Genomic DNA, 143,532 nt, shown 5'->3' on the forward strand with positions numbered 1-143,532 from the left:
TTACACGAGGTCCCCCGCATTGCCAAGTGACAGGAGCAGGGAGCAGAAAGCTGGTGGGGTGTGGGAGGCGAGGCGCTGGACGAGGGGGCACAGTCCTGGGATGAAACACCTGAAAATGACTAAAAGACTGCATCTATGGCATTTTATGTATATTTTACCACAATAAAGAAATCTTTAAAATCCTCCCCAAAACGGCCTTTCATGTATTAGACAAGTAGTTGAAATTATAATTATTTTTCTCATGGTGATAAATACCAGGCTGATTGACTTTCCTGTTAGGAATCTCACCTACATTTTAAAAGCTGAAGACAATCTCTTTTTTTCTCTCATAAACTTTCATATCTTTATTTAAAGGTCTGTTACTAGAAATGTATCCTCTTAACAAATGAATCTTGTGTATATCCATCTTCTGATGATAATTGATGTGCCTCAAAATCACTTAATAAACCTCTTCTTACATTTTTAATATAAACAATCTAAGCACACAGTAGATAGCTTAAATCACCTTCTAAAAATCTTTACCTTCTGCCTTTTTTTCACATTGATGTCCCTATAAACACTCATTTTCTAAACGTTTATTTGTAACAAAAACTCTGAAATCAAGAAATATTTATTTTATTTTATTTTTTTATTTTTTTCAGTACCAGGGATCGAACTCTCGACCATATGCTTGCAAGGCAGGCACTTATGCCACTGAGCTAAATCCCCAGCCCCAAGAAATATTTAATATTTATTTGTAAGAAGAACTCTGAAATCAAGAGGGTTAAGTCCCTCTTATAAAGACAAGTTCCTCAGTAGTGAAAAAAAAACTTTAAAGAAACTTTCTTGTATATTTTTTATTTTATTGGTACATTTTAGATGTCCATAGTGATAACATTTATCATAGGAAATTTGTGCCTATTCCTGCCATATTTTGCTTCTTCTGAAAAAAGTCTAAAAAAAAATTTTTTTTTTTGGTATATTACTGATTTCCTCAGAGATACCTTTCTCAGGACATTAGGTGGGAATAGTGCTTTTGTTTTAAGAAGACAGTCATTTCTATCTCACAGCATGCTATTACCATGTCCTTATTTAGCAAAGCACAGAAGGCTTAGAGATCACAGATGACGTTACCCCTGTGTGCCCCGGTGGGAAAGGGCTGGAGATGCTTTGTGTGATTCTACCTGAAGCCAAACTGCCGGGCAGTCAGGGAGCTGCCAGGCAGGTTGGACGAGAAAGCCAAGGCTGATGTGTCCCTCTCCACACCCACCTTTGCAAGACAAAACTGCTTCCCGGGTTTGCTGAAACAGCCGAGGAGCTGTGCTGTGAACTTTTCCTGTGTTTGAAACATTGCTGTCCTATGGCCTCGCGGTTTAAATGGTTCAGAGTAAAATCCTGCAAAGGAGTAAACAATGCAGAGACCCACAGCAGTGCGCTCTGCCGTCGTCAGCCTTAACTTAGAGAAGCAGCTGTTCCCCAGCCCGCCTCTTCATTTGCACAACTATTTCTTAAATCCACCTCTTGCTAAAGATAAGCAGCTCGCCTTTGGGGATTTGCAACCAATTCACTTAGATTGTGAGGTGCGACGAGGAGCCCACTCCTCTTGGCGCCACCTAAGTAGAAACAGTCCTTGGGTTACTGAAGTTTTCAGGAAGGAACAGTCTCCTGACTCCCACATCTGCAGCCCTCGGCTGAAAAAAAGGCTATGGCAGGATTGCAAGGACTGCCTGCGTTCCTCACCGGGCCAGGTTGTTTTCCGAGTGCCTCTTGGGGGTAGTTTTAGCAGCTCCCCACCAAGCGACTGCCATTGCCTGGGGCGCCTCAGCCCTCCTGGTTTCCCATCCACAGAGAACACTATTGGCCATTGATGGAAAGAATTCCAGGACAAACGCGCATTTGGCTCCTTCAAAAGCTCCTCGAGGTGCCTTTGCTGCTTTCAAGGAGCCTCAGACAAAACCAAGTAAACCCACAGCTCAGATGCCACCAGAAAATCCTGTATCGCTTTTAAAGCCAGGTTAACAAGGTGTTTTAAATGAGGTTGGAAACTGCTCACTGTAGAAAGCTAAATTCAGAAGCCCAATATAAACTTGTGCAAATAATCTGACACCGGTTAGGTTTAAAAAAAAATGGAAAAATGGAAAGAAATCTATCAAAAATGTTTTGTATGATTGTTTGTCTGGTTGGTTTTATTATAGGTGAATGCTTCTTAGTGTCTTCCCATCCCTGTCTGCTTTTCTGTGTATTTTAAACCAAACACACCGACATTTAGAGTTGGGAAGAAAAGAGCCCCGTCTTTGGTCTCACCCTGGGGAAACCTCTTGGTTATCTGCTAAGTGAGCTCTTCGTAAGCCCTTTCTCCCGTAGGACGCATCGAGGGGTGGGCACAGGGCTTCTCTTTGGGGACCTAGGATCTCATCAAGTATCTGACCATAAAGCTGCTTGGGACCCGAGAAGAATCAATTGAAACTAGAGCTGTTTCTCCCCCCAGTTTCTGATCTACAGAGAAACTCACTTTTTGTGTTTTATTAATAACACAATAGTCACAGGGTGTGGTGGGCGCACACCTGTAATCCCAGCACTTGGGAGGCAGAGGCAGAGGCAGGAGGATCATGGCCTGGGATACGCAGTGAGAGCCTGTCCCAACAAGCAAACTGAGCCACAACAGTGGATTGTTCCATTCTTGTCTCCTTTAGATGTCATAATCACCGTGCTGGGGATCTATCTGGACATTTTTCTTATTCTATCTCTTTAAGCGTCCACAAGTCTTTCCACTGCAAGGGAAATGATGACTGTGTGTAAATATTGCACACTGGTTGTAGGGATTTGTTACTGCCTGTGAATGTCTAGGATTTTGAAAGAAACATCATTTAAGAAACTAGGTTTCACTTTCCTTCCATTCTGTCTGACATTAGTGTCAAGTCATTTATGGCTTAGTTTCTACTTTGATTTTAGGTTGTTTAGTGTATGCATCTCCAGTTTTACTTCTAAATGATGAAAGCTGTTTTGTTTTGTTTTTCAGACAAGGTCTTGCTCTGTATTTCAGGCTGACTTTAAATTCACTATGTAGCTCAAGCTGACCTCAAAGTAGCAGTGATCCTCCTGCCTCAGCCTCCCAAATTATACCTATGTATCACCATGCCTGGCTTATATTTCAAATTCTCTATGGACAATAAGCTTTAATTCCTTCAGTAAAGGCTGTTTCTTTATGCAGCTTAAAGTTTCTTCGTGTGGCTATTAGGACAGAACACATCTGTGAAGTGTTTGTTGATAAAAGGGATTTCCAGTAGTAACCTAGATTTTTACTGTAGAGAAGTTTAAGTTAAAAAAAAAAAAAAAGTATAGGGTTGGGGACTTAGCTCAGCGGCATAAGCGCCTGCCTTGCAAGCAGGTAGTCGTGAGTTTGATCCCTGGTACCTATAAAAAGAAAAAAGACCAAAAAAAAAAAAAAAAAAAAAAAAAAAAGTATAAGTCAATGTTTCAATTTCATTATTCAGATTGAAAGAGTTGCTTGCCCAGACCGGACACTTTAACCAGGAAAAGCCTCAGCCAAGTTAGGGGGCTCCTGCCTCCCCCACCCCTATAGATTTGCCTGTAACCCTATACCCCCATCCCTGTAACCCTGGCGCCAAACGTGTGCCAGTGAAATACCTGTGCATCCCTAATGCCCCTTGGGGTCCACCCCAGACAGAGGTTACTTATGGGCCTGACTCCACGTGTTAGAGAAGAAGAAAAGAAAAGAAGAAAAGAAGAAGGAGAAAGGGAGAGTGTGTTCCAGAGAGAGACCATGGGGGGGGGGGTGTCTCTTCCCACATTCCCAAAATAAAGGTTACTTATATTTTATATTTCTTATCTTTGCAGCCACCGCTGACCACTACTTTCACGGCCGTCCACTCCACTCCTTCCACGGACCTCTTTCCCCTCTTCCCCTCTTCTTCCCCTTCTTCTCAGACCTAACAGATTATTCAGATTGACAGTTCCTTATAATCCTGCTGAGTTTGCCAAATCACTTGAGAGTGTACTTAGAAGGTTAATGTCTTTGTCCTGTAGTAGTCTGATCGGCTTGCCCACTAAAGTAAGTGTGAATGACTTGATGGGTTAGAAGTCACTTGGTTAAGGGTGCAGGTGACCCCATGGTGTCCATACCTTTGCTCTCTCGCCATCTCTGGCAACTTGACCTTCAGCTTCTCATCTTGCAGATTTGAGCTCTTAATGAAAAAGAGACTCAGAGGTGAAGATACGGGTAAATCCTCAACAGCTGTACTATTCAACGGAAGACAGTCGGGAAATATCTACCATGTGTAAAACACAAGGGTAGCACAATCCACTACAGAGGGCTTGTGCCAAACCCAAGCAAAGGCAGAATGAGACAAATCCTACCACCGCAGGGACAGTGAACACACTTGAGATGTTCCTCTCGCTTAACTAATTTTTGCAAAGTAGATCCCCTTCCCTTGGCAAAAATAAGAAATACACCAACAGAAAAACTTTCCTGCATCTAAGGACACTTAATGGAAGGAAAAAAAAGATTCTAGGAGCTGCGAATGTAGCTCGGTGGTAGCGGGCATATCCCACTCCCAACAGTACAAAAAATAAAGACAAAAAACCCCAAACAAATAGGAAAATATTTGGGGTAGAAGCTTGCATTTTATAAACATTTTCTTATTTCTTTCTTTCTTTCTTTTTTTCTTTTTTTGTCTTTTTCGGTACCAGGGATCGAACTCACGACTGCCTGCTTGCAAGGCAGGTGCTTATGCCGCTGAGCTAAATCCCCAGCCCCCAACATTTTCTTGTTTCTGAACTGGACTTTGTGTGCTTTTATCAAAATGCTGTCTTCAGTGAAAGCTTCGAATACTTTCCACATCACTAAGAGATCGATAATATTTTTGTAATGCTGAGATCCTAGATTTCATGATTTCTAGAACATTTTAGTTTGCTTATCATATATATTTTTTATTTTTTATTTTTTTGGCTGGGTAGGGGAGATTGAAGTCAGGGCCTTGTAGCTATATCCTCAACACCTTTTTGATTTTTTATTTTGAGAAAGGGTCTCACTCACTAAATCATTAAGTTGCCCAGGCTGGCTCAAACTTGCCGTCCTCCTGTCTCAGCCTCCCAGAATGCTCCCACATTGGAAACAGTCTTATTTACCATTTATTTACTATCAACTTATTGTTGTGGTGCTGGGAATTGTGTTCGGTCAGCACTGTACTTCTGAGCTACCTCCCAGTCATCACATACTCTAGTACTAAAAATTTGCCTGCTATTTAAACAGGCGTTTTCTTTACATCACATTACTGTTATTTTCAAGCCTAGCTTCTGTGTGTAGCACTGATTTATTACAATATTACTCCTCTGGCAGTCAGACCAGTATTTTAACTCACAGGTTCTAAATCTTTCTGGAGTATCACTTAGCAACAAAGAGCTACACAGGAGTTCCTGTGGCATTTGAGCAAGGCAATACAGGATTCGCACTGCCTTCCAAGGGTTCTGTTTAGCTTTAAAAATCCACTCGGGACAGGCTGATGGCTCTTAGCTGACTGCAAGGTCATTTCCAAGGTCAGCTGGATAAAGGTCGCTTGTCACAGATGTGCTCTATCAGTAGAGGAGAGGCGTCTATCTCTAAGTGGCAGGGAAAAAATAGCTGCTTTGGTCAGGTCAGCCTGTGACGACTTGGCAGACTTTGGATTCGGAACTTTTTAAAACCCTGTGCTGAGCTGCCCAGCTTCTGTGAATACACACTCCTTATAATCCAGCTACAGTTGTATTGTGGCTGCTTTCCATACAGACCTCAGTGTCCTGCAGAGCAAGGGCTGTTCCTTCCTCAACTCGGTGTGACACAGCCTGTGCCTTTTTTTTTTTGTCTTTTTAAGATAGAGTCTCGCTATGTAGTTCAGGCTGGCCTTGAGTTCACATTGTAACATGAGCCACTACAACCGGCTAGCCTGTGCCTTCTTAAAGGAACGAATATGAGACATCTTCAGGATGATTACTGATTCACAGGGGGATAAAGATGGAAACATTAAAGTGGGCATGTGATGCATGCCTGCAATCCCAAAACTCAGGAGGCTGAGGCAGGAGGATTATTGTGAGTTTGAGAGCAGCCTGGTTTACAAAGTGAGCTCAAGGCCAGCCTGAACTGCTTAGTGAGACCTTGTCTCAAAAAGGAAAAAAAGAAGAAAGAAGAAGAAGAGAAACACTAATGGTTAAAATTTCACATCCAGCTGGGGACTTTTGGTTTGATGAGTGGTTCCACCACTAGGCGCCATGGCACACACCTGTAATCTTTAGCAACTAGTGAGGCTGAGGCAGGAGGCTCACCATGAATTTGAAGCTAGCCGGGGCTACATAGTGAGTGCAAGGCCAGCTTGAACTACAAAGACAGACCTACCCTGTGTCAAATCACAAACCAACTCCTCCCCCCATCATTTTATCTCCTCATGTACTCTCTGGTGATCTGGAGGGTTGGTAGGGTATGATTATGTCCATTTTCCACACGAAGAAGTTGAGTTCTTGCCCAAGTAAGTTGCAGCAGAAAGCTCAGGACTGTGGTTTTCCAGAGGAGTCAGCCTACAGGACATTCTGTGTGAGTGTGAGTGTGTGTGTGTGTGTGTGTGTGTCTGGCTTCCATCTCCCCAGCATGTCTGTCTAACCCACTCATTTCACCCTCTTATCTTTATGGATCACCTTTAGAGACAGATAAATGAAAACCATTCCCGGCCAGGGCCAGCCTGGTGCTTGGTTGGCAGCCACTGTGTCCCTGGCATTGGTGAAGGCGGAGGCATGCACTGAGGTGGGTCAGCGGCCGTGGGGGTTATGGGGGTATCTGGTGGGCTGTGCCACTCCCACTGGTTTGGCTTTCTTCTGAAGCGCTGGGGACTGTGCCCAGACCTTCCTGGCTGCTGGTCTTCCCTGTTCCCTAAACAGAATGAGCAACTCCATGAGTCTGGGTGGCATGTGGGTCCCTGTGGAAGCCCGGTTTCTGATGCCCCCTGCTCCAACTCTATTGGCTAAGAGGAGCTTTCTTTGTCTTGGGCCAGGGTCACACGTGTGTGTTGCTTCTGTGTGCAGGTCCATGTCGCCCCTTTTCGTTCTTTGTGGCACAGGGGGATGAACCCAGGAGCTCTTGCATCCCAGGCAAGCACTCTGTCACTAGTTACAGCCCCTGCCCTATTAATCTTTGCATTTTTGAGCGAAGGTCTCATAGAATTGCCCAAGCTGGCCTCCAACTTGTGATCCTCCTGCCTCAGCCTCAGGAGCTGCTGGGAATATGGGTGTGCACCATGGTGTCTGGCCCTCCTGGGCTTTCTATTACACATTATTGGGAAAAGGGAACGCACCCTAATTGTTTAAATCGAAGTTGTGCTGTAATATTTTTAAGGACAGTGGCTGTACCACCTTTCATTTGCTAAGTCTGGTGCTGACCCTTCTGTACCACAGGTTATAACCATTTGCTGCACAAATGAGGTGCAGAGGGAAAACAGATTTGTGCATTATTTACTAATGCCCTGAAATAGTTTTTTTTCCCCCTTGACAAGGACTGGGTATCAATAGGCTGTTTGTGCTGATGCTCACTTCTGGCCTGGCTCAGTTTCAAAAGAAACATAGTCGTGTGTTTCTTCATTAGTGTTGTATCATCATGGGAGCAATGAGTTGGTCGAATGCGCCTCTGTTAAAAATAAGAGGAAGCAGAGGCAGTGATGGAAGCCTCTGCAGAAGCGAAGGGTGACAAGCTTTTATCTCACAGTTTCCTCTGTGACTCCTTGGGTTTCAGCTGGTCAGCTCTGGTTTACCCATAGGGAAGAGGGCAAGATATTTTGTCAAAGGTTGTGTGTCAAAGACAGCAGTCATTGTGCATTCAAATACAGCAATCTAGAAAACTCTTCTGCTCCCTTTGGAACATGCAAATATAATTTGATATTTGTATTTTGTTTTTTTTTCTTTTCGGTTCATAAACATTTTAAAATACTTTGTAAAATAAGATAACTGACATAGGTTGGGAAAATGAGAAACATTTAACATACAGATCCGTAAGCAGTGTTTATTAAAGAGCAGTTTAGCAATTTTCCAAGTTATAGAGATGTTTATGGGTGGTATGACCAGGACTGTCTCGAAACCCAGTTCTTGGAGACCGTGGCACAGTGAATTCCTGCCTACTCCTGGGAGTGGCTGAGCAGTTTTACTCATTTGCACCAGACCACAAGGCATCTAACCCACAAGCTCAAGTCCCAGGCAGGCCTGGGCCACTGGTTCCAGCCAAGAATTTCATCTCCCAAAGGCACTTGGTCTGGGAGAAGGGAGTGGGGATGGTGGAGGTCACACACCAGACAAGCAAACCTGAGGGTCTTTTATAAAGTCTAGAAACAACCTTGAGGACGAAGCCTTTCCAACTTCTCGTGAAAATTATACTGGAGAAAAAAAAAATTATACTGGAGAGTAGAAATACAGGGCGGGAGGTGGCTTGGTAGTTGCACCCTTGCCCAGCTGGTGTTCTCTCCCCAGAAAGGCAACTAAATACATAAAATGTGCCATTTGTATTTTTTTGATATCCAATTAAACAAATCTCGTATTTTCCTTTTTGTCTTCATACCAAAGGAATTATTTCTGGTGAACACGTTCCCAGAGAGGATGGCCCTCTGTAAAAACAGTGTTTACGTGTCAGAAATTGGATTTCTGGAACAACTTTCTGGATTACCAGAATTAAAACAAAACAAAACAAAAAAGCCCATAAAAGTCCCCAAGCAAAACCCTATCATAATTCTAAACATTCTCTCTTCAGCTGTGTTTTTATTCAAAGCTTGGTTGGCAGCGTTTCCAGGAACGAGCAAAAGGAAATGCTTAATAAGTAATTGTCCAATCTAGTGGCGCTTGTGTTGGGTTTACTTTCGCCCTGGGGACCCAGAGAGTCCCCAGACCCGCGTCCCGCTCTCCAGGCCCCGGCGGCCCAACGCGCGTCCCCGCCCCCGTCCCGCCATCCCCGGGCCGCGCGGTGGCGCAGGGCGGAGTCGCCAGCCGGCCGGCGGGCGGGCGCAGGTGGGGAGGGGCGGCCGAGCGCGTCGGTGACACCCGCGGGGCCGCACCCTGCCCTGGGAAGAAGCCGGCCAGGTGTGGCCTCCGAGCCGGGCGCCAGCGGGGAGGAGACTCGCGCCCCCGCCGACCAACACCAACACCCAGCGGCGGCCCGGCCGCTGTGCGCGCTCGCCGCCCTCCGAGCCGCAGCTCCTCCTCGCGCTCCGGCCCCGGCCCGGCCCGTCGTCGTCCCCGTCCCGGTCCCCGTCGGCCGCCCCCTCGCTTATGCCTGGGAGCTGAACGCTCGCAGGGCCGCCGACATGAGCTGCAACGGAGGCTCCCACCCGCGCCTCAACACGCTGGGCCGCATGACACGCGCCGAGTCCGGCCCCGACCTGCGCGACCTGCGCTGCGAGGGGACCTGCGGCGGCGGCGGTGGCGGGGGCACCGGCCGGACTTACCACTCGCGGCGCTTCACGGTCACCGACCAGAACTCGGACGGCTACGGGTGGGTACCGCGGAGCGCGCCGCACACCTCTCGGGTCCCCGGGGGTGCCGACGGCGCGGGGAGCGAGCTGGACCCCGGTGTCCGGCGCCCGGCGTCCGGCGCCCGGCGTTCCTTCCACGCTGCGGGGTCGTGGGACCTTCGCTGCGCGACCCCCGCCGTGGGCTGGCCCGGCCCCGGTAGCCTTTGTCCTGGCCGTCAGGTGGGAGGCCGGCGACGCGGGCCGCCACCCCGAAACCTAGCTTTGCAACTGCGGTCAGAGTAGAACTGTGCAGGAGTTGGGGGCCGAGGTGGGCCTTGGGGCCCTACTGGCTCACCCCAAATTCTTGATCACACGAAGACCAAGACCGCGGTGGCGCCCGGGCGCCTCTGCCACCCGAGGGCGTTCGTGTTCAGGCGGCGAGGCGCGGGGTCCCGTCCGTGGAAGGCCCTGCGTGGGTGCCCCGTGGGTCCCCTCAATTCAGCTCCCCCGCAGCTACTGGAATTCAGCTGGGCGGGTTCCAGCTGAACTGGAATTCCCCTCGGGTTGGCTGCGCCACCACCTGGGCCCTCCGTGTTCCAGCTGAGCAGGGCTGGATGGGCGCACCTGGAGCCTGGCCCGGGGCTGTGAGCCGACTGCGCGGGTGGGTCGAGGGGCTAAGGACGCTGGGTTCCCTGGGGCTGGGGATGGCGCCCTGGCCGTGGCAACTAGGGGACTGCTCCTACGAGTCACCGCAGAAAAGGGCCGAGGGCTTGGGGTGGAGAGGAAAGGGAAAACATATTTTAACCGTGTGCCCGGAGCTGGACTCTGGGTGCCCACGTGCCCCGCCCCCACCATTTCCCCTGGGCTTTTGGGAAGAGGCCAGAGCTCCAGGACTATCGCGACACCGCGTTGTGGCCTTAGGCTTGGCAGGAGCCGCCTGAACTGACTCTCAGCCGGGTTTTGTTTTGCAAGCAGTTTTGAAGGCAGGCACTGCGCGAGTTGCAACCTGCTTTCTGCTTGGATTTATTTATTTCTGGAGCATCCTGATCATTTCTCTTTCTCTGTCTTTGAGTTAGCGAAGAATTATTTTAATCGTGGTGCTGTTTTGTTTTCTGAACAATGTGTCCGGGAATTTCCGTGAAAAAATCCGCCGAACAATAGGAGAAAAAAACCCACAAACAACAACAACAAACCTTGGGTTTTTAAGTTTGTTTTAAAATCTTACCAGCATTTAAATCGGAAACTTACTTTTCGGTCGTCATCTTCCAGGATTTGGAAGCAAATTCTTCGAAATTTGTAGACCACACAACTATTTAAATCCAAATTAGAATTTTTTTTTTTTATACTGGGACTCGAACTCATGGACTGATGCTTGCCAGGGAGGAACTCTGCCATTCAGCACTAGCCCCAACCTCATGTTAAAACTCTTCTTTTCGACATTTTATGGGCCAAGTATTAGCAGGAGGATTTAATGTTTGTAGTAACCTGGATTTATTGTTACTATTTTTGCGGTGGCGAGGGTCAAACCTAGGGCCTCGCGGTTGCTAGGCAAGTGCTGTGTCGCTGAGGACACCTCCAGCCAACTCCCTGCTTTAAAACTGAATCGAACTGCTACCTGGAGTATTTTACTCCTTTGGCTTCCTGTTCATTTTGCGGAGAGGCAGAATTTTAGTGAATTCATTTACGGGGTCATGAACTGCACGAAGACATATTTTATTAGGCGTCCTCACTCAAGCATTCGGTTTGGGGCGGCTCAGTGGTTTTTCACTGTGTAGTGTCTCAGGGTCTGTCTTTCCACCCGAAAGTGGGGTGATGACCATGGATCCGGGAAGGGAAAATGTGCCCCGGGCGAGGCCGCGGGAGGTTTTCCTGCTGCAGCGCCAGGTGCCGAGCCGGTCTGCGGGGCGCTCATTGATTGGGGTCCCCGCTGGGAGTTTCTCCGGAGCCGTCCCCGCCTGGAGTGAGAACGGCCCCGAAGTGCTGACGGCTGCGCTTTCCGAAACTGGGGGCGCCTGGCGGCGGAGGCTGAGCGAGCCGCCCTACCTGTTTTTCCAGTGCCCTGTGGTTTGTGCTTGGGGATCTGTTTGCCCAGGGCCAGCGCTTAGAAGTGGGAGGCCCTCTTCGCCTCTGCTTAATGAATGATGATGAAGGACTTAATAAGTACTTCTGTCACCAAAAGGTTTCTTCTATACCAATAATAATAATAATAATAATTTTGGGGGTGTGCAAGGAGAACCAAAAAACCCAGTGTAAAACACTATTGATTCAATTTAAAGATTATTTCAAACACCGGCTATTTTATGGGCAGAATGAGACTGGTTATTTTTGAAATGAAGGTTCCTGTTGTAAACGAATTTAGACAGAACCCCAATCTTTTTTTTTTTTTTTTTGGTCTTTTTTTAATCGGTACCGGGGATCGAACTCATAAACCACACACTTGTAAGGTAGGCACTTAACGCCGCTGAGCTAAATCCCCAGCCCCCAGAGACCCAATCTTATTTTTCCTTTTACAATGACTTTACATCTGTCTGTTCTCCCCCTGCTGATGTTTGTCTATTTGTAGGATGGCGTTAGAGCTGCTTTATACTGTCATCGGCCTCAGCCTTGTCTCTCTCTCTCACCCGTTGGTCCTTATTTCATTTTATTTTATTTTTTTCACTACCAGGGATTGAACTCACAACCTTGGGCTTGCCAAGCAGGCGCTTGTGCCACTGAGCTAAACCCCTGGCTATAAATCCTTATTTTAGTTTGGAAGGAATCTACAGCTACTTTATGTCACTGCTTCTCCTGCTCTGTTTAATTTTATTTTTTTCACGTTTGCTCACTGTTACACATTTGATAATACAAAAGGCATAGCTTTGAAGATGTGCATTTTTTTTAAATTTAATTTTTTTGAAGATGTGCATTTTGAGTGTTTTTTTGTATGGGATGTCATACGAATCCTAATTTTAAATTAAAGCAGAATTTCTCTAGTTTTATTCTTGCCGCTGAAACAAGTTGCTAGTCTGTCCTGAAATTTGTCACCAAAGTAACCAAGTCCCGCAGTTGGCTGTTCCACCACCCTGTGGATTTTGTGGCAGGATTAAAAGCACAACATGGTCACTAACCTTCAGAAATGTGTGGTTGTGACTTTAAAGCGTACTTTTCTCCACATCTCATGATCTCCAAACCAAAATGAGGAAAGCTCTTTCTCAGCATGCCAAGGACCCTCTGGACTCAATGCCCAGCATCAAAACAAAACAACTAAAATCAAAAGGTTATGGGACATTGGCTGTGGACTTTAGAGCAGGAAGGACACTGGGGATCCCACAGAAACCCTACTTGTCCCCAGTGGAAACAGAAGCTTCAGACCTTCCCGAGCTCCCAGGGCCCTCCCACAGCTGCTTGTCCTGAGAACCCGGGAGTCCTCATCTCATCCCCTCTGTGCCGTTACAGCTGGGCTTGCAGGCCATACATGGCAGCAGTAACCTGAACTCCATTTTCTCATTTCTTGGGTGTCTGCTGCAAGCATGTGTTAGGTGCTGAGCAAAGTCAAGATGAAAATACACAGCTTGAGGAGTGTGAGCTCCAGCTGTAATAAGGAAGGGTAGGGCTGGGGCGTGGCTGTCAATCCAGAGGCCCTGGGCTTGATTCCCAGCACCACCCAAGAGAAAAAAGGGTGCTGGGCTAGATGGGTGTAGTGAGCTTGTCGGGCCCTGGGAAGAGCACATACAGGAAGTGATGTTGGATTATACTGGAGCTCTTCCGCTGGCCAAGGTGGATGGGCGGACAAGAGGGTGAGAAGTGGGCAGTCTATGAAGTGGGCTCCTTTTTGAGCTGGAAGCAGATAGGAGAAGGGAGCAAGGATCTTGGGAAAGCCATAGAGCGGCATTTGGGTAGAAGAGAGCCACAGTTATCAAGTCTGGATAAACTGTATTTTATAAAATCTCAAAGCCAAGCAGTTCACAATGGTCACAGCCGGCTAGCAGAGCTTCTGAGGGGCCAGCTTTAGTGTGTGTATTATCTCCAGGCTCGAATCGAGCTTCCCGGGTTACAGATGGGAAAGGCTTGTGGTTGTAGCAGCTAGGAAGTGTCGGAGCTGGTATGGACCTGGGATACCCAAGAAAAAGCAAGCCAATGTTGGAATTCTTCGTTTCTACTTCTAAACTCTTTTCCAGTTAGGGCTTTTTTTTTTTTTTTTTTTAAACTTTTTTAAACCCTCATTCTGCACTCCTGTGAAACATTTCTTTTTTTTTCTTTCTGTTTTTTGGTACTGGGGATCAAACTCATGACCACGCACTTGCAAGGCAAGCACTTATAAATCCCCTGCGAGGGGCTGGAGGTTTAGCTCAGCGGCATAAGCGCCTGCCTTGCAAGCAGGCAGTTGTGAGTTCGATCCCCGGTATCGATAATTTTGTCTTTTTCCTTTTTATCAGTACTGGGGATCGAACTCATGACTGCCTGCTTGCAAGGCAGGCGCTTATGCCGCTGAGCTAAATCCCCAGCCCCGAAATATTTATTTCAAAACCATTGTTTTCTGTGACTGATCCTCTTGTAGGGCTTCTATCACTTAGGAACAAAATGACACCCATATGGTTCTGTATTAAGGAGGTGATTGTTGATATGAATTACCTTGGCTTAATTGTTATTTAATGGGGCCAAACAACTTTGAACAGTAGTTAATTTTTTTCCCCAATATAGGCATGGTATTTTGTTCTTTGGGGACTGGGGTTATTTTTTTGGGGAAAAAAAATCTGATTCCCCTGATGCTGCAATGCAGACTTTTTTCTGGTGGAGCAATGGAAGGTTTGGGTGTGACTCAGGAGTGTGCTTTGACTCAGCTAACCAGTCTTTCCAGAGGGTTCCAGAAGGTTCCAGAAGGTTCTGGCACTTTAGTTCTCAGTTCTACTTTCTGCTGACCCGATCCCAGTGGTCCTGACTCAGACAGTTGTGATGTGGAAGCCACAACCCTACGGCCCCCAAACCCAGACTATGAGCCCTTGATTTTAAATGCTATCCTGTGAAATGCTACTGCTGACCAGTAGCTCACACTGGCACGCTGGCTGGAATGGTCCACATCCTTCAAAACCTTGTGTGTTTAAAAAAAAGAGGGAGGAGGACTATTTAGTGTGAAGCCTCAGAAAACAGATCAGAGATTCTGCTGGAAAATAAAAATTCTTGTCAAACTTAAAATCTCTTGTTTTATCTGGCACCTGAGATTTAAAATAAAGAGTTAACTTTTTGTTTGCTAGTTCAAGATGTGTATAATTTCCATCTTCTGTACCACTGAAGAATAGTTTGACCTAGCCTCGTAGCCTTCTATAAACTGTGTTTTGAATTTATCCAGTAAACTAAGATGCTGTACAGTTTTTACACAATTTAAGGCAATTAAGAACAAGTATCTCGGGGGCTGGGGATTTAGCTCAGTGAGTTCAATCCCTGGTACCGATAAAAATGAAAAAGAAAAAAAAAATTATACCATAAAAACCAAGTATCTCCACAAGGTAGAGTGACAGAGCAGGCCCTGGCGTTAAAACACCTTCCCAGAACGGGAATTTTCTCAGGGTTCAGTAAAATAAGTGTAAGGTTTTGCATTTGGGATAATTTAAAATAGAAATCCTTACTTTGGTATTGCGTTTGTAAAAACCAAATATTTTTATGACAGCTTAGCTTCAGAAAAGGAAGTTATCTTATCTCGATGATGGCTCCCTGGTGTCTCAGGGGCAACCTTAACAACTGAAAATGTGTCTCAGTCCACAGTCCCTTTTTCTGTCCTCTCTTCTTCTTTTAAAATTTGAATTTATTTTAACTCCCATGTTAAAACATCAGAACGTTCGTGCTGAGGAGGTAATGCGATGTTTCCGTACTTCACGCCCAATTTCCTGCACTGTGTGTTCAAAATTACAGACTGGGGCCAAGATAAAACCGCAGAAAGGCAGTTTCAGGACCAGGCTATGACTGGGTGACCTCCGCGGCCGCCAAGCCTCCCTCTAGCCATCTTGGATGCCTTCATGTCCCTGCTCAGACCCTAGCTGTGCAGCTGGCCTGGCCTCCAAGTTTTGATGAAGTTGGCGATATTTGTGATTGTCTGCTCTGCCCCCTCAGTGCAGCCCACCAGCCACCAGTGTAAACACAGAGGGAAATACTCTTTTCTTGGTGATGACGATGGTGGTGGTATTGGAGATTGAACCCAGGGCCTTCGACCTGAGCTGCATTCCCAAGGTGTCTCATTTTTGTTTGTAATTTTTTTTTTTTTTAAGTTTGAAAACGTGGTCTCACCAAGTTGCTAAATTGCCCAGGCTGGGCTCAAACTTGAGATCCTCCGCCTCAGCTTTCCAGAGTGCTGGGATTACAGATGTGTGCCACCACACCCTCTAATTTTTCTTTTCTAGCGAAAGAAACCTTTCACTAGAGAGCTACCTGCACAGCTACTAGGTGAAGAGACTAGAAAGAATCAGAGGAGGCACTTTTACTTAAATGTTTAGATACTAAGCCTTTTTTTTTTTGCTACCTTGCAAGTGGGAATAGATCGCCTCTCTAGTTGAGCTTCTGAGATCAGGGCAGTGAGCAGGAGCGTCTTCAGATGAGTCGTGTTGGCTCTTGGTTTTCTTCTACTGTACGAGGTCAAGCCAACACACCATGTTCCCTCTGTGCAAAACCCTGTGTTGTTAGGTGCACATAGGAGTGGCAGGTGAATAAATGTGGGACTTTGCTCTCAGAGGTCCAGGGTAGCCAGGTGTGTAGATTGTGCATAAGTGGGTGGAGGTGTAAACAGACTTGCTTCACCCTGGGTCTGTAAATCCTGCAGAAGGATGCATGGCCTTTCCGCTGTTGGATAAAGGAATCTTGGAGGCAATCTTACATAAGGGTAATGGAATTTGTTTCCTTTTATTTAAGATCCTTTACAGACAAGCCAGGCATGGTGGCACAACCCTGTACTCCTAGTGTCAAGGAGGCTGAGGCAGGAGGATCACCAAAAGTTCAAGACCAGCCTGAACTACATAGCAAGACTCTTAAAAAACCCAAAAATGATAGCAACAAAAACAATAAAGGAACTCAATGAAGCATATGTGAAAAATGCTTTGATTATTTTAAAGAGTTAAGCAAATAGGCCTTAACATCAATGTTACTGCATGAAATAATTAATTTCCATTGTGTTCACTGAACTTTTCTTACCTAGGCCACTGTTCTATGACTGCCTACAAAGATAGGTAAGGCCTTGTTTCAGAAAAATATTCCAGACTCTGATTGAATAACCAAAAGAATGAGGAGAGAGGGGAGAGGGAGAAGGAGGGGAAGGAGAGGAGGTACAGATGTAGAAAGAAATAAAGTAGGCCCTGGAGATGTAGCTCAGTGGGAGTGTTTATTTAGCATATGGGAATCCATTGAACCCATATGTTGGGTTCAATGTGCAACTCTGGAAGAAAAAAAATTTTTTTTAAAAGGAAAAAAAAATAGATGGGATGGGTGTCTAGCAGTAAAATTATCATAAAATTATTATTATTATTATTATTATTATTGGTACTAGGGATCAAACTCACAACTCACACTTGCTAGGCAAGCTGCTTATGCCACTGAACTAAATGTCCAGTCCCATAAAATTATTTTTATAAGATAAAAAGTATTTTGAAACATTTTTATCTTGTCATACTTAAGACACCTTGGATTCCTTTTTTTGGTTTTGTTTTCTGGCAGTACTGAGTATTGAACCGAAGAGCTTGCTAAATTGCTACACTTCTCAGGCTAGATTTGAATTTGCGATCCTCCTGCCTCAGCCTACCATAGTACTGGGATTACAAGCATGCATCACTTTCCCTGGCTGTAGAGTCGTGTTTTTTTTTTTTCTTCTAGCAAAGAAGAATGTATCACACATTCATGTGGCTCACTTGGATTAAAATGCAGAACATGTTTTCCTGTTAGCTGATAATAAAAGAATCTTTATATAAATGTTAGCAACTGTTACTTGTTTGAACAAGTTTAGAGTGAACTTTAAAAAAAGTGTTTGTGTTGGCAGGTTCTTTGTAGTATGAATCATTTGTCTGTAAGTCCAAAGAAAAAAGCAATTTCAAAAGAGTCAAAAAGTTGGAAGAATGAATGTTGCTTTTTCAGCTTTTTTAGTTTAGAAGAAAATATCCTTTTGTTGGTTGAAGTTTTTTTTTTTGCACCGGAGATTGAACTCATGATCTTGCACTTGTCAGGCAGGCACTTATACCATTGAGCTAAATCCCCAGTCCTCAAATAAACTTTTTTATTGGCTTATTGTTTTCATAATTAGAATGATGTCTTTTATCCTCCATGCCACTAAAATGTGATTTAGAAATGGCACTATGAATCTCCTCAGTTCAATTCCCAACATGGTTTGAAATTTTCCACCTCTTACACACCTGTGCAACACTGGAGATTTCTTGGAGCTATGGACTTTTATTTTTATTTTTAAATTTTTTTTGTACCAGGGAGCTGTGGACTTTTATTTTTATTTTTTTATTTTTTTGGTATCACGGATCGAACTGACGACCTTGCCAGATAGGTGTGCTTATGCCACTGAGTTAAATCCCTGGTGGTATGAACTTTTAAAACCCATATGCTCTTATTAAATAAATGCATTTATTTAAAAATTATGTTTGCACTTGATAGAATTTTGCATTTACCCCAAGTATGCTATGTGAATTCATGAGTGACTCCAATTACTTTAATCTGAACAGACATCTACATTATTTTCAACAAGAATGAGTTTGATTGGTACTTTTTTTTTTTTTTTTTTTTTGGTACCGAGAATCAAATTGAGGACCTTGCACTTGCCAGGCAGGCGCTTGTGCTGCTAAGCTGTATCCCGAGCCTTAAAATGAGTGAATTTAGTGGTTTCCTAAAATAGAGTTACAGAAGAAGATAAAGGAATCTTGGATATTATCAAGCCAAATAAAGAATCAAACTGAAGTCTCGAAAATGTGAGATGAAAGAAATCTAAACTTACGTGTTTAATAAAAAAATATCCAACCTGCAAAGTTTTAAATCATGCACAACTTTTTAAAAATGTAAGTGTTCCCTGTCAGGTAGAAGGATCCAGTGCTGCTTTGGAGGCAGATGGGGGTCTGACCTGCTTTCTCCTTGCAGTTACTCCTTGATTCAAGCACAGCTCTGCTTGGGTCTTCACTGGGCAGAGAGGAGCCCATAGAACTGTCCGTGGGGCTTCTTTCTCCCCAGTCACGGGCGTAAGCCTCACGTGGCCCAGTGCCTTTTTGTGCTGGATGGACCCCTCATTTCCCTTTCTCCCCAGCTGTGTTTCCCAAGGCTTCTTGGCCCCATCTCAGGCTGAGGCGGGGGTCTTAGGAAAGATAGGCCAAGTAGTCCTTGCTTAGGGACCGGAAGCAGTCTTGAAAGATTGTGCACAGTAGTTAGTTCCTGGCTCTCATTCATTTCTGTGCCTTGGTCTTTCCCGTGTAGTTGTTAATCTCTTCATTAAAATGCCAAGCAAAACACGTAAGGGTTTGAGCCTTCTGCTGAGGGCGGGTTGTGGTGAACATAACACAAATCCTTCCGTCAGGCAGGGGGAATTTTTTCGGTATTGTTAACAGCATGTGAAACTACTTGCCTCACATGGGCATGGGCAAGGCCAAGACCACGAGATGTCTGTAGAGATGCCAGGGCAGAAATGGCTTTGGAAACCAAGAGGGAATTAACATAGAGAAAACCCACCGATCTCTTAATCCAGCATTTATATGTTTTTATTGGTACTGGGGATAGAACTCAAGACCTTGAGCTTGCCAGACAGGTGCTTGTGCCACTGAGCAAAACCCCTCGCCCTTAATCCAGCATTTAATCAGCTTGCCTCCTGTTTTCCTGAACACAGCTCATTGCTATGCGTCTTCTAACTACTTTAGTAGTCAGGGATTGACGCTAGTGAGTTTGTATCTTGTCAAGCAAATTTTCTCTCATAAATTCATTTAGAAATGGTGTGTGTACTTTGGATACTTTTTTTTTTGAAGGGGGAAGCGATTTTGGGGATTGAACCCTGGCCCAAGCCTGCACACTGATCAGTATACATCACCACTTCTGAAGCACCCCCACTTCTCCTTTGAAAATATTTTTATTTTAAGACAGACTCTCACTAAATTATCTAAGGTTGGCTTGAATGTGTGACCCTCCTGCCTCAGCCTCCCAGGGTGCTGAGGTTACAGGCATGCACCACCTGGCCCCGCCCACTTCTGGGTATATGTATTCCCCATTGAGTTTGACCTGGATACTTCTTTTTTTTTTTAAATTGGTACAGCTGATGGAACTCACGACTACCTGCTTGCAAGGCAGGTGCTTATGCCGCTGAGCTAAATCCCCAGCCCCCATGGATACCTCTTTTTGTTCTCATTTTTAATTCTGTCTTGTGATTGGGGCTGGGGTGGAAACCCAGGGCCTCGGACACCCAGCGCCGTCACTGTAGCAGTCACTGTAGCACGGAGCTGCATTCCCAGTCCTCCTCCCCTGCTTTAACGTGCGTCTTTGTTTTGGGGGTAGTTTTAGATCTGCAGAAAAGGTGCTCAGTGGAGCAAAGTCCCTGCGGACCTCCCACCGCTGGTTTCCTTATTTGCCTCCCCTACAGCTCAGTTGATAGGATTTTTACGGGCCGCCTCAGCTCGTTAATCAGTTAATAAACCCTGGCCTCCAGTGGGGCCAAGGGGTAATCCTTCCTTTTATATGCTTGGGGCAGGAGTTCCTGGTGGGAATCACCCTCCGAAATGAATTGCTGAACAGAATTTCCAGACGTTTCAGAAGAAAGCCATCCCATCTTCCTTCCGAAAGAGAACAATAAGGGAGGGTTCTTGGTCCTTGCCTTTTGAGGTTCTGTCAGTCCTGGGTGCACTGAAGGCAGTGTCCTCAGGTCAGGGGGCTGGAATTTCGCATGAGTTGGGACAGCAGAGCCTGCCCAGCGGGAGAGGCTCAAAGCCCTGCACCCCTGTGCTTGCAGGAAGAGGGCGGATGGGAGGCTGAGCCGGGGCCAGCAGCGAGGAGCCCGGGCCTGCCCGGAGGAGCCAGAAGCCATTCCCAGGAGCATCCGCTCCACACCCACGGGCACCAGTGCTGGCTTGTTGGGAGCCTAGCTTGCAGGGAGGGACCCCAGAGACAGCTGGGAAGGAAGGAAGGAAGAAAAGAGAGAAAGTGCTTCCCTGGAGTGCCCTGATGCCGGGGACACGCCCACATTCTTGTGCTCTTACCCTATCCGTGCCCAGTACCACTATTGTTTCCTAAACCTGTTCTTGTGTTTTTTCTTTTTGCAGCGCAGAGCCTTGCAATGCTAAGTCAGTAGTCTACCATGACGCTACACCTCCCAGCCCAAACCATTTTTAAAAAATGTTTTGACAGTGAAATTCTTTATCTAAAACATATAGGGCTGTCAGGCGTGGTGGCATGCCTGTAATTAATCCCTGCACTATGGAGGCTGCGGCAGGAGCTCTAACCTTGCTGCAAAATCCAATAGAACAAAACCACAGGAGGACACGCACACATGAATACACATCTATAACCACACACACATACTCAGAGGCAGGTGAGACAGTCAGGTTTGTGGGGAGGTATGAGACACAAGCAGGACAGGCTGCCCTTGGGGACCACGGGTGTCTGAAGCCCGAGTTGGATCTCCAGCATCTTGCAGGACTTTCATGAGGCCTTTTCACAAACGTTTAGCAATAATTCAGTATGTTTTTAAATCTCTCTTAAACTACCATGGGCAAGGCCAGGGATTTAGCTCAGCAGCATAAGCTCCTGCCTTGTAAACACAAAATCATGAGTTTGATCCCTGGTACAAAAAAAAAAAAAAAAAAAAAGAAAGAAAGAAAAACAAAAGAAACTACCGTGGGCAGTGAAATGCCTAATTTATTTTAGCAAATTAAAAAGCAGGACAGTCTTCTAATCTTTTGCTTGTTTGTGGACTAACTGTGCACGGAGCACACTAAACTCCTCTCATAGCTTTCTTTAGAATGTGAACGTCCACAATGTCCGTGCACACATCACCGTTCCAGATTCCCATGCGAGTCTCCTGGAGAGTGAGTCGTTGGGCAGTAGGAAGCCTGGCTGCCCAGCAGACCTCATCCTCGGGGCATCTGAGAGGAGATGGGCTTGTTTTTGTGTTGCTTAATGTTTTCCATGTTTCCTCACACTGTGATTTCTTCACTGTCACCTTCTTTCACTGTGATTGCAGAAAATGTTTTTGTGGAATTAGCTTTTCTCTCGTCTCCTATTTTTTTCTTTGGCCACACTTGCTGGTGAGGTCTTCTGGCTCCGTGTCTGTCCCTGGGAGGTCTCTGCACAGGGCCGTGTGGCGATGGGGCTGTAGGGCCAGATGGGAGCTCGGTAAAACCTGGAGTAGTTCTGAGCCAGCATCGGAAGTGCGATTGTACAATCAGAGAAATATTTCTGGATTGGGTCTGAACCCGAAGGGCAGTGAGTGCTGTGAAGGACATTAGTTAGGCTATGTGCTGAAATTTGGAAAGTTCTGTGGATTAGAAAATAATACATTATTTAATACTATATAATATGTAATATGCATATTATAATAGTATAATGCTTTTTTTTTTTTTTTTTGGCTTTTTGAGACAGGGTCTCATCATGCAGTTCAGCCTGGCCTTGAGCTCACTTTGTAGCCCAGGCTGGTCTCAACCTTACAACCAACCTCCTACCTCAGCCTCCCGAGTGCTGGGATTCCAGGTGTGTGCCACCATGCCTGTTTTAGTATAATACTATTTAATTACCATCTAAGTCCCCTGACTTTGAAAGTGGTACAATGGTTTCGTAAGGGAATGTTTTTGTTCGTGGGAAACATATGACGAAATCTTGAGAGCCAGGGCATGAGTATTCTCAAATGATTCAGAAAAATAATAAATACCTGGCCAGGTCTACACCTGTCTCTGGAGAGGGGCAGAAGGAACGCAGCACGGGGGGCCCTCGGGGAATCAGTGAAGGGTCTCTCGGGAGTGCTCTGTCCCGTTTATGCCACGGAAGCCGTGAGTTATTTCCCTGCTGAGCCAGTGCCGTCTGATGGACCTGGACTTCTCTGTTTGCCCCGCAGGCAGACGGGCACCATGTCCCGGCTCCAGAACCAGAACACCATCCAGGAGCTGCTGCAGAACTGCGCTGACTGCCTGATGCGGGCCGAGCTCATCGTGCAGCCCGTGAGCCTTCTCCTCCTGCGTTCTGACCCCATCCTGCGTGCACCCCTGTCCCCAGCCTCTGCTGCACGCTTAGCATCTACAGATGATCTTTTTAGGAACAGGGTGGAAGTGGGGTTATGGAGCAGTAGCACCGTGTCACAGTCGGCTAAGTTAGAAAAGCGGCGGGTAGAGACTCATAGGCCAGGGCGAAAGGCGAGGGGTCCCATTGGGTGACGGCCTTGGGGTGCAGGGTGTCACATGGTGGGAGATGGGGACCCTGTGGGCGGCCAGAACCTGCCAAACTGGCTTCTGAGCAGCCCCATCCAGAAGAGTCACATGGAGGGATTAATCACCTCTCACACGTCCTGCTTCTTTGTAGTTCATAACAGGAATTTTCTTTCCTAGTATTGGGATGGAACCCAGGACCTTTTACACTGAGCTACTATTTCAATCCTTTTAAATTTTGTTTTTTAATCGGTACCAGGGATCGAACTCACGACCACCTGCCTGCAAGGCAGGTGCTTATGCTGCTGAGCTAAATCCCCAACCCCCCCCTTTTTTTTTTGAATTGGGGTCTTGCTATGTAATTCAGGCTGGCCTCGAATTCATGCTGATCCTCCTGCCTCAGCCTCTTAAGTGCTGGGATTGTAGACTGCACTACCATGCCTGGCTAGAGCAGTGTTCTTAACAGAACGAAATCCCCATAAATGAGTGTTCTATGTAGTTATGTAAGGTGGACACATTGAACGTATTGAAGCAAGGGGGAAATGAGCATTTTGTGAATGTGCTTTTAAAATCCAGATGAACAGCCAGGCGCAGTGGTGCACACTTGTAATCCCAACACTGGGGAGGCTGAGGCAGGCAGGTTAGGGTTAGAGTTCAAGGCCAGCCTGAACTGCAGAGTGAGACCCTGTTTCAAATAGACCCCCCCCCAATCCAAATGACTATTTATAAGACCGTCTGTAAAATTTGGTTCCTGACTCTCCCTCTGTTACTCCCTTATTCTGAGATCGTATAGTTACTTTCAGTAAGAAATCCCTCAAAGAAATCCTTTGCAGTTTGAGGAGACGGGGCCCCTGATACTGTTCTGTTTACAGTACAAAGTTTTGCTTCTGTTTCTGCAGGTGAAGCTTTTCTTTCTGGGGCAGTGTGTGTCCCCTCACGCAAATTCTTCCTTTTAGGAGCTGAAATATGGAGACGGCATCCAGCTGGCTCGGAGTAGAGAGCTGGATGAGTGCTTCGCACAGGCCAACGACCAGATGGAAATCACTGACAGCTTGATCAGGGAGATGCGGCACATGGGCCAGCCCTGCGACGCTTATCAGAAAAGGTACTGGTCAGGCCCGGAGCGGCTGAGCCCACTCCTGCGCAGTCCTGCAGCCCGGCCCATCCCTGGAGGAAGCTCCAGGTTCCCCAGGGGGAATCTCCCTTACTTAGTGTTCTGCAGTTTTGTCCAATAAAAAACATCCAAACCACACCTTCATCACAAAGCTGAGGAATCAAATAGATCTGCCCAGGAAGGTTCTGCTTTTCATTTGTCTGTTTTTAAAATTTCCTTTGTGGGACTGGGGATTGAAACAGAGCCTTTGTACTGAGCTACACTCCAGCCCTTTTATTATTATTTTTATTTTGAGAAAAGGTCTTGCAGAACTGCTTGGGGTAGGCTTGGACCTGTAATCCTCCTGCCTCATCCTTCCAGAGTGGTTCTGCTTATTTGGAGAGCTGAGTTCCTTAGGGATGTTACTGTGCCTCCACTTTTTTTTTTTTTTTGTAGTGGGAATTGAACTCAGGACCTTGCGCCTGCCAGGCAGGTGCTGTGCCACTGAGCTGTGTCCCCAGCCAGCGCTCACTCTGTAAAAGCCTCTTATTGACTCCAGTTTCATGAACATGAAAGTGGGACTCTTGAGCAGGCAGCAAGGATTACAGCACAGATGCACAGTTGGTTTGCTGTGTGATGCCCAGGCCTGGAGTGCAGATCTCTAGGACCAGACCTCTGGGGAGTGATCAGCTTGGGTGGTGCAGTGACGTGCCTTGACGGTTCAGGCTCTCGGCGTCTTCCCAGGATTTCATGTTGTATTCACCCTCAAGTCTCAAGCCACACTGAAAGAAAAGCGATTCGCAGATCAAACCTCTGCCTTGACCCACAGGAGTGCCCCGAATGGCCAGCCTTTTAACGCTCCCTGAAAGTGCTGAACAGCCAGCCACCCGCCTGTGCCATGGGTGCACCAGTGCTGTCCTGGGCCTTCTGCCTGTGGTGAGTTATCGTTTGTCTTCTCTTCCAGGCTGCTGCAACTGCAGGAACAGATGCGAGCCCTGTACAAAGCCATCAGCGTCCCCCGTGTGCGGAGGGCCAGCTCCAAGGGCGGCGGAGGGTACACCTGTCAGAGCGGCTCCGGCTGGGATGAGTTCACCAAGCGCCTCACCAGCGAGTGTCTGGGGTGGATGAGACAGCATCGGGTGAGCAGCCACCCAATGGGCAAGTGGACCCTGAAACCTCCTGTATCCCAGAGACCTAGAGGGTGGTGGGGTCACAGCCTCCCTGTCCTGGTCACCTGGTGTTCATTGTTAGGTGCTGAAGGAGAACCTCATGATTCTGCTCTGGTGGTAACTGGGCTCACACATGGGAGGTACTATGGATCTGTTCCTTTCTTCCTTCTTTCCTTCCATATTTACTTATTTATTTATTTTGTCTTTTTTGAGGTAGGGTCTCTCTATGCAGTTCAGGCTGGCCTTGAGCTCACTTTGTAGCCCAGGCTGGTCTCAAACTTGCAACAATCCTCCTGCCTCAGCCTCCCAAGTGCTGGGATTACAGGCATGCATCACCACACCGGGCTTCAGTGGTTTTAAATTTCAGAAAAAGGCACCATCTTGTGCACTCAGATGTGTGTCATGTTCTAACAGAGACCCCTCTTGCTGGATGACGCTTCTGAGATCAGGCAGGCAGCCCTGGTAGCTTCCAAGCAGCCAAGTGCTGTGATTCCTCGCCCCCCACCTGTGTGGCCTGTATCCTTCCTCCTCCCAGGGGACTCCGCTGATAAGGGAGCAGCTGCCCAGCAGCAGTTGGGAGGCAGGCACACGTCTCCCCGAGCTGGGGTTTTGTTTTTGCTCCCTGATTTGTGTTGCTGCCCTTGGGCGAGTGTGATATCGATACCATACAACTGGATACCATACACCCAGCCGGCAGCCATCAGCTTGAGCCTGGCACTTTGCTAATGTCCCAGCCAGGGCACCTGCGGCTTCTGGTTTAAAGCCAGGACAGCCACAGGAGCCAAGGGGCGAAGTCCCTGGAGCCCGGTTATCTGGCTCTGAAATGGTTCTTCTTCCGGAAGCCTCGCTGGGCAGGTGGCCTGAACAATGTGTGGGCTGTTCTCACCGCCTTCCCACCAGCCTGGAATGTTTGTTGCTGGCTTGTCCGAGAGATGGTGCAGGTGACGCGGGAATTTGCTTGTGCCTCTGCTAGAAGGCTGAGCAGATGGCTCTGCCCCAGGAGAAAGCCTGTGGACCACGCGGTTGCATTTGTTTTGGTTTTGGTGGTGCTAGGGATTGGATTCTGGGCTTCACACTCAACTATGCCCCTCGCAACCACCACCGCACCCGGCTTGTCTGTCTTTCCTTCCTTTTTTCTTGTTTTTTTGTTTGTTTGTTTATTTAGTTATTTGTTGAGACAGGGTCTCCCTCTGTAGCCCAGGCTGGCCTCAAACTCATAGCAATCCTCCTGCCTCAGCCTCCCAAGTGCCAGGATCACAGGCCAGCTTGTGGCCATAGTCTTAAGTGAAATAAATGAGACACACAAGTTTAAATATTGCGTTATTTCTCTTTTGTGACAAACTCAAAGTATAAACAAGGAGCAAAATGGATTGATATTGGAAAGTAGGAAGATCTAATTCAAATGGGAAGGGGAATGAGGGGTGGGAGGAAGAGAAAAAGGATTGAAAAAGAATTGAAGGAAAAAATGGCAACAGCTGTCATGAGGGTGAGGAGAGGGGAATGGGGGAAAAGACTTAAAATATAATAGATACAGGTATAAATTCCCTATGAGTGGGATCATTATGGCAAACGTACTAAAAAATTTTTTTTCAAATAATTTGCCAACATTATTTAAAATTAAGACCTTGAGTTTAATAGTAACCCTTCTTTTTCTTATCTTATTTTTAGCTTTTCTTTGTTTTATTAGTATGTGTTTGCTTTGTGAACTGCTTTTCTCTTTTTCTGAGGTGGAGTCTCATTATGTGGCCCAGGCTGATTTTGAACTCCCAGGCTGAACTGATCCTCCTGCCTCAGCCTCCCGAGCAGCTCTACATCTTTAGTTTTAGCTGAAGCAGAGCTATTTCTGTTCCTTGGGCCCTTTGCCCCTGCTGCTGCCAAGAATGAGTCACCTGCAGATGAAGGACAGTCTCTCTTCTTCTGCAGGCGGAGATGGACATGGTGGCCTGGGGCGTGGACCTGGCCTCCGTGGAGCAGCACATCAACAGCCACCGGAGCCTGCACAATGCCATTGGGGACTACCGCTGGCAGCTGGACAAGATCAAAGCCGACCTGGTACTGTGCTGTGCTGCCGGGTAGCCTGTGCTGGGAGGGTTGGTGATGACTGTGCCAGGAAGCTTTGTCTGAAAGCATAGGCTGTTCTTCCCTGAGAGCTTGGAAATTCCTCAAAATCCCTACAGAGCAGAGTGGGGAGGAACCAGAGGTTAGGGGCCACCTGCACTGCCTGGTGTGCAGCTTGGAGACAAGCGCTTCGCAGGGCGGAGGGCAGTAAAGTGCTCTATTCCTGTAGACAGCAGAGCCTCAGGGCTTCGAGTGAGAAGCCGCCCCGCCCCATTGTGTGTGTGCTTGGTGCCTCCTTTTCTGCCCAGTCACTGAAGTGTGTAGCTCAGTGGCAGAGCGCTTGCTTGGTATGAATGACAGCATGGGTATTAGTCTGCTCTTCAGTCTACGGCTACCTCCCAGGTCCCATTTGAATCATTTTTTCAATTAGATCAAAGCTTTTCCTCCTCACTTCTTCAACATCTTTTGTCTTTCGTTTTTTTTTTTCCCCTCTCTTTTGGTACCAGGAATTGAACTCAGGACCTTGTGCTTGCCAGGCAGGCACTTGTGCCACTAAGCTATATCCCTGGTCTTTTGCCTTACTTTTGTCTACCTGAGTACACAGCCTGATGACTGTTCTCCCTTGTTTCTCTAAGATCCTGAGACTTCTTAAATCATATTTTTAAACTTCTCAAAAAAATTTGTGACCAAAGTGTAAAAGAATTTGGTGGGGGACTGGGAATATAGCTCAGTGGCATGGTGCTTGTCTGGAAAGCAAGAGGTCCTGTGTTTGATTCCCGATTACAAAAGTTTTTCATTTTCCTGCAGTACTGCAGGTTAAACCCAGGGCCTTGGGTTGGGGATATAGCTCAGCAGCACAGCACCTGCCTGGCAAGCGCAAGGTCCTGAGTTCGAGCCCTGGTATCAAAAAACAACAACAAACAAACAAAACCCAGGACCTTTCCACCGCATTACTTCCCAGCCATATTTTTTTATTTTGAGACGGGATCTTGCTGAGTTACAGTCTCGGCTTGAACCTGTGATCCTCCTGCCTTCGCTTCCCTGAGTGCTAGGATTACAGGCATGCACCAGGGAGCCTTTTAATTGACAAAGACCAGCCCGTGACCCTGTAGCAGGCAAAGGTCCCTGGGTTTAAACCACCTGGGCTGAGGTTCCTTGGGTAAGGCTCTGAGGCCAGTGTCTGATACTCGGAGGGCTGGAAGGGCTACTTTGCTAGTTTGTTTGGTTTTGCTTTTTGAGGCTGGGTCTTGTTACATAGTCTTGAACTTATTTTATAGCCCAGGCTGGCCTTGAACTCCTGGCGAGGCTCAGCAGTGCTGGGATTAAAGCCTAGCTAGGGCTGTTAGTTAAATCACTAACCTGCTGTTGTCATCTTCTAGCGTGAGAAGTCTGCCATCTACCAGTTGGAGGAGGAGTATGAAAACCTGCTGGTGAGTGGATTGTTTCTGCAGTTCTGTACTCACCAAGCCCCTGCTGGGTGGGGATAAGGCCGCTGGTCCGTTGGTATCACACCTAAGACTCTGGAGCTGAGCTTACTTGGGGGCTCGTAGAAGCTAATCTTGTTACTACTCACCAGCCTCTTTTTAAAGTGAGTTTTCAAAGTTCTTTGATTTTCTTTTTGAAAACAGTGCCTGGCACTGTTCAGCTTCTGGGTAAGTGTTACCTAATGACAGGTGCTAAATGCTTGCAGTTAGAGCTGACCCCTTTGAAGAACTACAGACATTCCATGCTGAATGTCCTGAGTTAGGTCTGTGACTCCCTCGTTAAATGACCTGGTTGCTAAATGAAGAATTGTGGACAGTATGTAGATTATAGAATGCAGAAGGAGGAAGTGGGCCAAGGAAGCACCAGCATGCTGATCTTGCTTTTATTTGCATAAATCTTGCATGCAGTACTGTAATGGGTAACAACATAAAAGTATAGTATTATACAGTGCAGCCAGCACAAACTTACTTAGTTCTACATCGACAAGGGGCACTGCACCAAAAAAAGCCAAAAAACAAGAAGACTTTGAGGCTGTATAAACAAGATGTGCAAAACTCTACCAGATAAAAAAGTGGGTCAGAACTCTGAGCCGTCATTAAATGGGTAGGTTCCTAAACAAAGAATATCCGTGTATTCTTGCCAGTAGCAAAGGTGAAATTCTGTGGCTATTGGTGACACAGTTTTCCCGTTGGGCCTGAGGGTGGCACCTTGAGGGGGGTAAGGAGAGGCTAAGAAGAGCTTGCCTTAGCTTTTGAAGAATCCCGTTAAACCCAAACATTGCAGCAAGGCCTATCAGGGGCTGGGGAGTGGTCAGTGGTAGAGAGCTTGCTTTCCATGCGAGTCCTGAGTTCTATCCCCTCACCACAGTCAGTCCATCCATCAGTCAACCCCAAAAAAGGACCCATCAGCATTAGGCTGCTTGAATCCAAAACTGCTGTCTCAGCTGGATGTGGTGGCACACACCTGTAATCCCAGCATGTGGGAGGCTGAGGCAGGAGAATCCCTGTTAGTTTGAGGCTAGCCTGAACTGTGTCAAAAAAGACCAGGCATGGTGACTTATGCCTATAATTCCAGCACATGAGAGACCAGTCCACGAGAGGATTTCCAGGTGTTCAGGGTCAGCCTGGGCTATATACTGGGTTCAAGGTCACCCTGAACTACCCTGTATTAAAAAGCCAAAAATCAAAAAACATTGCTCTCTCATGTGCCCAAGCTCCTTCCCCATGCCACATGGTTGGTGAATACACCAGGTTAATTGTTTTGGTAAAAGGAACTGTGGTGAGATTTTTACTTGAGCAGTGTCTCGCAGGGATCCCACCCAGGTCCTCCCGCACGCTAGGCAAGAGCCCATCACTGAGGTCCACTCCAGCCCTGGGAAAGGCAGACGGAGGTTGACCCATGGGTCTGCAGAGCGCTTTCCCCCTGCACCTGTTCTGCTAACCTGCCCCTGCCCTTGCCGTGCAGAAAGCATCCTTCGAGCGCATGGACCACCTGCGGCAGCTGCAGAACATCATCCAGGCCACCTCCCGAGAGATCATGTGGATCAATGACTGCGAGGAGGAGGAGCTGCTGTACGACTGGAGCGACAAGAACACCAACATCGCGCAGAAACAGGAGGCCTTCTCTGTAAGCTGCCTCCGAGGTGGGGCCGGGGGGCCTTTCTGTAGTGGCCTCAGCCCCTGGGAAGTCCTCCCACAAAGGCTCCTCCCAGCCTTAAAGAGAGAGCTGTGTTTCTTGAGGAAGTCACAAGATTCTTTGACATTTGAAAATTTCCATAGTATAGCTTTGAGCTTAGCTTTTAAGCCTGATGGCAACTTGCTCTAAAGTGGTTTTGTTTTACAGGTACGCATGAGCCAACTGGAAGTCAAGGAAAAAGAGCTTAATAAGCTTAAACAGGAGAGTGACCAGCTTGTCCTCAATCAGCATCCAGCTTCAGACAAAATCGAGGTGGGCTTCCGGACATTTCTATTCTTAGAAGGCAAGGCTAACTTTTTATAAAGGGAGACTTCTTAGGTAAATGATCCATCTTCATCACAACGCTGTGCCAATTTTATTTTCTATTTTGGGACCAATACTGTAGACTAGGGGTTGACAGACATTTTCTGGATAAACCAGGTAGTAAATAGTTTAGAATTGTGGGTCATGTAGTCTCTCCCAGGTCCTTACCTCTGCCTGTGTATCACAAAAGTAACTGTAGATGATATGTAAAATGAATGAATGTGGCTATGTTCCAATAAAACTTTATTCACAAATACAAGCTGTGGGCCGTATATGGCCCTTGGGCTGTGTCTGTAGTCTGTGCTCCAGGCTGGCATTAGCTATGAATGGTGCACCCATCTTGGTGTTAAATTGAAACTTTCATGGGAATAGGTAAGAGCTACCACCTTAAGCCCTCTACGATCTGGAACTTATCTAGGAACAGGGCTTGGCGTGGCAGAGGGACTCCCCCCACCTTGTCCCCAGTATCTGTGCTGACTGGTCAGTAGCTGCACCATTTGGATAAGTATATTTGACTAATACAGTACTACTAATGGTAGTTATTTGTGCAAAGCCATTTAAAATTCACTTTCTCTCACATCGAGACTGTTTTGATGGGAGATCCTATATTTAACTATTAGACAGGTCTGCTTGCCTGGGAATTAGATTAGAAGGTGTGTTGTAGCTTTATCAGACTGATGTGTCTATTTGGGGACACACTCCGCCAGCTTGTGGTTCGCCGAGTTGGGGTCACACGGCTGCCACTTTCTTGTTCCAGGCTTACATGGACACTCTCCAGACCCAGTGGAGCTGGATTCTGCAGATCACCAAATGTATTGACGTTCATCTCAAAGAAAATGCTGCCTACTTTCAGGTTTTTATCCTTAATAATTTTATTGTATTTAGGGCTAAACCTTATTTTTGGAGTGTGTTTTAATAGGTACTGAAATAATCTGGAAAATATTGTATAAGTCCTGGTTTTCAGTGTAGAGAAATATTTATAACCTGAACACCAGTCCCTCGGGTTTTTTTTTTCTGTCACATGCATAAATATTTTCTGCTGTAATCCTTTTTTTTGTCACTTAGCCAAGAGAGCTTAGAGACAAGAGTCCTTGAGACAAAACTACTAAATGATTGTTACCTAATTTTCCAACACTATACCAAAACACCTGAGTTCACTGACTTCTAAAGAGAAAGGTTCATTTTGGCTCACAGTTTTGGAGGGTCTAGTGCATAACGAATTGGGCCCCATTACTCTGAGCTTGTGTGGAGTCAGCACCTCATGGTAAGGAGTGCATAGCAAAGGGAAGAAGAAGGGAAGGGGTGTACTATGCCCCCCGTGACCTAAGCCCTTCCCGTGAGGCCCTCCTCCTGAAGGCTCCATCGGCTTCCATAGTGGCACCTGGGTGCCTTCCCCACAAGGTCCTATGGGGCATTCAAGACCCAAATTATAGCAATGACATTGCTCACCAAGTGACTTTCAGTGATGTGGGGTCCGTCTCATCCCTGACAGTTTTTTGAAGAGGCCCAGTTGACTGAAGCCTACCTGAAGGGCCTGCAGGACTCCATCCGGAAGAAGTACCCCTGTGACAAGAACATGCCCCTGCAGCACCTGCTGGAGCAGATCAAGGAGCTCGAGGTAGCGTCTCAGGCCCAGGCCCCCACAGCCGCGCCAGGGAGATGAGTACCCTGCTGCCCGCTGCTACGACCTGTGGTCCCCCAGAACCCCAGCCAGCGTTTGTTTTCTTCTAGTGGCTTCTCACAGTGCACTTCTTTGTGTGCTCAGCTACCATTGAGGATAACTTTTACTGCCACACTGGGTCACTTGCTGAAAACAACACTAACATGACGACCCCTTGGGAAGGCGTGCTTCGGGTTCCAGCAGCACGGCCCCCACACGAGCAGGTCCTTTCCTGCCCTCCTACTCCGTGGCTGCATAACTCCTGGAGAGCCCTATGGAGGCTTCTTGTATTCCCTGCAGACAAGTTTGAGGGCAACTGTATCCCTACGTAGCCTGTCACATAGCTGCATCACTGTCATTTGTTGGTCTCCTCTGAAATTCACAGGGATGTTAAGGAGTGATTTTGTTTGCAATTGCAGAAAGAACGAGAGAAAATCCTTGAATATAAGCGCCAGGTGCAGAACTTGGTAAACAAGTCCAAGAAGATTGTACAGTTGAAACCTCGGAACCCAGACTACCGCAGCAATAAGCCCATTATTCTCAGGGCACTCTGTGACTACAAACAAGACCAGGTGTGTGCTCACTTGCCCGACATGCACTCTATTCAGAATGATACAAAAGCTACGTTAGGTTCGTGTCCATTTGGACAGCAGACTTTTAATCTCCGTCCCTATACTCACCATAGTCGCTTCTTTTATGTAGAGAGCAGCGACCTGAGGAACAAATGCAGCCACGGTGTTCTGAGTCACCTGGCAGCTGCAGGAATTAGGACCACAGCTAATGTCTTCTTTTGTGTGTGTGCAGGTGATTGTTTAGATTTTTTTTTTTTAAACCGGTACCGGGGATTGAACTCACGACCATCACTTGCAAGGCAGGTGCTTATGCCGCTGAGCTAAATCCCCAGCCCCAATGCCCCATGTGTAGGTGATTGAATGCAGCGTCTCTGGCCATGCCATGCACAACTCTGTCCCTGAGCTCCAGGCCAGAACAATGGTTACACTGAGAACTTGAAAACATTCTTTCTAAAGCTTTTTCAGAGGACAACTTGCTTATCTGTGATCACTCTCATTTTAAATTTTTGGACAAAAGACATGAAAAGTGGTGCATCACGCTGCCTTTAAAGTGAATGTCATTGCTGGATGTGGTGGTGTACCCCTATAACCCCAGCTACTCGGGAGGCTGGGGCAGAAGGGGCAGTTTGAGGCCAGCTTGGGCAGCTTAATGGCAGCTTGTCCCAAAATAAAAACTGAAAGGGGCTGAGGGTTTAACTCGGTGCTAGGGTGCTTCTGGTCTCAATCAGCAGTACTGTGATAGCTGAATAGTTTTTTAAAAAGTGAATGTCACTGCAGATGTTATTCATTCATCAAGCACATCAATTCTGCAGGCTGAGGGGTAAGCACAATCATTTAAATAGAAATGATACGATTACTGATATGATTCCCATAGCTCTATTTTCTGAGTTTAAAATTACAGAGGAGTTAAGGGACCACAGTGTGATTTGTTGGGCAGATAAGCTAGTAAAACACTGGTGTCTAGTCTCCCTTGTAGAACGTTTGAAGAATTTTTGTTGAAGCCAGAAATAAGGGGAAATGGAGATTGAAGAATGTAGAAATCAAGCGTCTTACATTTTACTGGTTGAAATAGTCATATTTCAAGTCATGTGTTTTGTGTTTTTGTTCTGTGGTTCTGGTGATTTGGGGCTTGTGCAGCCTCTTAAGTAATCACTTAAAGATTCTAAATAATAAATGAAACTATTTAGATGCTTCAGTTAATTTAAAAAACTGTCTCTGGAGACTGATATCAGGCTCTTTTTTTTCAAGTTTTAAGAGCAACTAGGTGAGACAATTGACCCCCCTCCTATTATTAAAGTCTGATATGTAAAACAGGAACACACAGAAATAGAAACACAATGGTGTGAGGTTTTGCTGAACAAAAGGATTTCTCAGGTACAGGTTGATTCTCCAGGCTACCTTTGGAAAGTCACTTCCTCCAATGCCTTACTGTGTAGTGCTCTCCCATGTATTTAAAGCATCCGTACTGGGGCTGGGGATTTAGCTCAGCGGCATAAGTGCCTGCCTTGTAAGCAGGCAGTCGTGGGTTTGATCCCCAGTACCAATAAAAAGGAAAAAGACAAAAAAAACCCAAAAGCATCAGTATTGCTGGGGAAATACATGCAGATCGTAACTTATGCACCTTGTCATGAAATTTAACCTTACGTCAGCTTCACTGATGGGGGAAAATAAGAGTTCGAGGGTTTGCATGTTTTCATCTCCAGTTCACTGGGAAAAAGACAGACACCGGTACTTTTGAATACATAAAGCTGAAACTCAGGGCTGCTCACCTTTCAGAAAATCGTGCACAAGGGGGACGAATGCATCCTGAAAGACAACAACGAGCGCAGCAAGTGGTACGTGACCGGCCCGGGCGGCGTGGACATGCTGGTTCCTTCGGTGGGGCTGATCATTCCGCCTCCCAACCCTCTGGCCGTCGACCTCTCTTGCAAGTACGTTGTTGGCACTCCTAGTTGGCCTGGCGCGCTGTGCTCTGGGGAAAGGGAGGGTCTGTGCCCGATGGGAAGCTTAGGCGGCAGCTTCTTCCCAGAGCCCTTCGAAGAGCAGCCTCGTGAAGCTCACTTTCGCTCTGTCTAGGCAGACGCTGTGGTTACTTCGGAGGGGTAAAAAAACATATCTGTAGGAGGGTTGGCATGAATAATACCTGCTGTGTACTCGGGAGCTATTTACTGGTGCTCTGGCCGTGATGAACCCCAATCTCCCAAATGAGTGTATGGCAAAGGCTTAAATAAATGAGACAAGTGGTCTGATTTAGGACTCCAGGGGGATCAAAACCCTCTTGTAGAGTTCCTGACTCTGGGAGTTAAGACAGAGAGCTTCTCTGGTGGTTTTCTTTTTTTGGTACTGGGGATCAAACTCACAACCTCACACTTGGCAGGCAGGTGCTTACACCACTGAGCTAAATCCCCAGCCCTAGAGAGCTTCTCTGGACCGCTCATATTTATGGTTTTCAAACAGAGAGGGGATACTGAGGAAAGTGTGGTAAATGAGCAGGACCTTAGGAACCACTTCAAAGACTTCTCCAAGTAGCAAATTATGCCATTTTAGGAGAACTGTCTTATCTCCATGATGACATTCATGGCAAGACAGAGACTGCAGGAGTTAGATGCCTGCAGCTACGGTCTCTATCTGCTTAATTGGGGTCGGAGCCCAGGTGTCCTCAGCTGTGGCCTTATCTTGCCCTTTGAGGTATCTCTGGCATCAAAGGCCATCAGTAGGCAGGGCATTCACTTCACAGATTGTCCACGGCAGATTTTACTTATTTACTTAGGGTTAGGGTTAGGGTTAGGGTTTGAGACAGGCACATTATGTAGTTCAGGCTGGTCTTGAATTCACTATGTAGCCCAGGCTGCTTTTGAACTTGCAGCAGTGCTCCTGCCTCAGCCTTCTGAGTGCTGGGACTACAGGCATGCACCACTATGCCCAGCTGGCTAGGCCTGCTGCTATATTGGTATAGAAGTCTCCGAGCTCGCAGGGCATAGAGGAGTCTGTGGGACGCAGTCCTCAAGACTCTGGTGGTCATTGGCAACTCATGCATCTGCCCTCCTACGACCGACCTTTTCTATCGAAAACTTGCTGGCAAGCAACATGACAGCAAAAAAAAAATCATACTGCACGGTCCCATCAAAAAAGATTTGAATAATCTATATCTATGTCAGATTGAAAATGGATTTTTGCAGGGAGTACTTTGGTCTAAATTCATTGAGATAGTGACAGCTTTGAAAATTATACACGTCCCAGTTCCTCTGTAAGGAGTCCTTTGAGTTTTTTGTGCAGTTACGTAAATGGGTCCACATTTCCGATTTGGGCTGACATGTGAGCTTGACTCCCTCCCCTCTGCCCTCCCAGGATCGAGCAGTACTACGAAGCCATCCTAGCTCTGTGGAACCAGCTGTACATCAACATGAAGAGCCTGGTGTCCTGGCACTACTGCATGATCGACATTGAGAAGATCCGGGCCATGACCATCGCCAAGGTATGTCCTCCGGCCCACGTGGCCTGCCTTGGGAAGCACTGTGCTGCGGCTGATGTGGTGCCCGGTCCTGCCAGGCCAACCTTGAACTAGGCAGCTTCTGCCTTTCCATCTTCAAAGTAGCGACTCCCAGCTTCCCACAGAGGCCCTGATCTATGCAATGTAGGACAGTGGAGGTGGCTGGGGTGTAGCCCAGAGGTGTATAGAGTGTTTGTCCAGGTTGTGCGAGGCCTGGGTTTGAATGCTAGCACAGGGGGAGGGAAGAAACCCCAAAGAACAGGAGGAATTAGCCCACAACTGGTCATGAGACAAACAGAAACACTAATCGAAGTGCTCTGACAAGCCAGAGGCTCTTGTGACAAGCCAGCGTGGAGTAGTCTAGATCCTGTGTGCCTTAGACGTTGTGGGAGAGTAGGCCATAAGTGACTCACTGGCGAGCACAGAGAAAGCAGGATGGGGTTTGTAGAGGAGCACCAAAAGCGTTTCTTCTCTGACTCAGTGGTTGTAAGCTGTGGTCTGAAGAATCCTGGCGGGGGGAATTCATCACGGGTGGCTGAGACAGAGTGAGGAGAGGGGCCCAGAATGGGACAGTTGTGGGGTCCCTGGCCCTCTGTAGCTAAAGCAGTTACGCTTTCCATTTGTGGCTTCTGTGATCGAAGAATAAAGTACTGTAGGAAAAGGAAACGTTGGCATTCCACTGCGACGGCTCCTAGGAATGGTGACTAAATACTGACAGACTTATTTTTTGGTGGATTAAACCCATGGCCTCACTGCACTATATCCCCAACCGTTTTTTTTTTTTTTTAATTTTTATTTTGTAATTTTGAGACAGCATCTCACTGAGTTGCTCAGTTGCTTGTGCTGGACCTGAACTTTTGATCCTCCTGCCTCAGCCTCCCCAAGGAATCACAGGCATGCATTATCACGCCCGGCTCTCAAAGACCTTTTATATCTTAATAGGCCTGTGACACCTGTTGTCTCCAGCCCCATCTAGTGAGAGGCATTTTTCAACCAGCCCTTTTTGGTTGCACTGGCTGGGGGGTGGGGCATCAGATGATCGAATGCTTCTCCTGATTTGCTTTGCCTGCCTGCCTTCCAGCTGAAGACCATGCGGCAGGAAGACTACACGAAGACCATAGCCGACCTCGAGCTGCACTACCAGGAGTTCATCAGGAACAGCCAGGGCTCCGAGATGTTCGGCGACGACGACAAGCGGAAAATGCAGTCTCAGTTCACTGACGCTCAGAAGCATTACCAGACCCTGGTCATTCAGCTTCCTGGTCACCCCCAGCACCAGACAGGTCAGCCTGGGACATCTTCTCTTTGTATCTACCACCTAGTGATTTTAGAGAGGATATAAAAAGTTTATAAAAAGTAGTTTGTAGAGAAGCATTTCTTAGAAAATTATTGCCTTTGTCTCTTTCCGTTGTTATAACAAAACACTTGCAACTGGGTAACTGGTAAAGAAAAGAGGTGAATTTGGTTAATAGTTCTGGTGGCTGCAGGGTTCAAACAGCATCGCCCCTGGGGTCCTTGGCTACATCACAGCGTGTTGGAGAAGCAGGAAGAGATGGCAGTGTGCAGAAGGGGCCAAACTCACTTTAGAGCAGTCACCCTCTTGACAACCCCACCCAGTCTCTAGAGTCTTAGTCCACTCCCAAGCAAGGGGACACAATCTAATCATCTCCTACCTGGTCCCCCCCTGCACAGTGTTACATTAGGGACCAGTCTTCTAGCATGTGATTCTCTGGGGGATAAGCCATGTCCAAGCCACAGCAGGTATATATCAAAAATCAGGAAGCAGACAGACACACTTTTTTGCAGTACAGATGCTTTTTGGGAGGCTAGCACGGTACATGTAGACACCGTCTGATCTTTTGGTCTTTATTCTCACAGTCACCAAAACTGAAATCACTCATGTTGGTTCCTGCCAAGACGTCAATCATAATAAAATGATTGAAACCAACAGAGAAAATGACAAGCAAGAGACCTGGTTGCTGATGGAGCTGCAGAAGGTCCGCAGGCAGATAGAGCACTGCGAGGGCAGGATGACCCTCAAGAACCTCCTGCTGGTGGACCAGCCGTCCACTCACCACATCACAGTGAAGATCAACGAGCTCAAGGTAGGCGTCCATCCGCACTGTGCCGATTTCATGCGTATCATAGTAATCTCCTGGGTTACATGTTTCTGGGCAAGTGTATAACATAAACAACTAAATCAGTAGACTGGATAAAGGGTCCAGAAACATAGCCATAAATCCACGGTCAAGGGGTGTTTTACAAAGGCTGCCATTTGTTTGAAAGTTCTGTCTTATCCACAATCAAGAATATACATAGGAAAAATACTAATCCACTCCTTACACCTTATATTAAAGACTGCACAGGGCAAAAATGATCATAAGAGTCACACAGCTGCAAGGCACAGTACAAATAGCTGTATGAACACAGTGTTGTGTCTATAAACCAAAAATATGGTCACCTACACAGTGGAGCATCACAGAGTATCATTCAGCCTTTAAAAAAGCAAAGAAATCCTGGAAGTTGCAGCAGGATGAATGAACCTGAGAGGTATTATGCTGGGTGAAGTAAGTCAGACACAGGTTAAGCACTACATCATTGGTTGTATGTGGAATCTAGGAAAAGAGTCAAACTCACAGAAATAGAAAGCAGAACAATGGTTACCAAGAATGGGGCCAGGGACGATGTAGTTGGGGAGATGTAGGTCAGATGTGGGTAGTTTTCTTTGCTGAGTCTCAACATCTAACATTTAACAGCAGGACTGCATGTAATGATAGCGAGCATTTTGAAAATTCGCTAAGAGGATACATGTAGGTGCTCTTATACACATGCACACGCACACAATGGTAATGGGAGGTGGTGAACATATTAATTTGCTTACCTGGAATAATCATTTCACATCTGTATCTCAAAGCAGCATATTGCATACCTTAAGTATGCATGGTAAAAACTAATCGAAAGCTTCCCTCTTTTTTTTTTTAAATTTTGACAGAGTGTACAGAATGATTCACAAGCAATTGCTGAAATGCTCAACCAGCTGAAAGACTTGCTGGCTAATTTCAGAGGTTCTGAAAAATACTGCTACTTACAGAACGAGGTATTTGGACTGTTTCAGAAACTGGAAAATATTAACGGTGTTACAGATGGCTACTTGAATAGGTAAGCACAGCTATTACTAATCAGAGTTATCTTCCTTTACCTAAGCCTCATTGTTACTGGTATTGATTGCTCATGTGTGTCTGGCTTATTAGATCCTGTGCCTTGTGGGATCTTTGTGTGTTTGTTTTCCAGATTTACTTACATGCTTCTGTGGTTTGCTGAGCTTGTCCTCAAGCTTAGGGCGTTAATTCTGCTCTGAAAGCTTAAGAGCTATTCTTAGAATTACAAATAATGCATATTCTAGGGCCATGATTGAGCAAAAAAACTATTATTGTTCCCACAAGTTATAAAATAAGCAAAATACATTTTATGTGCTTTAACATTATTCTTTTTTATGAATGGTGCCACAAGCCACACGTTCACCTTGTAATTATCTCGCCCACAATTTTGTCTGCACTCCCTTTTCTTTGCAGCCTGTGCACGGTGAGAGCACTGCTCCAGGCTATCCTGCAGACCGAGGACATGCTCAAGGTTTACGAAGCCAGGCTCACCGAGGAGGAAACTGTTTGCCTGGACCTGGATAAAGTGGAAGCCTACCGCTGCGGACTGAAGGTAGCTCCGGTGGGGATGAGGGGGGTGAAACAGAACTCAGCTATCCAACCTCATCGCTTTCCATGAGTAGGCTCCCCCCCCCCCACTGGGAATTGAACTTAGGACCTCGCGCTTGCCAGGCAGGCCCTTGTGTCACTGAGCTATATCCCTAGCCCCTTCAATGCATTTTATTATTATTTTTTTTGAGTAGGCTTTTTTGTTGTTTTGATAACTTTTTGAAAAGATGGTTTGTTTTTAGGACAGATAGAGACGTACAGAGAAATTGACACAGTGGTGTAGAGCCTAATACCCTGCACCTAGCTTCTACTGTTCCTAACACCTTACATTCATGTGGTGTATTTGTTACAGTAAATGAATTCGTGTTGAAGTAGTAGTGTGAACTAAAGCCCATAGTGTAGGTTTGCTGAGGTTTTTCTGGAGGAGGAGGGCGTCCAGGAATCAAACTCAGGACCTTGTGCTTACCAGGCAGGCACTGCGCTGCTGAGCTGTATCCCCGGCTCTGGTTTGCTGAGTTTGGATGACCACTGATTTTCATGGCTGCATGCGGTTGATACTCGTCATCTCTGAAACTGCTTTCCAGTGTGTCAGGCACACTATGAAGCTCTCTGAGAGAGTAATTTTTGAGTGGAATTAATCTGGAAGATGCTTACACTGATTGCTTTACTATAGAATGTCTTAGAGCCTTTAAGATGTTTATGGGCATAGAATTAGTGGTATGTGATATTCAGCATTTATTTGTCAAACTGATGAACATATTGAATCCTCTTTTTAAGTAGGGAATTAGACCACCAGAAGAAATACTGAAAAATTGTAATTCAGTAAACATATTTTTTTGGGTTATTGCTAGCAAGATGAGTGTTCTTGAGAATTTTATAAACAGTTTTTCTTCTTCAATCTGATGATCGAACCCAGGATCATCTACATACTAAGTATGTGCTCCACTTCTGAACTACTTCCCCCGAACCTCCGATTTTTCTGTGTGTGTGTGTGTGTGTGTGTATGTTTAAATCGGCACTGGGGATCGAACTCATGACCGTGTGCTTGCAAGGCAGGCACTTACGCCGATTAGCTAAATCCCCAGCCCCCTGATTTTTAATTTAGTGACATGCAGCATAGCATGCAGCAGGAGAAGAGATGGATCTGTGCTTACTTTTTCTTGTTTTACTCTTACAGAAAATAAAAAATGACCTGAACTTGAAGAAGTCGTTGCAGGCCACCATGAAGGCAGAGCTGCAGAAAGCCCAGCAGATCCACTGTCAGACTTCGCAGCAGTATCCGCTGTATGATCTGGACCTGGGCAAGTTCAATGATAAAGTTGTCCAGCTGACAGATCGCTGGCAGAAAATAGACAAACAGATAGATTACAGGTGAGGCGGCCTCCTGCCCCATGTTTGTCCCACTTGATGGTTGGAGGTGGATGATGAAGTGGTCGCTGTAACAAAACAATGGTTTTGACCAGAAGTGGTCACTATGGAAAAATACCGTTTTATGTGAAAGTTCAGGCTTATTGGGGCTCCTTTCTTGGCCTGCCTGGAGGCCACTTTGTGATGGAATGGATTTATCTCAGCAGCCCACCCAGATCTTAGAGAAACAGCAGAAGCCATTTAATCTGCCGTTTACTTTGCTATGCCTGTTGAAAGAAGCTGCTTTGAGTGAGTGTTCTCCAAAAAACTTGGGAAATGAAACCTTAGACCAAAGAAATGGCTCACTGTAACTCAGCCATGTTCGTTTCCTCACCCCTTGGAGAGGCGACATCACTGGGGCAAGAGCAGAGATTCAGTTGTAAACAAAGACAGTGGCTGTGTCTGTGGTCCCCAAAGCTCTATCTTAAGGAACTCGGTTGAGGGGAGGAGGAGGAGCAGCAGGGGAGATGTGTGGAGGCTGAGCAGGTGCCCCATCATCTAGGCTTCTGTTCTCTCTCTTCTACCGCACTGTCCTGGAGATGGGACATCCTCGCCAATCCATCTCCTGTGCCAGTCTCTGTTCATAGACAAACACACGATTTCCCTGCAAGTTAAACATCATTCTACTTGTAATGAAAGACTAAGATTCTTAACTCCTCGGTCCACACTCTGAGGTTAGCTGAAGACCAGCAGCTTTCCTGGGCTCTATGAAGCTAAGAAAAAGTTACTTTTATGATTGGTGTCTCTAGTGCCTTTTTCCAGAAACAGCTAAGAAAATCATAGTCACTGTAGACACCAAGGCATCTTCCCCCAGAGCACTGGGGAGAAATGGTGAACAGGCAGCAGTTTTAACCTGTCAGAAGGCTGCCATCGGAGGTGTCACATGGCCTGCAGGACGGTTTTTAAGGTTAACTACAAATAGTTGTGGCTGGATAGTTTATTTAGCTTTTCTCTAGGTTATATGACCACAAATGAAATTGAAAAAGGCTCCCAAATTGCCTCACTTCTAGGCCAATTTACTAGTAGTGCTTTTTAGAAATATCTTTATGGAGATATAATGGACAAATCACACAATTCATCCATTTATGCAGCTGAGCGGCTTTTATTGTGTTCAGAGTTGTACAACCATTGCAGGCTGAGGGCTTTTATTGTTGTTGTGGTTTTGGGGTTTTTTGTGGCACTGGGGATGGAATGCAGAGCTCTGTGTGTACGCTGTGCCACTGAGCCATATCCCCAGTCCTACAGTCTGAGTTTTAAACATTTTCTTTTTCTTTTTGCGGGGTCGGGTACCAGGGATTGAACTCATAACCTTACGCTTGCTGGGCAGGTGCTTGTGCCACTGAGCTAAATCCCAAACCCAAGTTAAACATTTTCATCACCCAAATGATCTACCCAGTGGGAGCCAGCTGCCCAGTACTGTCCCCATTTACTTTCTGTGCCTTTACCTGTTCTGGATAGTCCCCATAACTGGAATTGAAACCCTGTGTGTCCTTCGGTGACTTGCTTATCACCTAGTTTGGTGCTCCCAAGGTCCTCCAGACTGTATCCTAGTGTAGTACTTTGTTTCTTTTTCTTTCTCTGTGTGGCTAGAATTCTGTTGTTTGTGCCACTTTGCTTTAAGCTTTTCATTAGTTGATGGCTATTTGGATTGTCTCTAGTTTTTAAATCTGATGAAAAATGCTGCTATGAACATACATGTATAGGTGTTTGTGTGGGCACATGATTTCAGTTCTTGGGGGCTGTCTTGGTTACTTTTCTCTCATTGCTGGGACAAAATACCTGACACCCAAAATGAAGGGAGGAAAAGTTTATGTAGCTCACAGTCTGTGGAGGTTTTAGTCCATAATCAGCTGGCTGCAAGGCAGGGTGGCAGGGCACAGGGGCAACGGTTAAAGGCACCAGAGGACAGCAAAAGCAGGAAAGAGCAAACTTCTTTTCCTGCCTTATATTGTAAGCAGGCTCCCTCCCCTGCCCAGGGCCGGAGTAGCACTCACACCATCTGCATGCCCTCCTCTTACACAGGATGAGGATATTTACAAAGTAAGGATCCTGGCTCCCTGCTGAGTCTCTTAGGTAAACTTCTAAACTTCTCAAGTTGATACAACATACCTTCCATAACACCAATTTGCTTGGGGTATACACCAAGCAAAATAGCTGGATGTGACTCAGTATATTTGAGAACCAATAATAATGCTTCAATAATTTTGTTGTATCTGTTTTCCCTAGGTTGTGGGACCTGGAGAAACAAATTAAGCAATTGAGGAATTATCGTGATAACTATCAGAATTTCTGCAAGTGGCTGTATGATGCCAAGCGCCGGCAGGATTCCTTAGAATCCATGAAGTTTGGAGATTCTAACACAGTTATGCGATTTTTGAATGAGCAGAAGGTATAAGCCAACCCGTCATTCCTTCGCTGTTTTGCGATTAACTGGTTGTAAATTCTGGTCTTCAAAGCAGCAGTGTCTTTGTTTGAAACGATGACTGTTTCATCTAATGAACCTGCTTTGTGAATGCTTAAAGAATGCCCACAGGAAAAGTAACCAAGATACTTGGGAAAAAACGCAATGTGAACATAGAAATAATGTAATGATGTTCATTTCATTATAGTAAAACATGTTTATAAATTAAGAGAGTAAGACCAGAAAACGATACTGACTGCAAAGTAACTTCTTATACATAATAGTAAGTTGGAGATTTTTTTCCTTCTCTTTCCTGCATGGAAAAAAAAAGTGCTATTCTCTTAAGCTGTAACTGGAAATATGAGGTCAGTACAGAAAGAAAAGAAAGATTACCCAAAGTAGAAGTGAAATAGCATTTATTTAGAAATATGTGTATACTTTAACATTTGTAAATATCTTATCCATTATATAGAATTTGCACAATGAAATATCAGGCAAACGAGACAAATCAGAAGAAGTGCAAAAGATTGCTGAACTCTGTGCAAATTCAATTAAGGTACGTTGGGTTCACTAAGAATGATGTGTTTCATTACAAATGTTATCTGTATTTGCTGACTTACTTTATACATCTTTGACTTCTTGAGAATGGTGATTATGGCTTTTCTATATTCTCTTCTGATCACCAGAAAAGTTTGTTATCCACTAATGAATTCAAAGAACAGTGGCAGTAACCATGGCAATGGGATAGACTAGTGTTTTATGCAGAATTGCCCAGTTGGCTTGTAAACATGTACACACTTGTTTTAATAATATATTAGTTGCTTAGACACTGTGGCACATGCCAGCTTCGGGGGATGGTGATTGAAATAATTTTATGAATTAATACTGGAATTGAGCCACTAGCGACTCATTTTAGGTCCTAAGAGTTTTTTCCTATGGGCTGAGAGTATTGCTCAGTGGCAAGGTAATTTCCTACTGTGTGCAAGGTCCTCAGTTTTATTTCCAGCACAGGAAAAAAAACGTTTATTAAACTTTACTCTTCAGGACTATGAACTCCAGCTGGCCTCATACACCTCTGGGCTGGAGACGCTACTGAACATACCTATCAAGAGAACCATGATTCAGTCCCCATCTGGGGTCATTCTGCAAGAGGTACATATGTCATTCCGTGTGTCTCACTCTCCGCCCACCCTTCTGCCGCTTTACCCACTTCCTACCTGACTGCCTACCATCCCTGGACTCATTTCTGTTTAGGGTGTCTGCTCACAAAGGGTCAATAGGAAGTTACACTCTTTCTACTGTGAGCCTCAATATGTGATATATTTTTGGAGATGATCAATAGAGTTCTTAGTGTTTCATGTATAAAATAGAATCTTTACAGAAATTAGAGTTGGCTGGGAGTGGTGGCTCACACCTGTAATCCCAGCACTCAGGAGGCTGAGGCAGGATAGTTGCAAGTTCGAGACTAGCCTGAGCTACAAAGTGAGGTGAAGGCCAACCTGAACTGCATAGTGAGACCCTATCTCAAAAAAAAAAAAAAAAAAAGAAAAGAAAAGAAAAAAGAAAAAAAGAAATTAGACTTAAATTTCTGGATTAGGTGAAGGAGACTTCTAAAAAGTGGAAGTTATATAGTAGATTTTTTTTTTATAATTTTGGTACCGGGGATCGAACTCATGACTGCGCACTTGCAAGGCAGGTGCTTATGCTGCTGAGCTAAGTCCCCAGCCCCTTATAGTAGATTTTTTAAGAGACAGCTTTTGCCAAAAGAGTTCAAAGAGTATCAACAGTCAGATGGTTTACGGAGAGAAATCTGGAATGCTAAGGACAGAATACAGATGCTTTTATCCATCTGATTTGCTATACTTTTAGATTATGGAACCAGCAAATATGAAAGAAAGGGAATTTACTCTTTAAATTATAATGTTGCTGTTACTGTTTTAGAAAACAAAATGAAACATTTTTGAAATTATTTTCAGGGGGGTAGAAGGAAGGGGGAAAAAGAATTTAATTTGTACTAATTCTCTACAGTGAATGTAATCGTTGTGTACTGTAAACATGTACTAGTAAAAGTTAAAAAATATTTTAAGGAATGAAATTATTATTTTCTTATTTTTCTCTAAGGCTGCAGACATTCACGCTCGGTATATAGAACTGCTTACACGATCTGGAGACTATTACAGATTCTTAAGTGAGATGCTGAAGAGCCTGGAGGATCTGAAGGTAATTCACTTACTTCATTTCCTTGGAATGTCAAAGAAAATAGACTAGAACCTGATTGCTACCTCATTATAATACAGATTTGAAAATTCACTGATGAAATGGCATTTCCTCTAAATATTCAATACAGTTTCGTTTGTTTGTGAGTCTGGAATTAGTCCTATGCTCCAGTACACTGCTCTAAGGGAACATAGGTAATACTTACAAAATTGCAGCCTCTTTACTTTGCCAGAAACAGTAATTTCATTTAGTGTTTGGTTAAGAAATTTCCTTTACTCCTCTATGTAAAATTTGGATAAGCACACCCTGGACTTGAATCTTTCATGTCGAGTGATTACTTACTATTCTTTTCTAATCCTAGAATTAATAGAGAAATCTTAATCTTCATTTTACAGACGAGGAGGCTGAGACTTAAAAGAATCATTCACTAAGATCATACAATCAGCTAGTAGAAGAATTATGATGAGAATCCAGATTTCTTGAATTTTTGTCCAGTAGCTTTTGCTTCATTTCACTCTGTGTGTGTGTGTGTGTGTGTGTGTAAGCGCACGCGTGCACGCGTACATGTGTGGATATATATATGTGACTGTACAAAGGAAAAAAATGAACATTATTGTGGGAGGGGAAAAGTACTGTTTCTTTCATACAGTGTGAGGTGCTTTTCTTTCAACATAATTTCTGATCTCATGTCCACAGCTAAAAAATACCAAGATTGAAGTTTTGGAAGAGGAGCTCAGACTGGCCCGAGATGCCAACTCAGAAAACTGTAACAAGAACAAATTCCTGGATCAGAACCTGCAGAAATACCAGGCCGAATGTTCCCAGTTCAAAGCGAAGCTCTCGAGCCTGGAGGAGCTGAAGAGACAAGCGGAGCTGGATGGAAAGTCTGCGAAGCAAAACCTAGACAAGTGCTATGGCCAAATAAAAGAGCTCAATGAGAAGATCACCAGGCTGACGTATGAGATCGAAGACGAAAAGAGAAGAAGAAAGTCTGTGGAAGACAGATTCGACCAGCAGAAGAACGACTACGATCAACTGCAGAAAGCCAGGCAATCTGAAAAGGAGAGCCTTGGTTGGCAGAAACTAGAATCCGAGAAGGCCATCAAGGAGAAGGAGTACGAGATAGAAAGGCTGAAGGTTCTGCTGCAGGAGGAGGGCGCCCGGAAGAGAGAATATGAAAATGAGCTGGCAAAGGTAAGAAACCACTATAATGAGGAGATGAGTAATATAAGGAACAAGTATGAAACAGAAATTAACATTTCGAAGACCACCATCAAGGAGATATCCATGCAGAAAGAGGACGATTCCAAAAATCTTAGAAACCAGCTTGACAGACTATCAAGGGAAAACCGAGATCTGAAAGATGAGATTGTCAGGCTCAATGACAGCATCCTGCAGGCCACTGAGCAGCGAAGGCGGGCTGAAGAAAATGCCCTTCAGCAGAAAGCCTCCGGCTCTGAGATCCTGCAGAAGAAGCAACACCTGGAGATCGAACTGAAGCAGGTTATCCAGCAGCGCTCGGAGGATAATGCGAGGCACAAACAGTCCCTGGAGGAGGCCGCCAAGACCATTCAGGACAAAAATAAGGAAATCGAGAGACTCAAGGCTGAGTTTCAGGAGGAGGCCAAGCGCCGCTGGGAATATGAAAATGAACTGAGTAAGGTAAGAAACAGTTACGATGAGGAGATCATTAGCTTGAGGAACCAGTTCGAGACGGAGATCAACATCACCAAGACCACCATCCACCAGCTCACGATGCAGAAGGAAGAGGACACCAGCGGCTACCGGGCTCAGATCGACAATCTCACCAGAGAAAACAGGAGCCTGTGCGAGGAGATCAAGAGGCTAAAGAACACGCTGGCCCAGACCTCCGAGAATCTCAAGAGGGTTGAAGAGAACGTCCAGCAGCAGAAGGCCACCGGCTCGGAAATGTCGCAGAGGAAACAGCAGCTGGAGATTGAGCTGAGACAGGTCACTCAGATGCGCACGGAAGAGAGCGTGCGGTACAAGCAGTCCCTCGACGATGCCGCCAAGACTATCCAGGATAAAAACAGGGAGATAGAAAGGTTAAAGCAGTTGGTAGAAAAAGAAACAAGTGACCGGAAGCGCCTGGAGGAGGAAAATGCGAGATTGGAAAGGATCCATTATGACCTGCAGAAAGCCAACAGCAGCGCCTCTGAGACCATCAGCAAACTGAAGGGTCAGGAACAAGAACTGACCCGCCTGAGGATTGATTATGAGAGGGTTTCCCAGGAGAGGACCGTGAAGGATCAGGACATCGCCCGGTTCCAGAGCTCTCTCAAGGAGCTGCAGTTGCAGAAGCAGAAAGCAGAAGAGGACCTGAGTCGGCTGAAGAGGACGGCCAGCGAAGACTCTTCCAAGAGGAAGAAGCTCGAGGAGGAGCTGGAGGGCATGCGGAGGTCTTTGAAGGAGCAGGCCATCAAAATCACCAGCCTGACCCAGCAGCTGGAGCAGGCATCCATTGTGAAGAAGAAGAGCGAGGACGACCTCCGGCAGCAGAGGGACGTGCTGGACGGGCACCTGCGGGAGAAGCAGAGGACCCAGGAGGACCTCAGGAGGCTCTCCTCGGAGGTGGAGGCCCTAAGGCGGCAGCTGCTCCAGGAGCAAGACAATGTCAAACAGGCTCACTTGAGGAATGAGCATTTCCAGAAGGCCATAGAAGACAAAAGCAGAAGCCTCAATGAGAGCAAAATAGAAATCGAGAGGCTGCAGTCTCTCACGGAGAACCTGACGAAGGAGCACCTGATGCTGGAGGAAGAGCTGCGGAACCTGAGGCTGGAGTATGACGACCTGCGGAGGGGCCGGAGTGAGGAGGATCAAGATAAGAACGCCACCATCTGCGAACTGAGGAGCCAGCTGCAGATCAGCAACAACCGGACCTTGGAACTGCAGGGCCTGATTAATGATTTACAGAGAGAGAGGGAAAATTTGAGACAGGAAATTGAGAAATTCCAAAAGCAGGCTTTAGAGGTATTCACAAATATTTGATCCCAGCTTCACTGTTTCTTAATTCACTGGATTTCTGTCTGTCCTGAACTGCTCGCTTGCTACTTACAAGACTGCTCAGCTACCTCAGTCATAATCCAGATAACTGCTTTAAAATAACTGTGGTGCTATTTGCCCTCCTGTCTTGTGACCGAATCCAGTGCCAGGCTGCGTGAAGCCTGTGTTTGGCTCCACATGTGCGTAACATGCTCCACTCTCTTTTCTAGCAGACATGTCTTGCCTGGGGGATGTGGCTCAGGGGTAGAGCACATGTTTAGCACGCACAAGGTCATGGCTAAATCCTTAGCTGAAAAAAATTTAAAATAAATTTGCAATAAAAGTCATTCTTAGCGATCTGGAATGTACATTTTTAAAAATTAGAATCGAACTCATTATTTAGTACATGTTTGTAGTGCATAAAGTTCACATTCTTTGTGATTCATGTACATATGTTGTGTACATGTACAAATGCTACATGTACATAGCAGGATGTGCATATTCTAATTTCCCTTAATGAAAGCCATGTTAAAGCATTTATCTATGCGATTTCAAGATCATCTTCTCTTTTTCTTTTTTTGCTCACTTGGGGTTTCTGCATGCATTATTCTGTCCTTTTGACCACGCTCCTAATCTTTTTCTTTGTTGCAGCTTTCCTTTAACCCCTAATTTAAGAATAACGTCTTTTAACTTCTAATACATGTAAGCTTTATAGACAATATTTGTGTGGGGCTGGGTGGGGTGCGTGCATGTATCTATATATTTGCATTGCTTAGCTGAATATTATTAGTGTAGCTGTAACAGGTGAGATGTAGAGATATTAGGGCTGACAACATCAAGCTAAATGCCCCAAATTTTTTCATAATGATTGCTAAGAGTAAGACAGGTCCACAACTCCTCCTAGTTTCTTCTATGGAAAAAGAAAGTAAGTATGAAGCCACTTACTAATGAGGCAACACACATTTATATAGAATTTTTTCTGTGAATTTGTACAATAACAGCTATCGGTACATCCAGGGAAAATACAGAAAGGAAAAACAAGTTAAAACAAAAAAAGATGTAGGAAAGGAGGTTAAATTATGATAGTCGTATGATCTGATCAAAACATTTTTTTGCCCCCCATTTCTTCCCTCTGCAATTCCAGGCATCTAACAGGATTCATGAGTCAAAGAGTCAGTGCACGCAGGCGGTACAGGAGCGAGAGAGCCTCCTGGTGAAGATCAAGGTCCTGGAGCAGGACAAGACCCGGCTGCAGAGGCTGGAGGAGGAGCTCAGTCGCCTGAAAGCCACGCTGGAGGCGGAGGGAAGGGTGAAGCAGCGGCTGGAGAGTGAGAAGCAGCAGATCCAGAACGACCTGAATCAATGGAAGACGCAGTACTCCCGCAAGGAGGAGGCAATCAGGAAGATAGAGACCGAGAGAGAAAAGAGTGAGCGAGAGAAGAACGGCCTCCGCAGTGAAATCGAAAGGCTCCAGGCCGAGATCAAGAGGATCGAAGAGCGGTACCGGCGGAAGCTGGAAGACTCCAGCAGGGAGACCCAGTCCCAGCTGGAGACGGAGCGCTGCCGGCTGCAGAGGGAGATCGACAAGCTCAAACAGCGTCCCTATGGGTCTCATCGGGAGACGCAGACCGAGTATGAGTGGACCGTGGACTCCTCTAAGCTGGTGTTCGACGGGCTGAGGAAGAAGGTGACAGCGATGCAGCTCTATGAGTGCCAGCTGATTGACAAGACGACCTTGGACAAACTGTTGAAGGGGAAGAAGTCAGTGGAAGAGGTTGCTTCTGAAATCCAGCCTTTCCTCCGGGGTGCAGGAGCAATCGCTGGAGCATCTGCATCTCCTAAGGAAAAATATTCTCTGGTAGAGGCCAAAAGAAAGAAATTCATCACTCCGGAATCCACGGTGATGCTTCTGGAGGCCCAGGCAGCTACAGGGGGGATCATTGATCCCCATCGGAATGAGAAGCTGACTGTGGACAGTGCCATAGCTCGGGACCTCATCGACTTCGATGACCGCCAGCAGATATACACGGCCGAAAAAGCCATCACTGGTTTTGATGATCCATTTTCAGGCAAGACAGTATCTGTCTCAGAAGCCATCAAGAAGAATTTGATTGACAGAGAAACCGGAATGCGCCTGCTAGAAGCCCAGCTTGCCTCAGGCGGTGTAGTAGACCCTGTGAACAGTGTCTTTTTGCCAAAGGATGTTGCCTTGGCCCGTGGCCTGATTGACAGAGATTTGTATCGATCCCTAAACGACCCCCGAGACAGTCAGAAGAACTTTGTGGATCCAGTCACCAAAAAGAAGGTCAGTTACATGCAGCTGAGGGATCGGTGCAGGATCGAGCCCCACACTGGTCTGCTCTTGCTGACCATCCAGAAGAGAAGCATGTCCTTCCAGGGAATCCGACAGCCAGTGACCGTCACGGAGCTAGTGGATTCTGGCATATTGAGACCATCCACTGTAAATGAACTGGAATCGGGTCAGATTTCTTACGATGAGGTTGGTGAGAGAATCAAGGACTTCCTCCAGGGTTCGAGCTGCATAGCAGGCATATACAACGAGACCACAAAACAGAAGCTTGGCATTTATGAAGCCATGAAAATTGGCTTAGTTCGACCTGGTACTGCCCTAGAGTTGCTGGAAGCCCAAGCAGCTACTGGCTTTATAGTGGATCCTGTGAGCAACTTAAGATTGCCCGTGGAAGAAGCCTACAAAAGAGGCCTGGTGGGCATTGAGTTCAAAGAGAAGCTCCTGTCTGCGGAACGCGCTGTCACTGGTTATAATGATCCTGAAACTGGAAACATCATCTCTTTGTTCCAAGCCATGAACAAGGAGCTCATCGAAAAGGGCCATGGCATTCGCTTATTGGAAGCGCAGATCGCAACTGGCGGAATCATCGATCCCAAGGAGAGCCATCGCTTGCCAGTTGATATGGCATATAAGAGGGGCTACTTTAACGAGGAGCTCAGTGAGATTCTCTCTGACCCAAGTGATGATACCAAAGGATTTTTCGATCCCAACACTGAAGAAAATCTCACCTATCTGCAACTGAAAGAAAGATGCATTAAAGATGAGGAAACAGGGCTCTGTCTTCTCCCCCTAAAAGAAAAGAAGAAGCAAGTACAGACGTCACAAAAGAATACCCTCCGGAAGCGGAGAGTGGTCATTGTTGACCCAGAAACCAATAAGGAGATGTCTGTCCAGGAGGCCTACAAGAAGGGCCTCATCGATTACGAAACCTTCAAAGAACTGTGTGAGCAGGAGTGTGAGTGGGAAGAAATAACTATCACGGGGTCAGATGGTTCCACCCGAGTGGTCCTGGTAGACAGGAAGACAGGCAGTCAGTACGACATCCAAGATACTATTGATAAGGGCCTCGTCGACAAGAAGTTCTTTGATCAGTACCGATCTGGCAGCCTCAGCCTCACCCAGTTTGCTGACATGATCTCCTTGAAAAACGGGGTCGGCAGTAGCATCAGCATGGGTGGTAGCATCAGTGATGATGTCTTTAGCAGTTCCCGACACGAATCAGTGAATAAGATCTCCACCATCTCCAGCATCAGGAATTTAACCATCAGGAGCAGTTCTCTGTCCGACCCCCTGGAAGAGTCGAGCCCTATTGCAGCCATCTTTGACACCGAAAACCTGGAGAAAATCTCTATCACAGAAGCTATTGATCGGGGCATTGTTGACAGCATCACCGGGCAGAGGCTGCTTGAGGCTCAGGCCTGCACGGGCGGCATCATTCACCCCACCACTGGGCAGAAGCTGTCGCTTCAGGATGCAGTGGCCCAGGGTCTCATTGACCAAGACATGTCCACCAGGCTGAAGCCTGCTCAGAAAGCCTTTATTGGCTTCGAAGGTGTGAAAGGAAAGAAGAAGATGTCAGCAGCAGAAGCGGTGAAAGAAAAGTGGCTCCCGTATGAAGCAGGCCAGCGCTTTCTGGAGTTCCAGTTCCTCACCGGGGGGCTTGTCGACCCAGAAATGCACGGGAGGATAAGCACGGAAGAAGCCATCAGAAGGGGCTTCATCGACGGCCGAGCAGCTCAGAGGCTGCAAGACACCAGCACCTATGCCAAAATCCTGACCTGCCCCAAGACCAAATTAAAGATATCCTACAAGGATGCCATGAATCGCTCCATGGTGGAGGATATCACCGGGTTACGCCTCCTGGAAGCTGCCTCAGTGTCTTCCAAGGGCTTACCCAGCCCTTACAACATGTCCTCGGCTCCAGGCTCCCGCTCCGGTTCCCGCTCCGGCTCCCGCTCCGGCTCCCGCTCCGGTTCCCGTTCTGGTTCTCGCAGAGGAAGCTTCGATGCCACAGGAAATTCTTCCTACTCGTATTCCTACTCATTTAGCAGTAGCTCTATTGGCCACTAGTCATCAGCTGGAAATGGTTGCTGGGCCTTGGATTCATTGATATGAGTTTCTAGTTTATGAAATTACAGCAAAAAAGAAAACTTGGTGCTTGTGGGATAGTGAATAGAACCTTCTACACTTAAAATATAGCCACTGTTGAAAAAGAATAGTAAAGGTTTTTTTTTTCTGCTTCCTCTCTTTTTAGCTCCTCTTCACTAATGTAGTTCTCTTTTATGTAGTTACATGAAGTTGTAATCACTTGTAAGGATAGCACAAATTGAATTTAGAATTTGTTTTTTGACTTCTTGTGTTTAGATTGATCACTTTTTGAGCTGCTTGTGGGGGGTTATAAGACAGATTTTTATTCTTGGAGATAAACATTAAGTCAATCTGATATTTCAGGCATCCTTCTGTTTTTCATCTAAATATCTCCATTTTCTGTGTTAGAAAATTATCCATACACCTGCCAAAAAAACCCTGCCCCAAAAGCCCAAGCATTTTGGAGTATATTTCCTTTAGGTTAAAAAGCATGGATTGTATAACTCATATATTCTTTAATGCATTTGTTTGGTTTGGTATTAAAAAAATTGACCATATGTGCATGATAGCAGTAACCTTTGCTTTTCTTTGGTCCAAGTTTTCTGTTTATTTTGCTTGTCATTTGCTATGTACTTTAAAAAGGTGTCTTTATGAAGTTTGCTGTTCTGGCAATAAACTTTTAGACTTCGGAAATTTTTGTGTTTTGATTTAATATGTTTGCACATACATTTAGTTGCAGCTTTTTTTTTATCATACGTCGAAAACCATTTGTTTACTAAATATCCCAATACCAAAAACAAACAAACAAACAAACAAAAGAACAAAACCGCATTAAAATACTGTTCTGGCTTGTAATTCTTGTTGGAAGGTGGTCCTTTCAATGCTCCTTCACCCGATGCACACCAGCTAGAGTCCTTTGAAAAGACATCTGTGACGATAGACGGCTATTCCAGAGGTCAGAACTCTGGTCGGGCTGATTCTGGAATGTACCAGCAGCACTGGCAATGTCTCTGTCATAACATTAAAAATCATGAGGGGGGCTGATTTTTCTTCTTTTGATATCTTCAAAACAGGTAGTATTTTGCCCCCTAAGAGGAAAGAATTGTTCTTGGATCTATGAACACGATCCCTGAAGAGTTCTTGGCTCTGGAGTAAAGGACAGTGGAGTATAAGCTTGTTCCTTTGGGTCATAGAGAAGCAACTGAAACTCAGTCATTAAATTAATATGACTTCATGGGACACCTGTTATGACAGATATTGGGTTGAGTCTTGCAGAGATTCAGTAGAATTTACCAGCTTTCTAACTGCAAGATATTTGCAGTCTAGGTGAGGAAAGGAGACAGAAAAGCAACCAGGGCGGGGGGCAACTTTCATTTAGCTGCAGTATAAATGAATAGAATTAAAGCTTACAGTACAGATAAAAATTAGAAGGCAAGTGAAATGGTAAACACACAACAAAAAATACCAAGATCAGATACCGAAGTTACTGGGGACTTGAATGGGTCATTTTTCCTCATGACACACGTCTTACTTTACCTCTCCTCCCTTTTGCTCCAAAGCCCAGTTTTTAGGACCTGAAACTAATTTCATTCACTAATTGAGTTCTGTGTGTCATGCCTTGTGTCAGAGCCTTGGATTCCTACTAAAAATACATGGTACAAAAATAGCCTGTGTATTCGAGAAGAAAGAAATAAATGCTGTTGTTGGGAAGCAGGGGTCATAATTCCGATGCTAGAGCTGGGAGGCTGTCTGAGTCACTTCAGGTGCAAGATCCTGCAAATTTTGTGGCTTAAACAAGTATTTTCTTACAGTTGTGGAAGCTGGAATTCCAAAGCTAAGGTGTTGGGGATGACTTCTGGTAAGACCTTTCTTGAGGGTCTGTAGATGACCACCTCTTTAATGTGTACTCTCATGATGTTTTCTCTGTGCCTAAGTGGGGAGGAGAGGGACAATGCTGGTCTCTGGTTAGGACACGTGTTTTATTGGCTTAGGGCCCCACCCTTAATGACCTTGTATAGCAGCACTGACCTCCTTAAAGATCCAGCTTCAAATGCATTCACATTGTGGGTTAGGGTTTCAACCCAGGAACTTTGGAGAGTTCCAAGTCAGTCTATAACAAAGGCCTGACCTAGAACAGGTGACTGGAGACCTCAGCAGAGTGATGATTAAACAGGTCAGTAGCACCAATGTATAGCAGCCCCCCAGGTTAAAGCAGGAAATAGGACTACAGATTTTTCCCACCCCCTCCAAGCTGTTAGAAGTTGTACCTAATCTCTGAGATAAGATGGGACTGTGTCCTAGAGAGAGGACATGCTTGACCTAGGCTGAGTTTTGATTTGTTTCACATACATAGTGCATGGGGGCAGGGGATGCATGTGGCTTTCAATGAGAAGCATCAGAGGAATCCAAAATTGGTTTCACATTTTCCACATGACTTGGCTATGTAGAGATATACCAATAAAAAGTAAAGACACTGTGGGCTGAGTGTAAAACAAATGACTGTGGATTTCATTCCTTGATCCACAGCTACCGACCCACTCTGGTATCATATAGTGCTGCCTATCTACAATGTTTTTTCAAAGGTCAGAGCTAGGCTGCTGGCCTTTGAAAATAATTGTTGACGATAATGTCCTCCACCCCTCGGTCATCCGGGGTAAACAAAGCGCAAAGGGAAGCACAGATTTGCTTTGAAAAAATTAAAATACAAAATGGAATACCTGAGAGTTGCATTTGGGAAAACTTTAGAGAGCTGTTCCAGGTGTTGGGGAAAATACAACAATGTAAATGAGGGCAAAGCAAATCAGTGAAAGACTAATGGAGATATGGAGATATGTCCGAGACTCCCAGGGCATGGTTTAATGTACTTCTACTGACCAAGTTGAAGACAACTCGAGTTTCAACAAGAACAATGGTGGTAACGGAGCATTTAAAAATCTCAGGTTTTTTTTTTTGGTGTGTGTGTACTGAAGATTGAACTCATGACCTTGCACTTTTGAGGCAGGCACTTGTGCTTCTGAGCTAAATCCCTGACAAAAACCTCAGTTTTTGAACCCCTTGATTCCACAGTGAAATAATAAAGTAGATGTGTGGAAAGAATGCCAGCTAATAAATGTAGAAAGCATAATACTGTAAGGGAATCACATTATAACTTGTTTCTTTTCTTTTTTTATTTAAAAGGCAAGAAAAACAAAAAAGCAAAAGAGATAACAACAAACCCAAAACAATAACAACATAAGCTTTCAAAACAAAATAGGAATTTAACAGTGGTTTGTTATATTGCATATTGTTATCTTGAAAAGGGTTGCTTAGTTTACCAGATAGAGACATGCAAAATTGACCTACTCATATGAGTATTAACTGGTCTTTTCCAATAACTAATAGAATTATAACTTGTAATTAAATGATTCTGTGAGGGATTTGTGAGCTAGTTGGGAATTGTGATATTCTCACAGTTTCAAGATACATCAAAGTAAGGCCACAGATTACCAATTATTAAAAGAAAGACATATTATTGCAACGGGGGAGATTAAGCTACCAACCTTACCAAGTGATCAAATTAGCATTACTGGAGAAGAATCCAAGATATATTCCTCTCTAGCATGTAATGAAAGGTACACAGCTCCTAAATAACGTGCTTAAAAAACAGTTTAAGCTAATCATAGTGGTGGTGGGGGATCTAGAATGAAGGATATTGTACAAGACAACTGTCCCAAGCTCATCAAAAATTCAATAACAATTTAAAATGGAGAGCAAGTGAAATTGTTTTAGATTAAAAACGTGATTATTTTATGGGCTAAAAAAATAGATGAAAGGATAGGAGCAATTGGAGGAACAGGAACCATATATTAGATTTAATGGTATTGATTTTACGTTTGACCGTGCACTACGGTTACATAGGAAAATGTTCTGAGCATATATTTTGGGACAAATAATCTGCAATTTACTTGGAAAGAATTCAGCAAAAATCAGTGCAGGGCTACGGGGAGAGACGAGATCTACCTAGAGAAATCAGATGTGGCAAAATGTTATTGAACTGGAGGACAGCAACACGAAAGCTCTTTGGACGATTTAAACTTTCTACCTAAGTAATTTTTTCTAAAAATGTCGGCAGGGGATATAGCCCAGCGGCACAGCGCCTGCTTGGCAAACGCGAGACCGTGAATTCGATTCCTGATACCACAAACAAAAAAAAAGAAAAAAAAAGAAATGTCGGCGAGGTAGGGAATCCCATTCAGGAAAGACGAGACAAACGCACCTGGAGACAGCAACAAGGAAGCGACATTTAGAAGAGAGCGGAAAAAGCCTTTGAAAATGACAGCTCCCGCCCTCCCCGAAACCCTGCCCTATTGGCTGCTCCAGTCACGTGGTGTGGGCCCCGCCCACACCTCCCAGAGACCCGCGCGCGCCGAGCATCGTTCCCGCACTTCCGGGCTGCAGGTGGCGGTCGGCTATGGAGGACGAGCCGCCTCCGGTGGAGGAGCGGCGGCGGCTGCAGGAGGAGCTGAGCGAGTTCGTGGAGAACTGCTACCGGACCCTGGGGGAGGTGACGGCGTCCTTGGGCTGGAGCCTGGATCAGCTGGACCCTGGGGAGGAGGAGGCGGCAGAGGTGAGGATTGCAGATCTTCCAGGGCTGTGATGGGACCGTGGAGATGAGGGCGCCCGGGAGCCGGGTGGCGGACTGGGGTTCACGCGGGCCGTCGGGATGCCCCACCGTGATCCCCCGTGATGCCCCGCGGCGATCCCCGTGTGGCGCTAGGAGAATAGGGCGTCAGGGAATAGGGAGAAGCGGGTGAAGAAGGCGTGGCCCGTCGGGATTTGTTTAAAGACTAAACGAATGGTAGTCAAGAGCTGCTCTCGGGGTTGGCGGTTTGCTTTGTCATCTGTCCTGAGGACTCAGGGTTGCCTCAGATTTCCTTGTCGGGGAGCTGAGAATTCACCAATGCACTTTTTTCCACCCTAAAAGTAGACACTTACGGCGGAGGCAACGTAGATTCTGGGATGATTAGGAGATGCCCGTAAGAAACGGTAACTAGCAGCTCACCTGAACGGTAGAATTACTTTTTTGGGTCTTTTTGAGGCAGTTCTGGCTGCTCTTGGGCTCATTTTGTAGCCCAGACTGCGCTTGAAATTTCAAAGGATTCAACGATTCTCCTGCCTCAGCCTCCCAAGTGCTGGGATTACAGGCGTGTGCCCACACACCCGGCTCGTAGAATTATAAACAGGTGTAGTAGAGGAAACAATCCTGATTTTTGTTTTCTTTGCTTGTTTGGTGGGGGAGGATGAAGAAGAGTGCTCTGTTGTGGGATAATTTCGTGTGTTCTTTCTAGGTGCACTACGCTGTAATCTCTCCCGTGTTTAAGTGTTATGTCTGATTTCCCCAAAGCGGTTAAAATATATTTCAATCACTATTTGTTGTTTTGAAGCTGCAGTAGAAATTAAAACAAACAAACAAAAAAGACTTCATGGTTATTGTTATTTTAGCCACTCAGTGGGGATTAATAGAGCTTTCCATAACATTGTTTATTCAGTACTGCAGTAGAATTGGATTCTATTAACACTTAAGTAGCACTTTATGCCATTTATTGTACATTACCACATTTAATACTCATAATGATCCTATGAGATAAGTACTGTTGGCAGCATTGTTTTATTTTTATTTTTTATTTTTATCTTTTTTGTTTTTATCGGTACCAGGGATCGAACTCATGACTGCACACTTGCAAGGCAGGCACTTATGCCACTGGGCCAAATCCCCAGCCCGGCAGCATTGTGTTTTGGTCTTTTTTGAGACAAGGTCTCCTGTGCAGTTCAGGCCAGCCTTGTGCTCACTTTGGAGCCCAGGCTGGTTTTGAACTTGCAGCGATCTTCCTACGTCAGACTCCCCAGTGCTGGGATTACAGGCATGTGCCATCACGCCTGGCTTAAAGTTTCTTGTAAAATTTCAAATTTTGAGAGTAAGCTGTGGGAATATATCTAACTTTTGCAAAGCTTGTGTCTGATACTCAGGAGAATGACTAGTTAGAAATCCTAATAAGAGATATAATTCCTAGAATAGATGTCCAAGGAGTTAATGAATCTCTGGTTTCTTCAGTGTTTTGATACTGAAGTATAGTGAACCACAGTCACTGTTTCTGTCCTTGGATAGTTTATTGTTTGGTGATGCTTTTGTCCCCAAATTAGCAATCAAAAAAAAAAAATACAATCAGTGAGGAGGCATAGAAATAGTTTGTCAAGGCATATCAAAAGTCATACTTGCCTTTTAATAAAAATAATACCTGCTTACATTTATGGAACACTTACTATGTTCTAGGCCTTACTCAGATTGCTTTGTGTGAATGAACTCATTATCTCTGTGATGGCTTTGTGAGCTATTTCCACTTCCAGATGAAGAAGCTGAGGCAGAGAGTGTTTTTTAAGTACCCAGCCCAGTTTCATAACCACCTGTAAGTGGCAAAGCTGGGGATTCTACCCAGCTGTGGTGTGCAGAACGGAGTGGGGGATGGCAAACCGTAAGCAGAGAGAGAGAGCACTTAGGAGGAGATGAGTGTTGGAACTCAGCGGGGGACAAGACTGTCTTGAACTGGGGAAGTAGTAATGGGGATAGACTATGTGCATGAGGAGTTCAGATCTGTTTAGGACTAAAATGGACAGGAGTGGGTGATTTATTGCATGTGGGTGATGAATGACAAGAGGCGGTTTCTTGCTTGAGAAGGGGTTGAAACCTTTCATCAAAATATGAGCACACAAGAGGGACAGGTTTGGGGGTTAGAAGACCACAAATATGGTTCAGTATTTTTGGCACTTAATCTGAGGTGGTGCAGAGAAAATGAGGAAGAAGACAAAGATTAGAGAGGCCTTTAATGCGGGCATGGGAGAGTTATAAAGAAATAGAAGTATTCTCAGTGAGAACAAAGTGAAGCTACTTTTATCAGTTTTGGCTGGGGGAGGAGTTTGGGAGGTGGGCAAAATGACATTAACAGCTGATTGGAAGGAGCATCTGGCTGTGTAAAACAGGAAACAAAGGTTTACTGGGGGTTGGGGGTGGAAGCTTGGGTAGTTGTAGAATCTTGGGATTGGAGAGAACTCAATGCAGGCGCAAAAAGGGAGCGGGAGGTTTATCTCTGGATGAGAAGGAGAATGTAGAAGTTACTCTTGGAGAGATAAGTTGCTCCTCTGGGTCTGGTACCAAATTGGGTGGATGTCATTTTAGAGATAGCTAAGCCCCAGGCTAGCAGAATCTATCAATGATGAATTTATTTTTTGTTCATGTTGTTGGTTTTCTTTTGGTGCCACAGAGAGAGAGAAAAAAAAAAAGATTTTTAAAAAACCTTTACTGCAGGGAGCTGGGGAAAGGCCTTGATGGAGTGGGGCTGGGGCTGGGGCTCTTGGGTGGTTGTGGAGTTTTGGGATTGGAGAGGACTCAGCGCTCACACATAGAGAGAGTAGGAGATTTATTTTTGGAATTAGAAGGAGAACACAGAAGTTGCTTTTAGAGACAGTTGCTTCTCTGGCCGGTGCCAAGTTGGGCAGATGTCATGTTAGAGATGGCTAAACCTCAGGCTGGCAGAATCTATCAGCTGCTAGATTCACAGGAAACACAGCATCTGAAGGAGGAAAGTAGAGAAGAGAGGCACCAAGTAGAAGAGACCTAGAGACCAAGTAGAAAGAGCCAGTGAGGTAGAAAGAACCTGAAAAGGGTATCAGGTTGGTGGAAATGGACAGGTGACTTGTGACCTTCCAGGAGTTCCAAAACTGTAAGGATTATGACATAAACTTTGGCTCAATTAGCAAGGAGATGGTGACAAACTGATGAGTCCTTGAAGGGATAGTGGCATTGAGTGAGGTCGCTGAGACACTGAGCTGTGATCATACCTTTGAAGAGGTGAAGAGAGTGCAGAGACTTGGACAGGGTGTAAAGCAGGGTTTTTTGTTTTAATGCAAACACTTTTGCTTGAGAGTTGTGAGGTCTGCAGAAGGGGAAGTAGTAGATAGTGCCATTTATTCAAATAGTAAACATTTAATGGTGTAATTATTTTTAAACTGTGTGTACCTTTTCTTTGCCTCTTTATTATGTTTTATAGGGTGAAGTTGTGATATGTCCTTATGATTCCAATCATCACATGCCTAAATCATCTCTACCTAAGCACATGGCATCCTGTAGATTGAGGAAAATGGGCTACACTAAAGAAGAAGAGGTAGCATATATTTACTGTCTTACATTTATGTCATGTAATTCATGCCTTAATAAATTCACAACATTTTGATGGTGTGTCATGAGGCTTCCCGATACAAAATAATAACCCTTATTGTAGGGTAGGGTGTTACTTGCCTAATTTCACACATTATTGTGAGAAATATTTAAAGATCCTAACTTGATAGTTTATGTCAAATATTAACATATTCAATTAAGAACAATGTTTTTTTTCATTGTTTAGGATGAATTATATAATCCTGATTTTTTCTACGAGAATGCGAAGGTACCTTCAATTACTTTGAGTAAGTATTGAATTGTTAGATTATAATTGTAAAATATTTTAATGTGGGTGTCAGTTTTTCATTTTTGACTTATCAAAAGAATGGATTTTATAAACATGCTTTTGATTAGGAAGGATATTTAATGTTAAGAGAATGTAGGATTTATTGATGTACTGTGAAACTAGTTTGTGTAATCTGATGTTCAGACACCAAGATTATATAATAGTGAAAACCCTGTAAGATGCCTTCTCCTTGGGTGTAGCAAAGTCTGAGCACACAGCATAGACTGAGAATGAGAGAGGATTGAAATGTGTTCCAGATACTCCTGGCACTTGTAGAGCTTACAGTCCAGTTCTGAAAGCAGAATGCCCTGAGTCAGTTATTGGTTTTGTCCCTAACAAATGTGTGACAAGATGGTTAATCTGTTTATTTTCTAAAAAAAATTTTTAATGAAATGGGCATAATGATAATAGCATATTGTGAGAATTAAATTATGTTTGTAATATTCATAGCATAATGCCCGACACTTAACTGGGTTTGAAGAAATGTTAGAGATTAGTGATTAAAGTTTTACTCCTGATTATTGTGTGGTACTTTTTCTTTTTGAGGGGATACTTGGGATGAAACCCAGGTTCTCCTGCATGCTAGGAAAGCACACGATCACTGAGCTAGACCCCCAGCCCTGAGTACAGTGTTTTCTTTTTTTTTTTTTTTTTTTTTTTTTTGTCTTTTTTGTTTTTATCGGTACCAGGGATCGAACTCACGACTGCCTGCTTGGAAGGCAGGCGCTTATGCCGCTGAGCTAAATCCCCAGCCCGAGTACAGTGTTTTCTGAAGTGCTTGGCATCTTGTTACTTGGGTTCTAGGTAGATGTGAAAGAATTCTGGTTCACATTATGCAGGCCTTGATGTAGATGTTTGTCTCCTAAGAGTCTGGAATGTTTAGCGATGTTTCTATAGAGCTTGGATTTGAAACTAGTGACCACTGCACTGATGATTCATAATATATTTGTTACTTTTTTGACAGATAAGGACTCACAGTTCCAGATCATTAATCAAGCTAGAACCAAAGTTGGAAAAGATGGTGATTGTTACAATCAAAGTAAGGGCCATCAGAGTTTGAGCTAATTAATGAGTCAAATTATTTTTCTCCTCTAAGACATGTTACTAAATTATTTCTTCCCCAAAAACTATGTGAAAAGAGTTACATGACAGAGGTTAAGCTTTACATTTAACACTGGGCTAATTTGCTTTTCTCACTTGTCATTTGTTATGTGTCAGTGGTCTCCCTCAGACACTGTTAAGTAGTGCTGCGTGCTTTGGAATTACCTAGTAAGTAAGACTGACGATGAGTTCTGAGGGTCGCCTCCTCAGGAAGCAAGTCCAGCATGATGTTTTGTGTCTCATCTTAGGGGATCTATGGATTCTTTGTGCCCAGTTTTAGAGCTGAATTCAGGGGTGTATGCCTGGGGCGTCATCAGGCACTAGGCTAAAAATTGAAGCATAAGCTTTTAGGAGATTGAAAGAAAAAACCTTATGTATCATGGCAGAAGTGAACAGTTAACAAACAAGTTCAGATTTCTGGCCTAGATCTGACATCCAGCCAAAGCACGACTGGTTCCTCTTGAGGATTGCAGAGTCGTCTTTGTAGGTAGCTGTGTCCGGACATGTTCCCTTTTTGTCCTGACTCACCAGGCGTAGTCGGGGTGGTTTTCTCCCTTGTGCAAGTTCAGGATCTTTCAGACATTGTTCTAAGCCAGTGTCTGGTCTGGATTTCTCTGAGCTGCTTCAGAAGGCCACGCTCTGCCCTTCGCCTGTGTCTGGTACCTTCCTTGCCACTTACCTGGAGCTCTTGTTTCGAAGCTCCCACTTTTGTGCCTGTCAGGGTAATTCCATCTCGATTCTTAGCTGGATAGTCTCGTTGATGGAGTTTATCTTAGCGTTGGAAGCGTGCTTGGAGATCATGTAACCCAGAGGCTACGTTTTACAGAGAGGAAAGAAACTGTATGATTGAAATAAGGTGAAGTTCTGGTGTGTTTGTTCTGAAAGTCTTCAGTACTTTTACATTTTACAAGATTTTTTTCACACTTCCTTTTATGAATTTCATTTCTCTTTCACAGTAAACTTGTGATAGATCAAGACAGTATTTTCTCCTTTTACTAGGTGAAGAGACAGACTCACAAAAGGGAAGTAACTCATTTCTGCTAGATAATAGCAAAGTCAGATCCTGAACCAAATTCTGAATTTTAGCATAGATTCTGGACTGAGTTCTAGATCAGGATAGAAACCCTACATTTGAATTCATTGATCGGGTTTCTGGATATCACTAGATGTATTCATTATTTTTCTATCACCATTAAACAAAAGACTGTTACATACTTTAGATCTGTGCATGCTCCTGTCAGTGCTGCTTACTGTTCATTCATTTTGAGAAGCCTGTTCTAAGAAACGAGCTAACCGCTGAGCCTTGTATAAGTGATGACAACTTTGAGTTTTTCTGTCTGTAATACAAATTTTCTTGTGGTGTTGTTTGGAGGAGCAGAGATGATAAATGCTAATCTAGTCTAGCTACAGTGATGAGCAGCTGCTGTTGTCTTAGGTGAAAATAAATGTACAGAAAGCAATATTAACACATTGGGATGTTAGAGTTTTATATGTGTGCATAATTTAGGAAATTTTCAGATTCATAAATTTATATAACTGAGTAATAAGGCAGATTTAGACATTGAATTTAGTTTGTTATAAAAGAAAAAATATTTGAGTAGTTTTTTCAGTAGATAGTGAAGAGGGACTTTGATTTTTGAACTCTTACATGCTTGTAAATTAAGATTCCATTGTTATTTTAACTGTAACCCTTTTTAAAAACTTTTATATCCTGTGTCCAGTTCTGTAATTTCCCAACAAAGATTATTTTTGTGGCCCACTTTCGTAAGGTAGGACCTTGAACATCAGGACAAGAATCTCTTCAAATATCTTTTAATAAACTTTGAGTAAAAAAATTACTACTTTAAGGGGAGAAGGACTATTGTGAAAAACTTTGCATTTCCCCATCTAATTAATGGTGTGCTGGGTACACAGGAAAATAGAAATGTTTTGATGAGGCTGTATGTGTCTTTTCAGTTAGGCCTAACCTGACGGTGTGGAATTCTCAACCCATTAACCCTTCTGCATACTTACACAGCTATTAGATCTATGGAGTTACTTTCAGATATATTTACATTAGTTAATTTTATACCACGACACCAATTTCAATGATAAATAATTATATGTTAAAAAAAACACAATTGTATGTTTACTGATTTATCATTTTGCTCCAGTGTTATTCAAATTGCTCTTCTTGAGTTTCATGAAGTGCTTTTAAAGTATGGCCTTGATTTAAAAATAAGAGAAAAGCTGGAATGGTGTGGACCAGCCCTCTTTCCACCACTTGTGAGATTAGGGAAACTCATTTTACTTCTGTAGACCTTCATCTTGTTCTCTCTCATGTTAGGAATTATTGCTGTATGAATTTGTGAAATTCTGCCGTTGTAACTTGGAGACAGTACCTTTTACCAGTATTTAATAGTGGGTCATGTTTCAGATGCCCTTTGATGGCAAAAGTGACTAAAAAGGGAGTGTAGATTTAGTTAATACAAAGCTGCTCCGGGCTTGCTGTCGGAGTGATGAAATTCTCTTCCCGTGAATGTGCATAGTGCATCTGAACTGTGCGCTTTAAAATGACTGTTGGGGGCTGGGGATTTAGCTGAGCAGCATAGGCGTCTGCTTGGTAAGCACAAGGTTATGAGTTCTATCCCCGGTACCAAAAACAAACAGTAAAATGACCGAAGGGATGATTTTATGTTATTCTGTTTTACCACAATTTTTAAAAAGCTGCGAAAGAAGAGGAACCCAGAATTGTAATAGATGGGCACATTCATCATACAGAAAGTTGCATTTTGAAAATTTACATTTTACGTAAATGTAACTTATTAAAGTGTATTTATTTTTTTCTTTTGTCAGAATTATCTATGTTCTGAAAGATTCAAATGCAGTTTTTTGCTTAACTTTTCCTGTACTTTTTCTTTTTCAGTAATTGGGGTGAGTATAAAGAGGAATTAGGAACCTGAATGTACTCCTTATTTAAAGATATGCAGTATCCTTTTTGCAAATGATATCCTTTTAAAAGTATTACTCAAACTTCTCAACTTTTATCTTACTACCTGTCACAACATTATAGTCTTGATTTGAAATTTTAGTTGAATTTCAAGAAGTTTAAACATCAATCTTTATGATAACATCAATTTAATTAAGATAAAGAGAACTCCAAAATATTTCGAGGAAATTACATTTCTTTGTTTAAAGGTTAGCAGGCAAAAGTTTATGAGGAGCTTGTTTGTAGTATAGCATTGTTTTCTAACCTTTTTGTTTTCTCCCAGGTTTTTATAGCCTGTATTCAAAGGAATTAGGCACGTGAAAACTAACTGTATATTACAAAACTAAGTGTTTTGACACCTGGTTTCGTGAAAAGACCTTTGCTAGTGCCTACGAGCATTATAATAAAATTGATTAACCTGAGAGGGAACTCTTCTTCCCAACTAATGTAAACCTTGACTGGTAAAAATGACCCTGTGTCATTATCCATAGCCATTAGACCACAGCTGTAGACTCAGTTCAGCCCTCCTCTTAGCTATGGAGAAATATAAAGAATGCTGTCTCTCTCTCTCTTTCTCTTTCTTTCTCTCTGTTTTTCTTTCTTTTGTTAAAAATGCTTAGATCACATTCTGCGATTATTTGAATTCTTTTGCCTGTTATCTAAGAAGTTAATATAGTAAGTATCTGGGAAGAGCTACTGATTTTACATTGTTGTTTGAACTGAGTTATGACTTTAGGATAACCTAGCAAACATTAGAAGGATTCCTTTAGTAGTTCATGTTCTTTATTTGCATTAGTGAATAATGAAGTTTAGAAAAATTGTTTTAAATTGCTTTATTTGCAGTCATAATCATTTTATTTCTTTGAGAACATTTGAATCTCAAAAAATTTTCTTCAGTGTTTTAATACATCATATCAAGGTATTGTATTTACTTTTTTTCATTAATAAGCAGACTTTAGAAAGTTCTGTAATTTTAAGTTGGTTAAGCCTTCTCCTTAGGAAATTAAAATGAATTCAGTTTAATCTTTCTTTCTCTGGACTGAGGAAGTTTGTGATTTCTACTTAATTGGGTTTTTTTGACCCCTAACTGTAAATCACTGCACCAGTAGACATTGTTTGAGGTATTGAACATCTAGCTTGAGAGCTGAACAGGATGCTTTTTTTTTTAAACATATTTTTCATATTCTCATAATTTATTTTTGAAGGGACTACATTGTATACTACCTAGCAAAAACTTTTTTTCCAGTTTTTATGGCAAAAGCATATATACTGAAGGTAGTATCTACAAAGTAATATCTGTATTTGTAATATGGGTAGCCTTGGAAAAATTGCTACCCGATGTTTTTCTTAGCAGGGTGTGATAGTATACACTTGTAGTCCCAGCTACTTGGGAGGCTGAAGCAAGAGGATCTCTTAAGCTCTGGAATCTGCCCTGATAGTATAGCAAGACCTCAACACACGCACACATGCACACAAAGAAAAGAAAGAAAGAGAAAAGCTTCTCTTATCAGGTGTGGTAGTGTATGTCTGCAATTCCATCACTCAGGAGGCTGAAGCAGGAGGTGTACAAGTTCAGAGCCAATCTGGACTATATTATCAAGATCCTGCCTCGACCCTCTTTCACCAAGAAGAAGATTTTCTTATGCGCAAGTTGCTTTTTGTGATTATTTTTGCCTCCCTTCCTGGAATTTGTCTTACTATTGTTGAAAAGAATAATATAGACCCAAGATACATCCTTTCTGTGAGTAGCAGTGTTTAGGATGGTCATTGTTTACTGTTTATCATGTTACATATATTGATACCTTATGTGTTTCAGGGTTACTGTGTATGTAAAACATAGCGTGTGTTAATATTGGTTAGCGCAGCACATGTTTAAAGTTAAGTCATAGATTCTAAGTTCACGGTGCTTCATGTATCGTTTACTCTTGCGATCTTTTTCTTTTCTTTTACTTTAGGAGTGTATTCTTCACTGCCTGTTGAAGTTCCTCTCAATCACAAACGGTTTGTTTGTGATCTGACCCAAGCAGATCGTCTTGCCCTTTATGATTTTGTTGTTGAGGAGACAAAGAAAAAGCGCTCTGATTCCCAAATCATTGAAAACGACAGTGATCTCTTTGTAGACCTGGCTGCCAAAGTCAATCAAGGTTTGAGAGAAATGATGTGCTTTGCATTTCTTACTGTCATTCCATTCTGTGAGTGTTCAGGTGATTTTATTATCATACCATTTTGAATTGGGGTGAGGTGGTTTTATACCATATAATATTGAGAGGTATATTATTAAGATATTCAGTGCATGAAGTTTTACTGTCACTCTTACATTATGCATCTTTTGTACAACTGCTACACTTTTATCTTTGGACTTTAATGTTCTTACATTCAACTAATGCTAGAGCAAAAGACAACAACAAAAAGATAAAATAACCCAGATAGATGGAAGGAAGGGTTTCTAGGGTATCCTTGTATATTACCTTGAAACATGTTGCAGTATAGGACTCCTGTGGAGTTTTTACCTGCTAATTCTTTTTCTTTCCTTCTGTTTTGGCTTTTTATGTCACTGTATAGTTCAGGCTGGCCTCGAACTCACGGTGATCCTTCTACATCTGCCTCCCAAGATCTAGGATTGCAGGCATGCACCACCATGCGGGACTGCCTGTTAATTCTAAAGAAATTAAAAACCCTTGAAGATACAATAATTTTATTTTACTCTTTCATTAGATAATAGTCGGAAAAGTCCAAAGTCATACCTTGAAATCCTGGCAGAAGTTAGAGATTATAAAAGAAGACGTCAGTCCTATAGAGCTAAGAATGTTCATATAACCAAGAAATCTTACACCGAGGTAGGTTTTACATAATTCTGTAAAACTTTGTTAAGAACAAAAATTTCCCATTGATGGCTTTCTACATGTGTTCTATGGGTTTCCTCAGTGCCTTCGAAGGTCCTCTGATGTGTCCTCCAGAGGGTTATTCCTGGCTGGGCTTTGGCCCATCTGTTTCAGACCCACTTTCTACCAGACAAAGGCTCCTCACTATACATACAAAAGCCTTACATAATGAAGTTGTACACTTCTTAAAAATGCCTGCTTTCAAGAAAGTCGCACTGTATCATGATAAGACCATGCATTTTGGTTTCCATCATGTCTTAGCTTGACTTTTCACTGCTGTTTATTGGTGGTTGTGTAATGTGCTCAGGTTGAGCTTCTTCGATTTTTTTTCATTTTATAATCATATAGACTTTGCAGGGGTATTGTAAGAACTTACATAATGTATGAGAGCAGAGTCGTTTCTCAATAAATATTAGGTGTAACCATCTTTGGGTAGAAATCATAATGTGCTTTTGTGTACTTTATTGAATATTTTCACATAAGAAGTGTTTTGGTGTAAATTATGCATCAATCTCTGGGTGGTGTTTTCAGATTTCATTTGATAGGTAGAGTTGATGAGGGTTTTTTAGAATGTGAACTACTTTTTCCTGACTGCAGTAATTTCTTCTGTTGAATCCCTAGTTGTGCTACATGATTTCTCTGATTCAGATACCTTTTCTATCTGGCCTCATTTTGCCAAGCATTTTCTGTTGTAGTCAAGCATATGTGTTAAGCCGTGTTTGATTATACATGTTATTCCTACTGTCATGCCGTAACATGTGTTGTTTTCTTGCTTGAAAAGCTTATTTTTGCCCCTTTTATCCAGTTTTTCTTATTTTATTTCCTTTTTCTCCCCACTCTTTTTTATTGGTTACACAGATTAGTGGGTTTCATTCTGACAGATTTGTAGCATGTTGACCCTTTTTACCCCACCTTTGACATTTGGTGGGGCTTCGATGTGAGTGTTTGCTCCTGTCCATTTTCCCTCTTACCTGCATTTATACCTGTCCTCTGTCTCCTCTTCATTCTTTTCCTCTTGGCAAATAGTCTCCCCTCTACTTCCATGTCATGTTTTTAGATTTCACTTAGGGCATGTGTTGTCCTTCTGAGTGTGGCTTACTTTCTTCAAGTGATGGGCTCTGGAATCATCCATTTTCTTGCAGATGATACAATTTCATTCTTCCTTGTGGCTTAGTGATACTCCATTGTATCTTACCCCCTCATCTGTTCATGGGCATCTAGGCTGGTCCCATGCCTTAGCCGTTGTGAATTGTGTTTCCTGCCTTAAGTTGTGCAGCTATCCCTATAGGATGCCTCAGTGTAGTTCTGTTGCTTCAGGCCTATACCAGGGAGTGGTACAGATAGATAGGTGGCTCACAGGTCAGGTGTGGGGGTTTCAGTGCATAATCAGCCGGCTCCAAGGCAGGGTAGCGTGGTGGACTGGAGAGGAGGCTGGCAGATAGATCTTTGAGGCCACACCGCACTGAGCCATCTCCTCCAGCCAGGCTTCACCTCACAGCCATTCTTTACTGTAAACTCATCAGCGCCCTCATCCACTGATGAGTATCATGTGCCTGTGACCCAGTCACCTCCCGAAAGCCCTGCCTGTGAGCGCCTGGGGCTTGGGGGCCATCCAGATCCAAACCATAATGGTAGCCCTATTTTTAATTCTTTGAGGACCTCTGTGGTGATGCCTATGTTGGCTGTACTGGTACTTCCTGGTGTAGAAGGGCTCCTTTTCCCCTCATCCTCACCAACACTTACGGTCTCTTGTGTTGTTATGCTGTAGCCATTGTGACTGATTTGAGATGAGATCTCATTGCAGTTTTGGTTTTTATGTCTTTAATGGCTAAAGGTGGTGAGCTTTTTTCTTACACTTACTGTGCTCTGACATAGTGAGCTTGTAGAGGCTCTCAGGGTTTTACTGAGGAGTTTAAGACATTTTCCCGTTTCACTTTGAGAGCTACTCTTAAGTTTCTCTGAGGAGGGGAAAATACAGCAGACAAAAGTCTCTGAGACTGCACCTGTCCCAGTGCCTTTCACTTAGTCTGTCACCAGGACTTGCAGGCTCAGTGAATTCCTCATTGATTGTTACCAGTGGTTTATCTTAATTGTTCGGTCAACTCTCTTACCTGAAGTTTGGTGCTTATTTCTCCCAAGGTGATTCGGGATGTGATAAATGTCCACATGGAGGAACTCAGTAACCACTGGCAAGAAGAGCAGGAAAAGGCAGAAGGTGACGCTGAAAAGTATGTCGTTGCTTTCTTGGTGAAATTGTTGCCTTCTTTTTTGTTTAATCTTTTGTAGTGCCGAGTGTCAAACCCAGGGTCCCGTGCGTGATGAGCACATGCTGTGCCATCGAACTGTGTCCCTTCCCTGTCACCTTTCTACTCTGTTGCAGGTGTACATTTCAGTGATTTTGGATTTTTTTGAGACAGGGTCCCCCTATGTAATTTGGACTGGCCTCGAACTTTCTGTGTAGCCCAGGCTGGCCTTGTACTCACGGCGCTCCTCCCGCCTTGGCCTCCCAAATGCTGGGACTACAGCCGTGCACCACCACACCTGGCTCCATTTTAGCAACATTCTATAATGCATCAAAATTATTGTTTATTGTCATCAGTGCTTAGAATTTTACTAGAGTTATTCTGCGATGTCATCAGTCTTAGGGGCAAAGAGTTGGGGAAAGCAACCATATTACTGAGACTTTAAAACTCAAATATTATAGGAGCCGTTGCTTAACTGCCTTCTCGTGGGGAGTATAAGGTTATTCGTGTCAGGTGGCCCCGTCCCGTCACCGGCCAGTGTGGCTGTGACTTGGAGACCGCAGAGGTGGGACTGGCTCACGTCCTTTCTGCGTCTCAGGAGTGAAGACAGGCGCTCGGCCTCAGTGGACTCGCGGCAGTCCGGTGGGAGCTATCTGGACGCTGAGAGTTCACGCCATCGGAGGGACCGCAGTCGGAGCCCGCATAAACGGAAGAGGAACAGAGAGAGGGAGAAGAGCTCGGAGCCTGGGAGGAGGAAGGAGCGGTGAGTTCACTGCTGGGCTCCGACCTGCCCACGATTTAAAACGAATTCCCTGGTTGTCATTTTGTGTGTATTCAAAGTTAATTTAAAGCTGAACTCCAAAGTATAACTTAGCTTTGCTCCCATTTGTTTCTTAATTCTCATAATTGATTTTCTAGTTACTCTTCCAAAATTACTGTTCAGTTTAATTATGTTTTAACTTGTCATGATTTATGTCTGATGAAAGTGCATTACTATTAAATGATTTTAAAATGTTCATATTTAAATTACATAATTTTAAATCCTTTCTTATACCTCTTTCATTGCAGGGATGGGGAAAGACATCATAGTCATAAAAGAAGAAAGCAAAAAATATAAAGGAATGTTCATATGTATAATTAATTATGCTTGTGTCATTATAAACACTGGTCTGATATTTTAATTGTAATTGCTTTGCACAGAGAGTGTCGATGTGGTGTATTTAGTGCTCATTGTTTTTCAATAAATATGCTTCAAATCATGAGTTTACTTTATGTTGTGCAACCTGTTTTTCTTATGTTTTTCTAAATACTCTGTTTATTACTGGTTTTTGCCTCACCATGGTAATTCATCATAATATTCCTACTTGAAGGTTAATACTTAAAATATATACATTACACATGGATATATTCTAGTCGTAAAAACTAAACCCGACAGATAAGGCTGACGTCTGCCTGGACCACCCCTGCAGTCCTGTACCCACCCCAAGGTAGTGGCTGGTCACTGCTGCACTGCAGTAGGGCGAGAGGCTACGAAGCTGATGGGGGTGGCCTGGCTGACTGCACTGTGGTGTGATCAGAGCGTGGGTTACTGTGGAGTTACGGGTAATAGCCTCAGTCTGTGATAGATCTCAGTAGCATACTAATTAATGATAATAGTTATATAAGGATGTTAGATCTGTGTATAAAATAATACTGTATATTTTCTATGGCTATATATGTATAAATTTATTTTTAAAAGTTCAAGATGAATCCATACCAAACTCCTAACAATGTTCATTTGTGGAGGAGGGGTATATATGAGAGATTGGGGTGGAAACCAGATTTGGAAAGTAATCAGAGTGAACTTTAGTTTTATTCATAATATAATTGTTTTAAAAGAAGAATATTCATGTTTCACTTGTTTATTAGAAGTATACTGTCATTTTGTATCTTGTAATCAGCTTTTATTGTTGTATGTACATACGTTAACATCCATTTCGCATGTATATTTTCTTGGGTTTTGACATTTATATCCTTGTGTAACCACTATGATCTCGATGTAGACTATTCCATTGCCCCCTAAAGTTCCTTGTATCCCTTTTTGTTAGGTTTTTCCTTGGCACGGTAGAGAAACAGGAGCAGAAAGAGGAAAAATGGTTTAAAAAAAAAGGCCTTTATTGCAGGCATGGGAGGGGTGTAGAAGAGTGCAAAATCCCTCTAAGCAAAGAAGCAGCTTTACTCGGTTTGACGGGGTGGGGTTTGAAGGGGCTGGCGGAATGACGTTTTGACAGCTGATTAGGGGAATGTTGGTGCACTTGGAAGCAGGAAGTTCAAATCGGACTTGGAAGAAGAACACAGAACTCAGTATGGGAGGACACACTGTCGCCTTTAGGGTCCAGCGCCATGTTGGGCAGGTGCGGCGCTGTGGGCGGAACCCATCACCTTTCCCAGGCAGTTCCTTTACCTGAACCCTAGGTGGCCAAAAGATCCTGCTGTTTTTAAACCACTGATTGATGTATCTTCCAGCGTTCATGTCCATGGGATCCTCCAGTGTGCTCTGCCTTTCTCTGCTCTAGGTTTTAGACGCTGATCCGGTGGGCAGCAGCAGTTTGTTCCTCCCTGTTCTCGGCAGTCAGTTTTGCTGCATATTGGAGCCTTGAGGTGAGACTTGGAACTAAGTGCTCAGTGAGTCACAGTAAGCAACCACAGTTTGGCCACTTTAAAACTGGCTTCAGAGTTTCACTTCCAAATAAAACGAAACCTTACTATCTGAATAAATAAGACAGATTTGATTTGGATCATACTGGCTGTTAGGTTTTGCGTGTGGAAGACAGCGCTCAGATTTATGCTTACAGCTCTATAAAACAAGGGCTTAAGAATTGTGATATTGGGTCATAAAATTGCTACTTTTGTAGGTCAGAACTTCCATTATTAGCAGTCTCATACTGTGTGACTCAGTTTTTAATTGTGATTTCCACCAATTGGAAGAACTGCAGAGTGACGTTGAATGGCTGTTTTTTATAGAAGAGAAGTGGGCAGGATGAATGGGGTGGAGGAATCAGGGGACAGTAAAATAGGACAGAGAAGCATAGTTAGAGTTCTTTAAAGTCCAAATTGTTAAAAGCAGTGTCAGCTGCTAACATCTATCAGTGAAATGTAAAGTTAGATGAAAAGAAGCATTTTTGTTGTTGCTTGAACCAATTAATTTTCCATAATTGTCTGTGTTTTGACTCCTGTGCATTCTAAGCTCCTGGAGAGTAGGGTGTTTATCTTGATTGCTATAACCCCCAGTCCTGGCATGTAACATTTGGTAATTTGTTAGTGTAAATTTTGACAGAAGCATCTTCAGAACTCTGTCACTTAGCTTCTAGTTTTGGTTTATAAAATGCATTTAATCATTGCTAAAGCCGGTTGTCTGTTTTATCTGTCTGTTTAGATCTAGCTGAGATACCTGTTCACCAGCATTTCTAGTCTATTAATAAATTAATCTGGGGGCTGGGGATTTAGCTCAGCGGCATAAGCACCTGCACCTGCCTTGCAAGCAGGCGGTTGTGAGTTCGATCCCGGTACCGATAAAAAAAAAAATTAATCTGTAGATAATTTCATCTGCTGAGCTCTCTTAAAAGCAGCGATAATGTTAGTTATTTACTGTGTGGCTAGCTGTATTTAAAAAGTGCTGGCTGTGTGGTACGGTGGCCCATGTCTGTAATCCCAGCACTCTGGGAGGCTGAGACAGAAGGATTGTGATTTGGAGCCTAGCTTGAGCCCCTTGGGAGACGCTGTCTCAACATAAAAAGAAAGGCTGGCAGTGTCACTCAGTGTAAAGGCCCTGGGTTCAACTCCCAGTATTACAAACTTTGTGACACACCGAGTGGTTGTGGCACCTGGGCTGAGATGGGAAGGATCACTTGAACTTGGGAATTTGAAATCAGTCAAATGAGACGCTGTCTCAAAGAATGAAATGAAACAATTTGTAAAATACACATATAGCATTAACCATTTTACCAGTTTGCACCCATGGTTTGACAATGTTGGGGTCTCCCAGGGCCCTGCATGTGCAAGGCAAGTGCTAACCGCTGAGCCACCCCACCCCGCGCCCCACTGTGACCATTTCTGAGGTGCATTTATGTGGTTGTGCATTGTCACTGTCGTCCTTTTCCAGTCACTTTATGGTTCCAAATTGAAGATCCGCAGTGCAAACGGTAACTGCCTGCCTGTCCTCCTTGCCCTCGGCCCCTGGTGACCACTTGTTTCCGTCTCTGAGCTTGATTCTGTAGCTGTATCGTTTGGCCTGTGATGCTGTTTGCTTCTCCCATCCCAGAGTTCGCAGTCCGCCTCTGTGGCTGTGTGTGTTAGAACCTTGTTCCTTCCTAGCTCAGCCTTGACCATCACCTGCTTATACCACGCTCCCCGGTTTGGCTAAAAGCTGTGACTCTGGACTTGGTCCTGTGGGTGTCCAGTAGGTAATTTACAGTACAGCCAGCATTGACCTTCACTTTGCGTCCTTTATTACCTTTACACTTTGGAGAAGGGTTTGTTAATCATTTAGGAAAAGTAGGCAAAACCAGCTTTATTAGCCCTAAATTTAATTACGACTCAAGACTGAGGACACCAAGAGATTTGCAGGGACATTTAGCCACACCAGAAATCTTGCCACCCCGAATTGAGGGTCACCTTCACCGATCCTTTTCCCGTCCTCTCCAGCTGGGAAGTTTGTATTTGTAGTCCCATGGAAAAGGTGTTGGAATTCTACCACGTTGATTCTGTCTACCACTTCCAGTGAAACCCGTGAGGAACATAGAGACGCTGAGACATATTTATAATCATGGGAGACCAAGGGGGGCCTAAGTCTGGCCAGGAGGAAGGTTTATCGGTACAAGTGCCTCAACCCAAGACCTAACCTGGATGTTATTCGTGAAGAAGGGATGGCCTGAGGATGAGCGACTGAGAATGGCCGGAACACGTGAGTACTGTGAGCTGTGCAGGGTAGGTGGCCAGACAGCACCTATGTGACATGCAGAGAGGAGGCCACACAGAGCCCGATCTGCACAGCACAATGGAGGTAGCGTTTAATGCTTAGGGGGTGGTGCTTCAGCTCTGATGTGCAGACTTTTCTGCTCTAGGAAGCTGTAGCCTCTTATCCTGAGCTATGGCTGTTTCTTCTGGCCACACCCAGCTTAGCATGTTTTGAGAGTCTTCAGGGATTACCATTAGCAAGGGGAGAGGAAATGGCCTGGCCAGCTCTGTAAGTATCAGTGGGTGGAGATAGGGCCAGGTTCAGCCAAAATGGAGATAATTGCTCTGCATTCTAGGAGAGCCCTCCAGGTGGTTCCCCACACATCCCAGCAGTGCCTCACAAGCCAAGACTGTCCCAGGCAAACTCATGAAGATTCCTCCAGCGCTAGAAAAGCAGCATCATAACGGTCAGCCAGCCCTAGCCGACCACGGCACCCCATAAAACTGGTCTCTGTTAGTTTGTCAATGGATCAATCCGATCCATTTCTTCTTTCTTTCTTTTGATAGTGGGACTCAAACCTTGTGCTTGACAGGTGCTTGCCAGGCAGGTGCTATGCCCTAAGCTGTATCCCCACCCTGATCCACTTCTTCAGACCTGTTTCTCCGTCATTCTCTGAAGCTGAAGCCCTTTCCCTGTCTCCCCTTTTGTCAAGAGGACTAGCTTCATCTTTGTGAGAGCTGTGCTCTTCTTTCTGTCTCTTTAATCGAAGGTCTCTTCTGTCAACTTGCGCTGAACCTGTTCTAATGTCCATTATCACTGGGGCAAGGTCTACCCTAGCTGATGGCATGTTCAGCTTGAAATAAAGTACCAGGCTGGGTCATTTTGGGTGTCATATCCTTACTGCCCTCACAAGTCATTTTGGGTGGTTTTTTGTTTGTTTGTTTGTTTTTGAGACAGGGTCTCACTGCAAAGTCCAGGCTGTCCTTGAACTTTCTATGTAAGCTCAGGCTGGCCTCGAACTCACATTGATCCTCTTGCCTCCGTTGTGCAGATGCTGGGATTACAGGCATGCACCACCACACCCAGCTCGTTTGGATCTTTCCTATGTTCCAATCATGAAGGGCTCTGGATTCTTCTCTGGACTGTGTCAAGAAGTTGAAAGCAGTGGGGTTGGAACTGGACTACATACCTTGCACCCAGGTAGGTGCTAGAGGATTGAAAGAAACATGCTTTGGTCAACTACTGGGAAAATAAAAACCTACCCTTGAGAAGTGCTGGGAAGCTGGTAGTGTGGGTGACCACATACGAAACCCACCACAGGAAGAGCTTTTGTGGCCGTGGCCCTGGGAGTCGTGGGTGTTGAACAGCTAGTCTTTTGGAGATAAAGTGCCAAACTTAGTAGGTCTGATAATAATCCTAAAAAGCAGAAGGAGAAGAACTCGTGGAGCCTGACAAAAGGGCCGGAATGTGAGACAGAGGTGTGTCCTGGATAGGCAGGAGAAAAAGGTAGGTCTTGAAAGCAAACAAACAATGTAACCTTGGTACATCCCACCTCCCTCAAAACCTATGATTGTAAAAAGTTTATTTCTTTGGAGAAAAAGGAGAATTTGGAGGCAAAAGCATAGCTTTGTTGAATTACTATTATTACTTCTTTTTTGGAAAGTTTTTTAAGACTGTGTAGCCCAGGCTGACCTCAAACTCATGTCAGTCCTCCTGCCTCAGCCTTCTGAGCGCTGGGATTACAGGCATGTGCCACTATGCCTAGCTTGTTGAATTATATCAAGAATAGAGTTCACATAATTTTATATTTTCTTCAGGTGATTATACACACAAAACAAGTCATTCTATGCCTTTATGGGAAGAAAGATTCTGCCCCTTTAGAGAGTTGATTTTATTAGAAAAGAGCTTTAAAAAATCACAAGGTAGAATATTTTTTAAAATTTTATTTTAAAGATAGTAAAACCCAATGAAACAATATAAAGTCAATCAAAACAAAACAGTGAAAGTGGTACAGAACTTCAAAGAAGGATAATAGGAAATTAACAATGACTACCATAATATATGTTGTTATCGTCACAATAGTTGTTTGTTCCATCAGACCGTAGTAAAATCAAAAGAGTAAAACCAATCAGAAGAACATTAAGTAAAGCAAGACAATAAACTGGAATGAAACAAAACAGAACAATCTTGGATTTCAAAAACAAGACAGAAGGAAATCCCCCGCATTTGCTACACTGCATAGCAATATGCTATGCTATGTCGCCCTCCTGATGGTGCTCAGACTGCCGGCCCCAGGTCTGCAAGTTCAGCCAGACAATGCAAGCGTCAGTTGTTTTTGTACCTCAGTTGCTGTCCACTCAGTCTGTCCTCTGAAGAACCAGTTGGTTACTAGGTAGAATATTGATAGCATGACTACTGAGGGGGGGGGCCCATGGGAACTCTGCATTTTGCTTGCTTTTGCTGAGAACCTAAAACTGCTCTAGAAATGCAAAGTCTATTTTTTTTTTTTTTTAAAAACACTTCAGAAGTCTTTGTTTGTTAAAGAAGAGTCAAGGTTTTGGAATGTGCAAAAATTTCCACGAGGTCAGAGCTTCTGGTCAATATGTAAACAGGAATGAAACAACATGCTGTGTTTTTCTTGATCAAAACCATCTTGTGTTGGTGAAATAGCATTAAAAAATCAGGAAGGAGAAACATCTAGATTTCAGGATCCAGAGTCAGGAAACACTGGTGAATCACTTCCTGCAGTGAATCACATCTTTATGCTGATCGAGGTGAAGAAAGGGTGAGCTCAGCAGAATTGGGTACCGTGTGGGTTCTCGGGGGAGCTGATGGGAGCCAGGGATGGGATATGGGAAGTGGGGAAGAGCAGATGAGTGACTGCCATCCTCTCAGAGAGTAGGCAGAACAAGGAACCTCCAAACTGGGCATCTCTCCAAGGGCCATGGAGGTGTCACTCTACCAGGAAGTGGCTTCTTCAGTTCTATGAAAATTCTCCTGCTATGGGGACATTCTAGAGACCATGTTAGGAGCATCCCTGAGAAACGCATCCACCTCAGAGGAGGGGTGGTAATGGTGATAACAGTAGCAGTGATGACGATGACCACAGCTTTTGCTTAAGGAGCGCTTGAGATGTCTGGCACAGTCCACCCCATGTGCATTATGTCCTGTAATCTCTGTAACCTAACATCATGAGGGCTGTTGCTGCTGCTGCTTGCAGATGGAGAGTCTCAGGAAGGTTTGGGAACTTGCTTGCAACCACATGGCTGCTCAGACTCAGGGAAAAGATTCCATTCCAGAGATGTCTGCCTTTGAAACCACTGCTGTTAGCTGCTGTAGGCTGCTTTCTTGTCAGAGTCCTCTGTAAGGAACACTTGCTGTGATTCAGAGTCAAAGGCAGTCGTAACCTCAAGAGCCTGGGCTTGGAAATGGGCTCGGGAGTAGAGAAGGGTGCCAGGGCCCTTCTAGTGGAGATGGGTCCCGCAGTTGTAGAAGTTCCCCCCAGAGCCACTGAGTCACACATTCCCGCCTTCCCTGCTTGACCTGCCAGCTGATGAATGATTCATCCTTGGAGCTGCATGCATGCAGTCGGTGGGAAACAGGCACCCATACCTTGCACCTCTTTGTACTTCTGTTCAGCCCTTTGGGGCAGGACTTGCTTTGTGTACTGTTCCTGTACCTTAAGGAAAAACCAATTTAGAACTGCACTATAATCCATTAGGGCAGAGATTTTGCCCTGTTTATTATGCATATCTCTAGGATTGAAAGCACATAGAAAGTCTTTGATAATTATTTAAGTAACAGTGTGTATGTAAGCCTTCAAAGGATTTGTTCATCTAATCTTTGAACAATAAATTGTTAAAATTTATTTTCTCATTGATGGTAAGGCGTTAAAGAAAGGAACCTCGGAAAAGGTAAGTAGGTTACCTTAGTTCAGAGGGCTGATCAGGAGCAGCAATGGACCGCTGAGCCCAGCTCCGCTCATTTCTACTCTGAGATCTTCCCTGCCTTTTCTGTCTGGTGGAGTATGTGTATTTTGTGATACATACTTTTGTGATCTATAGTTTTGTCATAGTGATTTCTATTTGGATCAGTGAGCTTCAAGATTCCTAGAAAGGAGTTCATTTCCCGCAGGCCAGTTTTGATTACAGCAAATTCTGAGGGAACTGTGATGGAGGTTACCACTCCTGCAGTGGAGACTGGACACGCTCATGTCGCTGCTGAGTGGAAAGCACTCTAGTCACTGATTCAAATGCAATCAGCATTTCTCATGGAGCATCTCAAGTGTGGGTGGGCTTGACCAACCCCACTGCCAAGAAGCAAATCTGTGTTCTTACACACAGCCAGTGTCAGAGAGGATATGAATACACCGTTCAGTTTCAGCATTGCCTGAAGAAGGCTCAGTTCAGGTGATCAGGGCCATTTTTCAGCTTTCTTTCATCCTGTGTTAATTCTCTCCAAGAGGAGGAGGCCATGGCAGCTCGAGGGACTGAGCAGCCAGTGGAAGATGTTGACACCAGTTGCAAAAATCCCAGTCTGATTCTGGCAGCAACACTTGGCTCTGTCCTCTGAGCTTCATGGCCACTGTGTGGTCCCCTGGGACATGGGGACTCTGGGACATGGACACTGCACTCTTACCGTCTGGTGTTATGCTGTCTCTCTTAGGTAAGAAAGGAAGAGGCGGCATGCGGCATTTTTCAGTTATAGTTTTTTTTTTTTTTTAATTGGTACCAGGGATTGAACTCACGACTGTGCGCTTGCAAGGCAGGCGCTTATGCCGCTGAGCTAAATCCCCAGCTCCTGTAGTTATAGTTTTATAAAGTAGGTTTTATAAAATATATGGAGAGAATAACGAGGATTTAAATTACTGTGTGGTGAGGGCTGGAGGAGAGTAAATTAGTTTACTTCTTTACAATTTTTAGAGATTTGTATGTAATCTGCATTTTTGTTTCATGATTTGCCTAAATGTTCAGGGAGTAGAGAACACAGACTTAGCTCCCTTTGTAGAGCTGAGGGCACGGAGATCCTGAAAGTCTGGTTTTCTCAGGATCATGTAAGGAAGGAAACTTGGGGTCTGGGGCATGTCCCAGAGGAGGCTGTGTAAGAGAAATTCCTCTGCCACTGTCCCCTTAACTTGGGGGAGGCGGGGTGGTGGGATGGGGTAGATGTTGGTTAGATGGATCGCATGGGTCTCTTTGCTCTTTTGAAAAAACAGACATTATAAGCCTTAAAATTGGGGCTTGGGATTTAGCTCAGCAGCATAAGCACCTGCCTTGCAAGTACACAGTTGTGAGTTCAATCCCTGGTACTGATAAAATAATAATAATAATAATAATAATGATAAGCCTTAAAATTACTGAATTTTCAGAAAGCTTCTGAAATCTGCAGGTCTTAATTAATCATTGAAAAAAAAAAAGTAATGTATTTGTGGGAAAATTTTTTTCCTGCAGTGAATCTGCTGTGAGGGTTGTAAAAGGCAGCTGTCTTAGTTGAACACAGCATTCTTTTATTTGCTTTATCTGGGAATTTCACTTTTTTGGCTCCTTTGCAAGCCAACAACTTCAAAAAACCATCTGTGTTATTGCTGGGTTGATAGCAATGGGACGCATTCCTGTTGGAGACAAGGCCCACCCAGGAGAAAAGGAACAGGTTAGCCTTCCCCTTTTATTTGCTTCTTTCCTAAGCTAACAAGGAAAGCCTGTTGTTTTTCCTGATGGTGATTTTCCGAAGCTCGTGACCTGCACTGCCTGGCGTCCTTTAGGGAAGCTCTGTGGGGTGTGCGTGGTGGGCGGGTTCTCATTCACCCTCCTGCAAGCTTTCTTATATGGTAACAGTTACTGGCTGAGATTCACCTTCCCGGGTTCTGTTTTGGCAGGGGTTTCTGAGGGAAGCTGGGTCTGCTGCTTCTTTGGACTCATGGGTGACTTCCCAGGGCCAGGAGGGGGCCTTGTTTCTGCTGCCTCTGCCTGGGAAGGCACCCGGAGTTGTTCTTCAGGAGCTCACTTCCCCACAGGATTCCTGCTGCTCTGGCTCTGGAGCCACCAGTTCTCAGGGAGATGTCTGGACATTAGTCCCTGAGCCACAGGGACACTGGCTTATCATGTGGCTCATTGCTAAGTTGTGTGATCCTAGATCTCTGGTGGCCTCTTGTGTCCCAGGCAGCCTCTGTCCCCGCAGGCCAGGTCTTGTTCTGGTAGTTATTTCTGAAAACCAGGCCAGAGCTCATTCTCTGGCACTTTCAGTGATTGCCTCCACGAATGACACACATTTTATGGGTTTGAAATGTGATAGCTTCCTTTTATTGTGTGCTGCTGATTAATTTAGCCTTTCGCACAGAGGTCTCAGGACAGGCTGCCTGTAAGTCTGTTTACAAGAGCAGGGTGGTTTCTTCTGTCTTCCGCTTGTGAACAGCCGATGCATGGATGTGTTTGACCACGACAGACACTTCAACAGGCAGACCTCTGTGGTCCTACTTTCGTAACTCAAGAAACAGCTCAGAGGATGAAAAGCCACTGGCCCAAAGTCACCAGCTTATCAGTGGTAATGCAGGTAGGTTGCACACCCAGGTGTTTCTCCCTCTCTTCTGAAATCCTCTGTGTCATTACATGACCCTGGATATTTGCACATTCTGTGTGTTCCTTGGTGTGATGTGTTTGTTGGGAAAAAATAAGATGGTAAATCCATTTTCCAAATGGCTTCATTTATGCTTTCATTTGAGAAACCTCTTGTAAATGCATGTTATGGTGCATGGTTTGTCCCTGAAAGGTTCATGTGCTGGAAACTTGGGTCCCACCATGACCTTATTGACATGGACTCATTAAGAGTTGGGGTCTGGTAGAAAAACTTAAGTCCTGTGGGCTGCCCATTCATGAGTATTAACTAGTAGAGAGTGCCAGCAAGAATGGGTGTTGTTGCATGCAAACCTCTCCTTCCTGCAGCCCAGCCCCTCTCTGCTTCTCTGCCACGTTGCAATGCAGCTGACGCTCATCAGGACAGCAGCCCTGGGTTGTCTGCATGTCCCAGTCACCTGAACTGTGAGCCAGATCAATCTCTTTTCTTGATCATGGTGCTATCGAGTGGTAGTAGGACCCTTAAGAGGTAAATCACTGGGTTTGTGCCCTGGAAGGGATGTTTGGACTCAGCCCCTTCCTCTCTCTCTCTCTCTCTCTCTCTCTATCTCTCTCTCTCTCTTTTTCTCTCATTTTGTTTTCCTGGCCATGGTGGTATGAATAGATTTCCTCCACGATGCACACCCACCATGAGGCACTGTGCTGCCACAGGTCCAAAGCAACAGGGTGAACACCATGGATGAAACCTTGGGAACTGTGAGCCAACTCCTTTTTTTAAAAACTTTTTTTTTTTTTTTTTGGTACCAGGGATCAAACTCACAACCGTGCGCTTGTCAGGCAGGCGCTTAAAGCCAACTCCTTCTAAACTGACCATTTTAGGTGTTTTGCCACAATGATGGAAAGGTGACTAACACACAAGCCCTTGGAGGAAAGAAACCATATTAATAATGATAATGTTAGCGTCACTGTAGGGCACTTATTGTATACCAAGTCCTTTCGGTGCATTCTTTTTTCCTCCCCTCCCCTTTCCTCCCTTCCCCTCTCTTCTTCTCCTTTCCCTTTCCTTTTTAGCTTCTTTTCTTTTTGTGTGTACTGGTGATTGATCCTAGGGAGCGCTGAGTTGTATCCCCAGCCCTGTTTATTTTGAGCCAGGTTCTCACTAATTTGCTAAGGTTGGCCTTGAACTTGTACTCTTCCTGCCTTGGCTGAATAGCTAGAATCACAGGTATTCACTAGTGTCCCTGGCTGTCTACATTGATTCTGTCCCTCATAGCATCATTGTATGGTACAGTCTTAGTTTTCTTATCTTTTGGGATTTTTTACATTTTTATTTTTTTGTACTGAGGATCGAGCTCACAGCCTCGTGCTTGCCAGGCGGGTGCTTATGCCACTGAGCTAAATCCCCAGCCTCTTTCCCTTGGGATTTTTGAGAGCTTGTTGAGAGGTTCTAGCAGGGTGCACAGCTACTAGTGTATCCTTGACACGGGAGATGGTCCCCTTCGATTGGGGGTCGACCTCTTCAACTGAGGGGGTGGCTTGGGGAGGGACGCACATGCGTGGTGAGGGAAGAAGAGGACACCCACCTAGCCAGCCAGATCAGCCAAGTCAACCCTGGTGATCAGGTGTTGCAGTCAGACCACTCTCATATCCATATCTTCCCCTGGGAACCTTACCAAAAGCTTCTGTTTGGGAATTTTTTTTTTCTTTTTTGGTGGTACTGCAGATTGAACCAAGGGCCTTTGCACTGAGTGTTTAAAATTTTTTATTTTGAGACAAGGTGTCTCTTGGTGGCTAAGTTGCCCAGGCTGGGCTTGAACATGTGATCCTTCTGCCTCAGTTTCCCTGTCCAGCTTAGTCTGTATCCCAGGCTGAATATCTGTGCTCAGGTCCCTGTTGAGTAAAGGAGCAGGGATGGAAGGATAGAAGAGGGGGTTTCCAACCTGCATTCCTGGGGTGCCCAAACTCGGACATGGTGCTCTGCAGAACTGAGTGGAAGGGGCTGCAGAACTGGAGATACAGGATGCAGGGTGAGCATGGGGAACACATGGAACACCACGTGGCCTCTGCTAGCTGTAGTATGGGCTTCCTGGACTCCAGCCAGGAAACTGAGCTTGGTGGCACACCGGGTCTGTCTAGAAAGCTGGCACGTGTCCGCAGGAGACTGCCCCCAGCCTGAACCCAGCAGCACTCTCTGCTTTGGCCTCCTGGGATTCCAGGGTTACATCCTCTCCAATGTCATGGTTTCAGGTACCTGGGCCCCTGCTGGGTTCTGCGGCCTCCCCTTCACCACGCCCCACTTCCCCAGCCACTGTCTTAGTGGGTGTTAAGGACCCTAAGGAATACTTGGCTGTAGGGCTGTGTCAGGGCCTGGGCTGGTTGAGTGGGTCCCTCCTCCCACTCGGAGACACCCCAGATTCTGGCTCAGATAGATGCTGTGCCCTAGGCTGTGGCTGATCCTCTCTGGAGACATGGAGAGGAGGGACACAGCTGGCTGAGCTAGGTAGAAGGGTGGCTTGGGGTGATAGCTGTCACCTCCTGGGAGCCCCCACATTGTGGGCGTTAGCTCTGGCTGGGCCTCTGTGGCTCCTATCTCCCTGCCTCCTATCTCCTGCCCTTGGCTGGGATGGGTGTTATCCACCATTAGTGGTTCCAACTACATCCATGGTGCCCTATTACCTACTCCAGGGCCTGGTGGCTGTCCCCATGTCTTATGGTTTATGTCTGGATGTTGCTCGTCATGTGATCATGGGGAAGGGGCTTTTCAGAGGTGGGTGAATCTAGAGTGTGTGATTGATTCATAGTCCAATGCTGGGATTAATGGTGTGAGTGATACCCCCGCCCTAGGGCGGGTAGCCTGCATACAATAAATATAAAGGATCAAAAGAAGCTTGTCCCTTCATTCTCTCTTGATACTTTTGCTGTTTTCTGCTACTATGAACTGTTGCCCCTCTTCCACACCTTGGAGCCAGCCAACTACGGATTTAAACCTCCCCAAACTTTCCCCCTTTAGATTTGGGTGTCAGGTATTTGGTCTCAGCAATGAGGAAAGTAACTAAGACACCATGAACACCTCAGGGACCTGGTGGTTGTCCCTCCCCCTGCTGCTGGTGCCTGGGTGGCCATTCCCTCTCTGCTGCCTCTGTACTCTGCACCTCCTGCACCCGGGACACTTACTGCAGACCCCGTCACAGCCCGGTCATCCCCTGCCATCAGCGCCCCTTTCGTGTTTCCCTCTGCAAACTTGGTGACCGAAGCAGTTGTGTGCCTGGGTGGATACGCAGCGAAGCCTGTGAGCCCCATGTGTCTGGGGGGGGGGTGGCACAGGGGCTCCCCTCCTGGTGTCTCACCCTGCTTCCTGGCACAACTGAAGAGGTGACCTCCCAATGCCCCAAAGGGCATGAGAAACTTGACCTCATTCCTTCTCCATTGGAGAGGTAGTCCTGCCCTAAAAAGAGAAAAAAGACAGAAGAGGTAAAGAGGCAGGCAGCAAAGGCGGAAGCATCGAGTCCCATGTCCTGTGGAACAGGGACATTCTGTGGTAGCACCTGTTGTTGGCTGCTTGAACAGCAGGGGGCGGGATTATAGTTCTGAAGGTCCTTGGGCACCTGGGTTTTGCAGGCTGTGCTTTCATTGCAGAGGAGTGTTGGGAGTAGGACCACTGAGCAGGGGCTGCACACCTGTCACATTTTGATAATGCAGGTGCACACGCAGATTGGGACTCAAACAGAGATAGGAATTTCTCATGTTAAAGTCCCACAGCAACCCAGACTGCCTAAGCCGTGGCTGTGTATGTGTGTTCAGGAGGTACGTGGGTCACAGGGGAGCTGCAGAGGAGGTTCCAAGATTAGGAATGAGACTCCGGCTGGGAAACAGCTTTGTGCACCCCAGAGAAGCAATAGCACCCTCGTCATCCGCTGAGCGCTTTCGAATGAGACACGATTGCATGTACTGTCTGGTGGTGTCCATCTTTTCTGCTCTAATTCACTTCCTGTGGTGTCCTCCACATGCCCTTTGTACTCAGCGCCCAGCTGCTGCCTCTGCAGGGCAGGTACCTCATGTCATGTGCATCACCTGTCACTGGCACAGAGCCCCAGACCAGCACATGGGATGTGTGTGGGAGTGGGTGCCCGGCGGCAGCACTGATCTCTCTCTCATTGAGGAGAACACTGAGGAGCCGTTGTTCACAGATGGCCCATTCTGTGCTAGATCTCCAAGCAGAACCAATGCACCTCCAACTCTACAGTCATGATCTGAACCATCTTTGGCTGACAAGTTTTTCTAATGCATCGTGTCCACATTCAGGGGCTCCAGTTCAGCCATATGGTCACTTCTGTAGTCTGGACATTGACTACGTTCCAGCTTCAAGCTTTCGTGTCAAGGGCTTGATTGCCATGGTAGCACCAATGGGGTGTAGAATCTTTGAAAGGGAGGACCTTGTGGGAGGCCTTTAGGTCATGGAGGGTGTGCCCTTAATGAAGATCGTGGGACCTGGTCTCTACTTTCTCCTTGGCTTCCTGGATGTACTTGGGTGGTCTTGTTCCATCCTGCACTTCTGCCATGATGTGCTGTCTCACACAGGCCATGGGCAGTGGGACCATTGATCATGGACTGGAATCTCTAAAACTGTGACCCAAAATAAACCTTTGCTCTGTGAGTCAGTCATCTCAAGTACTTTGTTATAGTGATGGAAAACTGACCACCACATTCCCCAAAGACTGCGCCCGTGTGCTTCAGTACTGCGTCCAGATGTTGGTCGGGGAAGTGTACTAGACTCACTATCAAAATAACAAGGGGAACTTATTAAAGATCGAGGGATTAAAATGCACAAATCTAACAAATTTCCTACATGTGTTGGGTGCTCAGTTGAAGCAAAAATGAACTGGATTTAGAAATCAGAGTACAGAAATGGTTGTTAAAGGGAACAGCAGGCTGTTGGGAGATCACAACTCTGTTAGTGAACTCTGTATTGAAGATTTCCTGAACATAAAAGAAAAAGAAATTCACATATAATTATCAGCAACACTGCTTGTGTGGTTTGTTTGTATTGTTAAAATTACAGTTCATTGGATCTGAAGGAGCCAAATGGAAACTTTCAGATAGATCCATAGTTCCAAAAAACTATCCGTCCAATCTGGGTTCTCTATAAGCCCCCTTCCACACGGCACGCTGTAGACTGACTATAACAATGAATGAAATTTAAGGAAAAACACTTTGTGACATCTAAGAAGAGCACTCTCATTTATCTCTCACAGGTTGGAATTTAGGATCTTGTACTGGGGCTTACCCCTAGGGAATTCACTTGGAAAGTATGAACAAAAGGAAAGCTCTTAAAAAGTTAAGACTACACTAAATATTTTCTCACATGCTTCAGTGTCTGCGGCCAGAAGAAGCCTATGGGGTTGATCTGCTCATTTCCTGTCTTGGGTTCACAGTTGTCTCTTGGGTGTGTAATATAAGCAGTCTAGACCAGCCTTCCTAATCCTTGCTCCCTTTTCCTACTGTTAGAACACTCACAAACGCTGCTTCTCCTGACAGTGCCATGAACTGACCCACGTAGCTTTGGGGAATGATTATAGATTTTCTTCTAATATGCACACAGAATTTATTATACCCTAGAGCAAGCTACTGACCACAGTCCAAGTCTGGCCACCACCTGTTTTTCTTCAGTCTGTGAGCTAAGGATGATTTTTATAGTTTTAAATAGAGAAAAAGTCAAAAGACAAAAAATGCTTAGTGAGATAGGAAAATCATATGAAATTAAAATTACAGGGTTTGAAAACTTCTCTAGCACCATCATGCCCATTATTTGCATATTCTCTGAGGCTGTGATTGTGCTGTAGGGAACATCATCAGCCCGGGACATCTGTATGTTCCACATCTGTAGATTCAGCCAGCTGCAAGTCAGAAGTACTTGAACAAAGCTTATACCAGCTCAAAATAATACAGTTAAAGACACAGTGCAACAGCTATTTACATAGCATTGACATTATTAAATTACAAGTCATGTAGAGATTATTTAATGTGTATGGGAGGTTGTGTGTAGATTCTATGTGAATTCTATGCCACTTTATATACAGGACTTGAGCATCCAGGGGTTTTAGAAGTGGGGTGAGGGGTCCTGGAATCAAGCACTCGAGACACTGAGGGGTGATCCAAGTGGCAGTTGAGACCTCATCACCTACATAGGTAAAATTATAATCTTCCCCTTTCCAGAAAAAAGGTTTGCCCGTGTAGCAGAAGATGCCCCCCACCCAGCCAGTGTGCTTCAGTTTCTGTTGGTCTCCCAGGAAACCTCCAGGTTACTTCAGTTCCTGTTACAGTTCCTGTTACTTCTGTTTCCCAGAAATGGCTAGTTGTCATGATGCTCACTATGATGCACATTGTAGGAACCAAGCAACAACTGCCTCTGCTCCTTGCTTGTTTAAGCCTTAGAGTACCAGAGATCACGGTCTGACATTTTTAGAGGCCAGGTCTATTAATATAAAATAAATCTGTCCCCAAATTCTGGGTAGCATTTTGGTGTTTCTGTTTGCTGCTGCAGTCACCCTTGATCAAAAACAAAAACACAGGTTTGTTTTCTTTAATAAATAAACTAGTGATTAATTTTGTACACATGTGTGTTTAAAATAAGTAATGAATCTCCTGGCTTTTTTCTCTCTTCCAGACTCTCTTGATGTCTGGATATAGCCTGTCCCTGTCACCCAAGTGCTCCAAAGGCTCAGAAGTGGCCGTGTGCCTGAGGTTCAGTGCTTTGTGGTTGCTGTCTCGAATGAGCCTTTTATATCTGCATTGTGTCTGGTAGTTGGGCCCCCTGAGACCCTGGAGCCCCAGGCCACCTGTGTTCCTGCTTCCCTTCCCCTCTTAGATCCCTAGGGTCCTTCTCAGCCCCTCATTCTCATCCCTGACCAATGAGAGCTTGAATGGTAGGGAACTCACAGGTTGGGGTCCCGATGAAGGTCGACATTCACTCTGCACTCTTCATGCCCAAGGGATGTAATTTTAGATGCTAATGAAACTACCACTACAGACCAAGAGACAGCACAGGAGAGATGAGAACTCTCTCCCTCTTGTATTTTGAACCTGTACCAATATTTTCATTTTGCTCAGGGCCCTGACTCAGGCCTAATGGTTTTATTGATTAATTCCACAAGGCTATTTATCCTCATTAGGAAATGTGAGTACATAAAAAGGGAGACAATCATATTGTCGTTCTTCATTTGTGTGCACCTCTAGTATTAGCATTTTGAAATGACTCTTTTGACGTACTGACCTTATTTAATATTTATTTGGCAAGAAAGAAGCTATGAGATTGGGAATCAAACACTACCATCATCAAAAATTATGTATTTTCCTTATGCTGTAGTTTGGAAATAATTGAAATACTTGCCAATTGCTCTTCTTTATTACCTTTCCATTTAAGGATGGCCAAGTGTTATATGAGTTTATATTTTTGGCCATTCACAGATGGGGGCAGAGAGAAAAAAAGGACACATCAGCAAGCTAACACAGTCTGGGAACCAGTACCATGTGTGGACCGCTGCTGGACTGAGACAGCCAGACCCCAGCCCCTTCTGGTGCGTGGGCTGGCAAACAAGAAGTACCACAGGCTCCCCACCCCCAAGCGACCAGCTTATCCTGAGAAGCACAGGCTGTGATGATAGCTATGGAGGTGGAGTGCGATTGGATGCTGTGGTCCTTTGGTGTTCCACTAACCCTGCAGGGCTAGGACCAGTGGTCTGATCATAGGTTCGAGGATAGTGATACTCAGCGTGGCATATGGAGGAGAATCTCCTAATGAAGATAGTAGCCATTGTTGAGTCCCTGTAGTCTTGTTTTGAGGTCCTATATTGTTTCCATTGTTCTGTTGGGTTGGGTTTCATTCTCTTTTGTTTTGTGTGATAATGTCAAATCTGATGACAGGAGCAGCTGTTTCAAAACTAGCAAGATCTACTATGGTAGCAATTTTGGATTTACTGTTGGCTTGTTTTGAAGTCCTTTATTGAATTCATTGTCCTGTTTTTATTGTTTCTATTCTGTTTAATTTTTACTATGTCTGAAGTTATCCACAGTTATTTGAAGACATTAAATGCATTATGGTAATTAGTGTTGATTTTGTTATGTTTTTAGGCCTGTACTTTTTTTTTTTTTTTATACCAGTACCAGGGATCGAACTCACAACCACGTGCTTGCAAGGCAGGTGCTTATGCCACTGAGCTAAATCCCCAGCCCCTAGGCCTGTACTTTTATACTAGTTTGGTTTTATTCTATTTTAGCTTCTTTTAAATAAAAAAGTTTATATTTTTAGAAAAACTGCCGAAAAGTAAAGAAAAAGTCAGTTTTGATTAAAGAAACTATATATACTTTGAAGGGTAATTTTTTTATAACAATAATTTTGGTATGGTTCCTACCGACTCTCCTCTAACAAAAGACATACCAACAAGAGGAAAGAGTTGCATGTGTTTACGCGACACAGGCACCTTCAGAGTTGAGGATTCAAAGACCTGAGGAGAGCTCTTTTTGTGCAAGTCTGATGGAAGAAGTGGATCTTTGTAGAGCACTGTGATTGCGTAGGTCCTTGCTTCAGTGATGATGGAAATAAAAACTGAAGCATTCAGCACATGTGCACAGGAAAGAGACAATGACACAGGGTTCAGCTCAGATAAAGATCAAGCCAGCCCCCTACCAGGACTGTAAGAGGGTACAGGAAGGGGTTCTCTCTGAGGAACTAAAGGGGTACAGCTCCGAAGAGGGGCCACTTTGCAAAGGAACAGAAACCAGTTTTATGGGGTACTGTGGTGAGCGGGGGTGTGCCGGTCATCCCCTCTGTGCTGGTTTCCTGGCTCTGGAGGAAGCTGATAGCCTGGGGGTGCTCAGTTCCGGAGATGACTCCTGGTGGTCTGGGTGACCCTAGATCTGGGGAAATGATTGTAGCTGGATGTCCCTGACAGTCTCTTATGTTGGTGACCTCTGTCCTAAAGAGGGATGAGATAGATTAGTCAGAGCTGGCGAACCTATAGCATGCATGTTATTTAAGACAAGAGGTGGTAATGCATGAGTTGTTTTTTCTAAACTGAAACTTCAATATTCAGATTTAATTGCAGTGTTAGCACTGTGATAAATATGTGAGTTTTGGGTTATAGTTTGCACTCATCTCTGAAAGCTCTGCCATCACTGAATTAGGTCAATTTAGGATAATAAAACTTGTTTTGTCAACTTTCAGATAGACACTTCCTAAGTGACTAACATATCTATATGCAGACCTGAGAAGAGATTTCACCCAGACCTTTGCACAATGAAGATCGAGCTTTGTTCTGCTTTTGTAGGCTTGGGGGGGGGGTCATAGTTTTGTTCTACTTTTTAGCAAAAACTACTTTTAAGTCCCTGGTTGTATCAAAGGAAAGCACAAACCATGCTTTAGTGAGTAACAGGTTAAGGGCCCAAGAGTTCGCTTGTTCTCTGTTCCTGTGGTGATCTCTGCCTGTGACTTGCGTAAATAGGCTCTGATATGGTGGCCATGAACAGGGGTGGGGTTGGGGCTTAGCATGGGTTCTTCTTGGCCCCGCTGTGGCCTTTCCTCCTTCCAGGTTAGTGTGAGGGTCTTCAAGGGGACAGAGGTCAGAGTGGCCTTTCTTGGTTTCATGGCTTGCCTTCAGGAGGAAGAGTTCTAGTTTCTAGGACCCACCTTAGGGAAGGAGAAGTGGGGTACATAAGGAGCTCAGGGGGTGGTTCTTGCTTCTGCAACCCTTCCAGGCTCCTGCATTCAGAGCATCCAGCTTACCAAGGTATCCTACTGTGAAGTATCATATTTTGAACCCCAACGTGACAGATCAAAATCAATGTCCCATACAAAAGCAGCTCACATTTAAATGGTGCTGTTATGTAACTACAGTCTTCCAGGTAACTGGGCTAGCTGGGCCGGTCCTAGTCTATAGGGCAGCACTGAAGGAGCCTTGGGTGATTCTGGCCCACTCATTGGTCTTCAAAATATGTGTTCTGTTTTGCAAAGTGAGGTGCAATATTGCTTGATTCTAGAACTGCAAATAAAAGCCAGTTAAGATCTTCAAGTTAGATCTGTTGTCTGCCTTTTGGCAAGGTTACAGAGGTACTAAGTCCTGTTTGCTTTTTCTGTACTGGAAATTGTACCTAGGGCCTTCATACTGAGCTGCAAACCCAACCCTCTTTTTCTTTTTCATTTGAGACAGGTCTCAGTGAGTTGCTGACTGGTGCAGGTTGGGCTTGATCTTGCAGTCTTCTGGCTTCAGCCTCCCGGAGTGAAGGGTCATAAATGTGCACCGCATGTCTGGGGGTGGAGGATCAGATCGGGGACTGCTGCTGGGGTCTGCACTGCGCCCGCTCGGAGGCAGCTTCCGCACAACTGAACATGGGAAAAACACCTTAAGAAATGCATTTTCCTCCTCGCCTTAGTTTCATTTGATCTTTTATTAAATTCCTAAACAGCACCCCATCCCCTGACATGATCTTCGTGAGTACTCCATTCCAGGGATAAATAACACATTCTCTTCCGAGCTGGTCAGAGGTATTTCCTCCAACTCCAACAGCAGTGGGCCTACGTTTAAAAAGAACTTTAAAAAAAAGTCATAGTGAAATATATGTTGTATGAGTTTTACCATCGTCACCACGTTTAAGTGAAATTCAGTGGCATTTAGCACAGTCACGGGTTACACAGCTGTCACTGCCAGCCGTCTCCCACACACTCTTTCTTCTTGCACGACTGGAACTCTGGACCTGTTAACTTCTCACTCACCTGCCTCTTGTTCCTGGAAACCCCCACTGAATACCCTGGGTGCCATGCAGTAAAATCCTCAAGATTGGCGCCTGTGTCCCAATTTATTTTTATTTAAGACTGAATAATTCCAGTGACTGAATTCCAGTGGCTATTCAGACCACATTTAGAGTGATACCTCTTGTGGGTTTTTTTTTTGTTCCAGGAATTGTACTCAGTACCTTGTGCTTGCCAGGAAGGCATGTGCCGCCGAGTTACATCCCCGACCCTATACTTCTTGTTTTGTTCTTAATTTCAAATATTTTTAATTGACATATAATGTTACATTTTTAAGGGCCACAGGTGTGCATCATGTAGTAATCAAATCAAGATATGTAGCATGTCACCTCCACGTACTACTTCTCGAGAACACTCAGAATCCTCTCATCTGATTGGACTCTTGAGAGGGCACCATCAGCTACCATCTCTTCTGTAAGATGTGTGGGACAAAGGACAGGATGCATTCATGCTTTGAATCCATTTCCTCAGTATGGAGAACAGCATTGGAGTATCACAAGAGCATACTGCTTTTAGGAGGTGTGCCAACCTCACACACACACACACACACACACACACACACACACACACACCAGTGTGGCGAGCAACTATTACTATGAATAAGACTGGATGACTTATGCCTAGAAATAGGTTGATCAGTTGATTGACTGCCTGCCTCCCTGCTGGATTAATTAATTCACATATTATCCAATGAGTACTTTTCCACACCGGTCATGAATGTGTTAGGCATCTTACTAATGCCTGAGACCACCACTTAGATATTGTCTTTGCCTTAATTAGTTTATTTCCAACTAATGAAAATTTAAAAACTAATTACCCAGGTAAATATCTCATCACAAAGTGTGATAAGATCTGGAAAAGGAAATGATAGAAAAGTTATTTGATGACACACAACAGAAAGACATACTTCGTTCAATGAGATTTCTTTTTTGTACACTCAGAAAATACATTCACGTGGTTTCTGACTGCTGATTAAAATGGGCAGAAGGAGGCCTGATCTCAGAACCTCTCTTCCTCCAGAACCTACCAGGGGACACCACTGAGGGTGACAGTCAGCAGGGTCCCACCAGCAGCGATGTGGGAGAGAGAGGACAGACTGTCGCTGACAGGGAAGGCGGACCAGGAGAGAGAGAGAGAGAGAGAGAGAGAGAGAGAGAGAGAGAGAGAGAGAGAGAGAGAGAGAGAGAGGCCACAGTTGTGGTTTTCCTGTTTTTAAAAATTTATTCATGAAGTTTACTGGTACATTTTAAATACACATACTGACTGCATTCATCATAGGGATTTCAGATCCCTATGTGACCTGTTTGTGACATATGTTAATTCCTCTATTTCCTGCAATCTCCTACCTTCCCTTCAACCTCTCTTCCCCTCCTTATGTACAAAAACTTTGTTTCCACTTTTTCATTTTCTGTTTTTCTTTTCCCTTCCTTTCTTCTCCCCTTCCTCCTCCCTGGTTCCCTTTATCAACTGAGCATCTTTTTCCTATTTCTCAGCATCTAGTATACATTTTGGTCCTTATTTACACTTTCAGTTGCTCACATTAGAGAGACAATGTGATATTTACAATGTGATTTATTTCACATAAGAGCATGGTCTCAGGGTACATCCATATAGATATAAATGTCTCAAGTTTATTCTTCTTTATGGCAGAGTAGTACTCCAGTGTATAAAACAACACATCTTTTTAATCCATTCACCCATTGATGGGCATTTGGGTGGTTTCCAAGATTTAGCTTTTACAAACTATGCTGCTATAAACATGTGTATGCATATATTGAAGTGGTATGATGTTTTTAATTCTTTTGGGATGCCAAGAAGGGGACTAGCTGGGTCAAATGGAGCTTCTAGTCTTAGTTTTCCTGAGGTGTTTCCACACTGATGTCCACTCCACACTCCCACCAACAGTGGAGAAAAGTTCCTTTTCCCCACAACCCCTCCAGCATTTGTTATTGGTTGATTTATTGATAATAGCCATTCTTTCTGGAGTGGGACGGAATCTTAGCTTTAATTTATATCCCTCAAATGACCAATGATGTTGAACATTTTTTCATATATTTAAGTTCATATATTTATTTGCTACTTCTTCTTCATCTGAGAAGTGTCTATGCATTTCAGATGCCTATTTTTGGATTGGCATCCCAAAATTTAACATTTGGGGGCCTGATTTTTTTTAGTTCTTCCTTCTAGATATTAATCCTTAGAGGAACAGCCAGAAAAAAATTTTCCCTACTCTGTGGGTTGCCTCTTCACTCTGTTGATGATTTCTTTTGCTGTAAAAAGTCTTTTAATAAGAGGAGCGCTCCGTGGTTGATTCTTTGTAATATTGTGATCAGGGTTTTGTTCATAGAGTCTTTGCTTATACTTGTCTGTATCTTCTGGAGTTCTACCCAGAAGTCTCTCTTCCAGCAGGCTTAGTGTTTCTGCTTTAATGTTTAGATCTTTGATCCATTTTGATTTTAGTTTAGTGCATGGTGAGAGACGTGAGTCTGATTTTAATAAATGGTGCTGGAAAAACTGGCAGGAAATGTTGAAGACTAAAATGAGACCCACAGTGCCACCGCCCGGAGGTTAATGAGGAATTAGGGTAGCAAAGCATGAGTGGTTGGAAACAAGCCTGGCGCTGTCGCCAAGCGAAGAGGGCGTGGCACAGGAAGGAGCCTCTGCTGCAGTGCGGTGCTGAGTGACTGCACAGAATGGGGTCAGATGGTGTCATTGCACCTGAAGAAACGGAGCTGATAGGTCCGAGCTGTGACTCTAAGTGGCTCAGATGCTCCTGCTAATGCGCCCAGGCCCCTTGAAAGTCTTTTGATCCATGGGTTCCCCTGCCATCAATCCACGGTGCTTAGCAGAGATATCTCATGATACCCTCTGAGATAGCATTGCAAGCACAGTTTGTGATCGTCACATCAGAAATGGAACTGGGAGGTGCGCCACTAGCAGTGGGTTATCAGTTGGCGCCTACCGTTTCCTCTCCCCAAGTTTCTCAGTGTCTCTGAAGTCTTTGCATGAAAGAGGTGAAAACCTGGTTAAAAGAACATGTTTGTGGTGCAGAAGAGCCCCTCAGCCCCCTTGGTTTGCAGTGTTTCAGGGTGGGACCTTTCCCTTGCAGGAGGTCACATCCTTCCTTGGTCTTCCCTTTCTCCTCCTGACTTCAGCTGGCCCAACCTGCAAACCTTTTGTCTTCGAGTCATGGATGCTTACTGACACCAGGTGAGTGAGTTGGGGCTCATGTAGCTAAAGGGTCCAGTGGCCAGAAAGAAAGGGTTCTCACACAGGATGAGCAGCCCTTCTACAAGGACATCTGCTGGCAAGTGGTTCAATGGCCAGCTGATAACACTTTTGTAATAATGTAAGACCTGTGGCCCAGGGTTATTATTTGAAAATATACGATGTGGTCTTTCTCATTTTTCTTTCACATTTCCCCTTGGGTATCATGCCAGTTGTTTCTGCTGTGATCGCACTGCAGTGCTCTGTGATTTCCAAATAAATGCCAGCCGGCCGATGCTGCTGGCTGGACCCGCGCTTAGCTTCGCTATGTTGGGCCCGCAGGTCAGCGCGGGACACAGGCGCCGTTCCTCGGTAAGCGTTAGCTGTGTGCTCTGCTAGTTTTGCTCATAATCGTTCCCACTACTGTGCAAACCACACCTGAGAGCTCCCTCCCTTGCCTGTGCTGTGCCTCTGATCAGGGTTTGACACAGGTGGCCCCGCTTTCCACCGGACAGCCTTGATGTGAGCATGTTGTGGGAGCTCACCTGCCTTGGCGGGACCTTGTTATATTTGTGTTTTCTTCCCATCTTCCTCTTTTCCAATGCAAGCAAGTAGTTCTCTCTCAGACCCCTTTGCCCCCTAGTTTTACTTACTAACTCTTCTTGGAAATGCATCGTGTTTTCAGGGGTGCAAAGGCTTTGAGAGGACCAGGACAGGGGATCCCCAGTCTTATCTAACATTCCAGTGTCTCCCAAATCTCGGCGGAGTCTCAGAGAGCCTTGACATGGAGGACTGTACGGACAGGCAAGCTTGGCAGAACATCTCAGCGAATGTCCAGCCCTGCTGTGTGACCTGAGGATTGGACGTCTGGAATCCCACAGGTGCCAGGACTGACATCTCCTGAGCTCCCTTCTCTGTCATGGCCCCGGGAAAGACCCTGGCATCATTTCACTTTGATGAAGGTAGGAAATCCCTAAGAATGACTGACAGTTTTTCTGCAATGTGTGCACTGAGTCAAAATTAATTTGATCTAAAAGATTTTTCAAAAATGCATTTTTGGGGCGATGCACTTGAATTCATTATGTTAACTTGAAATTAAGGTGCAGTTATTCTTGGGTTTGTGGAAAAGAATAGCATGCAGACATGAAACCCACTTCTAATCAAAAACTGATTTTTCTCCTTTAAGCCTTTTTTTCTCGTTGATTTTAAGGAAATAAGAGCAAGAATTTGTTTTTTGCCCCCTTTTTCCTCTTTTTCCTGTTGTAAGTTTAAAATCACAGCTAGCCACTTTGGAAAGCAATGCGGCTGTTTCTTATTAAGTTAAATGCACTCTCACTGCGTGATCCAGCAATCTCATTCGTAAGTGTTTACTCGATAGAAACAAAAACACATGTCCACGTGAAGGCAGGTGCTTGAATGTTTATACAAAGTTTGCTGGTGATAAATAAAACTGGAAACAACCTCAATGTTCTGTGGGGAAATGGAAACAAATTTGGTACATGCAAAGGAGAGAACACTGCAGAAAACAGACTGTATTATCAATATACATAATCACATGGACAGATCTCATAATACAATGCTAAGTGCACAAAAGTGCATGTTCTGTGATTCTACTTATATAAAACTCTTTTAAGCAGGAAAGATACAGTGACAGGAAGTAGAGAGGTTGCCAGGGGCTAGACAGAGAGAAGGAAAGGAACTCATTCCAAAAGGTCATGGGGAAACTTTTGGGGTGCTGGAATGTTCTATAGGATGATGACAGTGGTGATGGGGTGGCTGGGTACATGTGTTGGAATTCATCAAATGGTATACCGAATTTAAAGTAGGTGAATATCCCTGTAGATAGATTATACCTCAAAAGAGCTGACAAAAATTACAAGGAGTAAAGGGGGAAGTCACTGGGGGTACAGCTCAGTGACAGAGCATTTGCTTAGCATGAATGAGGCCCTGGGTTCAGTCCCCAGCACCATCAAAAAATAAAAAAGAAGAAGAAGAAAAAGTCATGAAGAAGGTATTGAATAAGTAGGATTCCTAACCTTGCAACTCGGTATGACAGAAATGATTTGGGGTCAGGGATTTAGTTCAGTGGCATAAGCGCCTGCCTGGTAAGCTCAATGTTGTGAGTTTGATGGGGGTGTGTGGAGGTTGTTGGGAGGTGGGGTCTGGTCAGAAGAGGTGCTTCGCTCTTTCCAGCCCGTCCCTTGGCTCGCTCTGCTTCCCTCTGCTTCCCCTCTGCCAGGCTATTTCTTCTTTGGTGCTAGCCAATGATGGACCGAAACTTCTGCAAACCGTGAGTCAAAATAAACTTCCTTCAAGTTGTAGATGTCACGTACATGACACAGGCATGAAAAAGTGACTCAGACATGAAAGTTCATTTTTCTGACTTTTGAATTGCATGTTGCATGCTCTCTCTGCACCCCCTGCACCCAGGGATCTGCTGGGAAGAGACCATCCCTCCTCCCTCCCTTCCCCTTTCCTTTACAGCAATCAAGTTGTCCTGATCCAGCTGGTGCTGAGCTCCAGTATGAGCTGATCTGAACCCTTCCCTACCCAGTCCTCCTCTCAGATAAGTAGTGGGAGGCTTTCTCTCTGCCTAGCTGTTGTCTGTCTGTCTGAGTTAAAGGAGTTGGCCCTCATAGTTTCTGGGTTGGCAAGTTTGAATAGGTGGGGCAGACTGGCTGGTGGAAAATTCAGGTCTGAGCTACATGGTGGTCCTGAGGGAAAAGGCTAGGAACTCAGGCTGGACTTTCACGGTACAGTCTTGAGACTCAGCTCCTTCTTTCTGGGGTGGGTGAGGGCCCTCAGTGCCGGCTGCTGAGGCCTCCCCCAGCACCATGGCGGTGCACCAGCTCTGCTCAGGTCTGCTGATTTAAATGCTGATCACATGTCAAAGGGACTTACACAGCAACACCTGAACTAGCCTTTGACCAAAGTGCTGCACGCTGTAGCCCAGGTGACAATTCCACCATGCATACAAGGATCTTTCTTACCCTCTGCCTCATGGGTAAAGAGATTAAAAGACCAGGTTTGGATCCTGGCTCTGCCTTGGCCAGCCGTGTTAACCTGAGAGTGTTACAGTACTTGTCCCTCTGGGCCAACCCGTCCCCTGTATAAACCAAGACTCTTGCTCTGAATATGAAATGAGCTGATACAGTCAAACGGCTCAGAACAGTACCCAGCACACACAAGCTAACCACTCTATGCCACAGTAAAATATGCCAGTGTGTAAAGTACTAGTCTAAGTATTTTACCTGTGTTAATTGTTTGCCTGATCATTGAGATTTCCATGTTTTTGTCTTTCACACATCAGTTATTTCATACTGTGTTTTTGATTTATGATTTTTACACTCATATCATAAAAACGTGGTGTTGGAGGCGCTGGCGGTGTGTTTTATTCCTATAAATGAAGGTGGGAAGACAGGACCACACATCCGTATGGACATGTGGAGAGAGAAAAGCAGGTCTCAGAGCCAGGGAAGGCGCGAAGGCTTCGTGCTCCGGAGAGACAAGTGCTGAGTGGTCAGGTCGGTGATGCAGGCTGTTAGGTGTCCTGTTGAGGAAGGAAGGGGAAAAGGAGCAGAAATCAGTTTGCTAAGGAAGGAACCTGGTGTGTTCATGGCATGGCTGGTTAGTGAAAGCCCAGGCTTGACACTTCTGCTTTCTCCTGAGAGCGTCCACCGTGTTGGTTCCAGAGATCAAATTCAAGACCTTGTGCTTGCCAAGCAGGCGTTGTGCTGTGAGCTACACCCCAGCCCCCGCACTGTTCTTTTTTTTTTTTTTTTTTTTTTAATTTTATTTAAGGAGAAAAGAAAAAAAAGCAGGGAAAGGGTACAAGTTATACAGATTTACAGAAAAAAAATGAACAGTAGGAAATCACTAGTTAATGGATTACATATTGTCATCTTAGAAATAATTGTTCAAGTCACAAAATTAAAGCTTGTAAAGTGGACATTCCATCAATGATACTGCAAACAGTTCTGTTCATTGATCCAATAAAACTCTGTGACATTATTTTCTATCTTATACACTTAAATATACATGCAGTTATATAGTTTGGAGCACTTCCTTTTCCTCTCTTTTGTACCATGACTATTACACATTTTGGGTTTCATTGCTCCCACAGTTCTTATTACTTTTTTGGAAGAGAGTAAAACCAAATGTGACATAACAGAACAGAATCGGTCAAGTCAAAAGGGTGGACATAATAGATAATGTAAAAACATAATACAAGGTGATCAACAATGGTTATCATAATGCCTCCCGCTATCTCTAATAGAATTGCCTATATCATTAGTTATAATACAATTGAACAAAACAGTAAAGAATAAAACCGACAAAGCCAAAACATTGGAGACATTGTAGGTCTTCAAAAGTAGATAAAAGTCAATGAGAATGGGTGTCATAATGAATCTCATTATCTTCACAGCTGATGCCTAAACTTTCGAACCTGATACTATCCAGCAAAACAGAATAGGGGAACATCAGTTAAAAACCAGATGGTGAGAGTAATACAGGGCTTTAAATCAAGGTAATGAAAAGTCAAAGTGGGGTACTATAATATATCCTGCTATTTTTTTTCCTTTAATTAAAAGGATAAAGATAAAAAAGTAAATAATGGAGTGGAGATTGAGATAAAAGAGGGCATAACAACGAAACCCCGCACTGTTCTTAAGAACAGCTAACTCCTTTTATCTGTCTGCACTGACCTCAGCCCACTGACCAGGACCTTTGTTTTTCCAAGGTGGATGTTATTCAGTGTACCTCTGAGGTAGACGATTAGGGCTGGGGCAAATGGGACAAAACTGTCTGGGTGGAATGTATCAAAGGTCATAAAAACTCAGAGGACCTGCATGTTCCCAGGACCCCAGATGGCTCCCGGCTCCAATGCACTACCTGGAACCAGTCTGAAAACAATATTCTGATTCCTCATTTGAATCTGGTGCTGTTGGAAGTGCCAATCAGAAGATACTGTTTTCAATGCTTCATTTACATGTGGATGCAACCAATCAGAAGATGCTATTTCTTCTCCGTCACTTACCTCTGGCAAGAAGCCAAGCAAGTTTTTCCATAGGACAGTTTCAGTCTGGCATAACACACTAAGTTTTTGTAGGCCAATATCTCTTTTTTTAAAATAATTTTTTTCTATTGTTATTTTAAAGGGGGTAAAATTAAACACAACAAAACAGAACAAAATAAGACATAAGAAAGCAATGTTAAGAGATATAAATTTCAAAGGTATATAACCTGAGATCTTCACTGTCTATCATATTGTCTCTTGTTTTCTTCCAAATAGTTGTCCATGTGTTCATACAAAACAACACAGTATAAAACTGATCCAAACAGAATGAGGAAGGTGATTTAGGTCTTCAAAACCAGGCAATAGGGAAGTCACTAATGGCTGTTGTAGAGTCTCTGGTTTCTCTTCAAATAGCTGTCCATACTTTCATGTATATTGAAGTCCAACAAGACAAAACAGGCAGCGGGGAGGGGTTGCTTGGTTTCTAGATGCTCCAGGTCCCAGCATGGCACGGGTCCCAGTAAGCGCCAGTGCCCCCTCACCCCCCAATCCTGGGCCGCCGGAGCCTGCCACGCTCACAAGATAGGCCAATATCTCAATGCCTTATTTGCATGAGTAAGAAGCCAACCGGGAAATGTTGGATACAAAAGACCCCTTTCCCTTACCCTTGGGGCTGCTTTCACCTTGAGGAGTGTACTTCTTTTCCACCTTCAATAAATTATATCTTTGCTGTCTTTTTTGTGTGTTTTATACAATTCTTGGAGACAGCAAAGGCCTGGGAAGTCCCATGGGGACCCCACCGCAACCCGGTGAGACTTCTGATTTTATTTTCCATGTCCTCCATAAGGCACCCCATGTTGGCTCTGTTTGGGGGAGAAGTCACTCACACTTTCAGCCTTCTCCAGATTTTTTGGTGGGGCTTTCATTGGGCCCAAGCTGGCCTTGTTGGTTTGTAGCCAGATCATCACTGGGGAGGTCAACTTGTAAGGGGCAGTATGGCCGCTGGGCTTTGGTACTCTGATGTGTAGATGGGATTCCAGTTGCTTTTCATCTTTGCTCCTCCTGTCTTCTTTATGATGCTCACTCCAGCAAAGCTATGATCTACATCCCAGAGGTAAGACAGATGAGACAGTGCCTTCCAAATGCAGGTCTCAGACCTAGTTGAAGGCATTGTTGGCTTCCGTCTCCATCTTTCTCAGCCCATCTGCCAAAGGAAGACCACACTTGTTACTCCGTGGCGACCTACAGGAGACCCCATCTCCGTGGTCACAATCCCTTTCCTGCCATCTTGTCTCTGGCTTTTCCAGTGGCTGGTTCACAGAAGGTGGAGACCCTCATGCTGGCTGGGGATATCAGGTCACTGCCACCCTTCTCAGTGTGCTCAGCTGCTGATCACTTGTGGTGGCCCAGTGGTCCAGTCCTGGTCCTGGTGTCTGTGGCTCTTCTCCTGGTGACAGCGCCTGGCACTTCCACTTCCCCAGGTATCCAGAGGTGAACTTCCGGCTCAGTACCCACCACTACCACCTTTTCCATTTTTCAAGGCTGTTTTCCATTCATCTAAAGGATTACATTTGTAAGTGAAGCAAATCCCCCATAATGGCCAATAAATGACTTGGGAAGGGAGCAGGAGGAAGGGAGCCCTAAGATTTGAAGTAAATCAGACAGGATAAGGAACCCAGGGCTTCAAACTCCAGTGTTCACAAAATGCCTGGAGCCTTCCTCTACTTACTTCCTTATCAGCAGTTAATCAGGCCCTAGCATTTAAGATAATTTTTAAAAGCATCTTGCTCAAAGATACTCTTGTTGTTTTATATAATCGCTAGTTTGGCAGAAATCTTATATTTTTCTTTTTTGAGGTAGAGCATAAACAGCATGCATTATGTTTAAACGTGTAGTATCTGTGGGCCGGTGGACTATTTCTATGGGAAAAAATATTCCAGGACCCAAACCAATGAGTTACAAACAAAATGTGGGTAAGTGCTGCTCCTCCTCTAATTTGGGGGCTGTCTTACTTTAATGCAGATGAAGGATGAAGTGGTGTAGGGTAAAGACTTTGGAGCTTGCCAACAGCTGGGAGTGTGAGTCCCCACCTGTACATCTCCATTAACGCCACTGCCCCCAAATTGCTCACACCCCAAAACCTGTTTTCCTCAGCCCATAATGAAGAGGATAAATGTACCTTGCAGATTGGTTACAAGAACTGAGCGAATTTTTCTGGCACATATAAAGTGCTCATTGAATGAAATTATTCCATTCTAGAGATCATCCCATAGTACTGGTAACATCTCAATTATTTTGTACCAAGTACACCGTGCTTTCCAAAGGAGAAAAGTCATCCAAGGCATTAGTAATTACTCATCTTCCCCGTCTAAGCAAACTATGCAACTCTGGTCATTTGCATTTCTCCAAAGAGCGTTTGCTTGCCTTGAAGGACTTCCCGTAAACCTTTGCTATCTGGCTTCAGCAGGCGTCACAGAGGTCACCACTGATTTCTGCATCAGGTATCCATCGACATAGTCTCACAGAGCACAGTTTCGCTGCACTAAAAATCACCCTGCTCAGCCTGTTCAACCCTCTCTTTCCCCAGGCCTCTGGAAACCACTGATGCCTTTACTGTCGCCATGATTTTATTGTCTCCAGAAAGTCAGCGTCATATGGTGGGAACCATAGTTTGCAGCCATTCTAGTCGGGCTACTTGGAAATACACATTTAAGGTTTCTCCAAATCTGGTCAGGTTTGACAGCTCATTTCCTCTTAGCACTGAGTAATGGTCCATGCTTTGGATGTACTACAGCACCATTCACCTCCCGAGGGGTGTATTTGTGGCTTCTAAGTTGTGACAGTAATGAATAAAGCTGCTGTCAACGCTTTTGTGCAGGTGTAAGTTTTCACTGTTTCTGGGAATGACTGGAGTGCAATGGCTCGGTCACGTTATTATCACAGGGACGGACAAGCTGAGCCTGCCGCTGCCCCGTGGGTCACTGCCGTGGGTTTATATCTGTCTTCATTACCTTAAAACTTTGGGCTGAATCTCCGCTCGGCCCTGCATGTAGGCAGGTTAGGTTGATCAGCCCTAAATTTATCTAGTGTTTCTCTTTCCCCTTTGAGCCTGAGGACATCAAGATAAGAGTGACTAAGGCATTTTCCAGATTCCCAGGGACATTCAATTGCCTGTTTTCTTTTCTTTTCTTTTTTTACAATATCCTGTTTCAGGACCCTGGAGTGACGCCTCCAAGTCTCTGTCCTAAACCTCCATCACTCAGAGTCCTTTTCTGCAAAACCTCAAAATTTCTATCAGTTCCACCAAGACAGATCTTGAACCCTTCATTGGTCTTTCCTAGTGTGGCCATGTTGGGTAAGACTCCTTTCCTGTCCTCTATAATGGCTCATTTAACTGGTGACTTGGAAAGGGTCCTCAGAGCTAGGCTCAGCCTAAAACTATGAAAACACTATGAAAATGTGTTTAGATTGGTAAGAAACTTCCCAGCTGCCCTCCAAAGTGACCATTCCATTTTGGGGTCCCACCAGCAGTGAATGAGGGCCCCTCCCCTGCCTTTGGGCTGAGGTTAGTGTCCCACGTTTGGCTGCTCTAACAGGTGTGCAGTGGTGACTCTTCATTTTCACTTCTGCCTTTCCTGGGGGACAGATAACGGAGAACATCTCTGTCCTGTGCTTTTCTGCCCTCCCTGCCTTATCTTTGGAGAGGTGACTGCTAATGTCTTTTACCTGTTCAACCAGGCTCCTGGTCTTCTTATTGTTGAGTTTTTTATTTTCATAATTTAGATGAGGGCTGTTTTTTAAAACTATTCTCACTAGCTCTTTTATTATTTTTATTTTTAATTGACAAGTCATAATTATATATGTTTATGGGGCACAATGGAATGCTGGGGTCAAATTCATTAACATGCTCATCGCCTCAATTATTTTACTGTGTGAGGCTTATTTTTGCAGTGTCGGGGAAGCAAACCCAGCACCTTGCACGTGATGGTCTAGGCAAGCAGTCTGCCGCTGAGCTGCGCCATCTGGCCAGACGTTTGAGATTCACTCTTAGCAATAGTATCAGTTGGTGTTTACTAGAGAAATAGACATGACACAAGACACACAAATGTGTAAGAATTTACAGATTGGCTCATGATGGTGAGCCAGAGTCGGGTGAGGAAGCGTGCAGTGGGTGCTGCAAGCCGGAGGCCGAAGGATTCGGTTGAGGGTCTGGCACTTACCACAGTGCCCCATGCGAATCCGTATCAGGAGGCCAATGGGTCTTCAGTGGAAGACGAGTCTACGCTGGAAGCCAGGAAGCGGAGACTGGAGCTCCTCTGAAGAAGCAGAAGCAGATCACTTCCTCATTTTCCCCTTTGTACCATCCAGGTGACAAGCAGCCCTCTTCCCCACCCTGGGCTGTGCAGTTCTGAGTTGGTTCAGTGAGGCTTCTCTTAACTAAACTTCTCAGGTTGACACAATCAACCATCACAGCAGTGTTGAAACATGCAGCATACTATTATCAGCTGTAGTTACCACGCTGTGCAGTAGGTCATAAAAGTCATTCCTTCTGTCCAAATGAGATTTGTACCCTTGCACACCACCCCATCTTGGCCCCCACCCACCTCCCCAGCTGCTGGGAGCAGCCTTTCCACTCCCCGTCATCTTTTTCCATTCCCCTTGTGAGCATCCGCACCCCCGCGTCCTTTTCAGGTCCCTGAAAGCCTTCGTGGTCCTGCCTGGCAAGGGGGACTCGGAGGACAGGACAGAGGGGCAGTGTCTTCCAAACACACCTGTCGTGTCCATAAAAAACCTTTTCCAAGTCCCTTTGGCTGTTGCTGGTTTCCCAAAGGTGCTCCGTGAGGGATGTGTGGTGTTAGAGGAAGCCGTCTACCGCCACCTTATGGCAAAACATTGGAAAGAAGCAGCCCAGGACCCGGCAGAAGATTCTGTGAACTTCTACAGCCGGATCATTTTTTAGTTCCTCATTTCCTGAAAGCCTGGTGAATTACTGTGCGCGTGGTCTGAGAACATCACCTCTCCTGGCTCATCACATGTTCCTCGGTCTCCCGGCGTCTGTTGTCCGATCGATTGACTCATTCTCCTTGGCACTGAAGCCCGCGGGTGGGTCGCCCACCTTAGAACCAGGCAAGGCAGCAGAGGTTTTGCCTTCAGCCCGCGACCCTTTCCTGTCACCTTTGTGTCTCTCCTCTTTATAGTCAGCCTTCCTAGAGCTTTCCGTATTCATTTTTATGTCTCCTTTCTTCAAATTCTCCCTTTCTCCTGCTTCGTCTCCGCCCTCGCCCCTGAAATTACACCCAGGTCCCTGTACCTGCTGGACAAGTGCTGCACCCCTCAGCCACGTCTCCAGCCCTTTTTAGTTTACTCCGACACCAGGTCTCATTCAGGGGCCCACGCTGACTTTGAATTTGGGATCTTCCTGCCTCAGCCTCCGGACTTGCTGAGGTTACAGCTTTGTGAACTGCTCCTGGCTTTCTATTTTAAAATCTACACTGTACTGAGTTTATTCCCAGTGAGATTTGTACCCCTAAATTGCTTGGTCAAGGCTAAAAAAAAGGCATTCCCATTACCAAATCGGACCATCAAGTCTCAGGCTGTAGACCTGATGACTGTCTGTCATTATGACTTCCACGCCTCCTCGGGCTCCTAGACTCGGGACCTGTTGCTGCTGCGGCCTCTTAACTCTGAGCTTTGGACACTGGAGCACCAAGGCCCGCTCTTCCTGCCTCTTTCCTTGCTCAGTCTCTCTGCTTTGCCTCCCCTCTGTGTTCCGACTGCTGCAGCCTCCTCTAGCCCTTCCTCCTCGCTTCCACACTGGGCATCACCACTTTGTAGCTGGGAGAAGTATCATCTTCATCTCACCCAGAGCCAGGCTCGCACTGACACCCCTGTAACAAGAGAGAGGCTACCAAGAACAAACCCATGGATGGAACCAAAGTTCTACCTGCCAGTGGAGCCGAAGACCCGAAGGAAGTGGTGCGTGTTTATGCTTCGGTTTGACAAAGAAGGGACCAGTCTATGGCAGGACTTCTGAGCTACTGGTAACAGACAGGGAAACATTGAGTAACACGCATTGGCCCCGTGTGACATTCCTTCCCTCGGGGCGCAGGGCAGGACCTCGTCATCTAAGGGTCTTCAGGGGAGAAGGGAGAGGCGTTTCATCTCCTTCCCTTCAGCCACCCTGTGTGCCCGGCGCCCTGTTCGGGGGCCGTGTTCCCTGCATCCCCTTTGGATATCCGTGAGGCGTTTTGAGGCAAACAGGCCAAAAATCAAACTTTTGATTTCTTTCCAACTTCCCATCCCAACCAGCCCTTCTCCAGTTTTCCTCCTCTCAGTAAATTGAAATCTCATTTTTCCAAAAGCTCATCCTTCGCTCTTTTTTCTCATATCCACACCTAATCCATTGGCAAATCCCGTCGACTTTGGTGTGTTGCTATTTCTTTCCACCCCGTTATGGTCAGCACCGTCCAAGAGAACCATTGGAAAAACTATTAGAAAAGCTCCCCGCTGGGTCTCCTTTCTCCACGGTGTCTCCCTCATTGTCTGTCCTGTGTCTTAGGTCTCTGCTCAGAGCATCTCAGCGGAGTGGCCTTTCTGGAGCCCACCGCCTAGCACCCACCTCTTCCTTCCCCTTCCCCGTCCTCTGGTGGCTTCCACGGTGGCACACCGTGAGCTATGAGGTCAGTGTAATGAGAGCAAGGGGTTGGCTTTTTTGCTCACCCCTGCATTCCTCAGCACCCGGCACAGAGTAGGTGCTGCAGCTTGGATCCTGAATATCCCCCAAAGCCTCTGTGTGGCCGCTTGGTGCCTAGTCTGTGGTGCAACAGGAACATAGCAGAACCTCGATGGTGGGGTCCACTGTGAAGAAGTTAGAGCACTAGGATGACCTTGATGGGGTCACTGGGACCTGGCATCCACCCAACTTCTTAGCTGGAGTGAACAGGCTTCTCCTACTATGTGATTCCACCACAGTATGCAGGTGTGATAAAAAAAAATGCTGATTTTTTTTTTTTTTTTGTCTTTTTGAGGCAGGGTCTCCCTCTGCAGTTTTGGCTGGCTTTGAACTTACTTTTAGCCTAGGCTGGCCTCAAACTCACACTGATCCTCCTGCCTCAGCCTCCTGAGTGCTGGGATTACAAGCCTGTGCCACCATGCCCGTTTGAATGTTTACATTTTACAAAATTAAAAAAGTAAAAGACACATTGTCATTAATCTTTAGAGTATCTCTCTTCACTCTGGACACACTTGGGTCACTGTCACCGGCACCTTCTGAAGGGAGGCTGCAAGTTCTCTTTTGTGAGTGTCTTCAGTGGCTGCCTCGATGGCCTGAACCGATTTACTGTTCACGGTCACTCTCTCTGGGGGCAGGGCCAGAAGTTGCACAGCGGCAGATCTGGTGAATCAGGTGGATGAGGGTGCTGTTTGTTTGCTTTCTTTTAATTTTTAATTTTTTACTTGAGACCCAACAAAATAGAGTCAACTAAAACAAAAGGATGAACATGGCACATGACTTAAAAACAAAATACAAGGTCAACAATGGCTCCCATAACGCCTCTTGTTAGCTTCAAAAGAATTGCCCATATCATCAGGCATAATAAAACTGAACAAAACAATACAGAACAAAACCAATAAAAACAAAACATTGGGGACATTATAGGACTTCAAAAGAAGATAATAGTCCAACCAGAATGGATATCATAGTGAATCTTCTTGTCTTCAAAGTAGTTGCCTATACCATCAGACTTGATGCTATCAAACAAAACAGAATACAATAAAATCAGTCAGAACAAAACAGTGAAAGCAATACAGGACTTCAAATCAAGCTAATAGGAAATAAAAAAATGGTTACCATAATATATCCTGCTATCTTTGGAATAGCTATTCCATGCCATCAAATCTAGTACAAGTAGACAAACTGACAGAATAAAACCAAACTAAACAGAATAATGAAAACAATATGGGTTTAAAATCATAATAGATTAACAGTGGCCACTGCCTTCCCTTTTTAGACAGTTCCTCCCCTTTCACTTTCACAGGGTGCACTGTACATTTTGTATCCCACTAACTCCTTTAGTTTTTATATTAGGGGAGCAGCCTGCTATTCACCTAAGTGACTCTGAACCTTTTTACCCCTGAGCATGATCTCAAGTTGTATCCCTTTGCCTACAATAGCCTCAAGGTTTTCTTTCTTTATAGCTGAGTAGTTTTCCATTGTATAAAAGTGTCATGGCTTTCTAGCCTATCTGCAGCTGATGGGCAAGCTACCCTCCTCACTTTCTGTTGATTCCCTGTCACATAAAGCATTGTTTTCTCATCTTTGACTTTCAGTCTATAAACCTCCTTTTGGGTTAAATGTATTTCTTATACAAAGCATACTGATGTACACTATCTCCTGGATCTACTCTGCCTGTGTCTCTTTTTATTGGTGAATTGAGGCCATCTGTATTAGTGATTATGGCCAACCGTCTCTGCCTCATCTCTGCCATGCTGTTCTGCTGCTGGTTGTCTGCTTTTCTCCTCCATTCCAGTCTGCCGGCTTAGTGAGCTCCCTTTGCCGCTGTTCCAGGGACCATGGCCTTTTTTTTCTCTCTCTCTAGAATGTCCTTCAATATTTTCTGTAGGGTTGGTTTGGTGGTCATGAATTCCATCCGTTGTTCTGTGTCATGGTAGTATCTTGTTTCTCCATTAATTTTGAAAGACAGTTTTGCAGGGTACATCAATCTGGGTTGACGCTGTCTGTTTTTCAAGGCTGCTTTTCCACTGGATGACACTGGGAAGCAGCACTTGCTGTATTTTTTGATTGTACCTTGTAAAGACCCTCCTGAAAGGAGATTTCCAGAACTGCTTCAGAAATTGGCAAGAACAGTGGGAGAAGTGTGTTCACATGAGAGGGAGTCTTCTGAAGGAGATTAATGGTTTAAATATTCACCGTATAGTTTGATCGTACTTTGTACTAAGCCACCATGGACCCAAAGCAACAGGGCCAAGGAATCAGGGCTGGAGCCTCTGAAACCCTGTGCTAAAGTTGACCTTTCTTCCTTGTAAGTTGATTATCCAGGTATGTTGTCACTGAGATAGGAACCTAACGCAGTGGGCATGTACTAAATACTTGCTGGATGAGTGAATGAGTACCAGTACCCCAGGAAATCCAGTTTTGAAGAGGGACATATCCTTTCTCACCCATCTACTGCTGCTCCACTGTGGTAACACCAAGGGCATCTTTAACCAATTTCAAATTAATTACGTATTTATTGTTCATGGAGGGGAAGCTGCCATTGCTGGTACTTTCCCTGCCTAGCTGGAGACAGCGAGTTGGATTTCCTGTCTTAGGAAGAATCTGCAAAGCCCTTTATTTCCAGAATCCTGCAGTGAGTTTTACTTTGGGGACAGGCAGGGCCTTCTTGGTGATTCATGGAGGCTGCCTTAGCTCTGGCCATCAGGGTACAGGAAGATAAGGGACCTCCTCTGAAGAAAGGGGAGGGGACCCCCAGTGTTTCTGGAAGCTGAGGGTGAGGGGGACCTGGGGTGGCTCCTGCTGAGGGTGCTCTGCAGGCAGAAGACCCCTCCAAGGGAGGAGAGGAGAGGAAGTGTTACCTGGTGACCCGAATGCCAGGTTGTCACAGGGACAAAAGTGGTTCTGACATAGTGTTGGGTGTGGGTGCCAGGCTGTCTGCAGGGGTGCATGCTTCTGAGTAGGGCCTTGGGGGTTTGACTGGTGTTGGGGATGAGTGCCTTGGGTAGAAATATCCTTGGAAAACTGCTTTTTACCCTCTGCCTTGAAGAAGCACTATGATCTGAGACCCACAGTGGCAGCGTGACTTCTTTGGATCCTACACGATGAATACAGAAGAAGTTGTTGCTCTTCTGAGCATCACTGGCAGCAGGGCAAATATCAGAGCAGCTGCCTTTCAGGGGAAGCTGGGGGAGCGATTTTCCTCAGCCCTCCAGAGCGGTCTGAGCATGACTTCCGGTGATTGCATGGGACTGGCCTAGGGGACATGGACAAACATGTGGCATGTCTTGGACAGCAAAAGCTTGGTAGGAGGCCACAAGCAGGCGACCTTGGACTTCTGGCCATGCTGGAACCTGAGCAGGCTTCAATTTGAAATAGAAAAGCAATTCGACCTTCTTTAAGGAGTACCCTGGCCTGATGGCATGGCTCATTCTGGCCACAGAGCAGCCTGGAGGCCTCTCACAATTCTTACCATCTTCTTGGGCGTCACATCACCTGCAGCTCTGTCCGTGTTCCCTGCTCCAGCCCCCCCCCCCCCGCACCTCCCAGCTCAAACACAGCTGGGCTCCTGCATGGCTTTCTGCTGTGCCACGGTGAATATCCCATGACCCCAGCACGGTGCCACCAGCTTCCCTCTTTCTTTACGTCTTTGCTGTCCTCATATTGACAGCTTGGCTGCTTCCTGCTCCCCACCCAAGTCCACATCAGCACCCTGAAACTCTTTCTCCCCTCCAGCAAGGGAGCAGCTCCTCAGCTGCTGTGGCCCCCAGAGCTGATCAGTGCCCAGGGTACTGGGAGCCAGGGTCGCCCTCCGCCTCACCTGGACCTCGGATCGGCTGCTGTTTGTCCCATTGTGGTGGATGAAATAGTGGGGAACGTGTCACACCCTGCTAAGCTGAGTCAGTCGGTGCTGGGCCAGGAAGATGCGCCTGACAGCATAAAAAGGAGAACTGGAGGGGAAACTGGGGTGCTGTGGATTCTCCTGGACAGCCCTGTCATACGGCTTCCTGATAGGAACTCAGCTGTTCTCACTGTCAGAGGAGCTCAGGTCCTCGCTGTCACTGAGGATGACTATGAGTCTTTTTGGGGGAGCCCTAGTCCTTACATTAAGTGTCACTTCCTGGCATAGTACAGGTCCCTCAGCCTGCTGGCACAGATCCTTCATCCTGCTGGTGTAGACTTTCCAGCTTCCACCACTGACCCTTGGACCTTCCCAGGGCAGATCCTTGATGCAGACCTGCATGAGTCAGTGTCGTGGGCTCTAGGACTCCAGTGGGACTCGTGGAGGGCACTGCTGTGAGGTCTATATCTTCAGCTGGCTTCATACAGGACATTGCCATGCGATCCAGGCCCTTAGCTGGATTCTTTGGGTCTCTAGTACATGGACAGGTCTCTTGTATTCCTCTGCATTTGACTTTTTGGGTAAATATTATAAAATAATCCTATAAATTACGGGTCCTGCATTAAATCTATCCCCTTGTAAACCCTGACTACAACTCGCATTTATTAAAAAAACAAAAACGCCAACCAAAGCAACCAAGGAAACAAAGCGATGAGATAACTTGGCTGAGGCCACAGAGCTGGGGTGGGAACCGGGCCTCCCCTGCAGAGCACCCACACCTGCTGCAGGGTGCAGGACACAGATACGGGGGAAGCCTGGAAATACTGGTCCGGAGGGTCGATGTGTGAATGCAGTTGGCTCCTGTGTCTGCGGACTCTGCATCCATGGACTCAACCAGCTGTGGATTGAAAATGTTCAGAATGAAAAGTGCACCTGCACTGAGCATTACAGATTCTCTCTCCTTCTCCACCTCTTTCTCCTCTCTCTCTGTCTCTCTCTGTCTGTCTGTCTCTGTCTCTGTCTCTGTCTCTGTCTCTGTCTCTCTCTCTCTCTCTCCCTGTATTGGAGAAGGAGCTCAAGACTTTTGACTGAGCTACATCCTCAGCTCTTTTTTATCTTTTATTTTGATGCAGCTCATTTGAGCCCAGGCTCGGCTCAAACTTGCCACTTTCCTGCCTCGGCCTTCCATAGACTTTTCTTGTCATTAGTCCTAATACATCAAGTACTGATGTAGCAGTTATGTCATGCTAAGTATTGTAGGTCATCTAGAGATGATTGAAAGTATACAGGAGGGCGTGCAGAGGCTCTATGCAAATATATCATTTTATAGGAAGGAGAGGAGCATCTGAGGATTTTGGTATCTTGGGGGGGGGTTGGGGGGTGGGTGGTCCTGCAAGCAAAGGTGCTTGCAGATGCCAAAGGAATGGTGGGTGATCTGTGAAACTGCAAAACCCAAGAGACTGGAAATGGCATTGACTTCCAGAGCTGCAGTGGAGAAAAGAGGGAATGTCTGAAGTTTATATTTACGTTTTATTTTAGCAATGCAAAAATAATATCTATTAATGAAGACAATATGGAAAATTCCATAAGTATAAAGAAGAAAAATAAAACCACTAGGAAACATCGTGCATTTGTTTCTTTTCAAAATACAAAAGCCCCTGGGAGCAGGAATACTAAGGCTGCTGTCGTTTACATCTTTGGACAAGCTTCAGGTCCCTTGTGAAGTTACTGTGATACACGTTCAAGGTTGGGGTGCTGGCTCTCCTCCATCACCCTTCTCCCACAGAGAGGAAATCCAAAGCTGGGCGTGGTGGTGCACACCTGTAATCCCAGCACTCAGAGGCTGAGGCAGGAGGATTGTTGTTCAAGACCAGCCTGGGCTACAAAGTGAGCTCAAGGCCAGCCTGAACTGCATAGCGAGACCCTGTCTCAAAAAAGACAAACACACACACACAAATCCAAGTGACCCGGTGGGGTATTAGTTGTATTCCTGGCCACAAGGGCTGTGCTCGCTGTCCTTCAAATGTCTGGTCTGCATGTCAGGCTGGAGATTAGACCTGGCCTTCTGTCCTTTCCCAACTTGAATTTCTATGGATGGACAGGGATTAGGTTCTCTAGAGAAACAGAAATGGATATATGTATATCTTGCTTTTCTATCTATCTATCTATCTATCTATCTATCTATCTATCTATCTATCATGTATCTATCATCTATGTATGTATGTATATCTATATATCATCTACCTATGTATAGATCTATTATCTATTGCCTATCTATATCATCTATTCTATCATCTATCATCTATCAATTCATCATCACCTGTCAATCTATATATCATCTATCTGTCTGTCTGTCTGTCTGTGTGTCAGTCTATTTATTTATCCGTCCTCTCTGGCACTCATCTACCCACACACCACCCAATCCATCTGTGTATGTGGAAGACAGAGAGCAACAATTTCAAGGAATCAATTCATGCCGTTGTGGGCACTGTCAAGTCCTGCCGGTGGGCCAGTTAGCTACTCACTTAGAGAAGAGCTGACGTTAGGGGAAACCCAAAGGCCGCCTGTCATTTAGTTCTAGTTAGGCCTTAGGGAGAGTCATATGACCTAACAGTCCACTGAGTTAAATGTATCATAGAAATATCTAGAATAATCCTAGCTACATATCTAGGTAATAGGTCCAAGCCAAGTTGTCATATAAAACTAAGCATCACAATCAGGGAGCTGTAGGTGCCAAAGCCAGAGGATGGTCCCTCACCACTACCAGAGCTGTGGCTGGTGGGAACCTGCTGTCCTTCAACGCAGGCAGGAGTCTAAAGGTGGAAGGCCGTGCAGGATGGGGCAGGTACCACCTTGGTCATGCTGTGGAGACTTGGGTGCAGATGTGACGTTTGGAGCCCTCTTTAAGGTGAAGAGCACACACGCAAGCATGAGGCCTTAGAAGAGGCCTGCGGATGGTACACGTTTCTGCCTTACGGTAAATCAGTGATGAGACTGGACAGGGACGGAGAGGACAATGGAAGCTGCTTCCCTGGCCTCCTGGAGCCACCAGGAAGCAGGCACCGAGGCTTGCATTTTCACAGGATGCACCGCAGAAGGTGAGAGCTGGGTGCTGTCTGGCCACTGGGCTTGCCTCGCCTCTGAACCCTAACACCACTGCCATGGAAGCATAAATATTTGCTCTTGTCCAGGTTCACGTGTCTTTCCTCTAAAGCAGGGGTTGGCAACCTCTTTCTGCGAAAGGCCAAGAAGTAAATATCCGAGGCGGTGCGGGCCATCTGGTTCCTGTTGCAGTCACTCAGCTTAGCTGCTGCCGTAGCCCAGAGCAGCCCTAGACAATCCAATAAAATTTTATTTACCAAAAATTAGGTGACGGGCCAGAGTGGGCCAGGCCAGGATGCTGTTTGCTGATTCCTGCCCTACATCCCCGGCTTTCAGTCTTTAGAAACAGGCTATTTCCTTCAAACTGTCCTACACAACATTGATGCCTAAGCCTGACAAATACCGATTACCCTGGTTCAAGTCGGATAGGTGGGTGGGAGGCTGCGTGGGGCTCCCCGGGCCCAGGTGACACCCACTGCTGTATCGGCACACCCTCTTATCAGCAGACCCACCCACAGTTAGCTGCAGAGTCACTTGCAATGACACTGCCAGTCCTCTGTCCCTCTAGAGCCTGGCAAGACACGAGGCCCAGGCACAGCTGTCCCACTGTCCCACGCAGAGCATGTGGGAGCCCGGTGTAACTCGAGTCGGACCTGACTCGAGCTGGCCAATACGGAAGTGTCCATGCCAGGCTGGAGGGGAGTAGGGCCCACTTCTGCCCAGCCTGACCCCTGCCCACCTGCCTAACAGGCGGGAGAACCAGGCCCGAGTATTCGCGATGTCATCCGTGTCACTGATGTCAGTCACTTCGGAGCTCGTGCCCCGACCAAAAGTTGGTTTTCCCAGAGATATTAAGTTGGGGTTTGTCCCTCGTTGGGAGAAAAAACATATAAGGTCACTGTGCATGTGTTGGGATGCAGTTGGTCCATGTATTCTGTTCCCTCACTGCAAGAAGAGGTGGTGCCCCAGAGGAAGGAATAAAGATACGCTTGGCCCTGCCCTGGGCCTCCACAGTGCTCTGCACAGATCTGCAGAATTCAGTGAGTTAAACAGAGCAGCAAGTTCAAGAAAACAATTTCATTTTTCCAGACACATCTTTTCATGGTTCGTGGTGAGAAGACGTGCCCCTTTAGGCTGGACTCACTCTCAGCCATCCCGTGTTGATACCAATTGCCCTTGGATCATGAGGACCATTTTCCAGAAGGTTGAGGTGGACAAGACTTTCCGATCAGCAGGACCCAAAATGCCAGAGGAAAAGACGGTCAGGATTTTCCCACTAAAATGTTAATTCTTGTCCATGACGAATGAGTACTAGCAATTGCTGGGTGAAAACGTGTCACCAGAGTTTAAAAAGTGCAATATAGAAAAAGTGGATACAATCAATAAGAAAAAGAAAAATAACTCAGAGGTAAATTAGGTAAAAACTGAGGAGACTGGATTCACAAAAGAGGGATTTCAGAGGGTGCTGAAATATGTGAAAAGATACTGCAGTGACCCTTAGTGACAATCAGAGAAATGCACCAAAACATTTTTTTTAAAACTTTTTATCGGTACTGGGGATCGAACTCACGACCGCCTGCTTGCAAGGCAGGCGCTTATGCCGCTGAGCTAAATCTCCAGCCCACACCAAAACATTTTAACGCATACACTGGCAAAGATTTTGAGGTAATGCCAGTGTTGATACAGGTACAAATAAATATACACGCATATCATTTTGCCTTTTGCTGTTGCTTTAACCATAGCCGATCTTCACGGAAGGCCTTTTCCAGACTGTGCTTTTCTTAAGCACTTTATTATGCGAGCAAGCTTGTTGAACGCTCCACAGCAGGGCTGAGAGTGCTTTCTCATCTGCAGTGCACACGCACAGCGCCTGCCTCAGCTAGCAGAAGGAAAGATTGCTCTGCGGCCCCAGGTAACCGGCATGGGTCTGTGCACTGTCCCCTCAGCCACATCTGGTAGACGATGGCCCTGCAAGTCACAGAAAATCCTTACAAGGAAGACGAAGATGTAAACTGAGACAAATGGCTGGCAGCCATTTGATTAGTTTCAAAAAGTAGACCATGTCTGTGTGTGGTTTGCTGTGTGTGTGCGCATGGGTGTGTACGTGTGTGTGTGTGTGTGTGTGTGTGTGTGTGTGTGTGTGTGCGTGTGAACACATGGCTGAGAGAAACTGGAACAAACACACAAATTATGCACAGTGATTGCCCTTGCCAAGGGGCATGTGTTGGGGACAGAGGATAAGAGGGTGCTGGTATACGGAGACTTCATTTTTACTGAGAAAATCTTTGCATTGTTAAATTGGTTTTTTTTTAGTACTGAGATCAAACTCATAACCTCACACTTGCCAGGCAGGTGCTTGTGCTGCTGAGCTAAACCCCTGGCGCATTTTTAAATTCTTTAAAAAAAATGATTGTACTCACATACCTATTTATACTGCAGTACGGGGGACTGAACTTTATCTCGTCCACTTTATTTTATTTTTTTTGAAACAAGGTATTGCTAAGTTCCCTTGAAGTAGCTGGGACTACAGGCATGGGACCCTTTCTGGCTGTTTGTAAACTTTTTTAAAGGTGCAAATGAAATATGAAGGAATTGCAGGCACTTCTGACCTGGTCTGTGACCAGTTGCATTTGAGGCTCAATGATTGGTTTCAAGTCTTACTGGGGTGGAGGGTGGCACTCGGAGGAAGTGGTCCCACAAGGTGCACAGTGGTTGGCACTCTCTCCAGCACTGTTCCTGGACCAGATTCAGCCTGGTTACATCTATACTCACCAATTAGGAATTATCTGCTATTAACTGTAATATCCTAACAAGTCAGCAGTGCCAGAGTGCCTGTTCTTAGAAATACAGCTTGTATTTATTTCAAAAAAGACACACTGTGCATGCGTACACTCGTGTGTGATTACAGGGATGACCACAGATGTGTCTTAACATTTGTGCTCCACAGACAATGACATATTTAATATAGCCGTGTCCTGTGGACTGGCAAACCGAAGGTCGTGTGCAATCCTTCTTGCTTTCCTCAATATAGATTTGAAAATTGAAATAGTCACTTTCCCAGACTCCCTTGCAGCTAAAGGGTAACCACACAACCCAGTGCTTATCAATGAAGCATATCTTAGATCACTACTGGACTTGTAAGCCAGCGTTCTGAAGGTGGGGTCAGTCTTGGAATGACCCATCCAACTTTTGCTTTTTCCTCTTCTTCCCACCCAGCCCACAGATGTGATGCTTAGAAATGTAATTGACATCCTGTAGTTATGGTGGCGAATGTCAAACATTGTACTCGTGTCCTAAGGCTGCTGTGACAGATGTTCTCAAGTGCTGTGGTCTAAACCACAGAACTTTATTCCCTCAGAGTTCTGGAGGCTGGAAGCAAGGTCCCCACTGAACCACGCTTTCTCTGAAGGCTCTAGAGGTGGATCCTCCTGGTATCTTCCCAGCTTCTGAAGTTGTCCACAATCCTTAATGTGCCATGGTTTGTAGAGGTGGCACTCCAGTTCCTGCCTCTGTTTTCACATGACATTGTCTTTGTGTCTGTGTCTTTCTTCTTCCTGTAAGGAAACCAGTCACATTGGATTTAGGGTTGACTATGCCAATATGACCTCATCTTAATTCAATTATATTCACAAAGATTATACTTTCAAATAGGATCACATGCACAGATTTGAACACATTTTAGGGGGGGATACAATTCCACTCATAACACATGCTAAGAATGGAGATTGGGAAGATGGAGGTCCTTGATAGCCTTGTAGAACCACTTCCAGCTTTGGATGGCTCAACTATGACTTCTGTTGTGTAAGTCAAATACATTCTTCATTTAAGTCACAGTTTGGGTTTCTTTAGCTTGCAGCTGAACACATTCCTAACTGTCAGATTGATCCATTTATGCATCCATGCATAAATCCATCCAACTATCCATTTACCCACCTAACATCCATCATCCATCATCTGTCATCCATCCATCCAACCACTCTTCAAAAACTGCCTATAGAAACCAAATGATATTTAATTCAGAGTTGAGGTTGACGCAAAGAAAGTACTTGATGTTCATTAGTTAAATGCATGAATGCAAGGCAATTATTTTTTATGAAACCTACAGTTTGGAGTAAACAATTAAAATGCACGATGAGGCTCCAACAAAACTTGATTTGGGGTTTAAAGATGCTTTCTTGGAAAGTAAGGGTGATGGGAGAATGTGTAGAAGGCAATGAGAGATTGAAAATGTGAGAAAAATTTACTATGGTTGACCACAGAGGGTGGGGGAAGGGGAGAGGACGAGCAGGGGAAGTGGGGGGAGGGCATGAGGGAGGGACTGGAGATGAGGGTGGAGGCCTGAGCATCGCCTTGGGGTGACTCCTTAGAATCCGAGCCACAGACTCAGTGTCCCCTGGGTGGGATGACTCTAGGTGCTTTCACATTTTGGGACAGGGGCTCTGTCGCTCTGATGCATCCTTATTTCTAAGTTATCTGGCTGAAATGACAATGTAAAGGGAATAGCAGAAAGAGAAATACCAAGCCCTTTGGTGCACACATTCCGTTTCCTGTTGTCGCACACGACTCTGGTGAGCGCTGGACTCCTGGATGGCATCTGCAAAGCGGAAGCTTAGTTTTGTGGCGCGTGTGTTAACGCTCATGGGCTGTTTCCTGTAGACCTGGCTTTCGCACATCATCCTCACGCAGCTGTGTTTTCTGGACCAGGCCCTGGAGAGCTGGATAATGCCAAAGATTCCCTGCTGACACTCAGATTCTCGCCTTCCATCTTGCTTGCCAAGGGAACAGGCAAAAAGGGCTTTCACTTTCATGGGCTTCTTTTCCTGCATCTCCAAAATTAACCTAAAACCTTCAGGAAAAAGATACAACTTAAAGAATGCCTCACACATAGAAGTGCTAAAGATTGATCAAATGTGTGTATATAAATGAAAATTTAAACCATCCAGAATCAATTGTCTTGGGAGAAATCTGTTTTCAGTTTATGGGGCAATGAAAAAGCAGGTTGATTTGGGGGACTGTTGGCTCCTTGCTGTGACCTGGTTCTTGCCCTGTTCCTGGAGGAATGCCTGGCAGGATCATGGCTTTTCTGGACCCATGACTGACACTGACTCTGGGATCCAGCATCGGGGTTACCTGGAGGGGCCAGGTGTATAAAGCCAAGTATTTCTCTTGAGGTTTGTGAGTTCTTGAAGAGCTCCCATCCACTCAGACCTCTGACATTCCTGGGCATCTGGCCTCCCCACTTGGGCTTTTTGTATTGGGGACCTGCCACCTCCAGTACAGCCCAATTGCCGTAGGATCTTAGGAAACCCTTGTGGCACCTTCTTGGCCCATCACACATCTTTACTTTGACAAATTCAGGTCCACTGCCTCTCCTTGCCTATTCCTAGCTCAGGCACTAACCAAACCTCCCTTAGCCAAAGTCCCCATCTCCACTCAATGAGGGAGGGTAGACAGACAGCACCCCAAAAGTCTCTCCATCTACCCCTCTCTTCCAGCACCCTGCTTTCCAGTGATTGAGGGACCCCAGACTCATGGACCAATTTTGAAAAATGAGCTTTGCAGTGTTACAGACTGAATGCGCTGTTCCCTAACATTTTCCCATTGAAATCTCCCCCCAGATGATGGTATCAGGAAATGAGGCTTTTGGGAGGCGATTGGGTCACAAGGGTGAGGCCTCAGGTAGGGGATTAGGAACCTTATACAAGGGATCCTTTTCTCTCTTTTTCTGCTCCATGTGGACATAAGGCAAATTTGGCCTTCTGCAGTCTAAAAGAGGAGGTTCCCCAGAACCTGACCACACCGGCACCTTGACTTCAGACTTCCAGCGTCTAGAACTATGATTGGTAAATTTCTGTTGTTTAAACCAGCCAGTGTATGGCGCTTGCACTGAAACCCGTTGTTGTGTGTGTTTGGAACAGGGTACGTATCGTCTCCATGCTTCAGACAAAACTTGCCTTTTTAACAATTTGTCCATTTGAGACAGTCTTGCTAAGGTGGTTCAGACTGGCCTTGAACTCATAGTGATCCTCCTTCCTCAGCCTATGGGATTACAGGATTTGCCACTATGCCTGGCTAAAATTTGCATCTTAACATTAACCTTTACAATTTCTCTGAAGCTTGGTCCCTCATTTGTAAAGGAACACACTGACAAATATAGGTGGCAGCTGGAATGGTTAATTTTATGTGTCAGTTTTACTGGAGTCTTGAGATTACAGGTTCCCAGGAATCTGCTTGAACTTTCTCTCTGTGCAGATGTGCGAGAGGTTTTCTGGAAGAGATTAGCGTTTGAATTGGTGGCCTGAGGAATGAGGAAAGCGCGGGATGGAATCCTATTCAATCTAGTGAAAATCTGTGGAGCTCACTGTCCCGCTGCTTGAGGCTCCAGTAGGGCCCGTCAGCTCTCTGGTTCCATGGAGATGATACTTCCCGCTCTTTTCGGTCCCCAGCCTGCTCACTGCCAGCTCTCAGATTTCTGAGTCCCCAACACTGAGAGAACCAACTCCTTGGATGTATCTCTCTGTGTAGTGTAAATATGTTTGTAGTTTTTTACATGCTATAACGTGTTGTATTATTGTCATCTTAAATTTTGCGGGCTGAGGCGAAACTGCCCCTCCTGACCAGCCAGCTCTTAGAGATGATGAGGGGCTCCACGGGAGCTGCCTTTGATATGAAAGGAACCACCAGTCCAGGGGCATTGAGATAGTTAATTGCAATACAGGGCCAGTGGATTAGGAATCACTTGGCGGGTTAAGCCCAGCTTGGTTCTGGGTGTGACTGTGGATGATTGATGTGCAGCCAGCCAATTGAGGAGGGTAGCCCCTCCCCGGATGTAGGGGACATCAACCAATAGGCGTGTAGTCTGGATGGACTAAAAAGGGAAGGAAGGGAGCCATCTAGAGTTTTTGTTTCTGGAGAGGGGATTTGGTGTTTGTCATTACTTTTAAATTTCTGGCTCCAATTCTTTGGGACTCCCAGCATAGACCCTGCAGCTTTCCAACTCTGGCTTGCATCTGCCTCTAATACAGTAAGCTCCAGGCCTCAATTCAGCTGAATTCTTGGGCTGCCCAGCTCGCACACAGCCCTTGTGCATTCTGCCACCCCGACTCTGCAGGCGGCCCTGTAAACCTACTTCACCAATCCTTTGTGTATCAATATATATTCATATTAAATCTGTTCCTCTAGTGAACCCTATGCAGCTGGCCTCCTCTGTCTGGCCTGTGCCCCCCAGGGGGCCACATTCTTCTGCCTTAATTATCCCAGGGCCGCCAGTGAGCCCTGAGTCTACCCACATTATCTACACCAGCTAGTCCAGAGCTGCCCACCCTTCCTTGCTTTTCCTGAAAACCCTGGTTAGGGTTCTGGCTGGACCACCCCCGGCACCTACTTCCTGCCACAACCACCTGAGGCTTCCTGCAAGGCCTGGTGAATTGTGTCTCATGTTTGTCCTGTGAGGGTTACAAGCTGGATTCCTCTGAGCCCCACCCCACATTTCCTCTGTGTCTGTACCTGACTGAAAGTTTTATACAACATGACACACTACCCCACCCCCCACCCCATATAGATGCAGTGGGTCTTTACTATCTGTGAGTTCTGCATCTGTGAATTTCATCAACTTTGCATGTAAAAAAACTTTAAAAAATGCAACAGTTAAAAACAATACAAATAAAAATGTAGTAAACAACTGTTGGCATAGCATTTCTGTTATATGAGATATTATAACTCATATAGAGATTATTTAAAGTATTCAGGAGCCAATACTGTGACGTTTTATAAAAGGGCCTTGAGCTGCGCATGATAGCATATGCCTATACTTCCAGTACTCGGGAGGCTGAGGCTGGAGGATCACCAGGGGTTCAGGGCCAGCCTGGGTTTCATACTGAGTCTAAGCCCTGCCTGAACTGCATAATGAGACTATGTCTCAAAAGAGCAACAAACTAAAAGGGCATTTGAGGACCCATAGATTTTGGCTGTTCGCTTCTGCAAGGGATCCTGAAACTAGTTCCCTGGGGGATGCCTTGGGGTGACTATAAAGCTCCTTGGCATATGGCTGCTCTCAGGGCTTCTTTATGTATTTAAAACTGACTTTAAGCCTTTGAGACGAGAGTTTCTCTGAGTTGTTCTTGCTAGACTCGAACTCATGATCCTCCTGTCTCCGCCTCCCAGTGTTGGGATTACAAATTGCACCACCAGGCCTGGTTTGAACGAGCTCTCAGCTGAAGGCCAAGCAGTGTCTGGCATGGAGGAGGGGCTCAGCCAGTGGCACTTCCTTCTTGCTTTGCTTTGTGCTCTCAGAGGTGCACATGGAGGCTGGTGGTCACAGCTTTCCTGACCAAGGTGCTTGTAGGTCAGCTTTCAGAGGAGCTACAGGACGCCCTTGGCCAGCTCTCAAGTGTAGGCCACATGCACTACAGACACAGCCTTCCCGTTGAACACTGTCCCCACATAGGAAGGGGTGGACTCTAGAAATGGGCTTTGGGCTCTGTGGTCAGAGAGTCCAGGGTCCTGGGTACCTGGAGCACGAGACCATGTAATCTTAGTGAGCCTGTCCCCTGGGTCCTAGGGACTCTTTGCCTATGAGATGGAGTCCATCTGGAAGATCGGAAAGGGCCCTGAGAAGCAAGGGCTCAAGGCTTAGGGTCCTCTTCTCTGGGATCCCTAAGGGAAGCCGTATGTCAAGAAAAGACAACTGCTGTGGAAAAAACCCATCAACAATTGACAAGAAAAGTGGAGAACTGGCCGCCCACGTGCACTCCCTCCCAGCAGCCTCAGTGCCCATGCAGGCTGGGAAGGTGATGGATTTCACAGAAAACAATCATAACTGGCCTCAGAACTCAATGGCTCTGGGGTGGGGGGAGACCTTTCAGAATGGGAAAACATTTTTCACAGGTCCAAGGATGAAACCCTAAGAAATCAGTGTCTGGAAGGCTACCAGCATTAGGAGGTGAGGGAGCTGTACCACTGCCATCAGCCCAGGTGGGAGAGGCAACCTGAGAAGAGCAGAAGGATGGAGAAATCAGTAGACCCTGGAGTGGGTCCGGAGAGCTGTGAGACACAGCCTGGGGTCCACCAGAAAGCCTGAGGATCAACCTGGTACACACAAATCCCCATGGAGACTACTGGAGAAGAGGATGCTGGGAACAGACTCCTTCAAGGTGATGATTCCATTGCCAGCTCAGGGCTCCTACAGATGGAGGAGGTAGAATACGGTCCATTTCAGCTCAAAGGCTCAGGAGGCCTGGGGTGTTCTGGTTACACATGCCTATTTTAGCAACCTAAAGAATTAGCTTGTGTTTTGTAATGAGGAGTCCCAAGAGTACATAATATGATATGTTCTTAACTATAATTCATGAAATAACCAGGGTCCATTTGAGAAGGCGCTTCCTGTATCCAGTAGTGTCCACCCACATCCAACATGAGGCCAGTGACATCTCTCATCCTCCGCTGGAATCTTTTCTCCCAGTAATTCTCAGGAAGACACATGTTTCCAGTGTAGCCTTGAAAAGTACACAGTAATAAAACAGTCTTCAAACTAGCTTGTCAGTAAGGCCCCGTGTTTATAATCCAGTTTGCAAAAACGGCCCTGCCTCTGACCGTGTTTGCATTAGGAAGATGGGATTGCCCAACTGCAATAGTGTGTTATCTTTGCAACTTTTATGTTCATATTCTGGTTCAGACACTACATTCTTTCTTTGAAGCTCTCTCAGGAAGCTGTCCAAGTATTTATACTTTTGAAAACATGCGGTTCCATCTCCTTCTCTTCCTCCTCTTCCTCCTTTTTTGGTGCTCAAAAAAAAAAACCCACCACCTTTTGAGGAGACCTCATTACATCTTATTTAAATAGCTGAAAATCTATCTGGAGACTTTAGAGACCTGTTTGATGGCTTAAGCCTCTGTGAGAGTGAGATTCTCAGGGAGAAGCTTTGGGAAGAGCCATGCTGGAGCAATTCTGGGCCAAGGCTTTGTGGACTTGCACATAAGCTGCAGGCATGGAAGGAGAGACCCCTGGGGAGGTCCTGAAACTATGCAGAGGAAGAAGTGTATAGCGGAACCAGAAGTCCAGGCCTGTGAGCGAAGCCTTCTTAGATCCCTCAGCGTCCAGGTGAGCACCTTTTTGTGACTCAAGAGTGTAAAGCAGAATCCCCGACTGGGTCCTGTTCAAATTCCTCACCCATGGAGATGTGAGCAATTGTTATTTCAAGCCATTCCATTTTGGATGTTTATTTGTGCAGCAATGAACAAAGAGCATGGATGTCACCTAGGAAATATGCAGTATCAAGAGAGTGTCACGGTACACTCTCTTGATAGAGTCCATTCGGGAAGATTTCACTTAAGAAAACAACTCCAGAAAGCAGGTCCTCTGAACATTTTATCTCTCTGCAGAAGAGAGTGATAAATACCTAAAGGAAAGGAGGTGAGGGCTTAGGTTACATATGTCTACCTAAGCCTCTTTGCCTTTTGCTAACTCTCAGCCTTTAAATGGATCTATGCTAGCTTACAACCATGTGGATCCCACTAGAGCACATAGTTTGGGCTTAATCCAGGACCAGTGGTCCACCAGTGTCTCCCTGTACCCATGGCCAACGTCTCTGGTCTGTCAAATACTCCTCTATTCCTGTGGTCCAAGTGACTCCTCCGTTACCAGGCTGACCAAGCCGTGGTGGGTGGTGTTGGTCTCTCATCCAGTGTAGACCAAATCTATATCACAAATGTCTGGGGTGGGGGACATTCACCATGGAAATCTTCTGCACAAGCAAAACTGTAATTCGGGGGAAAGAATTGAACGCAACAGAACGCAGCTCTGTAGATAAGAACACAAAATATTTTAACAAGTTACAAACATATACTAGCTCCCCAAGCCTCAGAGTGTGTGACACAGACAATAAAATAAGCACAATCAACGTTCCTGACTTATCATGAATGGTTCTTGGCGCTAGAACCACAGACACGAGCTTGAGTGAAGCTGCCTGTGTCTGTGGTATGCTTGTCCCTTTGTCACTTTACCCTCTGAAGGTAACGGCTTCTGACCTACATAAAAATCTTTTTTTTTTTTTTTTGGCTTTTTGAGACAGGCTCTCCCTGTATAGTTCAGGCTGCCCCTGAATTAACTATGTAGCCCAGCTGCCCTGGAACTCACAATAATCCTCCTGCCTCAGCTTCCTGAGTGCTGGGATTACCACTATGCACCAGCTATGAAAAGTCTCAAGAAGTGGTCTGATTTTTGTGGCAGTAACTTTCATTGAGGAAAACAGTGTTAGATTATTAATATAATGAACTCTCTTGCAGGATGTTTATCAATTCTTTCTCTAGTGTTAGGAAACTTGGTGAAACTGAATTTTCTTTCAGTTTTTTTGAAGTTTATTTTTTGCAACTTTTTCTAAACTGAATGGTAGCATTTTTTTTTTTTTTTTTTTTTTTGTCTTTTTCATTTTTATCGGTACCAGGGATCGAACTCATGACTGCCTGCTTGCAAGGCAGGCACTTAGGCCGCTGAGCTAAATCCCCAGCCCCTGAATGGTAGCATTTTGATGTGAAGGGTTTCTGAATAGAAAGCAAAACCTCCCACTGCTTTCATTTCCCTGTAAATTATTTCAAATTGCATTTGTTGTACGACTTGCTTCTTCATTCAACAGGAACTTTCTGGAAGGATCCTGAGTCAGCATTTTGTTAAAGTAATGTGTATGGTCTTAGAGACTCCTGAGTTCCCTGTGAGAATTTTATATTCTCTGTTTTAACTTCTGTGATTTCATAAGAAAATTGATGTTGGGGCTGGGGATTTAGCTTAGCGGCATAAGCGCCTGCCTTACAAGCAGGCAATCATGAGTTCAATCCTTGGTACCAATAAAAAAAAAAAGAAAATTGATGCCAGCATATTTTGAATTGCTTGAATGACTACATTATAACCAAATTCTGCCACGTACTTTCAGTGCCAGTGCTTATTTGTATTTCATTTATAAATTTGTTTATTTTATAGTTACATAAAATAATGGTAATACTTGAGCCCTAGCTATACATTTGCATATATATATTACTTTCTTAAACTCCGGAGGGAGAGGTTTCAGTAATGATTTGGTCACAGCTGTAGTTTAGTTTCATTTTCAGGACCATGTGCCGGGACCATGTGACTCCTGGTCCATATCTGGGGAGAAAGAGTTGCTTTCATGGCCTCCATGGGCTTTGCTATGATTGGCTCACGAGGGTCAAGAGACCGCTCTGCACTCTTGTAATCTAGACTCAGCATCATCACGGTGAAGATGGGGGTGGTATTATTGTGATTGGTTCCACAGAGCCCTCCCCCCCCCCAAAATCTCTACCCATGGTATTGAGGGAAGGAAATTTATTCCGACCCAAACGACCTGGCTGCTGCAGGTGGAGGTCATCTAAGTGGGGTTTTCACCCTGCTTAGTGAGTTACCCAAGGTCTGTGGTTAACAAGTGCTAGCTAGGATTCCAGGTCAGCTGAACAGCACCAGGACGGGTGCTCTTCACTGCCCTATTCGAGATCTAAACTACTTTACATTAAAAATCACAAGTAGCATCAAGTCCATTCAAATACTCAGTCTAACGGAAAAAAAAAAAAAAAATCAGGGCAGAATTACATTTTAAAAAGAGGGAAGAGGTGAGTGGTGCCCCATGCAGGCAACTGTGTTATGAGTCATCTTAAAATGTAGGTGCTTACCTTCCCTGGGTGCTGTGCGCCTGGAGCAGGGACAGCTTGGCTGGGTGGTTTGTGCTTCTGTCTTTCTCATGGTCATAACCAGGGGGTGGTTGGGGCCGTAGTGGCTGAGGGTGGCCAGAGCAATCTTCTCTTTCATGCCGTCCCAGGGACTCTCCCTGGGGTCTCTGCCTGGGTTAGTTGGGAGCTTCCTGGTGGCCCAGAGGTTCCAGCAGACAGGCTGACGTGTTGTGTCAGTGCTCCGAAGATGAGTGTCCCAAGAGAATGAGGAGAGGCTGTGCCGCCTTTTATGGCCTCTTCTCCAAAGTCACACAATGTCCTTTGCATGAGTTGATGAATTGTCAATGTCGCATTGCCTAAGGGGATGTGGGATGTAGGCTATCATAGGGCACTCTCTGAAAAATAGGACCTGCTGTAATTTCTATTCCTCCGTTGATAATGGGGTCGGAGATCTTTGGGAGTTAACACCGACTGGACAGTTGCTTATGACACCCATAGATGTTGCTTGATTTCCAATTTCAACTGACCTGGAAAAGATAGTTTTTCAGAAGTTGACAGTATGTGTCATACTTCATCTGAGGCAAAAAAGGCTTCGGCGGGGTGAACATAGTAGTGATTTCTTCCCCGCCCTAGTTTTTGTTCTGAGAAAGTATACTTTTGTGGATTATTTTTTCAGTCATAAGAACATTGTTTATCATGTTTATGAGTTAGAAAAAGACAAAATCAGAAGCTTGGAAATAGACGAGGGAATAGTCAATGAAAGATAACTAAGACAGTATTTTTAAAAAAACTAAAACTAGGGAGCAAGCAAAAAAGAAAATGTAATCTATGACTTAAAATATTTTTCTGTCTAGGAGAGGGAGGGAGTTGAGACACTAATCAGAGTTGCTGGCAGATCCCAGAGTCTCCTCGGAAAGATCCAGGTCAGGGCTGCATGACGGGAAGGCGTGTTGGGAAAGAGCTCCTCACCCCCCTGCAGAGCCGGCTGGCTCCGCCAGGCATCCCAACCATCTGACTTGCTGTGTCTCTAGAAGAATTGCGGGAATAAAGAATTCCTGACACCAAAAACGAAAAAACCTTCACATGTTTATTATCTGTAATAAAGAAAAGTAAGCAGCACTTCAGTGAAACCAGAAGAACAGCATTTTGTGAAAGGTTTGTAGTTAGCAGAGGGTGGAAACAGAATGTAATCGTGAACACCATTGCTGTAGAATGAATATGCGTGAATTATCATGGATCAATTAAAAGCAAGTCTGCCCTATACTTCTGTTTCCTGGGGATTTCGGCCAAAGAGGTGTCTGCACTTTTCTGTTTATTGTAGCACGATTCACAATAACCAAGAGGTAGAAATAACCCAGTATCCAGCCATGGATGAATAAATTGGGCTGTATACAGTGGAACATTATTCAACCTCAAAGAGGAAGGTAATGCTGCCATGTGCTATCACATGGGTGAACCTGGAGGATATTAAGAAAGTAAGCCAGTCAGAAAGAGAAAAATCCTCTAGGATTCCTTTTCCTAAGGCAACCAAATCAGTCAAACTCAAACTCACAGAAACAAACAAAACGGTTGTCGTGAGGGGCCCGGGAGGGGGGGAAGTGGAGAGTTGTTATTCAGTGAAAATAGTTTTAGTCTTGCAAGATGCAAAAGTTCTAGAGACATGCCATGCAACATAGTGCCCGTAGTTAACAGTACTGTACTGTACGTTTAAAAGTTTAGGCTGGGGATTTAGCTCAGTGGCTTAAGTACTTACCTGGTAAGTACAAGGTTGTGAGTTCAATTCCTAAAAAAAGTTTATTAAGAAGATAGATCTTTTTATTATGTTTTCCACCACAATTTAAAAAACAGCCTCAGTGGTCACTTATTTACTCCATATATTTGTAGTCTGTATGTAATTTTTTATATATCAAGTGTTACAATTTATGTTACTTGTATGCTTACTTACCATTTCTTGTCTTCGAATTTCTCAAAATTATACTGTACCTGGGGCCCCTTAGGAAAGTGTTCTTATGGCTAGGGGTAGAGCACTCTAGGAATGCCAGCTGCTTAGGGTAATTGTTTGTGGTTCTGACTTTAAAAATATTAATAGTGCATCTGAGTTTATAATGTGAGCGATTTTCTAAAAGCATTTTGCTGTGGAAAACATGGAACTCAGGGGGGCCTTGTTTAATTAATTGCTTTCACGGTTGGTTACCCTTTCATTGCTGTGCTTACAGCCAATTTTCAGAAACGATTTTTGTGCTTCACTCTAACACACAAGGTCAGGAGAGTGACTCGAAAACAGAAGCTTGGAAGAGCAGAATATCAGCACCACTGAAATGATTCGAGGCCTTAAAAAACCATCTTCAACTAAAGTGGTTTATTCTTTTGCTTTAGTAATTCAGGCTTTAGCACATCTTGCCTTCCACTTCTCCACAATAGAATAAAGCCCATATTTTTAGAACACAGTGAAGGCTTTTGACAATTTTTGTCTAGATCAGTAACCAGGACATTGCTGGGCCAGCACGTTCCGGCTCCAATTTGTAAGTTTTTCCTTTCTTTGAAAATGGATCTTGTCATCTATAGTGGAGGTTTATATTTTTTAAAACCTACTTGTTCAAAATAGTCTCCACATCAAGAATTGTTTAGCCCAGCACGTCCCTGTAATCCCATCTGCTTGGGAGGTTGAGGACCGTGAATTTGAGGCCAGCCTAGGCTATAAGGAGACCCTGTCTCCAAGAAATATTATTAAAAAGAAGCCACCGAAGATAGGTAAGGTGAGCTCTCAGGTTCTGTAAAGATCTTCTCAGGTTTCTACGTCCAGATGCATAGGCATGGCCTATACCTAGTTCCTTTTTTCCATTGAAGAAGACGAGTCTCCTACGATGGCGCCATGCTTAGAATACTGGAAATCTAGGCTGGAACCCAGCAGACTCAGGATGCTTGATTGCAGTAACTGCCTTTGCACCTATGTTAGTCACCTAACACTGCCATAACGAAGTATCACGCAGTGGGAGGCTTAAAAACCCCGAGGGTTAGTTCTCACAGACTGGAGGCTGAGAGTCTGGGGTCAAAGCCACGGGCACTGGGTGGCTCGAGGGCTGCCGTTCTGCGGTGGCTGCCCTTGCTTGGCCTTTCCTTGCTTGGAGCCAGAGCTCTGGAGTCTTTTCCTCTGCCCGTGTGGCCTCCGATTGCATCACAGACATGCCACCCCCACTCTGTGACCTCATCTCACCCTAATTACGCCCCAAGGCTCCCCCTCCAAAAGGGGCCCCCCACCACCATCGCAGTGGAGGTTAAGGCTTCAGCGTGTGAATTTTGGAGAAAAGCAGTCCAGTCCAGTCCAGTCCAGCAGCTTCCCCTGCTTGGCTTGCTTGCTTTTTTTCTTTTTTCTTCCATTCCTCCTCTCTCTCTTGCTGGGCTTTGAACCCAGGGCCTCACACTTGCTGGGCAGGCGTGCTCTCTATCACAGATAATCTGGGTTCTGACTTACCGGGAAAGAATGGCTTCCTGGTATCTTGGTTTGAATATCTGAAACTGATTCTTAGCAGTAACTTCCCAGGAATGTCAGTGTTTATTTAGAAAATCATTGCATGTTATAAAAGACCACATCTACACACTTCCTTTGATATGAGAGTTAAACGAGCTATCTTTTAGCGACTGTTATTTTTGAGAGGTTATTGCTACAAACACACATTCTTATTATCCTTCGAAATCTCTTTTAACTTGTGGGGTCCCCTCGGGGTAGTGGAAAGAGCCCCCGTCTGCGTGTCTCAGAGATCTAGTCTAGATGTCTAGGTGTCTGAGCACTCACACTGTAGCTCTGGCTCTGGGACTTGCAAATCTAAACGGTCGCTTTTTCTACCTTTAAGAAGTCTCTTCTTTCTGTAGTACGGTGAGGCAGATGTCTCCCATCTGCTACCGTGAGACAGCTGTGTTCCCGCTTTTCCTGCTTTGGGCTCTACTCTTCAGAGTGTCAGTCTGGAGTCCCCGATGGCATGGCTCTTGGTGTGTGTGTGCGCGCACACACTGTATGAAAGAGACGCCAATTGAACAGGATAATTACCCAACACCAACCAGCTTAGGGAAAGGGGAATTATGTCAGTCCACATAAGCAAAGGGGAGCACAACAGTCCTCTCCATCTGGGGCTGGTGACACAGAGCAGCCACATGACAAACCGGGCAAAGTGATTTTATTACTCACAGGCAGGCAGCGAGGATAAACAGGAACCAGGAGTCTGTGGGCTTCTGCCCTCTCCAGGCTCAGGAAAGTCACTGGGTGCTGGAATCTCCCTGCTACCTGACCCCAGAGGCATCCACTTTGGGTTTCATACTCCAAGTGAAGCTGGGATCTCAGAAAACAGAGTATGGCAGGACATTCTGTGCCAGGGAGGACAGGGACAGAGACTGGGCCGTTCCAGACGGACCCTCCTTGTCTCAGAATGACGTACGCCTGGTACAGTCTAGTTATTCTGGGAATTATGAGTAAGGAGGAGAGATGTGAGCAGGGCAAGGCTACCTGTCTTCCTGCAAGTGGAAGGAACAAGGATGCCCAGAACTAGGTCTCGGTCTCTCTCTTATTCTCATTCTCTGTCTGTCTCTCTATCTCTCTGTCTCTCTGTCTCTCTGACTCTCTGTCTCTCTCTGCCTCTCTCTCTCTCTCTGTCTCTCTCTCTCTGTCTCTCTCCCTCTCTTCCCCTCCCACCCTCCCACCCACCGTCCATCCATCCATCCATCCATCCATCCATCCATCCATCCATCTCTGTCACCCTCTGATGCTAGTGACATCAGACACACATCTTCCCAACTACCCCAACCAAGAGGGCAGTACTTTCTCCAGCTTGATGAATGTAGCCAGGGCCAGAGTTTCCCTAGCACCCTTGAGGCCACACATGAGCCACCTGTGAGAGGGATGTAGTTTCCCAGAAGAGGAAGGGAGGGCAAAGATGCAGTCTCTACAGGGATGCTGGCTGGGTGACCACCCCATCTTCCCTACTCACCGCTCTGTCACTCCATGGAGTTTCTCCTTACAGATCATCTCATGTAGCTGCATGGGGAGATCAGATTTTATTGAAGGGCTGGGAAAACTAAAGGGGAATAGCAGCCTACGTTGGGAAGAACCACAGAACACGTGCTGTCATTGTCTGTGACATAAAGGCATCCTGGCAAGGTAGTGCATCTCCTGCAGGGGTCCTGTTCTGGTCCATCTGGTTTCTGTCCTCGGGTCCCCAATCCTTTATGCCTCCTGCTTCTTTCTTCTAAGCTCTGCCTGCTAACTGGGAGATTGGATGGCAGTGATTGTTATGCTTCAGATCTGCAAGTCTGTCTAGAAGCAGCACCCCAAGGCTTGCTTTTGCCATGTTATGGCGGCTTTTGCCATCCAAGCCCTCAGAATCATCTGGGCCATGGAGTGTGATACCACCACTCTCCAGCGTCCTACGGCAGACAGCCCTGGCAGACTTGGCCGAGACTGCTCTCTCCCTCCTGCCTACCTTGAGAATTGCAGAAGTGTGGATCTATTTTCCTGTTATCTGTCAGAAAGAGAGAGATGAATACTTTCCTCACCGCTCCACAACAACAATTTCTACTACATAGAATTCTGTTTACACTCTCTGGCCTGCGCCTGCAATCCCAGCTACTCTGATGGCTGAAGCGAGAGGATCACAAGTTTGAGGCCAGCCTGGGCAACTTAGTGCGACCCAGTCTCAAAATAAAATTAAGAAGAGCTCAGGGTATAGCTCAGTGGTAGAACACTTATTTAGGCCATGGCTTCAACCCCCCAGTGCCAAAAAACCAATAAACTAAAAGACAAAAAAAAAAAACAATTTTATTCACTATGGACTTTGAACTTTTCCTGTAGTCTCACAGGAATGATAAATGGGCTCAGTACTCCACTCAGCTCAAGGGCTGGGTCTTTGGCTATCAGAAAGACCTCACCAGGACAGAGAATTTTCTGCTTAGAAGATTTCTTAAATGAGAATCATCCTCCTTCATTGACTGGGGAACGGAGGTTGTTGGATTTTTCTCCCCTCTCCATTATGTAAGTTATTTTAGTTTGGTATCCACAGCAAGCCTGAACATTTCTTTGAAGTTTATGGTTTATCTGAAAATGAATGTAAACTTTTCTTTCAACTCCATTATATATTTGTTTACTATATAAGTAATGTTTTAAGTTACTTTCTATGGAGGAAAATAGATTTTCTGAAAAGATATGTCATATTTATCTTATTTTCCAATTCTCTTACTTTGAGTATTTCTTGGCATTGAGCTTGAGAAGCCCAGTTACATGGAGTTAAAACCTACCTGCCCGCAACCCCAACCTCCAATCTTCTGGACCAGCTTGGAGAGTGCAAGCCTTTGTAAAATTTAACTCTTTGGGCTACACAGCCTCGTCCAGACCCTGGCGGTGACGAATGGGAAAGAGCGCTCCAGATAAGCTCTGGACAGTTAGAGTTCACAACAGTGTGCCTTAGCACATGCAGGATCCATCCCTTCTTTCAGTGACCTCTTTATTATTATTATTATTATTATTTAAAGAGAAAACAAAGGAAATAAAATTTTAAAAAGCAGTAAAAAGGTACAAATAATACAGAATTTCAAGGAAAAAATACAGTAAGATATCACTAGTTAATAGGTTACATATTGTCATCTTTGAGATAGTTGTCCAAATTATAAAATTAAAGCATGTAAAGTGAACATTCATACAATGAGATTGCACACAATGCCGATCAGTGATCCAACAAAAGTTCAGTAATATGGATTTCCATCCTACACATTCAAACATACATGCAGTTATATCCCTTAAACCATCTTTCTTTCCTCTCTTTTTAATAACAATTACACTTTTTGGGTTTTTTTTACTCCCACAGTTCTTATTATTTTTTGGAGAGAATAAAACCTAACATGGCTAAACAAAACAGAGTCGATTAGAACAAAAGGATGGGCATAGTACAGGATGTAAAAATAGGATATCAGGTGATTTAAAATGGTTACCATTGTGCCTCTTGCTATTTTTTTTTAAAAGTTGCCTATATCGTTAGGTATAATAGAATTGATCAAAACAGTACAGAACAAGACCAATAAAACCTACACTGGAGAACTTACAGGACTTCAAAAAAAGATAATAGTCAAACCATAATGGGTGTCATAGTATATCTTATTGCCTTCAAAGTGGTTGCCTATACCCTCAAACTTGATACTATCAAACAAAACAGAATATAGAATAATCAGACAGAACAAGATGGGAAGAGCAATACTGGGGTTCAAATCAGATTAATAGGAAAACAAAAAAGTTACTATAATATGTCCCGCTATTTTTTAATTTAGTTTTCCCTTAATTGAAAAAAAAGTAAGAAAAAAATAGATTAATTTTTTTAAAAAGGATGGGATTGAGGTAAAAAAGGACATTGTATTGGAACAACACAGGTCAGAACCGAACTATTTAAACATCATTGTGTTTCTTCCCCAGATAATCTAACATAATAGTAGTCACCATAGTGCCTCCTTCCTTGAATTATTTGAGTATAACTTCATATACTATAGCATCAAGCATATCAAGTCAGTCTGAAAAAAGTGTTATATAGTGTACCAATTCCCCACAATTGTAATCATTATGTGCTGCCAACATGTACTAATAAATTTTTTTTCTTTTTTCTGGTACCGGCGATCGAACTCATGACCGCCTGCTTGCAAGGCAGGTACTTATACCGCTGAGCTAAATCCCCAGCCCTTAGTGGCCTCTTGACTTACTTCCTGCTCTCCCTGGCCTCATGCAGTCATAGATTCTGATGGTTCTCAGCTCGCCCCTCCAGAAACTCAGGCATGGGCTGGTCATTACAGTACTCTGGGTGGCCCAAGGCAGGAGGATCATGAGCTCGAGCTAAGCCTGGGCAGCTTAACGAGACCCTGTTTCAAAATTTAAAAAATGAATAAATAGGAGCTAGAGATAGAGCTCAGCAGCATAAGCACCTGCCTGGCAAGCATGAGGTCATGAGTTCGATCCCCGGTACCCTCTGTCCCCTATAGATAAGTAAAAAGGGCTGAAGATGGAGCTCAGTGTGAAGGCTATGGGTTCAATCCATGGTCACCCCCAGCCCCCACATGCCAGGGATGGAGAAGCTGGGTCAGATGGGAACTTGAGTCAGGCCATACCCACACTTCAGGACTGGGTGGATGTCAGGATTGGGTGGGTATGTTCTGCTGCCCAGAACTCTTTCACTCTTCTCTGAGAACCACACCCAAGGCCCCTCTGGGGAACAACTACACCTAACTCCACCTGCGAAACCTGACTCAGGCCTGAGCAGCCAGGAAATGTGCCTGCTCCCTGACCAGGAACTGGATAAATAAAATCCTGTTGAACTCAATACCTGGAATACATACAGTCGAGAGCTTCTGTAGATATGTTATCTTAGGAAAGAGACAAAGATCTGACAGTAGGCTAAAACGCTGCCAGGTGTATCTAACCTTTGGTCTGTGGGTTGGACGTACGGTATTATAATCAAACCATGTAAAGAAGGAAGTACTTGCACGGTCCAGAACATTTCTTGCTCCTCTCCGTGTGGTCCAGGGAAGCCAAGAAGATTCAATAGGCCATATAATAAAGAAAAATTGTCCTGGCAACATTGCTGGGCTCTTACAGCCAACTATGCTTGAAACCACTACCAGCCCTAACCTTTGGAGTTATCTTAGCTAATATATTACTTTTTTCTTTCTTGATTTCTCTTCTTTTTATTTCCTAAACATGTTTGGGTTGGAATTTTGTTCTAGAATTGAGTGACTCTACTATAAGTAGAGGTCTTGTTTCCACGGGCATGGGAGAGAACTGTCAATGTACAACCTTCCATAGCCGTCCAGATGGCTGACCGAGTATCGGAGTCCAATGCCAGGGTGCAGGTCTTGTCTTTCTTATCATTCTTTGGGTTGGTGAACACTATGAGTTACTTCCATTTTTGTCTTTCCAGAATGGTGGTTTTCTGGTAGTTGTCATGTTCTCTTCCTGATAGTGCCAGAGGTCATTAACACAATCATTTAAATTTGAACCTTTTTTTTTTTTTTTTGGAGAAGTGGTGAATGTGTTTTAGTATGGGCAGCCTTTTGGCAAGGTGTGGGAGGAAGGACGTGTGTGTGTGTTTGGGGCAGCCCAAAGGGGTGGAATGTAGTAGATTCCAGTCGTATCCTTCCACTGAGCCACTATTTTCCCTTATCCTAAGAATCATATGAGATTTTCCTCCATGAGGTCATCCATTCTCCATACCCAATTTCCTATGTGCACATGACTCAAATGAGGCCAAAGAAACATAATGAGACTTTTGCTAGGCTCTCTGGGAAAGGCACTTTTGCTCTGTCTGGAATTAAAGTTTAACGAAGAAAAGCTCTGAACAGCCAGGCATCTTGTGGCCACAGAGGGAGAGCTCAGTTAAGTATATAACACCTGCAGTGGTGGTGAACACGTGACACACATGTAGCTGCAGGCTGTTTGTCATCGTTGAAAACTCTAAGAGGCTCACTGTCACTGAAATAGAGGACAACAGATCACAGGCAAGAGATAGCAATGCCGAATCTTTGTGTTTTATTTTAAATCACTGCAGCATAGTACCTGAGGTCTGAGACTTTTCAGGTAAAAAGCCTATACATTCCAATTTATCAGCCCATTCTTTCCTCAGTTGCTTTTCATGTTTAACAGGAAGAATTCCAACTGACACCTTGGGCAAGGGTCCATGCTCCTGGAGATACATTGAAGGAAATGTCCTGAAAAAGGAGCATGCTGGCTTGGGCACAGGGAGTTTATTCGGGAAGTGATTCCTGGAAATAGAAATAGGAGCATAAGGAGAGTGAGTCAGGATTAGTCTTACTGGGGACCTGCTGAGGAATTGTAGAATGCAGCTCGAAGTTATCTCACCAGAAGTCAGGCCATTGGTGGCATCCACGCACTGGCCTCTGTCTCTGTTACTGGAGGGCTGCCCCCAGGTTCCTTAAATCCAGTGTGTTTAGGAACTGCAGTTAACTAAAGTTCAACTTCAGGGAAAGTACTGAGCCAGCAGTGCAGAGGGACCCTGAGGGTGCACTCGATGTGAGACACTGGCAGTGTGGGCAGTCAGATCTGTCCTTCCCAGACACACTGAAGCTGGGTGTACCCCAAGGACATGCATGTGCTGTGCTGCAAGCCTTAGTGACAAGATTCATTTCCCATTTTTCCCTTCCAATTTTCTCCAAGAACAGCCCTCTTTCAATATTTTCTAGGAATTAAAGAGTCTTGGCCTTGGCTATTCCGATCTAACCCTTCCAAATCATCAAACTGATGTCTTTGATAGTAAGTGGACTCCAGAACACTTTGCCTCTGCTGCTACACCTACTTCTCTCAAGAAGCTGGTTTTGATCAAGGTAAATTTACCAGTGACACATGAGCTATTTATAGAAAATAAAAAATATCTGAACAGTGAGGACTTGAACTGGGATGGCCCCACCCTTCATGGCCATGGAGTTGTACTGTCCTTATCTGAAGAAGCTGAGACAAACCAGGGCAGCTTAAGCTCCCTGGAGGTGAGCTCTGTCCTTAGAAGATTCACATTCCAAATCTAATTTGTGCTAATATGAACTGGAAAGCAGGTCAAGAGGTGTCACAGAGAATGTGGGGAGATGACCTGAGGCTTTGTCTTAGAAAAATATCACTTAATAGATGTCTCTTCCCCAGAGTCTGCAAATAATTGTGTGTTCCTATGTGTGGAATAATTACTTGGCAAGATAAAAATTCACGTCTGTGGCCCACTTGGCTGGCAGCTGGCTTGCCAAGGAGATATATAGTTGATTTTCTATATCCATGGGCTCTATACCCACACATTTAGTCTACCTGGATCAAAAAGATTTTTAAACTCGTATCTATAGTAAATATCTACTGAATTTCTTTTAGTGATTAGTCCCTGAACAATTCAGTATAATAACTATTTACACAGCATTTATATTTTCTTAGGGTTTGTCAGTGCTCTAGAGATGATTTAAAGTGTACATATGCTGTAGGGAAATACTACACAATTTTCCATAATGGACTTGAGCATCTTTGGGTTGTTATATCTGAGGAGAGTCCTGGAACCAGTCTCCCACAGATACCCAGATATGGCTGTTTTGCTTTCTGTCTTCTCCTCGAGATAAATCTGGGAGGAGAGTGGGTATGCAATCTGTTTAAACCGATGAGATCATTATTCCAATTGGCGTGGACCTTAAAAGTCTCCAGACCACAAAGCTGTGATTACCTAACTCTGGGGTACAAGGGTTGACCTTGGGAAAATGGCCAGTGAGATAGTGGACAGGGAATAGATGTGTGTGTGTGTGTGTGTGTGTGTGTGTGTGTGCGTGTGCACATGCATGTGTGTGAGAGTGTTAGAACTAGATATTCCTCCAGGCTACCTCCAGGGATTCCAGCGTTGCTGCTAAAACAGTAGAAGCAACCATCGAATTGTGTCTTCTTTATTCTTTGTCCTTTATGTAATTGCTTGAATGCTTTTGCTTTGAAAGGCCTTGGTAAAAATGAAAAACAATTGCATCCTGCCATGAAAGCTGTTTTGGCTTTAATCAAAAATGTCTTGTGAAGTAGAAGCGTATGTCATCTCCTAGAGAATTAACTGGTTCCCTTTCTGTGTTCCTTCTAAACAGGGAAGGAATAGGAGGAAACAAAAGCCTCTTTAATCCAACAGATTCTTAAAACTCTTCTGCTCTTTCTCACCCACAAAATGTAGACATTTACTTCATTATTTCAAGGCCTGACAATATGCTATATGCTTCAAAGACCTGACATACAGGAAGAGATGGTCCTGCCAAAATAAGCAGATAATATCTGGGAGAAGGAGAGCCTACATTTCAGGGATGTATTTATGCTGTAATCCTACCCTGCAAGCTATTGATGATGGTTTGTAGAACTTTCTGGAACCTTTGCATTGGGAATGGTGCCCTTTGTTATAGTACAGTGATGACATTTTCATCTAGAACAGTGGAACACCCAGAGAGGTAGCCTCGTGCTCGATCCCTGAATCTTCTTGGGAAACATCCACATGGACTTCATGCTTCTTTCTGGGGCTACAGGGACATTTTGTCATGTCAGACTCCCTTCCAGAGTGGCTTACGTTGTGCTCTATACTGGGCCTCCGTGTGAACCCATAGTCATGGAAATAAATATAAGATTCTCAAAGTGCATCCGACACATCCTCTTCTAGCCTGTCCTAGTTCTGGAAAGTACTATGTTATCCACATCTCAACATGTTCTCAGATATGTGTTATAGGAGTTCCTCAGTAGCTGTGTTATTAATAGGCACAAAGCCAGACAGAATCTCAGTAACACAGGACCGAGTAGGCCAACCGAGAACGGCTGCCACATGTCTTCATGGCTCCAAGAAGCTGCTCGGAGCAAAGGATCCCAGAAACCCAGAGTGATCATGTCAGCAGGGGATGCTGCTGACTTTCTTACTGTCATGCTCAAGCCAGCTACCCTTCCTGGAAACTGAAAGCTGTTCCCAAGGACGTCTTGAGTTATGGAGCAGCCCCCGGGCTGCATCTTGCACGATCCATCTTATGTTTCCTGTGGCCCGGAAGACATACTGGGGACAACCTCCAGCTCTGTCAGTGCCATGGCATAGTTATATAGCAAGGCTCAACAAATATTTGACCAATGAATGAAGATGTGCTTCTTTCTGTATTTTTGATAGATAGTGATAGTTTTCTTAGAAGACCTTGGATGCGTTCAGTGAAATGGCTCTTGCATTTTTAATTCAGAGTGTTGCTTTAAAGCACTGAATTTATCTGGGAATCTGGATTATATTTCTCATTCAGAGGCTTTGCCTTCCCTTGTGCTGACCCCACCAGCACAAGTGTCTCTCATAGGTACCACATTTCAGGGCCTACATTTTGTTTTGTTGTTGTTGTTTGTTTTGTTTTGGTACCAAAGATTGAATACATTACCTCATGCTTGACAGGGAAGCACTTGTGCCGCTGAGCTATGCTTTGGTCTATAGTTTCTTGAAAGCACTGGCTTCAACTTCCTAAGTGCTCATTTTTAGTTTTAGACACAACAAATATAAACAACTCCATCTGCCTCAAAAGTAGAATAACTTAGTAATTATTGACAAATAAGAGAATTTGGACCAGGTTTCCCATTAAACAAAGCATCTTTCATGTAAATAGTAATTTTTATGCTGTCATTTAATTCATCTGATAATTTCCCATACTGTTTCCATTACACTTGCTTTTGATTTTAATTTTCTTACTGTTGGGATAGTTTTGCTAAACCTGATTTCTAGATTTTCCTGTTACCATCCTCAAATCCAGAATGCTGAATGAATAGAAAGTAGAATTACTATTACATTCCCTTAACGGCTCTAAATGATAATCTGTAGCCTCAGATAAAGGCAGGACCTGATGACTGTGGGCCCTAACAATGGATGATTTTGTGGAAGACAGATGCCTCTTTTTTCCAGGTGGGTTGGGCTGTTGTGTTGAATGATATAATATAGGTGATTATACTCTGCCTATCATGGAAGAGCTAAATAAACAATACAGGTCTAAATGTCTTAGTTTCCAATATGGTAAATGAATCAATTTAATTATTAGACCCACTAGAAGTGCTACCAGTTTAGGCATTAGGTACGAGGTCCTCCACCTGGCTGGATGTGTAGCAAATCTGGACCTTACTTGGGTGCCTGTTTCACCTGCCAGCTTGTGTGACAGCCACATCTGATCTCTCACCTCTCAAACAACTCACCTAGGAGAGGCTCACAACAGGAATAAGTATTTGCTTTCAGGAAGAGTATCTGGGAATCCCATGGCAAATCTATATTTACTGTCATTTCTATCCTGAGGGATGGACGGGCGATAAATAAACAGTGCCCATTATTGCCATGCAAACAGCGCATTCTGCATATTGTGATTTTGGTTTCAGACCGGTTTAACTCGATTTAGGCCCAGCGCGGTTCCATAAGACTACACATATCTAATTTCATTTTGAGATTTGACTTTTTCTCTAGAGCTTACCCTAAGCTTTTCTTCTTATAGGGATTGGAGATAGATGCATGGGTTGAGAAGGGTGCTTTCCCCAGGATCATATCTTATCTGTCTTGAGCCTGTGTTATGAGTCCCTGGAGTCTCTTGGCCTGGACTATGTTCAAGGTGTGGGTCTTTATTACCAATAATATTCTTTTTAAAATTTCTCTGTAGATATCCTAATCCTACCACTGACCATATGAGCTGTTATATGAGGCTGGAGTGGAGGTGGGGAAATCCTGGTTTTATTAAATGAAAAAAGCTCCCAAACTAATGAAAACTTAAGGGGGCAAATGCTTATTATAGATGATAATCAAAATGAAGTATTGTTTTAGAATGTTGTTGACATAGGTCTTGGAACTGTATGTTCATAAACATAATCCTCTATTCCAGTCTAGGTTATTTTTAAGAAAATTGTAGTTCTTTGTTGACTCTCCAGTGGAATGGATCACATTTCCAATTCCTCTGTGGCTGTAATATGTTAATGAAGGTAGACATATGTGGCCCTAACTGTGATTAGATATAGTACCCATACAAGAGAGTAGGCAGTAGGTGAATACACAGCTTTTTATTATGCAAACTTGTCAACTATGTATTATGAGTAAGTACTAAGGCACATTGCTAAGTACTGAAGGAATACAAACACCATATTCCATAACATACATTTGTTTCCTTCTTACCAAGAATTCCAATGAGTCACATGCTCACAAGGGTCAGGTAGGAAGCAATATAAGACTGTTTAGGGTTATATGCCACCATGGTCATTGTCCTAGTCTGTTTTGTGCTGTTATAACAAAATACCCAAGGATGGATACCTTATAAAGAAAAGTTATTGAGCACACAGTTCTGGAGGTTCAAGAGCATGTTGCCGGCGTCTTCTTGGCTTGTATGAGGCTACATCACATCATGGTGGATGGTGTACTGGTGGAAGCTTGTGTTAAAGGAAGGGGTCACATGATGAGCAGAAAATAAGAGAGGGCAAACCTAGGCAGCTGAACTCACTTTATAACAACGTGCGCTAATAGGACTAAGCTGGTCCCATCTGAGTTAGAACTCCTGTGAGATAGCATTAATCCATTCGTGAGGGTGGTGACTTGCCCCTATGGCATAATTACCTCCTATGAGACCCCACCTCTTAAAGATTTTCATCACCTCCCAATACCAGAGACCGAGCTTCCAAATGAAACTTTGGGGGACACATTCAAGCCTTGTTCAAAACAGTCAAGGCCAATGTGGAGTGTTCATATAGTAGTCTGGTGACACTGCTGAATCATAGTAGCTTTATTGCTAAGCCATGTTATAATAACTACCCCATTATTTACATGTGGATTATGTTATTACATGCACAGTGGTCATTCTAACGTAGGCTTCTAACTGCAGACTCAATGTTTTAGGGTAAAACCCCTTGTGTTATACTAAGATTTTTCTTCACATAAATTAAAGCCCAAGCTATCTGAACACATGGGAATAC

The 143,532-nt window shown here is 44.9% G+C and overlaps 2 protein-coding genes across 4 annotated transcripts; both read left to right on the top strand.

Annotated features, from left to right (window-relative positions):
- The first annotated feature begins 6,678 nt into the window (after nt 1–6,678).
- Dsp (desmoplakin) lies at nt 6,679–54,144 on the top strand. 3 transcript variants are annotated; one of them, XM_063259851.1, is made up of 24 exons: nt 6,679–6,769; nt 22,486–22,588; nt 23,749–23,897; nt 24,850–25,024; nt 26,978–27,106; nt 28,492–28,542; nt 30,062–30,223; nt 30,440–30,544; nt 31,353–31,448; nt 32,088–32,213; nt 32,675–32,827; nt 34,604–34,758; nt 36,176–36,302; nt 37,399–37,600; nt 38,196–38,422; nt 39,310–39,476; nt 39,890–40,028; nt 41,202–41,395; nt 43,658–43,820; nt 44,305–44,388; nt 44,877–44,984; nt 45,954–46,052; nt 46,746–49,040; nt 50,197–54,144. In XM_063259851.1, exons 2-24 carry the CDS (start codon nt 22,499–22,501, stop codon nt 53,431–53,433), a joined length of 8,433 nt encoding a protein of 2,810 aa, XP_063115921.1. In that variant the 5' UTR covers nt 6,679–6,769; nt 22,486–22,498; the 3' UTR covers nt 53,434–54,144. The 3 variants fall into 3 exon arrangements, with proteins under 3 accessions (XP_063115921.1, XP_063115920.1, XP_063115922.1); XM_063259850.1 differs by lacking the exon at nt 6,679–6,769 and adding an exon at nt 9,143–9,493; XM_063259852.1 differs by lacking the exon at nt 6,679–6,769 and adding an exon at nt 9,145–9,493 and having other exon boundaries at nt 46,746–47,243.
- A 3,708-nt stretch (nt 54,145–57,852) lies between these two features.
- Nucleotides 57,853–72,449, top strand: Snrnp48 (small nuclear ribonucleoprotein U11/U12 subunit 48). Its single transcript, XM_003468859.5, has 9 exons — nt 57,853–58,057; nt 61,533–61,646; nt 61,887–61,947; nt 62,953–63,027; nt 68,013–68,201; nt 68,773–68,894; nt 71,079–71,167; nt 71,781–71,945; nt 72,251–72,449. The coding sequence occupies exons 1-9, from the start codon at nt 57,902–57,904 to the stop codon at nt 72,297–72,299; spliced, it is 1,020 nt and encodes a 339-aa protein (XP_003468907.2). The 5' UTR covers nt 57,853–57,901; the 3' UTR covers nt 72,300–72,449.
- Nucleotides 72,450–143,532: the final 71,083 nt, after the last annotated feature.

Source organism: Cavia porcellus, unplaced genomic scaffold (assembly GCF_034190915.1).
Source record: "Cavia porcellus strain 051 isolate PalLab524CR breed Dunkin Hartley unplaced genomic scaffold, mCavPor4.1 scaffold_13, whole genome shotgun sequence".
Taxonomy (NCBI): Eukaryota; Metazoa; Chordata; class Mammalia; order Rodentia; family Caviidae; genus Cavia; species Cavia porcellus.

Coding starts and splice junctions, on each gene's coding strand:
- Dsp (XM_063259850.1), top strand. CDS start 9,306: ATGAGCTGCAACGGAGGCTCCCACCCGCGCCTCAACACGCTGGGCCGC. Junction 22,589..23,748: donor CCGAGCTCATCGTGCAGCCC/GTGAGCCTTCTC, acceptor TCTTCCTTTTAG/GAGCTGAAATATGGAGACGG. Junction 40,029..41,201: donor CCTACCGCTGCGGACTGAAG/GTAGCTCCGGTG, acceptor TTACTCTTACAG/AAAATAAAAAATGACCTGAA.
- Snrnp48 (XM_003468859.5), top strand. CDS start 57,902: ATGGAGGACGAGCCGCCTCCGGTGGAGGAGCGGCGGCGGCTGCAGGAG. Junction 61,647..61,886: donor GCTACACTAAAGAAGAAGAG/GTAGCATATATT, acceptor TTCATTGTTTAG/GATGAATTATATAATCCTGA. Junction 68,895..71,078: donor CCAAGAAATCTTACACCGAG/GTAGGTTTTACA, acceptor ATTTCTCCCAAG/GTGATTCGGGATGTGATAAA.